The sequence below is a fragment of the Pseudochaenichthys georgianus genome, chromosome 9 (genome assembly GCF_902827115.2).
Source record: "Pseudochaenichthys georgianus chromosome 9, fPseGeo1.2, whole genome shotgun sequence".
In the NCBI taxonomy this organism is placed as follows: domain Eukaryota; kingdom Metazoa; phylum Chordata; class Actinopteri; order Perciformes; family Channichthyidae; genus Pseudochaenichthys; species Pseudochaenichthys georgianus.
Window position 1 is genome coordinate 40,178,373 of NC_047511.1, and position 144,179 is coordinate 40,322,551.

At 41.7% G+C, this 144,179-nt stretch overlaps 5 protein-coding genes across 6 annotated transcripts in view; 3 read left to right on the forward strand and 2 right to left on the reverse strand.

Moving 5' to 3' along the window:
• Nucleotides 1–12,211: 12,211 nt before the first annotated feature.
• Nucleotides 12,212–14,177, reverse strand: LOC139432857 (uncharacterized protein C9orf85 homolog; the record flags this gene model as incomplete). Its single annotated transcript, XM_071204303.1, has 3 exons — nucleotides 12,212–12,820; nucleotides 13,352–13,465; nucleotides 14,071–14,177. Coding segments are annotated over 3 exons (552 nt in total), but the record flags the coding sequence as incomplete, so codon positions are not given.
• A 664-nt stretch (nucleotides 14,178–14,841) lies between these two features.
• LOC117452932 (uncharacterized protein C9orf85 homolog) lies at nucleotides 14,842–17,378 on the reverse strand. Its single transcript, XM_034091752.2, has 4 exons — nucleotides 17,183–17,378; nucleotides 16,704–16,810; nucleotides 15,984–16,097; nucleotides 14,842–15,452 (listed from the first exon to the last, which is right to left on the reverse strand). Exons 1-4 carry the CDS (start codon nucleotides 17,282–17,284, stop codon nucleotides 15,119–15,121), a joined length of 657 nt encoding a protein of 218 aa, XP_033947643.1. The 5' UTR covers nucleotides 17,285–17,378; the 3' UTR covers nucleotides 14,842–15,118.
• A 396-nt stretch (nucleotides 17,379–17,774) lies between these two features.
• Nucleotides 17,775–37,409, forward strand: abhd17b (abhydrolase domain containing 17B, depalmitoylase). Its single transcript, XM_034091129.1, has 4 exons — nucleotides 17,775–18,237; nucleotides 19,956–20,432; nucleotides 34,124–34,303; nucleotides 35,069–37,409. The coding sequence occupies exons 2-4, from the start codon at nucleotides 19,966–19,968 to the stop codon at nucleotides 35,286–35,288; spliced, it is 867 nt and encodes a 288-aa protein (XP_033947020.1). The 5' UTR covers nucleotides 17,775–18,237; nucleotides 19,956–19,965; the 3' UTR covers nucleotides 35,289–37,409.
• Nucleotides 37,410–39,184: 1,775 nt separating this feature from the next.
• cemip2 (cell migration inducing hyaluronidase 2) lies at nucleotides 39,185–77,979 on the forward strand. The gene is given in 27 exon segments (XM_034091637.2): nucleotides 39,185–39,466; nucleotides 43,012–43,363; nucleotides 43,487–43,627; nucleotides 44,834–45,401; nucleotides 52,306–52,475; nucleotides 53,274–53,324; nucleotides 53,327–53,356; nucleotides 53,359–53,463; nucleotides 54,732–54,901; nucleotides 56,832–57,044; nucleotides 59,012–59,217; nucleotides 60,393–60,462; nucleotides 61,021–61,149; nucleotides 62,253–62,341; nucleotides 63,572–63,703; nucleotides 64,034–64,069; nucleotides 64,312–64,467; nucleotides 66,808–66,985; nucleotides 68,767–68,982; nucleotides 69,120–69,331; nucleotides 70,798–70,960; nucleotides 70,962–70,981; nucleotides 71,151–71,370; nucleotides 71,661–71,762; nucleotides 71,858–72,003; nucleotides 72,799–72,905; nucleotides 74,805–77,979. Coding segments are annotated over 26 exon segments (4,164 nt in total). The 5' UTR covers nucleotides 39,185–39,466; nucleotides 43,012–43,029; the 3' UTR covers nucleotides 75,005–77,979.
• Nucleotides 77,980–112,808: 34,829 nt separating this feature from the next.
• trpm3 (transient receptor potential cation channel, subfamily M, member 3) overlaps nucleotides 112,809–144,179 on the forward strand; it is a 193,826-nt gene continuing 162,455 nt past the window's right edge. For both annotated transcript variants that reach the window (XM_071204426.1, XM_071204427.1), the window contains exon 1: nucleotides 112,809–113,012. In XM_071204426.1, coding sequence (XP_071060527.1) covers nucleotides 112,809–113,012 — 204 coding nt within the window. The remainder of the gene's footprint in view (nucleotides 113,013–144,179) is intronic.

Here is a 144,179-nt window from a genome sequence, read left to right on the forward strand (position 1 = left end):
AAAATCATTGATTAAAAATGTTTTTCCTGCCAAAGACCTGACATTTAATAAAGCTAGTTTAAGTTCGTTAAACACACTATCAGTCATGTTTTTTGTAACAAGCTGTGGCTGACATGGAATCTCATCTCATATCAGTTTGCAGATTGTTTTGGTTTGGATGATTGTGGTAGGCATGGTGATGAAGCCGGGGGAGATGGTGCGCGTCTCTGCTTTGGTGATTTTGGTGGGCGTCGTTGAGGAGCGGGGGTAAAGGACATGCTGCCAGCTCTGCGTATCGCCTTAGTCTGGTCTTTGAAATCCAGGAAGGAATCGGTGCCAGCCCTCTGTATCTCCTTCTTGTGTTCCACGATCTCCAGGAGGGTGGGCGAGGGCGAAAGGGTGAACGGAGTATCCTCAAAGGCGTTGACAGGGGGGGGGGGGTGACGGGCGGTGGGGACTCCTCCGTGTGTTTCATAGGTCTCCCATAATCAGAACATTCCTCAGGCGGGTGCAGTGATACTTCTTCAGGGTTTTCTGCGCGATGTGTTGTGTCTATCTCCTGTTTTGATTCCTCTTGCCGCTTGTCCTTGGCAGAGGGAACAGATTGATGACGCAGGCAGTTGAATATGTTAGAGATAAACAATTTCACTCCTGACTTGTTCAGGCAAACTCCATTTGCCTTGAAAAGATGTCTGCGGTCCCAGAAAAAGTTAAAATTGTCAATAAAATGCACAGAATGGTCAGTACAGGACAGTTGAAAGCCAGGTGTTCAGTGCAAACAATCTGCTGAATCTCTCCACTCCTCTTCTGACTGGCGGTAGAGGGCCACTGATGAACACCTCTGCATTTAGAGAGCTGGCAGTTTCCAACAGACATTTAAAGTCTTTTTTCAGCACTTCTGACTCTTGTTTCACAACATCATTTGTTCCAATATGTAGTACCACATTCTTCACAGTCGGATGTTCAGCCCCAATATGCAGGATCTTCTCAGCCAAGTCAGAGACTGTATCCTTGGGAAAACAGAGTACTTTGGTGTTGTTCTTACTACACAGACCTTTTACATCTCTTACATCTCTTACAGCAGAGTCACCCACAATCAGAGTTTCAGGCCCAGTCGTTAGCTTTCCCTCTAGCCTTTTACTTTTGGAGTAGCTATTGGTCCTTACCCTGCTGTGTGAAGAGGACGAGTTATCCAGGTCATCAGAAAGAGATCTCCGGCTCTCGGTCAGCGGAGCGTATCTGTTCTGGATTGGCACACTTGGTGGTTTAGGAGGATTTTTTGTAATTCTCCCTTTAGCAGCTGTCCACTGCTGTTTAGGGGTTGAAGAGGCGCTCCTCTTGGGTGATAACAATGCAGGCCAGCCGGTCGCATCACATATTTCAGAGTGTTGGGCTCTGCCCGTTATCCTTCCTCCCAAATCCCATGAAAATGATTTACTCTTAGGCTTTGCACCCAGAGAGTTCCAGGGAGGACCACCACTTGTAGATTTATGACCCGGTACACAGCCCTCCTTTTCCTTGGAATCCTTGTAGCTGCTAACTAGCTGTGAATTAGCATACCCTTTTCCATTATTTTGCAACACTGGTAAAGTGGTGTCATTCCCACAACATAGTCCATTCACTTCCACGTTAACTTCCAGCCGTTGCATTTTCATTTCCAGCACGGCCATCTTCTGTAGAAGTTTGTGGAAGTCATCTGTAGAGAACGGAGGCATTTTTCTACCAACTAGCTTAAGCTAAATAGCATGCAGTAGCCTACCAGGCTTTAGCTGTTGCTAGGCCACGTTACTGTAAGACTGGGGTCGCCGTAAAAATGTTGAGATATGGCTGAAAACCTCCGTCTATTTACGAAAAAAATATTACTTGAACGATATAACATTGGAAGTAGTTTTCTTGCACACCCAAATAATAAAGTAAAACATTGATAATCTTCTATTGTTTTTAATTAGTTATTGAGTTACTAAGGTTTAAATACAACGTTTAAATTCTTAATCTACATAAAGCCATACACTCTAGTTTAACATTTTATTTGTATCTGCTGCTGTCTGATAACAACATTTACAACATATTGTAGCAACAAACATTCAAAAGTATTTGCAGGGACTGGACTGTGTGCAGCTGTTTGTTCTGTGGTGCTGATAGGAAAGGATACAGGGAGATTAGCTGCTGAATATGCCATTGAACACACACACACACACACACACACACACACACACACACGCACACACACACACACACACACACACACACACACACACACACACACCACTAATTCAGCACCATGAACAGCAACATATGGCCTCAATGCCAGGTATCAGATTAACGCAAACCTAGTTATGTAAAACGATGCACAACACATTTAAACCTGCAGGCTACTGGGAATCAATGAATAGTGCAGCATTGCCTTACCCCTTTAGAAGTGCTTCCTTCTGGTTTTCTTTGAAGAAAAAGCCTTTATGATGTTCTTAAAATCCATCTCACGAAGAATGTCATGCTCAATTGACATCAGTGTGAGGTTACTGACTCTGTCTTGCTGCATGCTTGAGCGCAGTCTGTTTTTCACCAAGGCCAGTTTTGAGAATGAACACTCTCCGCTCACGTTGGTCACTGGCAAAGTTAGGAAGAGCCGTAGAGCTATGTCTGTGTTGGGAAACACTGTATGGAGTTTTCTCCTTCTTAACATTTTCTGTAACTCCACTGCAGACGTGCTGCTCAACTTCTCATTTCGTACCAACTCTCTGAAGTGTACAGCTTCCTCCACAAATTCCTCTTCCAAGTCACTGGAGTATTTTTGTTGCAGGCTCCGCGCTGCTGAGCGCAGGTCTTGGGGGGAAATCGAGTGAAATCTGTTTAAAAACCCAAAGTTTTCACACACGTCATTATATGACTGGTATCTTCGGTCCAGCTCTGACACTAGCCGGTCAATCACACGGATAAAGACTGATGTACGGAAGAGACTGCGGCCTGACAGCTCGCACTCAGGCTCAGATGAATCAACAGCCTGGCTCTTTCTTTTTCTCTTTCGTTGAGTGTCTGCTCTGTACTCATCGGACACGGTGGGGGACATGTTCTTTGCTGCTGTCTCAAAGTTGTCAAACTGATCCCGTAGGCCTGCTACATATTCACGTAATGACCTGACTAGATCCACAGCATTGCAGAGGTCCAATTCCACTGCCTGTAGTGCAGCGCTCACGCCCTGGAAACGTTGGAGAATGGCATTCCACATGTTGCACATTATTGCAATTTCCAGTTTATTCATATTTGTATGCAATACCCTGGCCTCCTCTCTTGTGCTCAGATTATGGTGCTCATCATCCACAATGTTGAGCAGAGATGGCTGGATACAGGCGTAATTCAGACACAGGGCTTTGGTTGCAATAGCATGCACTGACCATCTTGTATCGGAAAGCGTTTTTAAAGTTTCAACTCTGTGATTTTCATTAGGCTGCAAACCCGCCTTGATCCTCTGCCACCGGGAAGTGCTCTTTGATGCAGAGTTAAACAACGCTTGCACAAAACTGAAAAACTGTTCAGTCTCTCCACAACAGTTAACGTTGTTAATCCCCACCAGATTCAAGGTGTGCGCTGCGCAGGGAACCCACTCTGCCAGTGGGTTAATCTGTTTGATGCGGGCCTGCACACCTTTGTATGTGCCTGACCTGTTGCTAGCATTGTCATAACACTGTCCTCTACAGTTATTGATGTCAATGCCCATGTCTCCTAAAACACCAATTACTGAATTGAACAGCGCTTCTCCGGTGTGGCTGGAAATGGGGAGGAATTTGACAAAACGCTCCTCTATACAGCCTTCTGGTGATATGTACCGCAGGATGAATGTCAGCTGGTCCACATGTGTGATATCTGACGTGGAGTCCACACTGACAGAGAAATACTTAGCCAGTTTTACTCTGCTGATGACTTCATCCAGCAATCCCTGTCCCATCAGCTGTATGAATTCCTCACCCACATTTAGTGAGAGGTATGGATTTCCTCTGCCGGCATTTCCGTATTTCTGAATATGGGCTTTTAAAAAAGGATCAAACTGACTGATCAGCTCCATGCTACCCAAATAGTTGCCATTGTTGGTGTCCCCAAACCTGTGGCTGTCACCCCTAAAAGCAAGTCCCCGCTCTGCCAGATACTTGACTACAGTGACAACCCTCTGCAGCACCTGTGTCCAATACTCACACTCCTCATTTAACTGTTTTTTTAGTTCTGAATCCACTGTTCCACGATCAGCTGTCTGATTAATGAAGGATACCTGGCTTTCCTGTGCATATCACAGCTTTCATATTCGGCTATCCGTTCATTTGCGTGCTTCCAATTAGAGTATCCCACGCTGCCAAATGACGTGTCTCTCTTATCGCCAAATAGTTTTTATGCAAAACAGAAGACACTACCTCGGGATGGTGAGTAACATAGCCACTCCCGGAGCATATACTCCCCGTTACCCAGCTTGCGCTTGAATAAGCTTCTGGAGCAGCCTGTCCTCCTACAAAAAACGACCATATAGGTCGATTGTTCAGCAGCTAAATACGACCCAGAGTCACGTTTTAAAGTGTAGCCCCTCTAGTGGTCGTGTAAGAAACAACATGCTCCTGTCGATTGCAAACGCTCCGGAGGGTCGTTTATTCACAAATAACCCTCTCTGGAAAATCCTAAATTGTGGAATAGTTTGGCATTAAAATGCTTTTTTATTAGATTTCTAGCGAGAAGTGTATATTGTACTTTTATAATCCACGTCCAGTGGATGTGTAGGATCTACAGTTTGATAGATATACGAAGATGATTTGAGGTCTCGCCAGGAGAACGTGTATATGGGGCAACTTCCATGTAAAGTTAGCGTGGGTGAAAACAGTATTTCCGGTCTCGAAGTTTTCATAATAAAACCGGAAGTATTCCCCACACTGTCAAATGATTACGCAGTGATATCTCCATTACTCATCCACTAAAAAACATCAGTTTATCCTTGTTAATTACACAATATTGATTGGTTTAAATTGTGTACAATGCTTTTGTGTTTTTAACCTTCGATTCGGAGAAACAAATTGTTTTTTCGGAGTTTAGACACTACAGAGTTTCCGAAGACACTACACTACCCAGAATCCCCAGCTATCGTTTGGGACTACAACATCCGCCTTGCTTTACAAACCCCGTGATTAGCCCTCAAGCTCTGTGATTGGATATTGGAGTGGCAGTGTGACAAGGTTACGCCGAGTGTCAAACAGCTCTTTGAAATGGAATGGAACCATGCCAGACTATCCAAAACTGGACCTGGACGGGTCCAGCCCGGCCCTCCCCCCCAGAATTACACTTGCTGGCTATTGTGTGATTCGCAACATGTTCTATGGCACGTCTCTACTGGGAAATGTAGTTTTAAAAGACGTTTTCGTATTTCCCACAATTAGAAGTTGCCAGTATTAAACTGTATACATCCCTGGAGGTTTAGGGGACACGAAACACATTGGTGTTATCAAATTTAAAACATATAATTAATACATGGGTGAAAATTGCTTGTGTCCATAATGGGCAGCATTAATACCACATGACAGCTGGTCTTATGTCTGTGACCCCTCCTGTTGTTAATTGATAAGCCTGAAACATGCACTTGTCAAGGTTCAGATGCACATTTAGCAAATATGGCAGTAGCCATCGATCATCTTAAGATAAGATACTTTATTGATCCCAAGTTGGGAAATGTTTTTGTTACAGCAGCATGTACTACTTTGTTCTACTCCACTACAATTCAGAGGTTAACCTGGTATTTTTACTCTACTACATTTATTTGTGTTACTTTGCAGATTCTGAATAATGATGTGAAATATAAACAACCCTTAAATCAGACTTTAGTTACACCTGAGTAAAATTCAGCCTTATCAGTTTGTCTGTTTTGCACATCCTCCTGTTAATATCTTTGGACGTCCTGCACTAAATTGTTTTATTGTAGAGATCACTACAGTATCTTCTTGATATTTTCCATTCTATATTTCTATCATTGACCCCTATTTTGTATGTAGGCTACTCTTAATATTTAAATGTTTTCATCAAATATAACTTATTCAACAACTACATTCAATAACGTGCTTTAACCACTAGGAGGTGCGGTTTAGACCAGTGGTCTAGTTAATAAAACATAATAATATCGTACATAATATGACTATTCACTTTATTGTGAGTTTAAAACAGAACGGTAAAGGAAAATACAGTTTCAGTCTCTCGACGTGAAGCTTATGCATTGTACCATGAACCTGTATAGACCTGTAACAGTCAACTGCATGAGGAGTTGGAAAGGTAGTTCAGAAAATCAGTAATATCTTTAAAAACTACAAAAAAGTCCCTTTCGATCAGCTGTGCACCGTTATGGTGTAAATACAGACTATCTACTAATTGGATCAAATATAAAAGTCAGCCGAATTAGTGTTGATACTGCAAGGAGACGTATTGTATGAAAAGAAATGGAAGATGTTGTTTAATTGTTGATATATTTATGGTCCACGTCACGTATTCAGTTTTGGCGGCATCTCTTCCAGTTTGTCAAAAGGTCTTCAGATCAGGGCTCTATAAATACATATCTAGGGCAGATATGTAATATTTAATGCAGCCGAACCGTGTATTACAATGCCGTTATGTGATGACTTTCAAAGAGAAAAACAAGAACACTCGGAATAAAGTTTTATTATTCTTTTTTTTAATGTTTTCCGATTTCATATCACATAAACACCATATCCCGACGTGCATTGCGGCGTGATTTTAGCCTATCAAAACCTCTGAAAAAAGAAATGTGTCTCTCAGAATCGAAAGAGAAAAACCTATGGGAAAAACACAAAAGCATTGTACACAATTTAAACCAATTAATGTCGTATAATTAACTAGGATAAACTGATGTTTTTTTAGTGGATGTGTAGTGCAGATATCACTGTTAAATCATTTGATCATTGGTTTTATTATGAAAATGTCGAGACAGGAAATACTGTTTTCAACCCGTAACTTTACATGGAAGCTTGCCGCATATACACGTTCTCCTGACGAAACCTCAAATCATCTTCGTAATATCTATCAAACTATAGATCCTACATATCGACTGGACGTGGATTCTAAAAGTACAATATATACTTCTCGCTATAAATCTAATCATAAAGCGTTTTAATGGCCAAACTATCCTACAATTTAGGATTTTACAGAGAGGGTTATTTGTGAATAAACAACCCTCTGTAACGTTTGCATTCAACGGGAGCACTCGAGGCCGACAATTTTAAAACGTAATTTAAGGTCGTATTAAGCGCTTGAACAAACGACATATTTGGTCGTAATAAGGGCTTAAACAATCGACCCATTTGGTCGTATGAGTTGGAGGACTTGTTGTCTGGAGAAGTATCTCTTCTGATGCTTGTACTGCTGCTCTGAGGCAGAGAGGTCAGCTTCTCTGTTTTGACACAATTCCTGACCCATTTTTGGCCAGTAGAGAAGCACCTGTTTGTCCATGTTGTTGCCCCAGAGACCTGGGTCAGTGCTGTAGGGGTCGTCTAGTTCTCCTGTATCCTCGTTTTCCCGCTTGTCTTCTCCACTCTGCTCTACTGGTCTTACTGCTTTAGCCTGGTCCTTTCCTCCAGAAGAGTGACGTATCGGGCCTCCCTCGTGTATTTGTCCGGATGCCGTTTGCTTCTCTCCACGTAGCAAGTCCTCGTCGTCCTCTCCGTCTCCTCCAACAGATAACGTCCCTCCTGTCTGTTTTTCCTGTCCCGCTACTCCATCGCTACTAGAACCAGACAGCCTACTTGGCTCTGAGGCCCCGCGGCCGGCATCGCCGCCACCGCTCCCGCTCGGTACAGAACTAATCTGTCCTTCCTCATCATCCAGGTTTACAGGTTTCAAATAATAATAGCTGCTTGTCTCGAAACTCCTTTTCCCTCAACAATTTCCTTTTCCAAGCGCCACTCTCAAACTTTTTCTTCTCCGACATTTTCTCCTAAACAACCTTCATCTGTCACTCAATCACTCGCAATTTGAATAAGTCACATGTGAAACATATTCTCATTCTGATTGGCTGTTAAGTGGTGCCCACTGACTGTTACGGAGTCATCATTTTTTATGCTGTTGTTATGCCTGCTGTGACGTAAAGTTACTCCGTTCTCCGCTTGTAATTATGCCTTTAAAAGCTTCAAAGTTGTATTTATCATTTGAATTTGCCGAAACAAGTTTAATATTCTGAAAGCCAAGACTTTGTTTATTTAAAATCAGATGAAAACAAACTGTAACGGACCCTGTCGTGTTATCTATGATTACTATACTCTTACATTCATAATTTCAGTGGAGGGAGAGGAAGCGGCGCTGTGGAAGAGCAGAGTGGCGAGGGAGAGCTGTCTTCTTCCCTTTACAAGCTTCAAAAATGTATTTATTGTGTTATTTTGGAAATAAAAGTTTAATATTCTGAAAGCCAACACTTTGTTTATTTAAAATAAAAAATAAACACCCGAAATAAAAAATAAAACTTTTTTTTTTTTTTCTTTAGCTCATGATAGGCCCTCAATCTCCGTAGGCCCCGTGTGGAATTATACCGGCTCTCTTTTCAGTACACATAACAACGGAACCATAGCAACGGAACTGACAGGCAACGGAACTGACAGGCAACACTCTGAATCCGATTGGCTGTGACTGCATCCACTCAGAGTGCCCGATTCAGAAACGTGACTCTTACACTCTTTACGTCACAAACAAAGATGGTGGATGAGAATAGATCTATAAAACGATAAGCAATGCGCAGTGGATCGGAAGAGGACGGTGTTTCGGCGTTGTTCGATAGCAACAGTAACAGATAGCATGCTAATGGGAACACACGCCAAACATGCTAAATCACATCAGAAGGCATCACCCAGATTTGCCAATCACCGGAGCCCCGCAAAAGACAACAGCAGTTCAACAGCTGATCCCCACTGTTTTTAAGAAGCCAATAGACATGAAAGCCGAGAGACCAAAATAAATAACGGAAGGTTTTTGGCATATTTTTCCAACGACTTGAAACACTTTCTTATTATTTATGATATTTTCAAGACATTCTTTTTAGTTTTACAGCTTGATGAAACCTTTTTGTTTGACATCAGCCATTATAGATACTATGGCCATCTGAGTGTGTGTGGTACTGTTTGTGGTTTGTTTTTAACTGTTTAATACAGTTAATTACTCAAAATGTCAGAGTTCCTTATTTTTAAACTGAAACTTGCACTACTGTTCAAAAGTAAATAACAACAAACCTGGAATTATGCATTTGGGACTCTTTTTTGCTTTTTCTTGTTGTACCGAACCGTACCGAACCGTGACCCCCAAACCGAGGTACGAACCGAACCGTGACTTCTGTGAACCGTTACACCCCTAGTCCCCGGTGTTCCAGGGAACTCACCAAGTGTCAGAAAACACAACCCTCTCTCTTTTCCTCCATACCCAAATCTCTAAAAACGGGGCTGCAACGGATCTGATACAGACTGATCTTGAATTATTTTCTACGTCACAGAAGTGGTGCTCCGCTTATTGGTCAATTCTCCACCTATCAGGGGAATGTGGGGTTGGGCCACGGCCGGCCATTGCGCTGGAGACGCTGTAGTACATATGCCAGGCCTGTAAGTGGCGCTGTAGTCTGCCACAAAAGCAGCAAAGAAGACTTCCCGCGCATGGTTGCCCTTCTGTTTATACTCTGCACTGGCTCTTTTTCTCCCTCCCCGAGGCAAGCGTTTGCTCTCGCTGCTGTAATTCAATGCAATCCCTCCCTCGCTGTAATTCTCTCCGGTAGTCCACCAGCAGATGACAAACACCCTCCTCTCCGGCTCTTCCAAGGAACGAGGGGACCGTGCGGGAGAGTTTCAGTTAGATTTTTATTTCGCCGGTCAACATGTCCGTTAAAGTTGAAATCTTCCGGACAAAATTAGGAAAGTGCCGGTCAAAGGTCTTCTTTATTATTTATTGAGCTTTAAAACAAATGAATAATGACTCTATATAATCATATAAGAATAAAACACGGAGGACGGAGATCTCTTTTTCTCCCCCTCTTCTCCCCATTGCAGCCCAGCAGCTGATCTCAGAGCACACTCCCCTCTCCTGCAGGGGGGCGTGGTGCAGCTCACAGAATCAGCCCCCTGCAAAAACAGCGTTGGAAAGAGCAAATAGAGCGAAATGAGGCATGGCTAAAATGCAGAATCTGTTTGGTATTTTGAAAGAAAAACTATTTATATACTTTATATAGGTATGGCCCTACAATATATTGTTCGAATATAGCATGATATGTCCCCTTTAAGGTATTATTAAGGTAGGGTTAATGTTGCTCTCAAAGTGCACCAGATTGATGCTTTCAACTTCAATATTTAAAAAAAATTCTTCCCGGGGGAGCATGCCCCCGGACCCTCCTAGAGGAGGCGACGACCCCCCTAAAGGATGTTTGGTCCACCCCCCACTTGTAAAAAAATAGCACTTTACCCCTGCACCCCCCCCCCCCAACAACTCCTGGGCTAATCTCCTACAATCCTAAATCCGCATCTGTTGCAAACGTTGCTTTAAATGTAGGTATGCCAGTCAGCATATGTGGCCACTTCCTTTTTGTCAGTGTACTTTCGCAATTTTTGTCATAGGTCCTCGTGGTGTTTGAAACATTTCCTCATAGCATATTTTACCAGCACTGTACATCTTTATAATGGGGTAATACTTGCTAATGTAAGGGTTTCATTTTTTGGGTAATAATTTAGCAAAAGCAGGGTATTATTTTGGACGGTAATGTGGTACTAAAGGGCGGGAAAAAGGCAACATTAAGCAAGAACATAAACAAGAAACAATTTATCTTTGTTATCTTGTAAACGCCCTTTTAAAAAACATTTAAAACCAATAGACCAGCTTCTATTTCAGTAAATCTGTTGCTTGGAACAGTCAACATTAATCATGAGAGTAAAAGCAGTGATGTGATATACATCAGGAGACCTTCATAAAGGGAAATCCTATGAGCTCATGGCTAACATATATATTGGCACAGGCTTTTAAACGTATCGACCCCATGACACACACTGACTTTGGATGGTACTACAGGTTTTTCAGTAAAGATGGGTTTTATTGATTGCTATCAATACCTATGCTTCATATCTATCCCCAGGGGTTCAGTTGGGATTTGTTGTGTGGGGGGGCTCCGTTTTGAAGGTGGTGTGTGTGACCATGACATTACATTACTTGTTAGACGCTTTTATCCAAAGCAACTTACATACTGTGGGCAATCCCAGGGACACAATGACTGCAGTGGGGTTTTAACCTGTGCCCCCCCTGATCCGAACACCAACGCACTAGTGCACTGCCCCACACGCCTCCATGACCATATGTATGGCCAAAATGAAAACGGTTATTTTGATCAATGGTGAGGATCTTTTTCAATATTATTCATTGGAAAATAAAATAAGTGAAACAAATGTTTGTATTGTACTTTGACAGAGCACTGCTTTCATTTCCATCCAGTCCGATTCAACCACTGTGAATATACCGGTTTGTAAATATACTCTGAACAATCAGGTACTTGCACCAATTTAGTACTGGTTTTTGATACCCATCCTATTATTCAGGGACAAAAAAGTGTAAATGGCAGCTTAAAATAATAAGAATTTGTTTACATCATGCATGATCATTATAGTATGACTGCACTGCATCACAGCACTCTGCAGGGAAGCGGTAGCAGTGAATAGAAATGAAAGGCTTCAAAGATGTAACGGTTTTTAAAGTGGCGAAGTTACAAAGCTGTAGTGGTGCGTTCCACAATGTGTTGGGCAGTAAAAAAAACATTGAAGATGGGTGTTGGGAATAACTTCAAAACAATGTGAGACATTCATAAACCATACGAGTCATTTTGAGGAACATGTTATACTTTCAATAAAAATAAAATGGTATTGTATGATTTCCTTGTCCGAGATGTGTTTCTAATATTTAGCTGATGTTCAGTCATAAAATAGTAGACACTTATAACACAATACAACTTTCTTCTGAATCAAACTTCAGGCTCTAAAGTTGAATCAACACCCATTGATGCAGGATGTTTGCATTAGATTAAGAGGAACTGATAGTCCTCTGAGGGTAAATATAGATTGTGCATGACAGGGTTAATATTTCAGAGTCAGTTCATGCAAAGCCTCAAATTCTGCTTTCGTGATACTTCAAGTGTCTATTAATTCAATGATGTGAGAAGTTCGGGAGTTTGGAAACATAAAATTCAAATGAATGTCATGAATGTACATGTTTTAATTACAGTACACTTATCCAGCTGGCAGGCAATCTTTGAAAATAATCTGGCGAATATGTTCTCGTTTTTTTTTTAATCTTTAAATCAGAAAAGTCAGAAGATAGTGAAACCTTTTGGTCCGTGTTCACCAAAGATACACAGTGAATTAGTTGGAAGCTTTTGTTAACTCAACTCAAACTAGGAACTTTTGTTATTAGATCTGGTTAGCTGGGGGTATGGTCACCTCTCAAATCTCATACTCTTCTTTAAACTCGCCTTTAGTCATTAAATCGGACTTGGAGTCGGGACACATCTGGGAGATCATCAGATTTGTTCTGCGTCTTCTTTGACTTTGAGCCACTATGCAAGTCCTCTCTCTCTTCATCATCATCATCATCATCACTGTCTGAGTCATCCAAGTCCTTCTTCGCTCGTACTCGTACTTTCTTTTTCTGTTCAACAACTTTTTCTTCTCCCTTTTCTTCATTTTTCTCTTCTCCTTTTTCTTCTCCTTTTACTTCTTCTTTAACTTCTCCTTTCTCTTCATCTTTCTCTTCTCCTTCTTCTTCTTCTCCTCCTTCTTCATCATTATTGTCTCCTGAGTTAATTCTGCACAGTGAGAGGAAGAAGAAGTTTTATTTAGTGGCATCTGCAACTTTAAGTCTTACATGAGCAATGGAAAAATGATTGAGAGTTAAGGGCATTAAATGGAGAAGTAAAGACTGGAGCTAAAATATTGTCATTAGTTAAGACAAGGTTGCAATACATCCTTTTGTCCACAAGATGGCAGACTTGCAGTAGAATTCACTGAATGTGCTTGACGGATATACTGTACATATTAACAATGTTAAGTAACTTAATAACATACATACCATGTAGTCCTCCTTGCAGATAAAGAACACATGTAACACATCTCATGCACACTGTGACCGACACATGCTATGAATGGCTCATTAAGGAGTAACTAGTGGCAATTTGGGAATGAAACACATTGGCTCTGAAGTAATAGATTATCCCATTCTCAAGCAGGAAGTTGATCATTTACTTAAGGTCAGAACACAGAATGTAATTATCTTTTTTACCCACGAATCTGCACACAGACAACATACACACACACAAAACAAAATATGATTCACTTACGGAATAACAATTTTCTCTTTCTTCCCACACTTGCAGCAGATGTCTAGCTCCAGTGAACAGGGCTTACAGAGGATATGGTATGCATCCTTCACTGTCCTCTGAGCACACTTGATACTGAAACAAGAACAACATACAAGCAGAAAGGTGATTCATTTTAGAATTGTAACCAAGCACAAATACCAAAATGCTTAACTGCACTAGTAAATAGGTAACAACCATCTTGTTATAAAAAAGTGTAATACAATTGTTAATTGTACATTAACACGGAAAATCATCGCCAAAAAAACACAATTTTAAGCTGTAAACTGTCTCAGACTACTGGTTTACACGAATAACTGCAGTGAATATACAAGAATAGCACGGAAAATATTCAAAAAATGTTGACAATTTGGGTACTTTGTGATGGATGCACATAATCTAGGGTTACCCATTCATTTCCTATGGCGGTCATTTCAGACAGGGAACACCATAGGTGTAACAAAGTTGACTAAACCACTCAAAATTCAATGAAAGTGATGATCAACCATGTTGTCTGTTTAAACGCCTACTGGGGAGGATGTCACAAGGCAACGCAATATTCATTGTTGATGAAAGTAGTACAGATTTGACCCAAACACAACAGGAGGGTTCAAAATAAATTGAATAGAAATAGGCATAGACAGTAAATATATACAAACTTGTATCAGCAGTTAATCAAAGTGTACCTTAAGCTTACTTACCATTTTTTGGGCTGTGTCAGTGACTTGTACTTGTTGTACCTTACTCTCCACTCCAGAACACCCTTACAGTGTTTACAGACAAAAAAGTGTAAATGGCAGCTTAAAATAATAAGAATTTGTTTACATCATGCATGATCATTATAGTATGACTGCACTGCATCACAGCACTCTGCAGGGAAGCGGTAGCAGTGAATAGAAATGAAAGGCTTCAATAATGTTGTGTTTTATCATTGAAATGTGAACACAATGGAGGTGAAAGATGTAACGGTTTTTAAAGTGGCGAAGTTACAAAGCTGTAGTGGTGCGTTCCACAATGTGTTGGGCAGTAAAAAAAACATTGAAGATGGGTGTTGGGAATAACTTCAAAACAATGTGAGACATTCATAAACCATACGAGTCATTTTGAGGAACATGTTATACTTTCAATAAAAATAAAATGGTATTGTATGATTTCCTTGTCCGAGATGTGTTTCTAATATTTAGCTGATGTTCAGTCATAAAATAGTAGACACTTATAACACAATACAACTTTCTTCTGAATCAAACTTCAGGCTCTAAAGTTGAATCAACACCCATTGATGCAGGATGTTTGCATTAGATTAAGAGGAACTGATAGTCCTCTGAGGGTAAATATAGATTGTGCATGACAGGGTTAATATTTCAGAGTCAGTTCATGCAAAGCCTCAAATTCTGCTTTCGTGATACTTCAAGTGTCTATTAATTCAATGATGTGAGAAGTTCGGGAGTTTGGAAACATAAAATTCAAATGAATGTCATGAATGTACATGTTTTAATTACAGTACACTTATCCAGCTGGCAGGCAATCTTTGAAAATAATCTGGCGAATATGTTCTCGTTTTTTTTTAATCTTTAAATCAGAAAAGTCAGAAGATAGTGAAACCTTTTGGTCCGTGTTCACCAAAGATACACAGTGAATTAGTTGGAAGCTTTTGTTAACTCAACTCAAACTAGGAACTTTTGTTATTAGATCTGGTTAGCTGGGGGTATGGTCACCTCTCAAATCTCATACTCTTCTTTAAACTCGCCTTTAGTCATTAAATCGGACTTGGAGTCGGGACACATCTGGGAGATCATCAGATTTGTTCTGCGTCTTCTTTGACTTTGAGCCACTATGCAAGTCCTCTCTCTCTTCATCATCATCATCATCATCATCACTGTCTGAGTCATCCAAGTCCTTCTTCGCTCGTACTCGTACTTTCTTTTTCTGTTCAACAACTTTTTCTTCTCCCTTTTCTTCATTTTTCTCTTCTCCTTTTTCTTCTCCTTTTACTTCTTCTTTAACTTCTCCTTTCTCTTCATCTTTCTCTTCTCCTTCTTCTTCTTCTCCTCCTTCTTCATCATTATTGTCTCCTGAGTTAATTCTGCACAGTGAGAGGAAGAAGAAGTTTTATTTAGTGGCATCTGCAACTTTAAGTCTTACATGAGCAATGGAAAAATGATTGAGAGTTAAGGGCATTAAATGGAGAAGTAAAGACTGGAGCTAAAATGTTGTCATTAGTTAAGACAAGGTTGCAATACATCCTTTTGTCCACAAGATGGCAGACTTGCAGTAGAATTCACTGAATGTGCTTGACGGATATACTGTACATATTAACAATGTTAAGTAACTTAATAACATACATACCATGTAGTCCTCCTTGCAGATAAAGAACACATGTAACACATCTCATGCACACTGTGACGACACATGCTATGAATGGCTCATTAAGGAGTAACTAGTGGCAATTTGGGAATGAAACACATTGGCTCTGAAGTAATAGATTATCCCATTCTCAAGCAGGAAAGTTGATCATTTACTTAAGGTCAGAACACAGAATGTAATTATCTTTTTTACCCACGAATCTGCACACAGACAACATACACACACACAAAACAAAATATGATTCACTTACGGAATAACAATTTTCTCTTTCTTCCCACACTTGCAGCAGATGTCTAGCTCCAGTGAACAGGGCTTACAGAGGATATGGTATGCATCCTTCACTGTCCTCTGAGCACACTTGATACTGAAACAAGAACAACATACAAGCAGAAAGGTGATTCATTTTAGAATTGTAACCAAGCACAAATACCAAAATGCTTAACTGCACTAGTAAATAGGTAACAACCATCTTGTTATAAAAAAGTGTAATACAATTGTTAATTGTACATTAACACGGAAAATCATCGCCAAAAAAACACAATTTTAAGCTGTAAACTGTCTCAGACTACTGGTTTACACGAATAACTGCAGTGAATATACAAAGAATAGCACGGAAAATATTCAAAAAATGTTGACAATTTGGGTACTTTGTGATGGATGCACATAATCTAGGGTTACCCATTCATTTCCTATGGCGGTCATTTCAGACAGGGAACACCATAGGTGTAACAAAGTTGACTAAACCACTCAAAATTCAATGAAAGTGATGATCAACCATGTTGTCTGTTTAAACGCCTACTGGGGAGGATGTCACAAGGCAACGCAATATTCATTGTTGATGAAAGTAGTACAGATTTGACCCAAACACAACAGGAGGGTTCAAAATAAATTGAATAGAAATAGGCATAGACAGTAAATATATACAAACTTGTATCAGCAGTTAATCAAAGTGTACCTTAAGCTTACTTACCATTTTTTGGGCTGTGTCAGTGACTTGTACTTGTTGTACCTTACTCTCCACTCCAGAACACCCTTACAGTGTTTACAGAGCCCATCGTGGATCTTGGAGTTTGCTTTCTGTAATTCACAAAAGCAGAGTGATGGTGAACGTGTTGTAATGAAATGTTATAAGACAGCTTTGCCAAAACAGCATGCGTGTATGATTGTTATTGATAATAATGACCAAAGCAGAAAAGGTCCATTGCAAAAATCTGAATTTTACTTTTTATACACGATTTGTTCACAATGCTAACGCAATTTGGTTTCAGGATGGCTACAGACTAACAAAAGTTAAAATAAAACCTTGTCTCCTAAAAGGTCTCAACACAACAGCATGTTGCTAACTCTCTACCAATACACAATTTCACATTTAATGTATTTAAAGTGTCTTTAGTTGAGCATAGTGTATGCTAGCTAGCTACACAGGACTGTTTTCTTCACGGTTCATACCTGCACTTGTACAGTCGCTCCGTACTTGTTGTTTACGAAGGCCGTGTTGTTTTTATGCTTCTGAGCTCGCGAACGAGAGACATTACCTTTTTGAGAACTCATTTTATTTCCCAATTGTTTTAGATACACATGTTATGTCGGTATACAATTCCGAAAAGCATGCTGAAGAGAGAGCTACCCCGGAAGTAGTACGAGCACGTGATGAAACTTCATGAGGTCAACACTTAAAAACACGAATCTTCCACTTTTTGTCAAAAAGGGTTAGATTAAATAGAAAATAAGAACACATTCTAGATTAAAAATAGATAACGGGAACTAACTTTAGTGTATTTAAGACAATTATTTTAAGAAAATGACGTCACCTGATTGAACATTAGAAACACCCCAGCCGTTTCTGATTGGATGTTGCCTTGGAATAGTAATATCTGATTGGTTCTCCTAAACGTCAATCAAAACATTACGCCACTCTGCAGCGTCGACAGGACCCGCCCATTAATGTAAACACTTTACACCATTGGTTGACTTGTTTCATCAAACTATTTTTCTATTGGTCCACACAGCTGTCAATCACTCCCCTATTCCTTACAAGCAGAGTGATTTTCACAACGAAAGCGGTGATGTTTCGGAGGCGAGCGTTACTGTTGTGAAGTGATTGCCAAAGCAACACGGACCTGAGACAATATTTTATTTTATAAAATTGACCCATGTCGCTGTTGAGCTGTTTAGACATTAACCCTTTGAATGAATCGTTTTCATTCACGACTATATGTTGAGAAAACCGAGCGAAAAAAAAAAAAAAGAGACGACAGTTCCTGAGGCTTCCTGGACCAGGAATCTGCCAGCTAATAAAACAACTCACAGCTGTGGGTACCAAGAGGGATTTACACACTCTGTGACATCGCCAACAAAGAGGACACGGAACAGAGGATAATCTGGATAACCTTGTCAATCTCCCGGCGTCGATAAGAAGACAAGTTGGTGCAAACATAACACCTGACTTCCTTCAATACTGTCACCTGGAAATAGAAAGAAAAACAAAACAAGAGCCCGTGCAGGTAATGTCATCATTTCTCCTCTGTGTTAATAAGGAGGATATGTGCATGCTAGTGGCTAATTGGCCCTTAATACTTTGCAATAATTATGTTATCCATTGGAAATTAAACTTCCACAAACCAGCCTAATCTCTCTGAACACATTTCTGCCTCCACCACCATTTTACAGTACATCGCCGCGGGGCTCCATTCTGTGTCCTCGCTTTATTTAAGGACTATTTTGGGTATTATGTCAAGGAAATAGCCTCCCCTATGCACTGTGTTGCTGTGTGCTCGTTTTAAATGTCAGGGCATTTTGTTGAATAAACATTCATAGATCACAAGGCGGAAATCATTTTTGGTCCAGCCTATTGTTGATAGTAGTGGCTCCCAGGTAATTAAAGTCACCTGTGAGTAATCACCATGCAAATAGCTTTTTTCAAGACTATAAAATGCACACCGTACTATCAAAACTAATCCATTAGGAGGTTATTAAAACACATTAATCAGGGTTATGACAAACAAGATTATTTCCAAGGCTTTGAATGTCTCCCACAGTAAAGTATGGGCAATTGCCATATATTTAAATCTGCCAGATGCAGTTTGAAAAAAGAAATGCATGAATAAAAGTGATTTGTTTGCACATTTTACCAACTACAAATAAGGATTCCTAAACAATTCACTGGACAAATAAATACATAATAAGGATTTAAAGCAAATCTCTGGTGCTGTGAACCGGTCATTTACTGCAAGTGCTTTGGTTATTAAATAACAACACAAATTAATTAACTGGTACATTTAATTATAATATCATTGCTCATTTGTTAAAACAGAGCAGTTTACAGTAGTAATACTGGCAAGGGTGGGCACACAGAGGGATGTGCTTCATCATTCATAATTTGTCCAGTCACTGTAGTATGCATGGTGTATCCTGGCAACAGATTGATAGAGGATTGCCCATTTGCATAGATTCGAGGATGTAATTACAAAGATGTCATATCGGGGTGTAAGTTCAGACTTTGAGCACCTTGATTAGAAATCCAATCTGCAACACGTGGTCATAACCTGACTGTGATGAGTGTATCGGCCTTTTCAGAAGGGCATATGCCGCGGTGCAGAGTCAAATGACTTGGTTGCAAGAGGCATTCCTGCAGGACATTGTGACAGGTTGACCAGCGTCAGTGTCACCGTCATGAGTTCTGCTGCTGACATGTCTCGTGCAGGACCACCACAGCAAATCAAAAGCATCTGGACTTTCTTAAAGGTAGCCTTAGGTGGGGGTCCAGGTGCAGGGTGAAACGAGGAAGCGTTTTAAGTCGATACTGTCTGAGTGGTTGTGGAGCCTGGAGACAGACGAAAAACTAACACTCAATTAGTGTCAGAAATATTGCTTTATTTCTACAATCCTGTCTGCAATGCATAGAGCTATGCTTTGGGAGAGGGGAATAGAGGGCGTGTAAAAAAGGTTTTAGCCCCCGGCCCCGGAAACCCCCTGCTATTCCACTTAACAAAGTAACAAAGACAAGTGTTAATGTTCTTGGAAAGAGCACATCATCCAAGGCTTCGGTTTTTTTGAAATTCCTCTTTCCTTGTGATAAATCCTCAGGGGATGCAGAGGCAAAATAAGGGCATAGATGCTCGTTTTGTAGACATTACATCTTAATTTCTGTAAAGCTAATCTTACATTTAATCTACTGATGTCCCTGTTTCTATTTGAACTCTTCTCCCTCACCCTTCCACAGTGTTTTGAGGATGAACCACTTATCCCTCAGTGAGATATGTTGCCTGTTCTGCTGTCCACCGTGCCCCAGCAAGATCGCCTCCAAGCTGGCCTTCCTGCCCCCAGAGCCCACCTACAGCCTCATGTCTGACGACAGCGGCAGCAAATGGACGCTGAACCTCTCCGAACGTGCAGACTGGCAGTACTCGTCCCGTGAGAAGGACGCCATCGAGTGTTTCATGACACGCACCTCAAGAGGGAACCGCATCGCCTGCATGTTTGTCCGCTGCTCGCCCAGCGCCAAGTACACACTGTTATTCTCCCACGGAAACGCAGTGGACCTGGGCCAGATGAGCAGCTTCTACATCGGCCTGGGTTCAAGGATCAACTGCAACGTCTTCTCCTACGACTACTCGGGTTACGGGGCGAGTTCTGGGAAACCCTCGGAGAAGAACCTGTATGCTGATGTGGACGCCGCCTGGCAGGCACTCCGATCACGGTAATTGGAGATGATGATGATGATGATGATGATGATGGAAGAACATGTACACAGATGTTGGCACAGCGTGTAGAGGAAAGGATGCAGTGATGGATGAGTAGTGATGAATGCATTGGTATGAGAGTAACTGAATAGCATGCAGAACCACATTTAAAGGTGGTCATAAAATAAAACCGTAATTGCGATTTAGGTGAAGATTGATTAAACCTCAGAGTATAGTAGGTAAAGCACCTTTTTTAAAGGGGCCCTATTGAGCAATGGGACATCTTTGGGAGATGGTTGCAGAGAAGGCAACACCAGAGCATGTTTACTCTGATGAGTGATGGACGGTTTGATTTGGACATTTATTTATTTTGTTTAAGTTGTGCTGGTTTCGTTATTTTATTTTTTGCTGTTGTTATTAAAGTTTCGGAGCTTAACCCACGGACTAGGCCAGTGTTTTCATACGGACAATAGAACCCTGTCACAGGCACCGAATACTAATAGGAGCCCTGTAAGTGAGCATAACAGGGCCCCTTTAACTTGAAGGATGTGAAATAATTGTAACATGCATGCAGTTAAAGGTCAGATCTAAAAGGGAACATGCGTCGCATACTGTATGTAAATGCTATATGCAAACATCTTCTCCTCCCCTTACAGTGCAATACATAGTTCCAAATAATTTCCCTCTATAGCATGTCGTACATGAGGCAGTCAGCTGATTAAACCGGGACAAAAGCGTCGGATTAATAGCAACTCTCTCTTCATGTCATTCTAGTTTGACAGCTTTGGTAGTGAGGGATAATGCCGGTAATGTTTATAGCTATGGGGAAGTTTGACCAAAAGAAAATGTACATACTAAAATGAAAGCAAAGTAAGTTCTGAAGAAACTGGGCTGATGTTACAAAGAGATAACAAGCGCTGTAAAAGGGAGAGAGGATGTAGTGGAGAGGGTACAGAAGGAGCTGGGTGGAGGGGTGATTAGATTGGAACTGATAAGATCTTGGGTGGAGTTGACGTGGAATGGACATTTGTGTAGGAATGACATGATGTTCTTGTAGGCAGTAATAATGAGTGTTTGCTGTGATTATGCTGCCCAGCCATATGTAGGTGTGTGTGGGCGCTCTGCTGCAACTCTGCTCTGCGAACATGAAAACATATCGGCCAATATTCTCCTTTTCTGATTTCTCAGTTTGATAAACTAACATATTCAGTGCTTCTTGTTGACGCTGTCTGAATGATTTGTTTTGATAATAAAACAAGGACCCCTGGACTCTTGGTGGTTTTAGATTGCAGGTGGTGTTGAGAAATGTAGTGTCTTTTCTCACAAATAACATCCACTGACATCTGGTGTTTGTCTTTATTGGCAAGGGTTACAATCGGCATTCAATCCCGGGACAAAACACTCTGCAGCTAGTCCCAGCTGTTTATCGGCTCCAGGTCCAATCGACTTGCAATGAAGTGAATCATTCAAATAAAACATCAAATCAACAGGGATCATTATAATTCATTTGTGTGCAAAAACATGCTATACATGCTGTCTTCATTCTAACCCATCAGACTAATGTTGAACAGCAGTCAATTGACCTGGCTGATCATCATAACACACAATTCATCCAAACTTGACAACGCATTTTAAAATGATTAAACGTGTCTTTGTTTGTCTTTAAGTTTGAAAGAGAACCTGAACAAGTAAACAAAATGAAAAACAAGTACCGTACTTTTCGGACTATAAAGCGCACCCGCATATCAGCCGCAGCAGCTAAATGGTCCGTCTGTCTTGCTCTCGTTCTGTCTCTCGGTTCCACTTTTACTTTGGCGCGCTACCTGTCTCACTCTTTTCCGGCCTCCAGCTTTTCCTGCTGGAGCCCGCCGCTTAAAGGTGGTGGGCGCGGACCGGTCCTAGAGCCCATAGAGTTAAAGGTGGTTAATTTTACCTGTAAAATCCATAGATTTAGGAGGTTCCCTAGTGGCCGTTAGCTGTACAAAAAAAATGGGGAAAAAAGTCGCGGCTTATAGTCCGAAAAGTACGGTAGCTTAATCACCGTGAAATGGTCATTGTGTAACTAACCTTTTATTGGATGGTGCATTTGTAACGCCGACCATGACACGCAAGAAAATAAAGGGAAAGGTTATAATGAAAATCCTCGTCTACTGGCAATGGAGAAGGAGTCGGGCAATAGACAATTGAATTTACAGTTCCTGGAAAACCCTTTTTTTCTCAAATGCATTATTGCTGTTTTCGAGTAGAAAGCAACGATAAAGACACATGTTTGCAGATCTATCTCTCCACACCGCAGCATAGACTCTCCTCTCAGCTCCCTTCCCCCAGATAAGGTTTGTTATACCTGAGCAGTGCACTTCAGTCTGTTTCTGGTTAACCAGATGTTTCTCACTTCCTTCCATCCATTTTTAAACCTCTCGTCATCTCCTTCTTGTGTCCTTTCTATGACACCATAGACGGACATTGTTCTACATCTTATGTTAGGACTGGTTTGCCAGGAGAGACTGTGTTTCAGGTTCCTAAAATGTCATGTAAACGCATGCAGTGCTGACGCTATTGATTCAGTGATTGATTTGTCGATCCACAGAACATTTAAGAACTATTTTCATAGTTAATTATTTGACTAATTTTCAAGCAAAAAATGATAAACTGACCTTTTCTGGTTTCAATGTCTTAGATAGTTTGTATTTGTTCATTCAATCCTTCTAAATATCTTTGGAGCAAGCATTTTGAAGATGGGACCTCGAGGTTTGACAATTCATCGATTTACTTACGAATATGTTTGACAGTTAATTCATTAAAACACTTCCCATTCATACAAGATATGTTGTCTTCATAAACAGGATGGCACACAGCCTCTGCTGAGGACACTGTGTTGGGGATGAGTGTATGGTGAATATGAATGTGAAGTAAAATAATGTCTCAATTTTTTTGCATTTTTGTTCACATGAATGAGGGGGTCATACAAGTTCAGTAGGCCTGGTTGTTTTTGTATACTTCCTGCTGGAGGACAAACACATGACTAAGAGAGGAGATGGGGAAGATGGCTCAGGAAAAGCAAAAGCAGCAAAAATCTAACACAAAGAAAAAAAACTAGGCTTACAATACAGCTTTATTTATAGAGCACTTTAAACCTCCAGACCTGTGCTGTACAGGCAAATAAACAAAACAGTAACTCAGCTCACACACCATAAAACAAGTAAAAGTAAAAACAATGGACAATTTAAAAGCAACGCTCTAACAGATGTTAATACGCTAAGAAGAGGTGGGTTTTAAGAAGCGATTTAAAAGCAGGCAGTGTGGCTGCCTGTCTGATGTGCAGCGGCAGATCGTTCCACAGTGTGGGAGCCGCTACAGAGAAGCAACGGCCCCCTCTGAGCTTTGACTTGGTTCTGGTTACATTCAGGAGCAGTTGATCCGCTGACCTGAGAGGGCGGTTGGGGGCGTGTAAGGGTGTAGCAGCTCAGAAAGATATGGTGGGGTCATGGCATTTAGTGATTTAAAAGTAAACCAAAGGATTTTGAAATGAATCCTAAAGTGTATTGGCAGCCGGTGGAGCCAAGCCAAAATGGGGGAAATGTGGTCATATTTCCATGTGCCAGTTAAAAGCCTTGCTGCGGCATTTTGCACCCGCTGCAGACGAGCGAGGGAGGACCCACTGACCCCCATGTAGAGAGTTACAGTAATACAGCCAAGTGGTGACAAAGGCGTGGATTACTGTCTCAAACTGCTGTCTGGAGAGAAAAGGTTTTACTTTGGCTAGCTGCCTCAGGTGATAAAAGCTCGTTTTTACCACCGATTTAATCTGACTCGAGTTTTAGTTCACGGTCCATTTTAATGCCGAGGTTCGTAATGGTGGGCTTGGTGTATTGAGCCAAGGAACCCAGGTCTACAGAAGTGGTGCTACCAAAAACCATTACTTCTGTTTTTCCTTCATTCAGTTTTAGGAAGTTGCACGCCATCCAGGCCTTTATGTCCTCTAGACACTTTAGAAGTGGGATAATTGAGTAACCCTCCTTCTTTTTTAGTGGGACATAAATCTGGCTATCATCAGCAGAGCAGTGGAATGCGATGCCGTGCTTTCTAAATATGGACCCAAGAGGGAGCAAATAGAGGGAGAATAGCAGGAGGCCTAATACTGAGCTCTGTGGGACCCCATACAGGAGTGGAGCAGAGGATGACTCGGAGTCACCAAGGCTGACAGAGAAAGTTCTGTCCTTCAGATATGACCTGAACCATTCCAGGGCTTTCCCTTCAATGCCCACCCAGTGCTCCAAGCGAGAGATCAGGATGTCATGGTCGACTGTATCGAAAGCAGCAGTTAAATCAATAAGTAGAAGCACAACGCAGTCCCCAGAGTCAGTAGATAAAAGGATGTCATTAAAAACTCTTAAAAGCACTGTTTCAGTGCTGTGCATAGATTTTAAACCGGATTGGAAAACCTCCAGTATATTGTTCTCGTCCAGAAAAAACATAATTTGACTGTAGACAATCTTCTCCAGGATTTTTGACATAAAAGGCATGGGCCTAAAATTAGCCAGAACTGTGGGATCCAGACTGGGTTTTTTAATACGAGGTTGCACTAAGTATGCTTCAGGTTTTCAGGGACCTTCATGTGCAGAAAGCCACTCCTATATGAATATCAATGCTTGTGTGAGTGCATGTTATTTCTGTGAGAAAAAAAGATGTTGGCACAAGTGCTGATGAGTAATACTGGTAGGGCCATTGTTTATTTTCTGCTGCCTTTAGCTGTGAATTTCTCTTGGCACTTCTTTTATATTGTACACAATCTACCATTTCAGTGAATATACTGAATGGTCCTCTTTTTAAAAGGAAGCTGGCAAGTTAAACAGGAAACCCATTGATCGTAAAGGTTGTGCATACGGGAAATGGGCCACTGCTGTGAAGAAGAACCCGCTTTCCGGTGGTCAGTCTGTGTCTACGTGTGTGTGGGAACAAAATGCAATCCTTTCTTTAAAGTGGGAGCCTTTCTGTCACTTGTGGTTTCAATTAGGAGTGTGTCGCCGTGAATGCCGCACAAACAATGTAGATTTTCATAGAAAGAAAAAAGACGGTTAAGAAAGGCCTTCAGGACTCTTTGAAAGCTGTCTTCCTTTTTCTTTTTTATTCCCAGCAAACACTTCTTGAAAGAGGAAGTAGCTATTCTATGTCGTTCTGCTTCATCTTATTTTACAGCTTGCAAGTTTTTGTTGCTGCACAGAGGAGTCTCCTGCTCCCACACAGTCGTGATCGAAGGCAAACATTTGCTTTGAAATGTTCTTTAATCTGAGCAAAGCAGCACTTTAAATAATAAAACATTACACTTGGTGATATTTGTGTCGGGCAGACGGTTGAAACGGCATTTCTTGACAAAAAGCTAATCTTGTTTGCTGACTTTTTATGCAAGTTCAGTTATAGTTTAGATAAAAATGTGCCGGTCATTACTTATCTTTCCCTGTCACCACACTGTGTGCCCAGGCTCTGTCACACTGTCAGTAGAGATGATACATGTTTTACCAATAAAGCCACATTTCCTCTGGACAAAGAAAACACTAATGCTTCGTAACATCTGGCCTTTGTCTTCAGTGGGAAAGCTAACAATCGGCATCTTATTCCCAGTCCAAAATACTCTGATTTAGTCACGATCATTTACCGTCTCAAGCTCTGATCGTTGATGATACGACACTTGTTTAGTATGGACAATTCTTCTTGCGTGAATATGGACACGTGACTTTAGTTTGCAAAATATAAAGTGATCGCTTCTATATGTTTAATTTGTCCTATTGTATAATAGCCCTGTGATCATATCCATATCCAAATTTTCAAGACCTAATTTGCCTTGGCCAACTGACCTTTGTAAGGTGCGGTGGCTACTTGTATTTGCCTTCTGGTGTCACTGGTTAGCTGTAAATGAGCTGTAAATGAGCTGGTAAAAAAAGGAAGAAAAAGCAGGTATTGACCCAGCATCCATCTTAGACACTGTTTCACATTCCTTTGTTTGCAGCGAAGAAGGAACCTCAAGAGGCTTTTAGGAACAAGGAAATCTATTTGTATTCAAGTAGCCTCACCCTGCAAGTGTGAATGCCAACTTTTTGGTGATCTCTTTTCTACTCGTGCCAAGATGTTAAAATTAAAACAGGCGTGTTCGAATCATGGCATGTGAAGATATCCTCATTAGTAATTCTATAAAATGCAAATGAAACTTTCTGCAAAGATAAGACTTAGTATATAAAGAAATCAATGCACGTGGAAATGTATAAACACTACAGAATGGACACTAGGAAGGCGTTGCATTGAGAGACTGTAACGGGTTAATGAAGGACGGCATCATTATGTAATGTGATACTTTAATTGCACACAAGACACTTGTCATTATGTGGTTGAGAACACAGACATCCGGCCTGAGCCTGTCTACTGTTCCCTTTTTATACCCAAAGAAATCAACAATCAAAATAAGACCATTGTTCAGTTTCTCGATCCCTTTGCATACGTTATTTGGATTAAACAAATGAGGAGCGTCAATGTAAAATGTGTGGTTGGGATACTTTATTGGTCCCTCTTTCTGTCTGAGCTCTGCTGCCTCGCCAGTTACAGAATATATTATGATAAAGGTCCCGCTGTCAGGATTGTCAACACTAAGTGCTTCTGTTGCCACTCATCAGACCTCCTTGTGGTCAGTGATACTCTGCTAAGGCCTCCAAACACATCGCATGATATCAGCTCAAAGGCCAAGTGAGTTTAACATTGCTAGTGTACAACCCTGACATTTTCTAACACATGGAGAATGTAATGACAGTTTTAAGCATTTTCACAAACTAAATGAGCTTAATGCTAGCTAATCATGAGAATTGAAATGGGGGGGACTTCAAGTCTAATTCTTAGGCACAATAAATAATTTAAAAGGGATTTACGGTACGTCCACACGGTTCCGTCGCATGCTTCAACGGAGACTCTTCCCATTCACTTTGAATGGGGTGACGTCAGGCTTTGCCGAACTGCATTGTGGTTCCGTTGCTTGCTTTGAAAGTTGAGAAAAGTTCAACTTTTCAAGCGTCAACGGAAGTGCCAGCCAATCCAATCATATGCCAGTACAAGCGCTAGCCAATCAGACCGCGTGCTTGTGTGTCCGGGGCGGGAGATTTATGTGATTGGTTGTTGGTCCGCGCCAGACACGCCCACCGGCAAGCTTCAACGTGACGGAACTGTGTGGACCAGCGCCATGTGGACCAGCGCCATGTGGACCAGCGCCATGTGGACGTACCGTGGGTGTTTCTCAATATCGAGTAAAGCTGCTCCAGAGCCACTATTTCAAGCATATACTACGTCATCGAGTGCCGCCGAAGTACTGTTCCAATGTCCAGCATACTTGGAATTCTACCGAGCCCGGCGTACTTCGTTTGGAGAAATGTCGAGGCTGCACATGTGTAGACTCTGCGGTCTTAAAATCCCCACAATGCTTTGCGCACGCACCAATTTCCCCAAATCTGTGGTGGAAAATGTAAGGCGGGGCCTCTCATATGACACACACCTGCACACTTGCTCGCCTGTTTCACTCTTTGTTTTCCGAATGCCAGGAAGTATTCTTGCCTCGCTTCTGAAGCAAGTGACTCGGAAGACATGTGCTACCAAGCAAGCGTACTCGAGATTGAGAAACACCCCGTAATTGACTGCAGAAATAATGGATATATTTTGCACAAGTTTGTAAGTATTTGCCCTTCCAAAGCTTAGTGTTAATAAGGCCCTAGTATCATGTAGTATCTGCCTCGGTGGCTCTGCTCTGTGTGTCTGATGCCGTAAAAGGCTGTGCCAGAATCTTAATTGTGTGTCTTTAGCCGCGTTCACACTGCGGTACTTTTCCCACAAAGGTTCATGCGAACTTAGTTCATGATCGCGTTCACACCAAAAAGAGCCGGTACTAAAATTAGTTCATGCGAACCTTTTTACCCCCTGGAAAGTCCCTGCTAGAGAGCAGGGACTTTCGAGCGGCTCTTTTTTGAGAAAAGAGCTATATTCCTGATTGGCTGGGCGGATTGCAAACCACGCCCCGTAAAACTCCCAAAAAGTTTTGTGAAGCCGCCATTTTATTATCTTCGCATTAGCATTATTAGCATTAGTATTAGCGCAGAAACGCAGAGAGACTCACTTATGGCAACACAAAATAAAACATGGGAGCGGTGGAGATGAGGAGGTGTCGGCGTTCTGGCAATTTACTCTGAAGGCTTCAGTAGAAGCTGCTGGGACTCCCAGCAGCTTCTACTGAAGCCAGTCCCCAACTCCGGGGACTTCCGGCCGGGGACTTTGGGCGGCAGTATACGCCGTGAAGTGGTTTGCGGCCTGCCAGTAAACCCAAAGCAGAAGAAGAAGAAGTGACGTCAGCAGCTTCATTTGCCTAATCCACCCCCAGGGACTTTTTCTGATGTGAACGCGATCTGTACTTCGTTCATGAGAACTAAAGAGTTCGCATGAACTAAGTTCGCATGAACCTTTTGTGGGAAAAGTACCGCAGTGTGAACGCGGCTATTGAGATAGAAAGAGGGTACACCCCAGCCTTTTGACCCTGCCAAGCATGAATCCACTAGATTGTGTTCATCACATCAAAAGGCCTCTCTGAATGGCCTCACATTAGTCTGCTCAGCTGCCTACATCCCTCGTGAAGTCTCTCATGTTGGATCAGACGCACACTCTGAAGAAGAGTGTGCCTCTCTCTTTTTTTACTGTGTCTTATGTTGACTTTTTCCTATTTTGAGCGAACCAGGCTGTCTTTTCCTGCTTCTGCTTTGGCTTTCCGTGTCTTTTTCTTCCTCATGATTCAGCAGTCAGAGAATTCCCCTTCTCTTGAGTGTTGTGACACTTGAGTCTTTAAACTACAGTCTTATGACACGAGGGCAGCCTGCTGTCACTGTGCTAACAGTCGAACCCCTGGCACAAAACACACACTCTTCCTTCGCGCTTTTGTTTAACCACAGTGGATGAGGCACTCCCTTCACCTGAGCAAGGAGTGTACAAATGTATGAGTCATTGTGTTTTCACACAGTGTCCATTATCACGATTACTAACGAGTCAGATGTACTATTTGTTTAGAAATCAACTTGAAAAATGGTAGTTGACTTAAGACTGAAGTGACCTAGCTGACAGCCTTCCCCTGTGTGTGTCTGTGTGGGGGTGGTGTGTGTGTGGGGGATGAATGGCACTGTATTATTTTCTTTTCCCTCTGAGATGAAGGCGGGGCAGCAATCAATCCTGCTTGTCTAATATTGTCAGTCGCCTAGCAACCCTTAACCAATGAGCTTTCAAACAGGTTTTTTTGTTGTTGTACTCATCGTTCAAAAACTCACTTCTTGCTCAATGACTTTTCCTAGTGGGGAGAAATTCTCACAAACATGAATGAACACAGGCTACCCACCATGTGTGCATCCACATACAGCACTTGAAATATCAGGCTTTGTGTGGCGAAGGAAAACAAAGAGTGCTGTGTGCCGGGTGGAGTGTAATCGCTCACCTGACTGTCCTTGGCAACAGGGCTTAGTGATGTTCCAGATCACATACTTGTTGCTCTCATATCTTGATATATAATTCACTCACGGGTTCATTTCATGTGTTGGCTTTAAGATCTCAACATCTATTACTTTTCAAGACAAATCTGAGCACTGGCAGAGCCTGAAGGAAAAAGGTGCCGAGCAGTAACGGATCAGTGAAGGAATCCCCTCTATGTAGCGCAGATGGTGCTCTAATCTAAAAAATGCCTCTACATATGTTCAGATTATCTTTACAATATTTATTATTCATAGTGACTGCTAAGGGATGAGCATGTCTCCAGTCTTCAGGGAGCAAGAGGTGGGCCGGAAACGGAACAGGGCGACGACTTGGAGGATGTGATGCATAATACATTGGATTTGTGTCAGGAGACTAAATTGATAAAGGATCGGGGGAGGGCCGTAACCATGGCGCATGGCTGGCTTTGGCTCTCTGAGCGTATTCAAGCTGACGTGCAATGGAGTAAATGGCATGCTTGTGTTGGCCGGGTTAGTTGCGTGTTGTGTGGACTTGGGTTGGTTAAAGCCTGTCAGAGCCCCGGTCTTACGTGCAGCTGCAGATCTAGAAATGTCCTCCTTTTTCCTGTGCCAAGACGGCAGGATGGGTTAGAGGTTGAGGTGACCTTGTTGTTCGCAGGAGGTCACAGGGTCAAGCCTTGCATTATGTATTGTATTAATAACTTGTGTCCTCTAGGCAAGCACTCCTACTTGCACCCTGTTGGTTTGGTGTCGAGATGGAAGTAAACCATGCCACTGTAAAGTGTGTTGCAGTATCTCATATCCCTTCACCTGATGACTAAGCTATCAAACGGCTTCACTTCACCCTCTCTGTATTGACATTAGGCCGTTTGACGTGGTAGTGACATCCGTGTGGTGACGGTTTGTGTGTGTTGGGATTGGCCGTGCTTTTGTGGCCTGATATGGAAAAGAACATTGACTAGATAAGTGTAAACAAAAGGACAGTAAAATATGATAGCAAAAAAGGTGTACTTGAAGACTAAACAGATAAAGCTGTTCGTAACAGTAACCAAATAACAGACTGCCGCTAACAGACAAAGCTAAATCTTTTAATGCGGTTACGCCTGAAAGCATTGCGATGTGCTCCTCAGGATTATTGTGAAGTTACTTCATAAACACATTCAGAAATCTTCTAATCCAATGCTCTGAACATGTGTTTAAAGGAAGAAGCAACAAAGAGATGTACCTTAATCTTCCCCGGTCACACTTAACTTTAGAAACCTATTTCAACCGTGGCTGTTATCTCTCGGGCAATTAACCAACATTTAATTTAAAGGTCCCATGTCATGGCCATTTCCACTGATCATAATTACGTTGTTGAGGTCTACTAGAATAGATTCACACTGTGCAATTTTCCAAACTCACATTGGTTTCGCATACAGCATCTCTGTAAAGTATGTGTATTCACTCTCTCCACTAAACGGCTCGTTGCAGCTCTTGCCCCCCCCTCCCTGTGAGCCCAGTGTGCTCCGATTGGTCGGGACCAGTCGGGAGGCGAGGTTGTGAATCGCGCTGAGCTCCGTGGAGGTGTGATTTCCTTGTTTAGCGAAACACAGCGAAACTCACCCTGAGCACACACAAAGTCACAGCCGAAGTAAAAACCATAAGTGTGGCTTGATATTGAGTAAGAAAAAGGTTGATAGACGCTGTGAGAATGGGTCTGCAGAGAGAATTTCGCCGCGATCCCAACTGTCAGTTATCAGCCTGCAGCCAGGGAGGAGAGATCAGCAGAGCTGCCTGCACTGAGTGTGTGAGGAAGTCCGTGGATTGGTCAATTTGGACCAATCAGCGGGGGCTTAACGTAACGGCTCCACGGATTGGTCCATTTCGTTCCGGGGACGACATGACATCATGATGTCCCCGGAAGAATCAAATGGACAGTGACGTATCTCCAACGAGGCGTTTTGGGGAGGTATTTTCTGTGTTAGAGTTTTACTCCCAACATGGTGTACTTTGAGGGTTTTGACTCTGCAGACCGTTTACATGCATAAAAACCTTCATAACACACAAGGGGACGGGCAATAACCGGAAAAGCGTGACATGTCACTTTTAAATCGCAATATGGTCATCAGTCATTTTGAAAGTGTTCTGCTATTTGTCTGGCTTCCTTTCATATGAGAATTCACCGCTCTTGAAGTCTATCGCCTTCAAATAATGTTATTACATGGCTTACATTGTGTTTTCTGTTAGTTTAGCGTAACCCTGGCCACAGAAGACTCCCTACATTAGATTTTGTGAGGTTGAATTATCACTTTTTTTATATTTGTATGAACCAGGTGTATGTGGTAATCTAACTTGTATGCTCAACAAGTCAGGAGGTCATTCTTGGGGCTCCTTGGTACATTTAGCCTTCAGTGAGTTCTTAGTATAGAAGGTTATGATCAAAGCTTCAAACTCCTGAGCTTTTTAAGGATCAGAGAAACACCGTTCTAATAATCGCACCGCATAAAGTGGAATCTGGATTAACAGTGATGCTAGGCTTAATGACAAATCATTCACATTGCATTGAACAAGGAATGTTATGAAAGAAGCCAGCAAAGATGTGTCAGAAGCTGCTTCTCTCCATGTTCAGGTAGGGAGATTTGACTTTGATAGTTTGTGAGAAAAGGAACCTTGACATCTTGTTCTCGTCCTCTCTGTCCCTCACCTCCCTTAAACGGCAACACGATGCTGAATGATAGAGATAGCTTTCAGTCCGGTGCGTACATTATCGTCAGCCAGCCTTGAGAGTTAATGTTGCTCTCACCGCCGCAGCAGTCTGTAGTAACACTTCTCTCTGCCCTGCCAGTATTTTCACCCCTATTTATACTCTGCTCGGCCAGCGGACACGACGACGGTAAACTGTTCCAATATTCCTGCTAATGACTGTGTGTCAGAGTGTGTACACAACTGACACACAACCCTAACCCTGTGCTTCCTTGTTCATCGCCCATTCATAGCAGAAGTGCTGCATTACAGATTGCGTCTCGACAAAGGTTATCTTTACGGAGTTCCTAATTATAATAATTCCTCCCAGCAGTGCATAGCCGTGTCGTATTTTGGTGCTCATTTATTGTTCATCACTGTGATTTACAGGAGTGCAGTGGCAGAGGCTCAAGCCTGTAATGGCAGTGCTCCTAATTGTAATAATAGAGTAGAGCAGGGCTGTGTGTGGCTGTGTACTCCAGGATAAACTAAGACAGGGCTGCAGTGTTCTCCGACTGGTGCAGGTCGTCAGCTGACTGCTTCTTGCTACACCGGGTCACGTTCTCCATAATCAGCTGTGGAATGTCTCGGTATTATTCCTCCCTCAACCTCAATCCGTATCAGTGTTTTCTTCCTTTGTCGTGCTCTCGACTCCCTTTGAGTCACGAGTCTGCAGGAGGTGGTCCTCTGTGTTCAGACGGCCACTGAACCATGGCGGTTTCCCCATCTCTGTGTGTTTTTAGGAGGTCGTATAATCACTGAGTCACTGCGGCGCGATGTCTCAGCAGAGTATGAGTCAGTCTCAGTTAGCGCACAGGTGTTGGTGTGTGTGTGTGTGTGTGTGTGTGTGAAGCATCATGGGGGAACAATGGAGGATTAGTTGGCAGTGTGAGGGTGTTTTCCATGAAAGCGGTAAAAATAAGACCTTGTGTCTAACTCAGGGGTGTCAAACTCAATTTAATCGCGGGACACATCAGCATTATGGCTGCACTCAAAGGGCCGGTTGTAACTTCAAGACTATTTAAAAATACATAACCATATAAATATATAAAATAATATAACATTTTTTTAAAAAAAATCTGAGAAAGTGGCACATTCTAAGAAAAAAGCCATATTTAGAAGAAAAAAAGTGAAATTCTGAGAAAAAAAAGTCTCATTTGAGATGCATTGTGGGACATGCAGTTTATGGGCAACATGCATGTAAATCATGTAACCGTATAATATTCTTTGCAAGCTCTTGTGGGGCCACAGAAAATGAAGTCACGGGCCGGATTTGGCCCCCGGGCCTTGAGTTTGACACCCCTGGTCTAACTCAACTTTCAACTTGTCGATTCCAAAATATTTCCTTTTCTACATTGCCAGCTGAACACATGCCAGTGTCTGGTGAAGCAAGCGGGATGTAATTAGTCGTGTAAACAATCCTGTACATGATGTGCAAAGGTGTAATATTCAGATATGTCATCCTCTCTCAGGTATGGCATCCGGCCAGAACACGTGATCGTGTACGGCCAGAGTATTGGCACCGTGCCCTCTGTGGACCTGGCCTCTCGCTACGAGAGCGCCGCCGTCATCCTCCACTCCCCGCTCACCTCCGGCATGAGAGTGGCCTTCCCCGACACCAAGAAGACCTACTGCTTCGACGCCTTCCCAAAGTGAGTGCACTGCATGAGACAGATGGCTCCTGCACGACAACCCTGCACAGAAAGGCACATGACAGACTCATGCTGTTTGACCTACAGTATTACAGCATAAGAGAGAAACACACACAAGCCTGCAAACAATTACATTTAGATGTTTCTAATCAATAAAGGGAGTGTTCTGAGTGAGATGCTTTAAAGATATTTCCTGTAGCTCCCTCTGGTGGTCGGTGGCCAAACTCGCTCTGCTTGTTCCTTTTTTTTCTGTGAAATGTCAGCGTTTGTATTTCTCTTTTGATTTTGTTGATTACATTTACTTAAAGGTAGGGTAGGTAATTTATTTCAGAAACACTTTTTGTTATATTCCATGGAATGCTCTTAACGTCCCGATAGCAATGAATATATTAAATGCTTTGACAATAAATACATGCAAAAATGTCATCTGTGGAAGCCTTGGCGCTGTAAAAAGCTCGACCAATCATCTGAGCCGACCCGGCTAAAATAACTGGATGGCCTACCTGCCTGTCAGCCTTCCATCTGTGCACAAACGTATCTCGTGCCCTCATTGGTCATGTGCGTGTGTGTTGGAGGAGGGGCTCTAAGGAAGTCTGAAGGAAGGGGCAGATTTTTTCCGGTTTGTACTTTCAAATTCTTGCGCTCTCGAGCTGGTTTCTCCATTCTTACCCACCCCACCTTTAACCTAGGTCTTACTTTTTTCTGAGTGCCTGTATTTTTAACATCACTCCCTAACTTTGTTTTCTATTTCTTTTTACTCCGAAGCATTGACAAGATCTCCAAGGTGACGTCCCCAGTGCTGGTGATCCATGGCACGGAGGACGAGGTCATCGACTTCTCCCACGGCCTGGCGCTGTACGAGCGCTGTCAGCGCCCCGTGGAGCCTCTGTGGGTGGAGGGCGCCGGACACAACGACGTGGAGCTCTACGGACAATACCTGGAGAGACTCAAACAGTTTGTTGCACATGAGCTGGTCAACTTGTAGAGGAGCTGGAAAGGAGGGCGGCGAGGGAAGAGTAGAAAAAAGCGATGGTTTCCAGGAGAGGGTGGATGATGAAGGGTACAATGTTTTCTTTGATGTGATGCAGGTAGGAGTGGTGTTAGTCTGTGTAATCTGAAGTGTTGGTGGCAGTCGTCTCATTATCGAGCGCTTCGCCCCCTTGGAGCTCCCTTTTGTCAAAGGGGCAAAGAGCCTTTCAGTACCGTCCACTCTACATGCTGCAGCTGTGAACTTACAACCCATCAGTTTTTGTTTTGCTTTAAAATGTTGGTTTTTTTATGTTGCAATTTGCACATCCCGAGTGTGAGAATGAAAGAATGCACAGACGATATTCTGAGTGTACATTCAGTAAATGAGTATCACAGTTTGTTCCTGCCATTTTAAGAAAGACATGGTCCACTGGTCCTTATGGAGGGATTTTGAGGCTGTAGAACTGGACTAGACTCTCCAACCCAGCCGAGCTCCATCTGACTCTGCGGTTCGGCCCTCCACTCTGCAGTCACCGTGTATTTCCTTTTTTGGATTACTGTTTATTATATTTTTTTATATTATACATGATTTTTGCACGTATCAGCTGTCACTGGTGTGCAACACGAACTGACATTATCTAGCTGTGTGCCAGTGTTGCCAAATGTTTAGTATAATATATAGCAGAGAGTTGGACACACAGAAATGTGTACAAAATTAATCTAGAAACATCTCAAAAGCTGGGTTGGCTGTATTCAGTTCGTACTTCTCCGTTAAGTCTTAATTGGGGGAATTGAATGACTCTAAAAAAAATATGATGCAGTTCATGTAGTCGGTTAAAAGAATCGGGCTGTGTACCAATGCCGGTTATTTCCTGCCACAGTTACTTCTTCAAGTTAAACTCCGAAGCATTGCTGCTGTAGGTTTATTACTGCTACGCTGTAGTAGATACATGTTTCAGAACATAAAATGCTGGACAGATCCATGTAGAAACTGACACCTCTTTGGAAATGACAATATTCCCCTTTATATAGTAGCTAATATGAAACCCAATGTTGACAGTGTTTTGTCTGTCTTTGGGTGAGAAGATAAAATGAAATAATGTATGTAGTTATTATTACAGATCTTATGTACCTGAATCAGATCTTTAAGTTGTCTTTTTTTTTTTTATACAAGATACGACTATGTTAACTACTGTGACAGCAGTCTGTGCTCTATTCAATAATTATACCACTAATGCCAATCATGACTGAAAGGTGCACATTATTAACGCAGCTGGTGTAGATTTATTGTTACTTCAGGAAGTTGTTAAACATTATAATGTTGCATTTTAAGTTATTGAGAAGCTTAAAATGAATAGACAATGGGTAAGTGGCTCCGCATTAAAGGCCTCCATCATGGACGTTTTAGTTTTGTCTTAACCGGTTGTCTGCATGGTAGTTCTGGATCCATTGTTGTCCATTGATTTGCCCTTTAATGCTGAGCTGCTGAAACAAAGAATCAGCCGCTGATGGCTCCTTTGAGACCCTGAGAAGCAAATGTCAAAGTGCTACTGGATGCCAAGAATGGCTAGTTTGTCTTTATTCTTTTCAGTCTGTGTGACAGACTGAGTTGAATAAGAGCTCTCAATAACTTGTTTTTATGGGTATTTTTTTGTACCTGCATTACACTTAGACAATTCATCAATAAGCAAATTGGTGCTACTGTAAACTTCAGGTCTGCTCACTTACGTTAAAGAGGAAGTCAAAATTGCTTGATGTTTTGTCATCTGTTACGAAACTTTTTTTTTCACAACTCATGTGTCTTATAAACAAGGTTATGCTTTTTGTTTGATTTTAACTTTGTAAACAATATTTGTACTGGACATTTCATTTTGATTTCTTTGTCTTTCACAAGCTTTCATCATTTCTTTCCGCTGTCATTATTCTTAATTCTCTAACTCTTTATGAGACCAAGGTAGGCCATCCTCTAGGCTTTCAGAAAACCTTTGTCCAGGTAACTTTCACTAATGTCATCGCTGATTTGATTAATTTTGTATATCATATTTCAATACAAAGGAACATATATGTAATAACAATATTAATAAAGTAATTCTAACGTGGATAGAGAAAATAAAATGGTATTTGAGAAGCAACACAATTTCTGACTGAACTGTTTATTTTTGGGGGGAACTTTTTAAGTTTCTTTATTTCAGGATTGCATTTTGGAGATGTCTTGTGCCTTATAACCGGTGATATCATACAATACAGTAGTACGAATCTTCCTCCAAAAGTGATTTGACCTTGAATTATGGGTAACGGCTCTTCTCTCAGGATTTAAGATTGCCCTCATTATAGCAGACATGTCATTTGGCTGAACCAAAACAAAGCAGGTTTGTATTTTCTGTCAATAACAATAACTAAAATAGTTTACTATCTACTACTAACTCTTTTGCATGTGTTTGAGGTCTCAGAGAAACTCTTATTTCTCTTGTCCTAATATCTTTAATTGTGTTGAAGTGGGTTTTCTGTGTTGTGCTTTTTGCTTAATTGAGTAAGTGAGCGATTCCTAATGAATGAATCCAACACAACAGCCCTCCATATACAACAATATATTACCTTTTTTGAGTAAAGTAAGTTCATATGAGGGTGAAGGCTATACTGTGTTACTCCTGTATGTTCTGCACTATCTGCGTTGAGATAATGTAAATGAGCTTGTGTGTTATCTTATCTATATATACAGTCGATGGTTATCATCAGCAACATGTGCTTCTGGAGCACATTTTGTGTTTTCCGCAAAGATATTTTAAAGCAAAAAAAAAGGACGAGATAATTGTGAGATTACAGAGTTTAAAAGAAAGGAAGTGGCAACAATCCTGCAGTTTAAATGTTTTGGTGCTTATGCCAATTTTTCTCTGACACTGCAAAACCATTCTGTATTTGTGACATTATTCGTGTTTATTATTGGAGAAACCTGTATTTCGTGTAGTAGTAATGGAGTATTGAAAGTATACATCTCTACACAACCAGCAGGCGGCAGTGTGGCTCAGGTTTAAGCCCCTCCCCTTCAGTTCGTGGTCGTGGTGAAGCGTTCAAAGACTCCTCGGATTTCATTCATTCCTTCTTCGAAAGCCTTTTAAATGTGGGATAGACACACTCATGTCACATGACTTCATTGTTGGCTTGATCACATGCAAAACCAGCCAGTGGGTGTTTCAGCTTTAGAGTTACAAGTATGGTTTTCCATGAATTAACTTTTTCTGTTACCATGCACTCACAATTTACTGAAAATCAGTCAAACTGTAAGTATGGAAGCTAGACGTGTTGACATTTGTTCAATACTGGCATATTGTCACAGGAGTCATCTCATGATCTCATGATAAGAGGAGTAACTAAAAACCATGAGGATTATAAAAAAAATATTTGGCAGCAATTTTGCGAAGAAGCTTTTTGTTAAAAAATATTTCACAGTTCCAGCTTCTTGAACGTGAAGATGCACTGCTTTTGCTTTAACATGTTTTTTTTCAAGCAATGAGTATTTGTACTCCATACACTTTAAGTACATTTTCCTAATCGTAGTTAAATACTTCTACTTAAGTACCATTCGAACTTTTACTTCAGAATCATGATCTGTTTTGTTACCAATAGGTTTGCAAATATGAGGAATTAATTAATTAATTAAATGGTGAGTTTAACAAGACACAGAAAGTAAGTAAGAAAGTATACTTTTTTTAATTTAAGAAACGAGTCAAAAATAGGACTTTTATAACAAAATATTAAAACATATTATAATTGTACCTTGAATACCTTTTCTACCACTGATCATTTCTAATACTTATCATGAATTCTCAATCTCATGCATCTCAAGGGCTCATCACTGTTTTTGCCCGACGAGCACTGAACGCATCATCACTTCCTCCCTCCAAGCCGCGCCTGGTTTCTCTCGGTGGGACAGAGGGGCTGAGCGACGGACGGACGACAGCCCATCAGCAGAAAAAACACCATGTGAAGAGACGCTATAAAGAAAGGGACAAGGAAAGAAGACTTGAGAACTTATTTGTCTCTCCACCACCGGGTCAGCGTTTCTAAAGGCTCGGCAGAGAGCGAATGGACAGAGCGGGAGAGGAGCAGTCTCACCCACGGTACGTCCCGGACATTGTGTCTGTCTGTCAACGCTGGGGGTGGAGGAGGACTCACCGGGGAACACTTTAAATAGAGGTTTGTTTTTTATATAGTAAACCGGCTCTGTATTCGGGTTATACAAAACGTGCCAGTTGTTTTTTGTGTGTCCATGCTAACGGTTAACAGTTGTAATTAAACGGTGCGTTGCCAACGTTACGTGTCTCTCTCAACGATTCAGTTACCTTGACTGTCAAAGTGGAGAAAAGCCACTTTTATCAAAACCAACATCTGTTTTAATATCTCTAACTTAACCTTCTGTCATGTGTTATCCTTTAGCTTTTTTGTAGTGATAAGTGTGCTATAGACAGTGGTGGAAAGTAACTAAGTACATTTACTGAAGTACTGTTGTACTATTTTGACGTGTTTGTACTTTACTTGTAGTTCCATTTAATGCTTCTTTATACTTCTCCTTCACTACATTTCAGAGGCAAATATTGGACTTTTTACATCTATTTAACACTCACAGTTACTTTGTACATGTAAAACACATTATATGCTGATATGGTATATTGCAGTACAGTATTACTATCTACACAGTATTTTATAGTATCTACATTTGGTCCACATTGACAAACTACAATACTAACATTATTTTGCATAATATCAAAACATGAACATATATTAAACACAACAGTATAATACTATGAAAAGATCCATTATGCTTAACGAGTTATTTTAATTTTGATACTTGAAATACATCCAGCTGATAATTCATCTGTACTTTATATTATTCTGAAATAGGCCATTGTGCAGCATGAGTACTTTTTGTACTTGAAGTATATTTTGATGCTAATACTTTTACTCAAGTAAAGGATCTGAGTACTTCTCCCATCACTGGCTATAAACTACCCGAGGGGACCCTTAAAAATATAGTGTTTCTATATCGTTAAGAAAAGTGGAGGGCCAAAAAACAATAACCATAAATCAACATAAGCACGATGATGCTCCCTCAATCAATGCTCACTTACTGTACGTGTGTTTGTGTTGTTGTGACAGCGCCGTGTCAGCTACAGTTTTGTGTTAATAAAGTGAACACGTGGCTTACTGTTTTATTACACTGCCAAACTATATGATTTACACCAAAGGAATAGGATGGTCTGTCCCGCTTTGACTCCAGTGTTTCCCCCACATCTGTTTGAGATTCAGTCGCTCTGGAATCAGAGAAATATGAGAGTGAGGGAGGCAATAAGTGCAGCCTTGCTTATGAGGAAGCAGAGCAGCTGTGAAGCCTTCAGATGGGTGTAATTCTCATGTTCAATATTCTTATTCTCAACAGCCACAAGATGATTCAAAACCAAGACCTACACTTAAGACACAACATCGCAAACAAAACCAGACAATGACACAAAATAATGACGGCAGCGGCAGTCACCATCTTGTGCCAAATGTGAGCTCTTATTCTGTTAAATGCACTCCTATAAGTGTCTCTTTCTTTGATAATGCTATTGGGACCGATTCCTGAGCATCAAGAGTTCCACACACATGTGATCCAGTGGTCAAATAGACATCAGTTTTTCCATAGTAAAATATCAGCGGTGTCTTCATCCAGCCATTGTTATAATTTTGTGAGGCTTGCGGCGTACAAAGCATTTCCAAGAATGTAATCCCAGGACATAATTATATGGATTTAGAGGGTGATTTCCAGCATTTAATACCCCCAAGGTGAGTGAGGCCACAACTCTTTTATGCTCTGACAGTTCACTTCGTAGCAGGGGAGCAGGCCCGCCCTCTTTATGGTCAGGAATGTGAATAAAAACATCGCTTGAGATACACTTATAAAGACTAATGTCTGGGGGGTCATCTCATCACAGGGCTCCCGTCTGAAGCAGTGCACAGGCCGTGAGAATATGACATCTAAAGGAAAGACTGCCTGTCTTAAAGACATTCCAGTTTAGGTTGAGATGGAGACTGAAGAGCTTCTGGATCGGACAGAGACACTGGAATGGATGATGCAGGTTGAAGTGTGTGAACAAGCTGCTCTTGTCCATGGCTCTCACTGCGCAGATCACTGAGCCCCTTGTTGAGCAGCTCTTGATTGTACATTGCTTTGTTTATCAGTTGAAGAGGTTTGTTGTACTCCGGGCTAAAATGATGACAAATTGGCTTGGCAAGACAATGGACGGTTGTGTGTCTGTCAGTGGATCGTGTGACTGTGAACCGCTGAGACACACTCGGACAGTTTCGACCCTGAAGCTCATCACTTTCAGTCAGGGTGTCTTTGGTTTGAAGGAGCCTGTTTTAGACAATTGTTGCAGTTTCTCACTTTTAACAACCTCTTAAAACTGTCTCATTCATCAAGTGATGCGGCCACAATCCAACATGTGAAATCTAAAACTAGCTGACTTGCTGTTGATGTAGTAGTAGCAGGCTGTAGTGTCAATAAAGTGCTACAGGCTGCTTGTCTTAAAGAAAAGTGCCATGTCAGCCTTTTTCCCCGCAGTGTCATTTCCTCTACCCCTGCAGGTGTGTGTCCATTTGACCTGTGTGTGTGTGTGTGTGTGTGTGTGTGTGTGTGTGTGTGTGTGTGTGTGTGTGTGTGTGTGTGTGTGTGTGTGTGTGTGTGTGTGTGTGTGTGTGTGTGTGTGTGTGTGTGTGTGTGTGTGTGTGTGTGTGTGTGTGTGTGTGTGTGTGTGTGTGTGTGTGTGTGTGTGTGTGTCCATAGCTTCAATGTGTGCTACCTCCCCCAAGTGTGTATTATACAGTGTGTATGGCTCGGGCTGGTGCACTCTCCTCTACTGTAATTAGTGCCATCTGTTTTGGCCGTGTTAACATAGTGTAAGGAATGTTGCGATCCATTATTCACCTCCTTCCTTTCTGTGGACAGGAGCAGCCAATGTCGCTCTGTCTGAGACAAACAGCCAGGGATTATGCCACTGTCTCTGATTGAAGTCAGTCTGTTCAAGAGCCACACCCAGGACCTTAGCCTGGAGGTCCAGCAGCGAGATGCTCCGAGGGTTAATGCTGTTTCCCTAGAATCAGCCTTTTCATCCTTCACCCCCGACGGTTTTTACTGTCCCGTTATGCTCTTACGGTCTTCTTCCTCCCTCCTGACATCTTTAGTCTGAACTCTTCTCTCTCAAACTCCTTGTTTGTCTCATCCACTTTATTTGACTATTTAACCAGCTTACTTGCCCACAGTTTATGCTTTAAACTTTGTGTTATTTCAATTTCTTTATGACAACAAACCAATTACTTCAGGCTAAAAGGCCGTTAAAATGTTATTTTCTGAAGTTATTACCAAATAGGCAACAGACCTTCGAGGATGTTTTTTTCCGAATAGTTTGGAATCACCGTCAGTGAATCCATATTAGGGATTCACAATGAATCAAACTTAAATACATGTTTTTTACAGGCAAAATATGTGTAAGTATTATTCTGAATTCGGTATTTTGTTGGGCAGACATGTCCCGCGTTTTCTAATGATCTAATCAAATATATTTTCATGGTACAAACACTCTTAAAAAAAGTGATCAATCCCTCCAATATTGCGAATCCTATCCCAATTATAATATCCCAACAATTATGTTTTTTTCTCCCAATTCTCGTAGCCCTGATCCACATCGTCCTCTTCCTCTCCTCAGGTAGCAGACACGGATACCATGCCGACGAGCGGTGGCCTCAGCCGCTTCCCGGTCTTTGTGGCCCCGCCCAATGGAAACCACCCGAGGCCCCCGGGTTATGTCCCCGGTCGGGTGGCTCCAGTGCGCTCGCCACATCCTGCCAAAGCTCCCCCACCTCTACCGATGAAACCTCTCGGCCCCCCGCCAGAGCGACGAGCCACGTTCAACCTGTCAGAGGAGAACCAGCGCAGGGAGCGTGACCAGAACCTCCAGAAGAAAAAAAACAGCTTAATCTGCTTCGGAGTGTCCATCGGGGCTTTCTTCCTCACCCTCATCCTTGTTCTCAGTCTCTCAAGTGGAGACATTTTAGACGGTCAGTATTCAAATGTTATCTTTTTTTTTTCTTTTTATGTCTTTATGTGACCAATGGCCTCCTGGATTTAACGTAGGAGATTCATTAAGTCTATCCACTGTCACTGATTGGTCCTGTTTGCAGAAAACTGTCCGGACCACGACCTGTCCCTCAGCAGCTGGAGCCCAGGCCACCAACCAGAGAAGGCGGTTATCGTCAGGAGTGGACATCTGTTTAGGCTGGAGTCTTCTGCCACCTTCCATTCAATAACCATCCAGTCGGGAGGTGAGCACACGGCAGCATTGATGGACGCACGTTTATTAAATAAAGTCACATTGTTTAGGAGTTCAGGTTCGGCTTTTTGATGATTCTTCGCTATTTTCGTGTCATCCACACAAAATGCTAAATCCTATGGGATTTAAAAGACATCAAAAAAATATTTGTATTAGGGAAACATTTTATTTCATCCAATTCTTTAAAGGTCCCATGACATGGCCATTTCTACCGATCATAATTCCGTTGTTGAGGCTAGAATAGATTTACATTGTTCAATGTTCCAAACTCACATTGGTTTCTCAGACAGCATCTCTGTATAGTATGTGTATTCACTCTCTGTCCTACACGCCTTGTTGGAGCCCCCCCCCCTCCCTATGAGCCCACTGTGCTCTGATGTGTGTGTATGTGTTACAATGGCATTTGTTAGCAACCAGAAAATGACACCAGCAATGACAAACAGATGAGAATGCTGCGTGGGGTCTGGGTGCCGTGTTGGCGGGACGTTGCGGGGCTCGCTGCTCCGCCCTTTGAGGCTCGAGGAGCGGACACTGTGAGCTGGATTTACTGGTGTCGTTTCCTGGTTGCTGCGTGGGGTCTGCGAGACAGCGACATGTCACACTGTGTACTTTGAGGGTTTGTGACTCTGCAGACGGTTTACATGCATACAAAGCTACATAACACACAAGGGGACGGGTGATAACCGGAAAAGTATGACATGGGACCTTTAAATAAAACATTGCTTTTCATAGTCCTTCAGAAATCAACATAAATGGAGGTCATTTAAAAAAATATCTCCTTTAAGTCCTCTTAGACAAAAAAACAAGAACCCATAGTTCTTCCTTTCACGCCAGAGTCTGTCCTCTGGAGATGCAATAAACCTTCCAGTCTTTAGGCATGACTGTGCACTGGGATATTTGTCTTTTGTCTAAATTATATTTCACATTAAGTTCTACTCTGGTTATTCTTTATGAAACGTCACCTAAAGAACTTGTGTATCAAATATCCACTGAAAGTATGCTCTTAGCTTTTAGTCTTCAAAAAAATACAAAATAAATCTGGAAACTGAACGACCAATCGTTCAAGTAAAGTAATGGTTTCAACTCCTCAGCCCAGAGAGGACAAAACAAAATGTCATAGTTTTACATCTGATTTATTTATTGAGTCGATGTAACATACAGCGCAAAATAACTCTTGTTTTTCTCTGCCTCTTCCCAGGTAAGGTCGTTTTTGCAGACAACGCTGACGGCTCCAAAAACATCACCCTGAGGACCCGCCACATCCTCATAGAAGACGGTGGAGCCCTTCACATCGGGGCTCCCAAATGTCGCTACCGTTCCAACGCCACAGTTGCCCTGGTGGGTCGCTCCGACGACAAGGCGGTCGCTGCAGTGCCCGGCATGGGCCGCAAGTTCATAGGTGTGATGGGCGGTGGGACCCTGGAGCTTCACGGTGCCGAGAGGGTGTCCTGGTCACTGCTGACCCGAAGTGTCCCGGCCTCCGGTCTGAACACGGGGGGTTACTCCTTCCTGCGAAACTTCAGCAGAGGCATCAACCTGCGCGTGGTGGACCAGGACACGGCTGCTGTGCTGCTGTGCGAGCGCTACGACACGCACGACTCCCGAAACGACAGCCGGCGGCTCACCCAGCTGCTGCGGACCCTCCCCGAGGGCCGCATCGTCACGCTGGCTGTGGGAGACTCGGCTGTCAAAAGTCTTCTGGACGAAACTAAGAAGGCCATTGAAGAGAAGCTCGGCAGCAGCTTCGTCTATGATCTCAAATACAGGTAGATTGAATGAATTATTATTATCAAAACGTTGACATTAATTAGGTGTATGATGTCAATACATTTCACATAATTGTATTAGGTTAATGAAAGCAGTCATTTTAAGTTGAACCTAATATTTAAACGTACTATTATTACTTTAAACCAGGGGTGTCAAACTCAAGGCCCGGGGGCCAAATCCGGCCCGCGACTTCATTTTATGTGGCCCCACAAGAGCTTGCAAAGAATATATGTTTTTTATACGGTTACATGCCACTTTACAGAAGCAGGTTGCCCATACATCAAATTTGAATTATTTCTCAGATTTGACTTTTTTTCTTCTAAATATGCCTTTTTTTCTCAGATTTGACTTTTTTCTTTTTTAAATGTTACGCTTTTTTTTTAATTTCTTTTCTTTTTAAATCATTTTGTGACGTTCTCACTGAAGAGACTTGCAATTATTTGCCCTAGACTTCTGCTTTCAGACGTAGTTAAATATGAAGTTATTACCCTATCTGATAATAATCCAATGCAGAGGCAATCATGTAATATAAATAATACATTATTTGATATATATTAAATATTTATATATGTATTTTTATATAGTAATAACTTACAACCGGTCCTTTAAGTGTAACCATAATGTGAATGTAGCCCGTGATGAAATTGAGTTTGACACCCCTGCTTTAAACTAACCTAATACAGTAATGTAAAATCTGTCGACATAATACATTCAATTGAAGTCAACGTTTTAGTTTTCCAGTGTAGACTTGTTAATGGTGTTTTTTCAGTAATAGTACTCATAGTAGGTTTGTGTTGCCCTGGCGAGTGTCTCTGTATACAATAATGTGTGAGTGGGGTTGTCCCCCGCTGTGTTGCAGAAGCTCTCGTGTTGGTTCTCCATGGTGTTGTCTTTGTTAGTGTTTGGGAGTGTTTGTTTATTCTAGGTCTCCTGGGGCTGATAAAGGCGGTTAATGTGTTTTTCTTCGTAAGACCCCACACTGTATGGACTGAGAGCAGCAGCGTTCTGATTATGCCCATCCTCCCTGGAGAATGTCCTCTTTCATCTATGTCCTTTTTCAATTGTAATGTTCCCTTGAATTGTTTTTAAGTTGTTTCTCTTCCTGTTTTTGCTAAATCATGTTCTGCCTGAAAAGGAAGCACGTACAGGATAATGAGCTCAGGGTCAAGGAGTTTCCAGGATTTGCGCAAAATGTGGCGATCCAAGAGATTTGATGTTTATAAGGAGAATTGACGGATACTATAGGTTTGAGCGTCGCCCTATCCACATAGCCTGATGATGTTTCTTTAAAATCTTAAAGCTCATATGTTAAGGTAATTGGATTTTGACTTTACCTTAGGGTTTTCTGTTACCACCACTCAAACATGTATTTTAAAGTGTTTAGCATATCTCTAAGTTATTTGTAGCTCGGGCGGGTCTTGTCCTTGGTTGACTGAAAAGCCAAGTGCTACGCCAGATTCTCCAGTGTCACATATCACCTAGGGGCTGGGTGCCAAGTCTTTAAACAAATATCAGATGGATCACACAACCAAGCCCTGCATACAGTATGTTCAGAGGTGTTTGTGGTGTGTGCGCACCAATAAGTTAACAGTATGCACTCTCTTCTTATTATGTCACTTTTATTGGAGTGGGGATTTGAAGCTTTCTGTGAATTGGCCTGTGGTTGCGAGGAAACACATAGCACACATTTTACGAGAGAGCATGCAGCTTAATGTCTCGTTAAAGTCACTTAATGTTAGGCTGAGTGATTTCAGCCTGAAAGAGTCAGGTGGTAAAGGCATGTGACCTTTAGGAGCGTCATGATGGAGTGTAGATGACTTAATGACTGTTATGGCGTGTTGTGAACAAACAGCAGGGAATGTACCTGAAACTGATTTGTGTTGCTTGTTTGTTCCAAGCTTTTTGTTAATGTGCGGTAGCTGTAACACCTGGGTGTGGACGGACAAGCGCAATATTCAGTTAGCACAATATTTAGAAAAGGCTAAATATGTGAACATATCAGAATACTTTACCGTATTGTAGGGCTGCACGATATTGGAAAAAACTGATATTGCGATATGAACAAAATACAGGAATTGAAGAAAATACCTTTTTTTTTTTTGTCCGCAAACCATCCTTCCTTGAACTTTAATGCTATACAATTGGTATTTTTCTAACTATATTTAACCGGATGAAGGATTTTAGTCACAGACGTCTGGATCTTAAGTTATCAGAGCAACAAGCTGAGCTAGCTCGGTTAGCAGCGCCGAACTGGAGAAACACATGAAACGACTTTATTCAGTGTTTTCACCTTTAATCACTGGGGCCGTTTGCTTTGGAGGTTTGATTGTGATTGGTGGTTTGCTGTCACTCACTCAAGTACCCCTGACATGAGAGCCGCGCGAGTTTCTTTTTATAGCAAGCAGCAAAAATAATTGTAACATGACGTGTTTGAGTTAATTTTCCTACTCAATATCGCACGTGAAAAAAAGAATGTCCTGCGATGTGAATATTGCGCATGCGCATATCGCGATTATCGTCACGACACGATATATCGTGTAGCCCTACCGTATTGTGAAGCTGCAGAGAAGTCCCAGCTACAGACTCAATTAAAAAGAAAACTATATGTTTGGTATAGATCCTTTGAAAAAGTTACGCCATAATCACTTATAGAATTTGTATTAATGATAATGTGAATAATGTTTTCAAAACCATCATTACATCTAATATCGCGTATATTTCGCAATTGAAATGTCAGTCGAATGAATTGCAATCAGTGTGTTTTTTCCAAATTGTGCAGCCATGTGCTTTTCATAACCCTTGTGATATATACAGTAACTTATGATTGATTTTAAATAACCATTAAGCCACATTTCAGTCCGAATACCCCTGATTTTATATAAGCTCATCTCAGCATCAACCCTCCTTCCTGCCCTTGATAAATGTACGGCTTGGCTTCTGCCTCGTGCCTGTTGACCTTCTCCGCCTTTAATTTTTGTCTCTCAGGAAAACACTCCAATTTAAACACGTAATCATGCCGGTCTGCGTTTGCTATTTCCTGTAAAACAATGAGGTTGTTAAAATGTGAGTGGACATCAAATCAAGGATATATGGGGAAAGGAAGAAAGTGAAATGAGCGCTGTGTCTGCACACGTCACACACTGGGCCGCAGTGAAAGTGGAGCCCAGATGGATCCTGTTTGTGTGTCAGTGGGGTGTCCAATCACATCACAGCGGCTCTTTCATCTACAAGAGGACGTGTGTAGGTTGTAATAATGCCACTGAAAGCAATAATTATGAACAGATAAATATGTACACAGGGTTTGTTGGAGTTGATAGCAATGCAGACTACTGTTAATATTCAGGGAGACTTTAAAAATTCAATTCAATACCTTTATTTATCCAGGTGAAATCCCATTGAGCTAATGGCTAAATAATCCACATATAGTTCTCCAAGAAGTAGATAAAGTGTTTTACTTCTTTTGTATTATGTTTAAAATGTGCTGTGAGTTGCTGGTGTGACTGGAGATACATCTTATTTATTATAAAGCTGAATTTGGTTTACTATTTTTAATTTTTTAATTTATTCATTTATTTAACAGGGACAGTGCACATTAATGAACATTTCTGTAAACGTGCCAGAGTTAGCCAAGAGGCTATTTTTCATCTGTAGTCCCTGGACAGATTTTAAAAGTCAACCTAAAACACATTTCATTTTAAACAAGTAAATACAATACATTTAAAACATGCAACAGACGTTACTGGGATACTTAAATAAAACCATTTAAAATACAGAACATTAAAACAAAACAAAACAAATAAAACAAAAGAACATGTTAAAACACAGGCAGTGGGTACTGAACATGAATATGTCTTTTGGCTTGTTTGGAGTTATTCCTTAAAGCTAACAACATGACATTTAAAACCTCCAAGGCTACACGTGTCATCTTTTAGGTCAGTGATTCTCAAATGGGGGTACGCGGACCCCTAGGGGTACATTGGGGTACTGCAGGGGGTACGTGAGGTAAAAAAAATAAAAAGGTTAATTAAAAAAAGACCATGCATGATTACAAAAATAATCTTAGTACAATAAGTTAAAAGGAAAATACAATTGTATATAAAATATTCCTAGAACCACTAAGGGGGTCCTCATATAAACATGTTACATTTGTGTATTGTATTTATAGTTTTTAATAATATATCATTTTGTTCATTGGTTTGTTAAACATATATTAATTCAATTGAAAAAAAAATCTTTTTTTTCATGCATAAAGATGAAAATATCCTTAGTTTGTTGTAATTCATGCATTAAAGGTGGGGTAGGTAAGTTTCAGAAACCGGCTCGAGTGCACTAAAATTTGAAAGTATGCAGCCGAAAAGAATCCACCCCTTCCTTCAGACTTCCTTACAGAGCTCCTCCTCCAACACACATGAACGCGCACATGACGTCAGCAGACTGGTGAAAGTGGCCGCCTGTTGCTGGCGAGTCATTGAAGTACTGCTGCAATGCACGCCCAATGAGGGCACGAGATACATTTGTGCGTGCACGAGATGGAAGGCTGACAGACAGGGCGGCAATCCAATCCCGGATTGGTTGTAATTTTTACAGTATTACGGCTTCCACAGATGACATTTCTTTATGGATTTGTTGTCAAAGCACTTAAGATATTCATTGCTATCGGGATGTTAAGAGCATTCCATGGAATATAACAAAAAGTGTATCTCGAGCCGGTTTCTGAAACTTACCTACCCCACCTTTAAGGAGTTAATACATGAAACACTGAGGGAACATCACCCTATTGTAATTATTTATATAGGCTTTTTCTGTCGAAAATGTCCGGGGTCGGTCAGGGGGTACTTGGCTGAGAAAATGTTTCAAAGGGGGTACATTACTGAACAAAGTTTGAGAAGCACTGCTTTAGGTCATACACCCTCTAAAGCACACCCAATCCCTTTCCCCACCCACTCCCTCAAGCTCCCCATATCAAATGATTCCAGCCTCTCCTTCTCATTTAATCATTGTAATATCATTTATTATACATTTGTTCACATTCCTGCGTTATCTGATAGTTTGCAATGGATTGAGAAGAGAGGCTTTGCAGTAAAAATAAAGAGTTGGATTTGAATTCCGTTTGAAATGTGGCAGGTACGCCCCGGCCCCTTAATCCTCTGAGACAGTCGTTCTATTGTTCGTTTTTTCACCTTTCCTTTTGTATCATTTCATGATAAACACTGTGATTGGCCCCGTCCCCAACCGGCGCTAGGGTCACTGCAGACATTTGCTGTGCCTTCAGGGCAATACAATAGTGACTTATTTCAACTCAAACACAGGGTAACATTTTGCAGTTCAGGTCACACCCTCTATCGGAGCAGCTGTCTCATCTGTAAGATATTACGATCACTGGATTTGAATGTCCCGTTTACATGTTCAATCCCTGAGACTGGGCTACTTCTGGTGCCTCCACTCGAGACTGCAGTTACATCAGCAAAGAGTAGAGACCGTTGACTCGGGCTGCACAATGAATCACAATGTTATTGATGTACTAGTTCAATATCCAGATTGCAGGGAGAACAATATTTGTTAAAAGGATGAATGAAGTTTGACGGTGCTCAAGTTATCCCAGCCCATTCATTTTATTCTACTGTCTTATTTTAGCTACTTTTTTATTTGTAACGGATCCTCTTTAAAAAGCATATTATTAATATTGTGATAAACCTTTAAAGCAAAAGCAGGATTCTGATGCTTTGATGATTCTTTCCTCTTACATCGTAAATCACATCACAATTGCAATACCTCTCAAAATAATCGCAATAACATTTATTTCTCACACATCGTGCAGTGCTGCTGCTGCTGATGGTGAATTTCCATTTAAAGGATGAGCCGAGTGACTTGATAATAAACCATTAATAACAGTCGGTTTGCTTTTAGTTTCCACTACAGTTATTTTCATCATTCAGAAAGAATGTGTTTCAAAGCTTAAGCCCTGAATCGGGTCCATATGTTGTTTTTTGATGACGATGTGTTAAACTGGTCTCTGTGTTAGGGCTGCTGAATTAATCGTATTTTAATCGCAATTACGATTATGGCTTGCAACGATTACGAAAACAACGTAATCGAAATATAACGATTATTTTATTATTATTATTAATTATTTTTTGTATTTTAATTATTTTTTGTATTGGTTTTTCAGTTGAGTTCTACTTAACGTTCAAGTTAATCAACTGTTAAAAACATACTGTTCACATTTTTTTCTCCAATAAATGGATGTTTTCAAAGTAAACGGATAATCGTTTTTAATAATCGTGATATCAATTATTGACCCAAATAATCGAGATTATGATTTTTGCCATAATCGAGCAGCCCTACTATGTATTGGGATTTCTGAAAATGACTCCCTCTCCTGACGGTGTCTCTCCCCTTGGCCCTCTGCTCTCCCCCCTTGTCCCTCTGCTCTCCCCCCTTGGTCCTCTGCTCTCCCCCCTTGGCCTTCTGCTCTCCCCCCTTGTCCCTCTGCTCTCCCCCCTTGGCCCTCTGCTCTCTCCCCTTGGCCCTCTGCTCTCCCCCCTTGGCCCTCTGCTCTCTCCCCTTGGCCCTCTGCTCCTGCTCTCTCCCCTTGGCCCTCTGCTCTCCCCCCTTGTCCCTCTGCTCTCCCCCCTTGTCCCTCTGCTCTCCCCCCTTGTCCCTCTGCTCTCCCCCCTGGCCCTCTGCTCTCTCCCTTGGCCCTCTGCTCTCCCCCATTGGCCCTCTGCTCTCTCCCCTTGCCCTCTGCTCTCCCCCCTTGTCCCTCTGCTCTCCCCCCTTGTCCCTCTGCTCTCCCCCCTTGGCCCTCTGCTCTCCCCCCTTGTCCCTCTGCTCTCCCCCCTTGTCCCTCTGCTCTCTCCCCTTGGCCCTCTGCTCTCCCCCCTTGTCCTCTGCTCTCTCCAGGCAGGCGTGGGCCTCTGGTCTCGGTGTGGGTGGAGGAAACGCTTCATGCGCAGAGGACGTCAAGGGAACATGAAAACCACACACAGGAGGAAGAGCTCTGGCAAGGCGCAACTTCACCACCGTCGATGGAGTTGACTTCTCCGTCACCGCCTACAGCGAGTGGAAGACCGGTGAGCTGATGATTGTAGCTTGCAAACAGCCATAAGAAAATATCCAGCAACGGTCACATCTTTTTGAGTTTAACCTAATGTCCTTTTGTGGAGCCACGTCTAAGCTATAAACAATTTATACTAAGCTGTCCAGTTACATGGACAGGTTCCTCTGGCTTTAAGTGTAAAGGCTTTGGAGAAGTGTGAAAATGTGTGAAGTATGGGGTTTACCCGGGCAGGGCCGACTGCTTAACAGATCATCATCTGAACATGAAAGACATTCTCGTGCCTGAGTAGGTGACGGGTTTTGTGACTATGACTTTATGACAAATACCATGTCGACTAGAACACCCACTGTTTTATTTTTTGCGGGCGTCCTTGTGCACACCTAATAAAATGCACTTTGACAGTGAGTCACTCAACTCTCAAGTGAACAATTATAATTAACTAGTGTAATCCTACTGTGTTTTACTATTACTTGGTGAGATACACTCATATGATTTATTTTCATTGCTTTACAAAATCTCAGTGCTTATTAAACTATTCAGCAGCAATATTCTTCATTTCTATTCAGTGTAAATGAATTAATTCTCTATTCATGCAGAAGAAACTAATCTAGTCATTTTAATATCCTTTTTTCTCCTTTATCCCCATTCTGTTCCCTACCCTTTTGATTGGAATTAAGAATGAATGGGCTGATCCTAGTGTAATATTATTTTTGCTAAATGTGTTATGAAAGAAATTCTATAATATAATCAAAAAGGCACCAAAATTCTGTCCTACATGATTTCAATTTTGCTATTTTCTTTATCTTCCCAGGCTTCCCCATCACAGGCTTCCGGTGGATTGCCATGGACCAGGTGCTGCTGAACTGCAGGATGAAGTGCAGCAGACCTGGCAACCCGGGATCAGATTGTAGTTGCCAGCACAGACTACTCCATGCATCAGGCGGAAGAGTTTACCTTGTTGCCCTGCTCTCACTGCAGCAGCAGGCAGGTCAGGATACAAGGTGAGGAGTGTGTGTGCGTGCGTGCGTGCGTGCGCGCGCGCGTGTGTGTGTGTGTGTGTGTGTGTGTGTGTGTGTAGTGTGGTGTGTGTGTGTGTGTGTGTGTGTGTGGGGGCCTAGCATTACTATACTTGTGGGGAACCTACATCTGTTTACACAGTCACATGTGGGGACTCGCCTCCCTTATGGGGACAAAGGATTAGGGTTAGGCGTGTGTGTGTGTGTGTGTGTGGTGTGTGTGTGTGGTGTGTGTGTGTGGTGTGTGTGTGTGTGTGTGTGTGTGTGGTGTGTGTGTGTGTGTTGTGTGTGTGTGTGTGTGTGTGTGTGTGTGTGTGTGTGTGTGTGGTGTGTGTGTGTGTGTGTGTGTGTGTGTGTGTGTGCCTGTGTGTGAATATGATATCGAGATTTGCTTCATAATCCTCAGAAGAGACATATAATTTCCTGGTCAGCTGTTTGCGGCAGTATAAGATAAGAGCAGGCTAGAAAGAGGCTGCCAGCTTATGTTTTTATAATAAACCTCATCTCATAATAACCGACGGTGGTTTTGTGGGTTTCACCTCGACGTCACATCCTTCCTTTTTCTTCTGCTTCTCCAAATACTTCTCAAAGAAATCTGTTAGTTTTTGTCCATCTCCCCATCAATATGTTTCCTGATGTCATTCCTCTGTTGACAACAAGCGCCAACTCCCTTCCTGCAGATAAGGGCGTGTGTGTGTGTGCCTGGATTTAGTTTTTCGTGACCGTGAGGAAGGGCCGAGCAGCTGGAGCGTCGCTGTGTGTTATCATTGGCAGCTGCAGCCTGTGGGCACTGCATCATCAACAGTTGATTATTTTATGTTCATATGTATTTGATTATTTTGCTTTACTGTAGTACATCTGTATTATTTCGGTTGGTTGGTTTTGTGGCGTGGGTAGTTTGTTTGCTTTCTGGCATACTTCCTGTGACCGACAGTTTCCAGAAATAAAATAACTTAGTTGAGCTTAAATGTCACTTCCTGTTTGGTTTAACGCGTCACATTAAGCTGGTATTTTACTGAAAGGGTTTGAGTCTATGAGAAAGGTTCCACAAGAATGAAGGGCTAATTTGTGTTATGTTATTCAGCTAAATTAAATTACTTTCAACAAGCTTCATTTTAAATAAATGGAATGCAATAATTCACATTTGTAACTATACTAAATAATCAGGTTTGTCCAATTATGCACCAGATGTTCCTGTAAAGTGTCAGTTAGTCGTAGCATATGACCAAGAATCTACCTGTGTGTGTTCCCAGGGAAGCCTCTGTACAACCACGTTGGAGAGATCTTAGACGGGGTCGACATGCGAGCCGAAGTGGGTTTGCTCTCCAGAAACATTCTCATCTACGGGGAAATGGAAAAATCGTGCTACGGAAACAACGCGTGCCAGTTCTTCAGCCACGACACCTACGGAGGCCATATAAAGGTGTGTGTTTGTGTATGCTATAGCACCGGCCCTTGTATAAACTATATGTCTGTATTTGCTAATGTATACGTCTGAAATTTTCAAAATGGCTTTACACGCTCATTTAATCAGCTTGATAGTTTCCATACCGCAGAGTGCTGAGCTAAAATGATCATTTGTTCTATGTTTAAGTGCTCCTTAATTAAAAGGGATTATTCATTTTTTTCTAGTTTTCTGAATTATGACTACTTCTCATTCTCTCAGTGTTTCTCCTCTTTGCCTCTTCATCTCAAGAGTTTATTCTAAAGACATCATTACATTACATTTAGCTGACACTTTTATCCAAAGTGACTTACAATAAGTACATTCAACCAGGAAGACACAAACTTGAAGAAAACAGAATCATAAGTACATCAGGTTTCATAGAGCCAAACATTTCAAGTGCTACTCAACTGGCTTTAGATAAGCCAGTCCTTTATTAGTATATAAGTGCTCTGTTAGCAGTTCTTTGTTAGTAATTCTATCGCTCGAGGTGGAGTCGAAAGAGATGAGTTTTCAGTCTGCGCCGGAAGGTGTGTAAGCTTTCTGCCGTCCTGATGTCAATGGGGAGCTCATTCCACCCTCTTGGAGCCAGGATAGCAAACCCACGTGTTTTTGCTGATGGGAACTTGGGTCCCCCTCGCAGCGAGGGTGCAGCGAGTCGTTTGGCTGATGCAGAGCGGAGTGCACGTGCTGGGGTGTACAGTTTAACCATGTCCTGGATGTAGGAAGGGCCAGATCCATTCGCAGCATGGTGCATCAGATAGATGAGTGTCACACAGGGCTGTAACTGGAGCATCAGGTCCACCTTGACCTACATGGATATATAAAGGTTGATTAATGATGGCCCTATTTCATTCACTTTGGTGGCAAAAACACAATAACATTCCTTTGGCTCTATGTAACTGCCCCCTTTGTGCTGGAGGAAATAAATACTCCTTCCTTGTTTCTTTCCACCAGTTTTTACAACATAAACTCTGGGACTATATTACACATTCTGCCTCCAAACTGATTGACCTCCCATGCCTTAAGCTTAAACAACAGTGCAATCAGCACTCAGCATTCGTTGCATATTTAACTCAATGCATTTGTCACGCAACTCCAATCTGGACATGGATGTAATAACAGTTGTGTTAATATGTACGCATATATGAATGCAAGAATGTGTGGTGCTCCTTGCATGATGTTCTGTGTATACCTCAAGTATTCATATCTAGAGGCATCATGCAGCATAGATAGTGTGTGTGTGTGTGTGTGTGTGTGTGTGTGTGTGTGGTGTGTGTGTGTGTGGTGTGTGTGTGTGTGTGGTGTGGTGTTGTGTGTGTGTGGTGTGTGTGTGGTGTGTGTGTGTGTGTGTGTGTGTGTTGTGTGTGTGTGGTGTGTGTGTGTGTGTGGTGTGTGTGTGTGGTGTGTGTGTGTGTGTGTGTGCGTTACAGTTAGCTGGAAGCATTGGCCAATACCTCCCTAACAGGAACCAGACTTTGTGAAATATGCCATGCCCACAGAAAACCTCCTAGAGAGCGTTGTGCTGCATATTTGTTGTATTGAATTAATAATTGATTTATGTTTGACTTCTTTTGCCCCCTCAGTCCATTTGGAGTTTTGGATGTGTGCAATATGTGTTCAGTTTTTGGTTTAGCTTCTATAACTCGCATATCTTAATCATCAAGAGGAGCATCGGTGGTGTTGTTGCAGTCTGACTCACCGGAGCGGTTGTATCGCAGACAAACACAGATAATTGTGCTGTAGACCGTAATGGGACCACATTGGTAGACAGTGAGCTTTCTCTTGGGGCATCATTTGAACCTTGTGCTGCCCTCCACGCAGCCAGTGAGTTTCCTTTAGCGGTTTAAAAAAGGCTCTTGAATTATTTGGAGTGTTGACCCTTTTCCTTTCTACCGAACATGGGCAGATCTTGGGTAACTTCTCATCCGTGCATCTGTCCCACGTGGAGCTGAAGAACATGGGCCAGCAGGGCGAGATAGGCAGCTACCCGCTCCACTTCCACATGTGCGGGGATGTGGACCAGAGGGGGGGCTACCGGGAGCCCACCTACGTCGACGGACTCTCCATACATCACTCCTTCTCCCGCTGCGTCACCATCCACGCCACCAACGGTCTGCTGGTGAGTAAAGTGTGTATGTCTGTGATGAGCAATTCTTCACTGTTGGAGATGACGAAGAAAAAACAGCTGTCATTACGTTGAATCACAGAACAGCTCTCACTGATAAGTACCAGATGCTGTTGAATACTCATCAATTCCTCCTTCCTTTTTCTTCCACTCCCTCTCATTATTTTCCTTAATCTCGCCCTTCAAACCTGAGATACACTAGTTTGCAAAAGTGTTTTCAACAAATGTAAATGTTTTTATGTTTAACCCTCCGGTATCATTCGATTGGACGACGCAAATGAGTCATTCGAGACAGAAATGTCCACTGCCAAAAACTTTGATAAAAACATTATATCAAAAGGTTTTTTTCTCAACTTTTTTGGGTTCAATCTTTAAAGCAACTTCCGACCTAATCAAAAATACCACATATTTAATCATTTTCAGGATTTTAACCCTTTAAATGCCATTTTGAATACATGAAATCGCTGTTGTTTTTCATGATAAAAACAGAGAAAATTAGTTATTTTCCATCTAGAGAGGCGAAGTCCCGCCCATCTACTTCCGCCCCATGGGACCTTATTTCGGAAAAAGTATGTATTGTATCGTAAAACTGTTGAAATATAAGACTATGAAAAATACGCAACTAGAAAGACTACGAATCCCAGAGTCCCGGTCCAGCATGCTGGCTCTTACGGACCGACTAACTCCCCTTGTGTGTATGTACAGCTCTCAACGTGCCCAGACTTGTAGTGATTTTCACCTCTTTTAATACTTTTCGCCTCATTCTGAAAGAAAGAAGTGAAATGTGCCAACGTGCCGGCCGTCTTGGAGTGTGGTGCGAGACGGGAGATGTAGTTCATTGAGCGGTTCACACAAAACAAAGTGTTACTTCACAGTTGTATTTTTTTGACTTGCAAAATTATCTTTTAAATTGACAAACATCATATGTGTAATTCGTGACACAATTCAAACGGGATCAAAAGATAATCTTTCTCTCTCCATTGACTTCAATACATAATTATTCCTAAATAAGGTCCCATGGAGGTCCCCCGGAAAGGGAGGGACTTCGCCTCTTTATAATACTGACACTTTTTTTTCTGACAAATGATTAAATATGTGGTATTTTTGATTAGGGCTGAAGTTGCTTTAAAGATTGAACCCAAAAAAGTGGTGAAAAAAATCTTTTAATATCATGTTTTTATCAAAGTCTTTTGCAGTGGACATTTTTGTCTAGATAAGCGTAGTCGATTTGTTACACAGTGAATAAAGACCGATTTGAAAAATGTAAATTGGAATTCCAAAAATAGAGAGAAAATAGCCTTGTTACAAAAACTCAGGCCATTGCACCAACACCACCAAAGTTATTGCAAAATGAAAAGTGAAAATGACCCATATGGACAAAAACGTCCACAGTGATACCGGAGGGTTACGTGAAATGATGAAACACACGTATATCTGTCAACTGCAAAACCATTGCTTCTTTAGGTGCGAGTGTTTGACGTCAAACAGGGACTGGTTCACTTTCTGTCCTTGAAGCCACAGTATTGAAAGCAATCTTCCTGTGTGCATCAAGGAAATGGAATTGTCCAACGTTTGGGATAACATTGTTTGACTGCTGTTCTTCCTGTTTCCCTTCTGGCACAGGGACCATGTGAACATTGCTGTATTGGTTGTGTTCTCTGTGGGGCAACACACAAATACGTTCCTTGTAGGAAAAATATTTGAGGAATTTGAAGTATTCACGAAGCCTGTTCTGTATTTGTCCTGTGGGCCGTTGACGAATACAAGATGGACTCAAATGTGTTTGCCCTCTTGTGTTTACCAAGATGTTAAGCATACTTCAATTTGGTGTATGCTCCCTCCCTGTTTGGATAGGGACCCTCTCTCCTCAATGCGATAGAGAATTGTAGCCTCATTCAAGAACTCCTCCTTTGGTTCTTTCTCACTTTTAAATGTCCTCTGGTCTTCTTTCTGTCCTGCAGGTGAAGGACACTGTGGGCTATGACACCCTGGGTCACTGCTTCTTCCTGGAGGATGGGATCGAGCAGCGCAACACCTTCTTCCACAACCTGGGCCTGCTGACCCGCCCCGGGACTCTACTGCCCACCGACCGCAACGAGACCATGTGCACCAGCATCAAGGACAAGGTCTACAAGGGCTACACCCCCTCACCCAGCACAGAGTGCAAGTAAGATATAAGGACAAGGAATGTGTGCATCTCTGGTTGGAGATATGAGCAAACTGATAAAAGACGTGCTTTCTGAAACATCATAAAGCATGTCTATAAATAGAAACACAACCACTGCACGTCCTGGACAACATCTTGGGATGCCTTACTTTATGATACTGCAAAGTTAGATCATTGGGTGCAGCAATCAATGACTACCAGTGTATGCGCTGCACACCCATCACAATGAATTGAATATGACGTACACACTCTGAGAGAAGACAGAAGGTCCACGGCCCTGTGAAACAGATACTGAGTTTTGTGTGTGTGTGTGTGTGTGTTGTGTGTGTGGTGTGTGTGTGTGTGTGTGTGTGTGTGTGTGTGTGTGTGTGTGTGTGTGTGTGTGTGTGTGTGTGTGTGTTGCACAATTTTGGGGAAAAAATCTAATTGCGATTTTTCTGACAAATATTGCGATTCGCATTGTGATATTTATTTTTAAGCGACCCAACGGAAGTTTATTGTAAAATGCGGCCATAACTCCGGCTAGGAAGGTCGTATCAACGTGCTCCCGTCTCTAGCACCCCGAGCTACGAGTGAAAGAACTAAACTCACATGAAACTTCCGTTGGGTTGCTTTAAAGTCGAGCTTCAGTTTAAGATTCCCCCTGTAATAGAAACATGTGATGGAGCATTACTAACCTGACTCAGAAACCATCTAAAGCTCCATTGGAAGCCATTTGGAAAGGGCAGGCACTTTCAAAAGCACTTGGCAGGTGATTGGATCAATCTGTCTATCACCTTCTATCATGGCCACTTCTGATTGGTTAACAATGGCTGGTACATGTGGAGCATAGCACTTCTGATTGGTGTGGATGACTGACACACAGGAAGAAAAAAAAAATGTAAAAAAAACTTTAAAAAAATCGCAGGCTTTGCGATTTGATAATCGCATCATCTCGAATCGCGATTTCGATTTCAAATCCATTAATCGTTCAGCCCTAGTGTGTGTGTGTTGGCAGAGCCCAGGGAGAGGTGGATTATCGAGGGACTTTTGGAAGATCACCGGTCTCTTTGATCTCTGTCTTCTGCTTATTAGTCACAGTCTCTGTACCGCCTTGTTTAATATCTGTTCTGCTCGTCTGTGTGAGTGTTTATGTCTCTGTCTTTGTCTCTGTGTGTGGTGGGGGTGCTTCTCAGGGCAGTTTCCACATTCTGGATCGCCAACCCCAACAACAATCTCATCAACAACGCAGCTGCTGGTTCTCAGGTAATAACATCAGAGTTACGTAAGGCAACATCTTCAACTCTTTATAAGTGATTCATAAAAAACGAGTAGTCAACGAGGAGAGCCCCCTATTAACTTCTAATGTAAATGAAATGAAGTGAAGCACTGGCTTTGGTGTTCCTGATCTTTACAAAATGAAAGATGTTCATGCTCATAACACATTGATCCATCAATCAAATAGGATTTAACGGGCTTTAGTTTCTGATGGGAAGATGCAATAACATCGTAAGACAAGATAAAAGTAGTAGATCCCTTATCGAGTCTATTTTTCATTTGAGCAGGAGGGCTGTAGGGGTTGTGATTTTCAGTCTAAATCTATTAAAGCGTAAACTTCGATGAACTATGGAGCTCATATGAACTCTGACACCTGACTCACCCTCTCCGTGGAGCATGTACTATGACATCCTGCCTTGTTCTGCGTCATGGTTTAGCATGGACCCTCTACCTTCAGATGATATGTTCATAAACCTGAATAATGAAATTCTTGCTGCTGCTGCTATGAACGTGATCTACCACCTCATCTCTGCCTTCCTGTTGCAGGATGCTGGCATATGGTTCGTGTTCCACAGCTCTTCCACCGGAGACTCTCATGGGCTGGTACCAGAGACCAAGGCAGAGCTCACACCCCTGGGGATTTTTTACAACAACCGCGTACACTCCAACTTTAAGGTATCGCCGCTGTCGCTTATCTTTTAGCCTTTCATTTTCTATGTCGCCCCAAGTCAGTGTGTGCTTTTTCTACTGTACACACAAGGTGCCAAACGTCTTCTGCTTCAGTACACACACACACACACACACACACACACACACACACACACCCACACCACACACACACACACACACCCCACACACACCCACACACCATATACCATGTTAATCACTTCAGGGGACATTACATTGACGTACATGCATTTCCTGGAGACTTATCCTAACCTTAACCATAACCAACACATGCCTAACCCTAACCCTTACCCTTAACCTTAACCTTACCCTTACCCTAATCCTAAACCTAACCAAGTCTTCACCCTAAAATTAATGATCCCCCTCATGGGGACCTCCAATTTGTCCCCATAAGGGAAGCCAGTCCCACACGTGACTATGTAAACAGATTTAGGTCCCCACAAGTATAGTAATGCTAGACCACACACACACACACACACACACACACACCACACACACCCACACACACACACACACACACACACACACAACACACACACACACCACACACACACACACACACACACACACACACACACACACACACACACACACACACACACACACACACACACACACACACACACACACACACACTAGCCCTGTACAATAGTGCTCTGTTGTGTAACAGGAGTCGGGCAGGTGAACTGTACGCTCTTTGTTCAGTGTGACCACAGAAGCCTCTCTCACAGGATCAACTCCAGGTTTCCACATACCTGAGAGTTACAACTTTTTTCTTGGAATGTATTTTACAATTCATTTTATAAACATACAAAAATAAACCATATGTAAACATTCAGTACGTTTTCTTACAAATTGCTCCGAGGTTTACCACCGCTTCTGTCCGCAGGCTGCTTTACTGCACGACTCTGTGGGCCCAGGATTTAAATGTAGTACGTTTGTTATTGCCTCAGGTCGCACACTGTGAAGTACACTAGTCGTCTTGTGTATGGGAGTTTAGCAGGAATAGATCTGTGGCCCATCTTGGATCTCTTTCTGTAATTTTAGGGAACATCTGGCGATAAAATGTAATCATACTCACATTTTTCTAGGCAGGGCTGTTCATCGATAAAGGAGTGAAGACCAGCAATGCCAGCGCTGCGGACCCCCGGGAATACCTGTGTCTCGATAACAGTGCCAGGTGTGTGTGTGTGCAAAAGCATTTACATTTTGAAGACGTGATTTATGTGTAAAAAGATAATAATTACTATTTTTCTGATGACATCGCAATTAATTAGTTGCTAGTTAATGGTTAGTGACCTACAACTCACGAGTACAATATAAAGTACACTTTACATGTTGTTAAACTGTGCGTTATCAGGTGGACTATAATGGGTGATTATGTGCTGGTGTAAAGTTACACTATGCAAATATGATGGTATTTGTGGTTTACTAATGTGCTTCTTTAATGCCACTGTCAATAAAGGTTGAATTCAGTTATTTATAGCCCGCTGGTGAATATCTTTGGGGATACGGCCATTGACTGGGAAAGTTAGATGGCTTTACGCTCTGTTTCTGCCTTTTGGTGGAAGGCTTGTGTTGACAGAGAAAACAAGGCTTCACAGATAGAGTTTCCACTCTCCCTTCCCAAATACTGCCCTCAGCTCGACGGAAAAAACCGTACGTGTCCGCTGAGACCGCTGGCCACGCTCTGTGCATGTGTGCACAGGTACGAGGGGGAGGATTCTTAATGTTACATTTGTGTACCAAGCATAAATCCTTCAGAGACAGAAGAGATTGGGTATTGATCGTTTCCTAAAGAAAATCTTTCTGATTTAACACTTTGTTCCATGAACTAGCAGCTACATTGTTATACGATGTGTGGATATTCAAGGTAGCATAAAAGCTCACTTTGAAGAAAGGTTCTGAGTCTATTTTAGCTGCAGCATTAGGCTACATAAAATAGGAGCCCTGACTATGTTTTTAAAAAGACTACAAATCCCCTTTTAGTTTGTACATAAGATATTTCGTAATCTAATGGGAGGATAGTCATACGCTCTTCCAGCCACATAGATGCTCCAGAGGGGGATCCACCCCTTTTGTTCTTAATGACACCATGGTCTTTTTGCACAATATCACATTAGCATGCATCGTGGGAGGCAATAAGCAGTGAAGCCTCTAGAGTTCAACAGTTAGACAATAAGCCTAGTTATAAATCATTTCTGCGCAGATTTATTGTAGGATGACGTTATGATTATCCGGGCTATCGGTCACACAGAGAGAAGAAGTTCATTAGGGCAAGCCATCCTTTGTTTGTGTTGTCTTGAAGAGAGTGCAGAATAAGTTGGGGGCAATAACGTTTGACACTGTGTTAACAGTAACGACTAAAGTCAGAAGGATAATGATAGTTGTGTCCACTTGTGTTTGTCAGATTCCGACCGCACCAGGATGCTGACCCGAACCGCCCCCGGGTGGCAGCAGTGATTGACACTCTGATCTCCTACAAGAACAACGATTTAGGAGCGTGGATACGGGGAGGGGACATCGTCATCCAGGACTCTGGGTAAGACGGATGAATGTCATGTTTGCAAAAGAACTGAGGACGGAGATGCACCACGACACCGAGTGAAATCCCTCGCACGTGTAAACCTACCTGGTGATAAACCTGTTTCTGATGCTGACCATGACGACAAGACCATGTGATAATCCCACTACTCGTTTCTGTGAAGACACGGTTCACAGCTCGTAGTTGTTGGGGAATCATTTGCCCTGCATGTGCTCCTTCGCCCCTTCCTCATACTTTCTTCATAGATATTCCCCTCGATGTTAGAGCGCTGACTAACCCTGGGATTCACTGTTTGACCATGCTCTTATTTTGCCTTTCCCTTGACAGATTTGCAGACAATGGAGTGGGATTGGCTTTTGCCAGGTGTGTACTTCTACATCCCTCTGCTCCTTTTAGTCATGCTTTCACTTCTCCTTGCCAGAAGAACTTGCCAAATATGTATCAATAATGAGCTACTGTAAGAACAGGCACTTTGTCACATACCTTTATTTCCTTAATAATTAAGAAGAAATGCAGTTTTTTTCTATATTGTCCAATGTTAACATTATGTTGGAGATGATTTGTTATTTACTTCTACATGCCCTGATCTCCTTATGTTCCTCCAGTGATGGCAGCTACCCTAAGGACGAAGGCTCCAGCCAGGAAGTGACACGGTCCTTGTTTGTGGGTGAAAGTCGAAACAGAGGGACCAACGGAGGACAGAATAAATACTGGGGCTTAGGAGGGGTTGATGCAAAGATGAGGACACTGCCTAGAAACAGGTGAGAGGGAGCGAACAGCAGGGAGCAGTGGCCGTTTCTCAATCGTGAGTACACATGCTGCAGAGCAACTATTTCAAGTATCCTACGTCATAGAGTGGCGCAGAATGCTGGGCACTTAACATGCATTTAAACAGTCCTTCGGCGCCACTCGATGACGTAGTACACTTGAAATAGTTGCTCTGCAGCAGTTGTACTCGCGATTGAGAAACGGGCAGGGAGGATACAAGGGGTAGTAACAAGGAAGGAGTGATATATGTGAGGAATTAAGGGAAAACCCAAATGAATCTGAGTTTCCTCAGGAACTGCAGGGGATGCTTTTGGAGCAGTTGGCAATGCACAAATGTGCTGGGAAAAACAAACAAGGACGAGCGAGCCAGCAGAACCAGCAGGTAGTTGGACAGATGGACAGCGGAGGCTGCTGCAGCTGCTTTAACACGGAGCTGGACTTGTGAAAGGAAGTTCTGTTTGGACTGACTTCCCTCCAGTGATATTTGAGACAGTTTCTGAAAACGGTAGTGGCAACACTTGTGTGGTTTTCTAAGAAAGGGATTAGTCATTGTGGCATCCGATGACTTACGAGCAGTACGATCTTTATCATAATTAGCTTTAACTAAATGACGTTTCTTTCTTTACATTTAGGAGCCTGTGAAGATCTTTCTGTACCACTTTACAATAAGACTACCCTTATAAAGGATTCATAAAGGGTTTATAATTAGGTTATGAATTAGGTTGTAAACACTTTATTAATCAGTAAGAACCATTTATAAACCAGTTCTAACATAGTTTTCATACGTCAACACAGGCTCACTATTTGGCAAGATGACTAAGCCTTATACTTAGCGAGAATAAACTCAGTGAGCAACAGATACCAAGGATGCTAATAATAATAATAATGAATAATTCCTTACATTTATTATAGCGCTTTTCCAGTGCTCAAAGCGCTTTACGCTGGCTGATGAAGAAGACTAAGGAAGCTAGCTAGCCAATATAAGGCTTAGCAGTACAGATAAATGTGGGCTCACTATTTGGCAAGCATCCGGTCACAGTCGCCCTGTTTATCTCATGTCTTATAAAAGCGTATTAATGATTTATAAAGTGTTCACAACCTAATTAATAAATGAATTACAAACTATTCGTAAACCCTTTATACGGGTAGTCTTATTGTAAAGTGGTACCGATCTTTCTATTAGCGATCCCGTCCCATGTGCCCTAATGACAACCCTTTGGATAGCATTTCCATTCTGAGGTTTGTGGAGTCTCTCCAGGCTCTCCATGTTGGACTAAGTGGACGGCTCTAATGAGGCCAGATCTGTTAGGCTTTACGTCCCTCGGGCTCTCTTCTCTCTTCTCTCTGCCTTTCTCTGTCATTACAGAGATCGTTACAGCAGAGGAGAGACTTGCAAATAGCTGCCCATTCGAGTCTCAAGAACGCAGCGTTCCGTCAGGTCGTGAGCGCCGCTGTCACCACTGTGTACAACTTTACAGCCATTTTACAGGCTCCCTGACCGCACAGTGACATCTGGCTCACTCGGGCTGTCTGTCGTCACCGTGGTTCCTGCCGAAACTGCTGACACTCTTTTTTCTTCTTCTTGCCAGTGAGAAGATATTTCCATACAAATAAATGGATAATTTGATCCTTTAATATTAGTTCCAAGGTTTCATTAATAGCAATTACATAAGACTTAGATCCTTGTCTTGCGGAAAGTGATGACTCAAAAAATAGAGATAGGAAAAAATGTGTAAATTCTTTGTTATAATTATATCCCAAGAGCATACGTCCTGACTTAACCCTCCTAACATTTTCCATATATATAAGATTGTTGCTATTATTGACACTATTTCGCATAGTTCTTTTAACTATGATTCTCTAAGACTTATTGCTTTGTTTGTTCTTATAGTTCCTTTAAACACATGATACAATTACATCTACCCCAGTCCTTCATTGAGCATCATTTATACTTTACTAATGTTCAATAAATCAATCACATTGTATTTATATAGCCCAATAGTACACATGTGCCACAGGGGGCTTTTACAATGAGTAAAGCATACCACACCCTCTGTGCTTAGACCCCTCAACTTTTGATGGGAAAAAACAAGGAGTCATTTTGGGGGGAACCTTTGGAATTGTCTCGCAGCCCATATATCCAAGAACTATGAAGCACGTCATGTCTGAGGCAGCTGATGTCCTGCTCCCTCTTGAGTCATGTTTTTTATTCACTCCTTTTCAATCTTTGTGTTTAAGCCGATCTATGACTCAAACCTGTCAATTTGAATATGACTTGATCTGCCATTTGGCTTGCCTAATCGAGGATAACTCCCTCTCCCTCTCCGCTGTAGGACATTCCCAATCCGAGGTTTCCAGATCTACGATGGTCCGGTGCGACTTACCCACAGTACATTTCGTGGATACATCCCCACACCGGAGCGTTATACCAGCGCAGTGGGATTCAACCTGAAGAACACCTGGCAGCTCACCCCACGAAACAATCTGTCCCAGCTCAGCTTCCACCCCACTGTGAGCAAACGTCTATTTTTGACATCCAGGCACACTATACCGTTACTGATTCCATATTAGAATCACAAAGTGATGCATAGTAGAGTCAACACAGAGCTGTCCCACCTTTCACCTACATACATAATATTTACAATACGTTAGCCAAGTTATGTTTCAGTTGTGATCTTCCTTTAATGAGCTTGTAATAGCTCTTTACAGGCAGTGATTGGTGTAGGAGGCGTGTGGCGCAGTGATTGTGCGTTGGTGTTGAATCAGGGGGAGCACAGGTTCAAACCCCGCTGCAGTCAGCATGTCGTTGTGTCCCTGGGCGGGACACTCCTGTGGGGATTGTCCACAGTATTGAGTATGTTAGTCGCTTTGGATAAAAGCGTCTAACAAGTAACATGTAATGTAAAGTGTAGGTTTCACTCCCAGCTATTCTATATGACCTTTTAACTTGGGGTCATGTCACATTTTAAAGTATCTACTCCCATGTGACAGGTTAGCACTTTGTACCTGTGTCTCTGTTTATCACTTTGTTGTGTTTGTTTCTGCTGTTGGGAATACAGTAGTTGTGAACACTGTTTGTATATTTTCTACCTTGCTTTCCGTGTCAATCCTTTTGCTACACTGGGTTTGACTGTTTCCCCCTGAGCTGTTTGCTCCCGTTATCCTTCACCCGTGTAACCGTCCTCTCATATTGATTAAGTCAGATGAGAGTCGTTGAGTTGGCAGTTGTTTAAAGCATTAGACAGAAGAAAGGAGAAATAAGGGCATGTGGAGGAACAATTGTAAATCTCTAGTGCCATCTTGTGGTGGTAAAGAAAGTGCACTCACTTTAGTTAAAGGTGGGGTAGGTAAGACTGGAGAAACCAGCTCGAGTGCGCTAGAATTTGAAAGTACGCAGCCGGAAAAAATCTGCCACTTCGTTCAGACTTCCTCACAGAGCCCCGCCACATGACCAATGAGGGCATAGATACGTTTGTGCACAGATGGAAGGCTGACAGGCAGGTAGGCCATCCAGTTACTTTAGCCGGGCCGGCTCAGATGATTGGTCGTGCTTTTTACAGCGCCACGGCTTCCACTGATGACGTTTTTTTAATGTATTTATTGTCAAAGCATTTCATGTATTCATTGCTATCGGGATGTTAAGATCATTCCATGGAATATAACAAAAAGTGTTTCTGAAGTGAATTACCTACCCCACCTTTAAGTGAAAGATAAAAAGCATTGGACAAGAAACATTTTTAAATATTAAATTGGAATTTAAGACGAATTGCTTCCTGCACAAGCAGACTTTCCCTTGTTGTAACTGACACCACCTGTAAGCTTTATGCAAATCAATGCAGAATGACGTTGCCAACATGCAAATGAGTGTAACTTCATCTGGTAAATTAGCAACACTACTCTAAAAAAAGGCATTTTCTTTCAACCACCTTAAATCGAGCCTCAAAGTAGATCATACTCAGTAGCAGACAGCGTTGGATAATGAGGGCTTAGAGGGAACCACTATAAACTGAATTTCCTCGCAGGGATTAATAAAGGTCCATCCTATCTTATCTTGTCTTAACACTGGTGGTGTCGTTTTCTGAAGCCATTACATTGTGCAATCAGCATTTCCTTCCAAATGAAGTTAAAGGACAGCTTCTTAATCCCCTTTTGCAATTCATTTTGAGTCTATCGAATTTAAATGTTTAACTAATCCATATTGTCATTGTTAAACTCCTCCTTACAAAATGGATGCCTAGTGCTAAAAGAAATATAGTTGCGGTTATAACACTCTTTGCAAATATCACCCTCAGGTGGGTCTGCAGACGTTCTTCGGCCGCCCGGGGCAGTGGTTTGAAGAGAACGACCTGGACGGGGACAAAAACTCCATCTTTCACGACGTGGACGGCTCCGTGACGGGCTACACCGACACCTACGCCGGCCGAGCAGACAATTACCTGATCCAACATCCTGGCTGTGTGAACGTGCCTCAGTGGAGCGGAGTGATCTGCAGCGGTCGCTACTCTCAGGTACAGCATGGTGCACCTCATTATTATCCCTCTGTCCTTCTCATATACGAAATATGTATAAAGTTTTAATATGAATGAATAATTGATGTGAATACTATTAGATAGGACACTGACCTTTCCTCCTCTTCCTCTCCCAGGTGTACATCCAGACCCAGGGATCCCCTAACCTGACCCTATCCATCAGCAGAGATGAATACCCAGCTGCCCCTCTGGTTCTGAGGGGGATCAACAGCCAGGGGGCGCTGTCTCAGCAGTACCAGCCCATCCTGATGATGAGCAAGAGCTACAGCCTGCACTGGAGCGGACCTGCACCCAGAGAGGTGGTGCTGTCGCTCATCAACTTCGACAAGTGAGTAAAGCTTCAGTGTGTGGACGACACGCCTGCTGCAAGTCAGGGGATTTCTGCATTATGTGTTTTTTTCTGTCTTTGGATGTAACACCTTAATACTTTAAATACTTTACATGACCTTTCTTTTTTCTTTAAATCTTTATTTGGAGTCAAATAGTTTACATATTATATACATTTATGTATTACAGTGATTCTCAAATGTGGGTACGCGGACCCCTATGGGTACATTGGGGTACTGCAGGGGGTACGTGAGATTTAAAAAAAAAGTTAATTTAAAAAATACCATGCATGATTACAAAAATAATCTTAGTACAATAAGTTAAATAGAAAACACAATTTTACATAAAATATTCCTAGAACCACCTCATATAAACATGTCAAATGTGTGTATTGTATAGTTTTGCATAATATATCATTTTGTTCATTGGTTTGTTAAACTTCAATTGAAAAAGTCCTTGGAAAAATCTGTTATTATTTTTCATGCATAAAATTAAAATATACTTAGTTTGTTGTAATGCATGAAGGAGTTAATAAATCACACACTGAGGGAACATCACTATATTGGAATTATTTGTATAGGGTTTTTCGATCAAAAATGTTCGGGGTCGGTCAGGGGGTACATGACTGGAAAAAGTTTGAGAAGCACTGATGTGTTATATGACAGTTGTACGAGTATCATCCGTTAGAGCAGGGGTGTCAAACGGAAATACACAGTGGGCCAAAATAAAAAAATGGGTGCTAGTCGAGGGCCGGACTGGTTCAATGTTTATTGCAAAACTTATTGAGATGAACTTATTGCACATATTAAACCTGGAACTAACAAAGCTTAAATGATTGCCTATAAAAACAACATTAAATAATCATTTGCAGTCATTTCTTATGGCTCTATCTGCAGCTTCTCCAGAGGCATTTCTTATGATCACATTTTCCCACAGGCCAACAACAGCTTCAAAAAAACAATTTCCCTCAAAGAGAAAACCAAACATGCCCTGCTGTCTCAAGAAACAAAGTGCAGGTTGCTGCTCTGTGATGCTAGCTCAGATACTTGGCATCTCATCTTGGGTGCAAGGTCATCAATGTTTGGGCTCAGACTCTGAGCTGAGGAGACCCCTCAGGAGGGAGTGAAGGTGTGCATGCAATATACCGGCGGGCCAGATCTAATAGTAAAGAGGTGTTTTTCTGTTTTGAGAGAGAAAATACAGAATTCAAAAAGATATCTGGAAAAGATATGACTTGCTGAAATATCTTCAACGGGTAAATTAGGATATTGTTTCCTGAGAAAGCAATGAAACGACAACGATTAAAGTAGTGTTTAATACATTTTGTTTCGTCCCCATTAGAACTATGCAAAGCTTTTAAAACGTATTTACAAACCAGGCTGTCCTAACATCTTTCTACTATTCTCAATGTTTTTGGAGAACGCCTCTCTGATGTAATGCCTGTCTTTTTCTCTTCCTCCCATTTAGAGATGACTGGGCGTTGGTGGGACTCTGTTACCCATCAGACACCACGTTTCAGATTATGGCCGACATCAACGACAGGCAGAGCAACACCTTCGATGACCTCACAGACTACGGCACCGTGTCATCCTTAGCAGAGCTGGAGAACAGGCCGATGGAGAGGAAGTATCTACTTTGACCGAAACTGTGGGTGAGAACATAAAACTAATTCCAATCCTCTCTATTGCAGTGGGTTCAAAAAGGTCGATGTTGACTTTCGGGAGGAGCTGTCTGAAACTTCTTTCATCTCTGTTTCTCTCATTTCATAAAGTGTTTTTAACTGTGGCCATTTCCTCCCGTTCTCCTTCCATCACGCCCAGCTTGTTGTGGTTCTACCTTCGGGCTCGGCACGGTCGTGAAGGTCACAGCTACTGTTCATCAAAAGGCTGCGAAAGAGTGAAGGTCATGGCCACCACGTCCTCCAAACAGACCTGTAACTGCACGGCCAAAGCCTACCCCAAGTACTCCAAGACCCCCTCAGTAGTGGTGCCTATGCCGTCTCTCAATACACAACCCTGTAAAGGCTGCGGTGCTAAAAAGGTATGAGTTGCTTTATTTATTTAGTTATTACTATAATGTTTTTGTGTGTCTGTTTTTCCTCTGTCTGTGTGGGGTTCGGTTTGCCATGGTGTTAAGCAGTATTTACATTGTTACTCTGCCTATTGTTCTATAAAGTGAAGATTTGTTGACCTACATTTGATACATGCTCTAGTAGAATAACCGTATGCTGTTGAACAAACCCAATAAACAAGTTAAAACATTGACGATAATTGACTTGAATCTGTTCAAAACTCAAGCCATCATTGCTCACCAGTGCGTCTCTGCCTCAGCTTGTGTTTTCCAGCGAGCCATGGACCTTCTACCTCCAGACACAAGTCAAGTCTCTCAGCAGCAAAGAGCAGCAGAAAGGAGATAACAGCTCCTATATCACCGTAAGAATGACTTATGGAAACACAACATATGATCTCAGTATCTACTTGTGATGTTTTGAGTCGGGGTTTATTTAACATCGATCTCCTCCCGTCAGGTGAATGAGGTCACGATGCCCTTCTCTCAGCCTGGATATTTCCTGGTCTCAGTGGACGCCTGCTCGGGGAAGGTCACCAAGAAAACCTCATTTGCAAAGATGGACGCCAAGATGGAACAGTACCTAAAAACTGGAATACCAAAGAGGTGAGCCGGGGAAATAGGTGCTCACACTACATGCAGCAGTACCACACTTTGAGACAACCTTTTCTATTTAGTTCAACACAACAGTCCAGTATACAGGGCAGGCAGTAGCTCAGTCCGTCTGGCTTGGGAACCAGTTGGTCACTCGTTCAAGTCCCCACTAAGACCAAGATAAAAAACCACCTTTGCATTAATGCGTGTGTTTATGCGTGTGTCGTACTCAGCGCACTCAGGGTCATTAAAAACCTGGAAGAGTCATGGAAATTCAAAATGCTAATTCCAGGCCAGGTTATGGAAAACAATATTTTTCCCAAAGTTTTGGAAAAGTCATGGAAATGTAACTGAAGAATAAGTATAATTGATATGTTATCTCCGAAATAGTAATACTATAATGATAATAAATACTGTATCGTTTAGTAATGAAATGTAAAATGGCTTTTAACTGACGAGGTGTTTTGCTGGTGAGAGATTTTAGTGGCTTTAGCATGTAGAAGCTAGTAAGCCGACTATTTGATTTGTTTTAGACATGTTTCATATGCAGACCTTATTTTCCTGTTCCATGTTCAAATAAACTATTTTCAGTGGTACGCTGAGAAAGAGTCATGTTTTTGGTCATTAGGTAAAGGTCATGGAGAAGTCATTGAAAATCATTGGTGAAAAAGTGTATGAACCCTGAGTACTGTATTACACAAGAGAGTGGAAACTGAATTTCCCCTAGGGTTATAATAAAGTATGTCTTCATGAAGTCGTTTTTTATGCGCATTCTTGCTGATTTAACAGAGTGTTTTTTTGTCCCAGGTCCATTGTGCTTATGGCCACACGAGGTCAACCAGAAGGCCTCGTTAGTGTGGCACCACATCTGGTCTCCTTTGGAATGGCCAAAGCTGCTGATCTGCGCAGTAAAGGTTAGTGACACACTTAGACAATCATTAATTTGTCATCACTTTTTCTTAAAGGTCCCCTATTGTACTGTTTTTCATCAAAATATTAGAGGCCTCAGATATATACAGAACATGTCTCTGATTGGCTCCAAACACCAAACAGATCATTGCAGCATTACCCATAATCCCCTCTGTTTCAGTCCTGCTTCCAAAGTGCTGATTCTCTGTCTATTACTTCAGATGAAAACAAGGAGCCCCTCCCCACGCCCCTCTGAGAGACATTTGTTTAAAAAGAACACAATGTGCTCTAGGAGGAGACTCAGGCGATAAGGTGGGGGGGGGGGGGGGGGGTTACCTTGGTTGCTGATTGGCTAAAAAGCTAAAACATCGTTATGACATCATAAAGTGGTCAAAATCTGATCAGCTCATTTTCAGACAGGTTTTTATAGAAATGGATCAGGACAAAAAGAGAGAGAATCTTTTTTCCTGAGACTTTCAGAATCTCTTTACACAGAGGGGACACATGTTGATGCAAAAGAGACATGAAGAAGAGGGGACACATGTTGATGTAGAAGAGACATGAAGAAGAGGGGACACATGTTGATGTAGAAGAGACATGAAGAAGAGGGGACACATGTTGATGTAGAAGAGACATGAAGAAGAGGGGACACATGTTGATGTAGAAGAGACATGAAGAAGAGGGGACACATGTTGATGTAGAAGAGACATGAAGAAGAGGGGACACATGTTGATGTAGAAGAGACATGAAGAAGAGGGGACACATGTTTATGTAGAAGAGACATGAAGAAGAGGGGACACATGTTGATGTAGAAGAGACATGAAGAAGAGGGGACACATGTTGATGTAGAAGAGATGTAAAGAAGAGGGGACACATGTTGATATAGAAGAGACATGGAGAAGAGGGGACACATGTTGATGTAGAAGAGACATGAAGAAGAGGGGACACATGTTGATGTAGAAGAGACATGAAGAAGAGGGGACACATGTTGATGTAGAAGAGACATGAAGAAGAGGGGACACATGTTGATGTAGAAGAGACATGAAGAAGAGGGGACACATGTTGATGTAGAAGAGACATGAAGAAGAGGGGACACATGTTTATGTAGAAGAGACACGAAGAAGAGGGGACACATGTTGATGTAGAAGAGACACGAAGAAGAGGGGACACATGTTGATGTAGAAGAGACACGAAGAAGAGGGGACACATGTTGATGTAGAAGAGACATGAAGAAGAGGGGACACATGTTGATGTAGAAGAGACATGAAGAAGAGGGGACACATGTTGATGTAGAAGAGACATGAAGAAGAGGGGACACATGTTGATGTAGAAGAGACATGAAGAAGAGGGGACACATGTTGATGTAGAAGAGACATGAAGAAGAGGGGACACATGTTGATGTAGAAGAGACATGAAGAAGAGGGGACACATGTTGATGTAGAAGAGACATGAAGAAGAGGGGACACGTGTTGATGTAGAAGAGACATGAAGAAGAGGGGACACGTGTTGATGTAGAAGAGACATGAAGAAGAGGGGACACGTGTTGATGTAGAAGAGACATGAAGAAGAGGGGACACATGTTGATGTAGAAGAGACATGGAGAAGAGGGGACACATGTTGATGTAGAAGAGACATGAAGAAGAGGGGACACATGTTGATGTAGAAGAGACATGAAGAAGAGGGGACACATGTTGATGTAGAAGAGACATGAAGAAGAGGGGACACATGTTGATGTAGAAGAGACATGAAGAAGAGGGGACACATGTTGATGTAGAAGAGACATGAAGAAGAGGGGACACATGTTGATGTAGAAGAGACATGAAGAAGAGGGTTTTGCACAATAGGTGACCTTTAAGGCAAAGTCTGTCTTACTCATACATTGTTATTGCTACCTCCCACCACAGAGAGTCTGGCTCTTTGGGGGTTCCAGGGGGGTTCTCCGCCCCCTCCGTGGGTCTGGCTGCAGGCCGGGCAGGGCGACGAGGTCCTGGGTCTGCAGGAGAGATACCTGCCTCTGGGTCTGGAGGCTCACGGCTGCACCCCCCCTGCGGCTCAAACACGCAAAGACCTGGAGCTTCTCAAAAAAGCCACGGGACAACAATGACCAATGTGAACTACACAACTTAACTACCCAGAACTTGCACACAGATACACACACAACCAGCTGATGAATGTGAACTGCTGAACCTTTAATTTATTTAACAATGGCAAATATGTTTACCGATTCCATGTGGACAGAAGGTATTTTATAATGACTGGGTGAGTGTTTTTGTGATTTTGTGTGTGTGTGTTTGTATGTATGCCTTGGGGCCGTTGAGTCAATGCACTTTTCCTTTTAAAGACACAACTTGCCTTATCAGCCAAAGTGATCACATGGAGCTTTATAATAACCCAGCTGTTTATGTTGGAACAGAAAAGAAAACAAACCCAAAGCAACCTTTAACATTTACAAACCGATCCAATTATTTATAATGCACTAAATGAATATCGAGTAAATTGGATTTAATCTAAAAACAGAACACAATGCATTAGATCAGGGGTGTCAAACTAATTTTCATCTCGGGCCACATTCGCATTATGGTTGCACTCAAAGGGCCGGTTGTAACTTTAAGACTATATAAAACTACATATATAAATATTTAATATATATAAAATAATGTATTATATTTTACATTATTGCCTCTGCATTGGATTATTATCAGATAATAATAACTTCATAATTAACTCGGTCTGAAAGTAGAAGTCTAGGGCAAATAATTGCAAGTCTCTTCAGTGAGAACGTCACAAAATGATTTTTAAAGAAAATAAGAAATAAAAAGTGACATTTTGAAAAAAAAGTAATTTTTGGAAAAAAAGTCAAATCTGAGAAAAAAGTCTAATTTGAGATGCATTGTGGGACATGTAGTTTATGGGCAACGTGCTTCTGTAAATCGCCATGTAACCGTATAACAAACATATTATATTCTTTGCAAGCTCTTGTGGGGCCACAGAAAATGAAGTCGCGGGCCGGATTTGGCCCCCGGGCCTTGAGTTTGACACCCCTGCATTAGATACACACAAGCCAGGAGGAAGTTATGAAAACAAATGGCATTGTCCCTGAAATGAGACCGTGTTCGATTGGAACAGAAAATTAAACAAGATGGATGAGAGGAGCTCAGGTCAAAGCGAAGTAATGAAAGAACACGCCATTGGGAATCAAGCATCAATATTAAGCCAAAAAGAACATGTTAGACCTAGATTCTTTAAAACTTAGTCAAAACAAGCCATATTGATGTCTAGATTGTTAATGCGTATATAGACATTTGACTTATATAGACTTGACATACGCAAATGCTATTAACCCTTAGATGCATACGTGGGTCTTTGTTGACCCGGTGAGGTGGTTTTCTTGAAGTATCTTTGTAATTACATTTTAAGAAATTGTAGTTTTTGTATTTCTACCCCAAGCTTCCATAAGTGGGTCAAAAATAACCCGCATGCATTTTCTATGGCATCCTATGGGAACCTTTGATTCTTATCACCTGTTGCTGTCAGGAATACATTCACTGTAGGACACACAGACTACATCACAAGTGACACCTCTCAGGAAGATTGTTTTACACAGCAAGATCTGATACCTGTCAGTATAATAATAATAATAATAATACATTATATTTTTATCTGGCTTTTCATGGACTCAAAATCGCTTTACAATATAAGGGAAGGTTAGGGTGGGGGGTAGAGGACTATCAAACTTGATCAACCGGCATGGATTGATGGGGGGTGGGCTATGAGTAGACAAGAGGAGAAGAGATGAGTTTTGAAAAGGGACTGGAATACTGTGAGGGTCTCAGAATAGCGGAGATCTTTGGGACATTATGTTCAAAACGTTTTTTTTCAAAATGTAAAAAAAATTCAAAATAGTGAAAAATTCAATATTTCTAGTGTGAACCAAAATATAATAATAAATATTATAAAAGTAATTTTTCTTAACCAATGGCATAAAACCACATTATTATTATTATTATTACGAGTCCTTTTTGACCAACTTATGGAAGAGTGTAGGGTCCAGTCACTCGGGCATCTAAGGGTTAATAGATAGGTATTCAAATGTACGCCATTGCTGTCTTTCCACTTATCCTCACACACGTCGTTTGAGTTGATTTCTGAACTGGAAAACCTCCTCTGATCATCGTGCAGCTGTTCAACTCAAGACTTTAAGCACCTTTTTTTAACGGATTCCTACGTGGACTTACTGGAACTTTGATCTCATACTTTTATTTATCTCTTCACCGCGATGGTGTCTCAAGTGCTGGCCACATGTGCAGCACAAATACACCTATATATACATTCCTTTAATGTTGTTGTTTTTCAAACGGAATTGAATGTTTTACCTTTTAATCTGCCTCATACATGATCTCTTTTATGTGCATTATTGCCAATGATGTGTTTAGTTATTTTACAGGGTGACGGTTGGCATCCTGACTGTACAGTAGGGAGCGACACAATGCATACAGATCACTTACCAGCTGTACAGTAGAAGGCTTTAAGTCGAGGCCTACAGTATGTCATCTTTAAAGGGTGTACGGATGTGAGCAGGGCTCCCCCACTGAGCAATGGTGTGTGTGTGTGTGTGTGTGTGTGTGTGTGTGTGTGTGTGTGTGTGTGTGTGTGTGTGTGTGTGTGTGTGTGTGTGTGTGTGTGTGTGTGTGTGTGTGTGTGTGTGTGTGTGTGTTGTGTGTGTGTGTGTGTGTGTGTGTGTGTGTGTGTGTGTGTCAGAGAGATTCTCTGGATGACAATGACCTTGTTGCCTTTTAACCACTCTCCTGTTAAAAAGAGCAATAGAAAGAGAGAGAAAACGTTTCCAGCCTTTTGTTCAACTGTTGCTTTGAAGATGCACAACCAGAGTTCTTATTGTTTCTATCTTTGTAAATATGGTGTTTAATGTTGTAACTAAAACTGTAATAGAAATGTCCAACAGTTTGTCGATAGTGTTTAATTTCTTTGTGTTTGTCATTTGAATTATGTAAGCTGTTTCTTTCAACGTGGAAACTCAGCATTTGTTATGAAACTGCCAATTAAATAAACTTTGTGATAAAATCAGTATCGTTCTTTGGGAGCAGTATCGATAAGAGAATATCCTCTAAGTCATTTTCAATGTGTCTGCCTTTTGCATCCGATATAAAACCTACCACTTGGAGGCAGCGTAGTATTGGAAATAAATAATTCTACTCCTAAATTCTTCTTCACACATTGAGATGCTGGAATTAAGACGGTACGGTGAGTTGTGACAGTGAGAGAATCAAACGTGTCAGACCTGTAATTGTACAGATGACCTTACTTCTGGAACAGTAATACAACGGTCAGTTTTTCCAGCTGAGGGTAGCTTAAAATACGCAAACACTGTAGTCTAGTGGGTAGAAGGGGGTATCATGCACCCCCCTGAAATATACTTTGAATCAGATTTTCTAGATTGAAAAAATGGTGTAGAAAACGATTAGCTATGTTAAAAAGTTGAAAAATTGTCCCACGTATATTTTTTTCCCAAATTAGTGTTTATTTACCCTAAAAATCGAGTTTCACTCTTTTTACACCTTTCACTATATCTCAGCCATTATTGCAGATAACTGAACAAATAAGGTATCCAGATCCATGTTTTGAGGGTCAAGGAACACAATAAAACTATTCTTAAAGTGATCACATGTGTCTGTGGCATGCTATTATGCTAATTAGTGCCGCCATTACAATAAAATAGCATTTTAGTCTTGTACCAAGAACGATGTATTTTGCACCGACACAGAAATATTCTTATAATCAGTGTTTCCTAAGTGTAAAAAGTATGTAGAAAATGATGAGCTATGTTAAAATGTTGTCTGGATGTCCCACATGTATTTTTTATGCTAATTAGTGTCACAATTGCCAACAACGGAATGTTCACACTTTTCACTCTATCTCAGCCATTATTGCAGATACATGAACAAATAATGTGTCTAGACCCATGTTTTGATGGTCAAAGATCACAATAAAACTATTCCCAAAGTGATCAGATGTATCTGTGGCATGCTATGCAAATTTAGAGACGCCAATATTGCAGTACAGTAAGTGAACACATAGGGTGTCCAGACAGATGCTGTGTATTTAACCAATATTTATTTGTTTTGTACTAGCCTACAGCAAGGGTCAAACATCATAATATAAGTATTGATGTGACTACTCTTTCCCATTCCAGATAAGCAGTCAAGGTTTGGCTCTCCACTATCTGATTAATACTCAATTTGAATCATCGTTTTCAATGCTATCATCAGAGTCAAATTCCTCTTCCTCTTCGTCTTCCTGTTCACGCTCTGTCGTGTCCAGGAGATCAACCAGGGAGGTTGGCAGGACAGGACCACAGGACCACACCGGTCTCAACACTCCATCAGTCCTCATGCATCCCTGCTCCTCATCATAGGAGTTTGGTTTTTCTAAAATTGATTCATCAGCTCGCTTGTATAGAGCGACGTGATGGTTCACACGTTGGACGTGCGGCTTCAGAGCATCATAGCATGGAGGAAGGTGAGCCAGGTCAACCTTAGACTTGGCAGTGAGTTTATCGTCCTGCCCCACCATTTTGTGCTGCAACTTGGCACGGACTACATCCACTGAAGACTCACGACTCTCCATATAACAGACGGGTGAATTGCTCCAACTGCTTCAGCACCTCAGGCTTGACATTCCAGTTGTCGCCGAGTTGACTGAACGCCCTGTGAAACTTCGGGTTCTTCTCCAGCTTTTTCAAGGGCCCCACCTTCCCCTTCCCTTTGAAGGCACTGGTGCAGTCTTCTCCGCTGAACACATGGAATCCAAGAAGTGTGGCACAGTAGTCTTTTCCCAGGGATTCTGCGAGCTCAGAGAGGTTGAGAAGTTGTCTATGTTTCCCTGACCCCGTATCCAGGTATATAGTCAGCCTGATGGCATGAGCGTGGTAAAGAATAATCACAAAGATATCTGTGTCAGGTGTTCAGACTACAGCATTCTTGTACCCAAGGGCAGCAGCATGATGAAGGTAGAGTACCACCCTTGTATCAGTCTCTTCCTGGTTGCTGTAGATAGTGGGGAGCTCCCGTACCTCAACCTGATACACAATGGGACATTGCACTTTGATCAACAATGACAGAGACTAGACACAAATCACAGATAATCACTTAGAGTATAATTAAACCATCAATCACTTTTAATATGGGCTTTCAATTTACCTTGCCATTTGAGGAGAGAAGTTGATGGGCTCTCCCTTCCACGACCAGCCCTGTCATTTCTTTCCAGCCTCGAAGCTGCCTGTTGATCACTCCGTACACGCAGCAGGAGCTGGCAGAGTTGCTTTTTGTTGTCATCATTTGTGAGAAACAACTTGAAGTCATATGGCTTCCTGGTTGCTGGTCCAGCCAACATGATCTTCTCTGAACTGCCACGTCTCAAGCTCTCCTGTGCTTTGATAGATCCTGGATGGTAACTGTCAGTCGAGAACAAAAAGTGCTTTTTGGCCATCATCTGATCAAGCACTTGTAGGCATATCTCCCCACAGGTTGGAGGGAGGTTGGTGAGGACATGGAGCAGAGCCATGCCATCCTGGATGAACAGGGCATCCTTAGGGTATGGCAGATCCTTTGGGGTGGTGTCCGCCAGAATGTAAAGAAAGGGTCCAGTCATAACCACATGACGGACAAATGTATCTGGCCAACACCAGATGATGGGCAGGGCTTTGATACAGACACCAAGATCAAATGTATTCAGGACCCACCTCTGATCCACCTGATCAGTGGCTAGCTCAGAACGCTTCAGTATCTCACGAACAACTGTATTGTCAGTGATTGGTTGATGGATGGGCGTGCCGTGAAGTAGTCCACTGTTGGTTTTCTGAGTGGAGGAGTACCAGTTGCAGAGGTGAAGCCCCCTAGTCCAGGCACAGGCTGCTGTCCATTGCTTCCTATGTACCTGATAAAGAGCCAGCTGTAGTACACTTGCATCTCAGTTGCATAGACTGTGTCATTCTCTGCTGGCGGTGTGAATGATGAGCCATCATTAAACTTTGGGTCGGCGCGAGTGAAATGCAAGGGTGGGAGTGTTTCTGGTGTGTTGACTTTCAGGCTACGCTGTTGCGACTTGTCGATGACGGGTAGCATTCGGACCTTGTGGCTCTCAAACCCAGGCTTGACCACCTGGACCATGATTCCCCCAGCACTGTTGACAATGTTGCTGCCGTGCACACTGGGCGTGGTTTTATTCAAATTGTCCCACTCACAGTGGAATACCATGTTTCAATCTCCTATCACAATTGCGGGTGTCCGATAGGATGAGTCTTTGTCCAGGACCTTTGCCAGGGCAGTTTCCAACTCCAAACCAAATCCGTAGCTCTCAGAGTGGCCAAGCCTGTGTAATATTGTGGTGAGCTGCTTGCTTCTGAACAAGTGCCTGACAGTCACACAGAGTAGAATGTGTTTTGGTAACTTCCATTCTCCCTCTGACACTGCACGGCACAGTTCTTGCCCAATGGAGAATACCAGGCGCTTCATCTTTTCATTCGTCTCCATGTCTTCCTTGCCAGCCATAACCATGCTGAGAAACCGGACGAGGTCTGTGGGTAGGAGGTTTTCAGGAGTGAGCTCCATGTCGTCAGCTGTTGGCGGCCACTGTATGCATTTGGACCCTCTGAAAGCCTGCAGAATATTCTGGCGGAGTAGGAGAGCAATGTTTTTGTACTTGTCTGTGGTTCTGAGAGTGTAAGCCGACCCAAAGTTTAATGATGGCTCATCATTCACACCGCCAGCAGAGAATGACACAGTCTATGCAACTGAGATGCAAGTGTACTACAGCTGGCTCTTTATCAGGTACATCAGAAAGCAATGGACAGCTGCCTGTGCCTGGACTAGGGGGCTTCACCTCTGCAACTGGTACTCCTCCACTCAGAAAACCAACAGTGGACTACTTCACGGCACGCCCATCCATCAACCAATCACTGACAATACAGTTGTTCGTGAGATACTGAAGCGTTCTGAGCTAGCCACTGATCAGGTGGATCAGAGGTGGGTCCTGAATACATTTGATCTTGGTGTCTGTATCAAAGCCCTGCCCATCATCTGGTGTTGGCCAGATACATTTGTTCGTCATGTGGTTATGACTGGACCCTTTCTTTACATTCTGGCGGACACCACCCCAAAGGATCTGCCATACCCTAAGGATGCCCTGTTCATCCAGGATGGCATGGCTCTGCTCCATGTCCTCACCAACCTCCCTCCAACCTGTGGGGAGATATGCCTACAAGTGCTTGATCAGATGATGGCCAAAAAGCACTTTTTGTTCTCGACTGACAGTTGCCATCCAGGATCTATCAAAGCACAGGAGAGCTTGAGACGTGGCAGTTCAGAGAAGATCATGTTGGCTGGACCAGCAACCAGGAAGCCATATGACTTCAAGTTGTTTCTCACAAATGATGACAACAAAAAGCAACTCTGCCAGCTCCTGCTGCGAGTATGGAGTGATCAACAGGCAGCTTCGAGGCTGGAAAGAAATGACAGGGCTGGTCGTGGAAGGGAGAGCCCATCAACTTCTCTCCTCAAATGGCAAGGTAAATTGAAAGCCCATATTAAAAGTGATTGATGGTTTAATTATACTCTAAGTGATTATCTGTGATTTGTGTCTAGTCTCTGTCATTGTTGATCAAAGTGCAATGTCCCATTGTGTATCAGGTTGAGGTACGTGAGCTCCCCACTATCTACAGCAACCAGGAAGAGACTGATACAAGGGTGGTACTCTACCTTCATCATGCTGCTGCCCTTGGGTACAAGAATGCTGTAGTCTGAACACCTGACACAGATATCTTTGTGATTATTCTTTACCACGCTCATGCCATCAGGCTGACTATATACCTGGATACGGGGTCAGGGAAACATAGACAACTTCTCAACCTCTCTGAGCTCACAGAATCCCTGGGAGAAGACTACTGTGCCACACTTCTTGGATTCCATGTGTTCAGCGGAGAAGACTGCACCAGTGCCTTCAAAGGGAAGGAGAAGGTGGGGCCCTTGAAAAAGCTGGAGAAGAACCCGAAGTTTCACAGGGCGTTCAGTCAACTCGGCGACAACTGGAATGTCAAGCCTGAGGTGCTGAAGCAGTTGGAGCAATTCACCTGTCTGATATATGGAGAGAGTTGTGAGTCTTCAGTGGATGTAGTCCGTGCCAAGTTGCAGCACAAAATGGTGGGGCAGGACGATAAACTCACTGCCAAGTCTAAGGTTGACCTGGCTCGCCTCCCTCCATGCTATGATGCTCTGAAGCCGCACGTCCAACGTGTGAACCATCACGTCGCTCTATACAAGCGAGCTGATGAATCAATTTTAGAAAAACCAAACTCCTATGATGAGGAGCAGGGATGCATGAGGACTGATGGAGTGTTGAGACCGGTGTGGTCCTGTGGTCCTGTCCTGCCAACCTCCCTGGTTGATCTCCTGGACACGACAGAGCGTGAACAGGAAGACGAAGAGGAAGAGGAATTTGACTCTGATGATAGCATTGAAAACGATGATTCAAATTGAGTATTAATCAGATAGTGGAGAGCCAAACCTTGACTGCTTATCTGGAATGGGAAAGAGTAGTCACATCAATACTTATATTATGATGTTTGACCCTTGCTGTAGGCTAGTACAAAACAAATAAATATTGGTTAAATACACAGCATCTGTCTGGACCACCCTATGTGTTCACTTACTGTACTGCAATATTGGCATCTCTAAATTTGCATAGCATGCCACAGATACATCTGATCACTTTGGGAATAGTTTTATTGTGATCTTTGACCATCAAAACATGGGTCTAGACACATTATTTGTTCATGTATCTGCAATAATGGCTGAGATAGAGTGAAAAGTGTGAACATTCCGTTGTTGGCAATTGTGACACTAATTAGCATAAAAAATACATGTGGGACATCCAGACAACATTTTAACATAGCTCATCATTTTCTACATACTTTTTACACTTAGGAAACACTGATTATAAGAATATTTCTGTGTCGGTGCAAAATACATCGTTCTTGGTACAAGACTAAAATGCTATTTTATTGTAATGGCGGCACTAATTAGCATAATAGCATGCCACAGACACATGTGATCACTTTAAGAATAGTTTTATTGTCTTCCTTGACCCTCAAAACATGGATCTGGATACCTTATTTGTTCAGTTATCTGCAATAATGGTGTAAAAAGAGTGAAACTCGATTTTTAGGGTAAATAAACACTAATTTGGGAAAAAAATATACGTGGGACAATTTTTCAACTTTTTAACATAGCTAATCGTTTTCTACACCATTTTTTCAATCTAGAAAATCTGATTAAAAGTATATTTCAGGGGGGTGCATGATACCCCCTTCTACCCACCCAACTACTGTTTATTGCTTCACAGCAGCCCCCAAAACATGGAGGAGGCCAGGGCGAGTTTTAATGAGCCCCGAGAGATCAAAGTAAACACCTTCTATCAAACATTCAACTCAAGTAACACAAATATAACAAGATGAAGTGCAGTAACGTTACTACTTTAAATTATGTAGGAGCAAAATGTATAAATTCGTCATCCTCAAGGGGCAACCTGTTTCTAATGTCAGCAGCCGTTAACACAGCGCTCAAGGTAACTGGGTGCAGAAGCATTTATAGATTCAGTGACCTGCCTCATAGCCCAGGGAGAACGGCCGTGTCTGTGTGTGCCCGTGTGTGAAGATCCTTGACAAGAAGAGGATATCAAAACTGTCACTGTCCAAAGAGATATGGTGCAGTCCTAACAGACCCCAGCACACCATATGGAGCCTCAGATAGCGAATTAACTTGTCCATAAAACTGCCTCTGACCATGAAGACTGAGCACACACTCCAAATCATTCTGGAAATTAAGAGAGGACAGATTGGTGTGACACACTTTGCAGGCAAAACAATGCACAATGAGGACAGCAGCAGACTGACACCCATGCATCTGCCATAAGGAGGAAACACACACACACACACACACACACACACACACACACACACACACACACACACACACTGCATCTTTCTCATTGTTTCTCAATCTGGGGAACCCTGTTTTTTTTACGCCTGCTGGGTGTATTCAGAATTCACATTGACAAATCCACGATGACAATATTTCCATCAGATCTGCCATTGCCATTATTTTCTAGAGCTGTGTGTGGGGTGACATTTATGTATATTTTCTTTTTATAATCCTTTGATGATTATGTTTCTTTCACATAGATGGACCGAGCGTTCTTTACAGTTTTAATTATGTAACACTCAAGCTTTTGAACTGTGCAAATACCATTAGATAAATGTCAAGGCTAAAAATATAGTCACTGTAGAGACGTGTGTGTGTGTGTGTGTGTGTGTGTGTGTGTGTGTGTGTGTGTGTGTGTGTGTGTGTGTGTGTGTGTGTGTGTGTGTGTGTGTGTGTGTGTGTGTGTGTGTGTGTGTGTGTGTGTGTGTGTGTGTGTGTGTGTGTGTGTGTGTGTGTGTGTGTGTGTGTGTGTGTGTGTGTGTGTGTGTGTGTGTGTGTGTGTGTTCTTGTAAAAGTTAAAGATTAAACAAATCTTGCCCTATAGTGAAGTTTAAAATAATTTGGGTTTTTAGATTTGCTGGGCAAGCTGAAATAGTAGTTATAACAACATTAATTAATGAGATTTATTTGATGTATTTTACACAAATTATTATTTTTAAAAGGGGAAAGAATGACATTTGCCAAAAAAACTAATTGCACTGAAAACAACTTAATATGAGGGAAAACACAACATCAACACATGTGTCGTTTTCTTGTCATAAGCATTTGTTATCATTAAAAGGAAATATATTAAATAATTGAACATTCATTGATTCAGGTGTAGTTTAACTGCTCAAAATAACAAATATCTCCATCTGAGAAGGCAGTGTTTGCTAATATGCTAAGCTAGGCTAGTCTTAGCAGGGTAAACCTTTACTTGGATGTTTTTATTAATCATGGCTGGCTACAACCTGATTTTGATGGGATAAAAACTTCAAATTTCAAACATGGTGGTCGGTCATCATTTATATATTTAAATTGAAAACGTTTGGTGGGAAAGTACGTTCATTAGCTTTAGCCCGTGCTAGATGTGGTCACACCACAAGCTAAGCTAACTCTAGCTAAGTGTATCCCGCCTTCTTTGACTGGTTTGGTTCATTGCAGATTTTGTAGATCTGCACATTTTGACAATGCTGTTTTATTTGATATTATACATTTCTAGAACATTCACAATTGTCAATTATCAGATGGTCTATGCCGAATTTATATTAAAAGCAATGTGTTGCAAAAACCGACATGGCCAAGAAAGAAAAGCTTCCTGTTTTCTTTAGATTAGTAGATCACTTGTTTGAGCATGTGCCAGACAGCATGTGCATATTTGCATAGACATGTATTGAGTGCGCACATCATCAAATACTCATTAGCTGAGTCCTCGAAGCTTCGTAGCGCAACAGTTTAGTATTCAAGGTAATTTTATCTGGATTCCCAAACAACATGGTATCATTTTTTTATCTCATCGTCGAGCGGTTCCAGTTGATGCTCTGGGATGGTGGTCCTGAATAATTAAACATTTCTGACAGACTGGTAGGGGTCCGTTTCCATAACAACGCATCTCCCGGTGTCCTGCCTGCCCTGAGGAGTAATGTAAATCTCCTGTCGGCTTAATGTCACCGTAACAGCAAAAGTGGCACACAAAGACACGCAGGCTGGGGTCAGTGGTTGTGTGTCCTCTGTATCCTGCTCAGTACGGAGAGGAAAGGTGGCAGACCACCTGTGACCTCATGAGGAAGAGGTTTCTGTGTTATCATGAATCTAAAAGTGGTTTTCAGGAGCCAGGTATCCTTGTGCTGTGTGTAATACAGTTATAGGAAGCCAAACATGATTTTTTTTCTTCTTGAACTGGAAAAGCATTGTTTCCCAAACCTTTTTTCTGCAGGAGTGGACCCAACTTTTTATTTTTCGAGGCCCACTACCCCCCTAAATACATGCACACACATAACCCATGGCTTGCAACATACTATATAATGTATTTTAAAAATGTCTGTGATGTGTCTGCAACTGTTGTGCACGACTCTCAGATCAAGAAGAAAACAGACAGGTGGACTCAGGTGCAGCCAAACAGGATTTATTCAATGCTTATACTCAGTACAGGGCAACAATACAAATCCTGACACTTCTTTTATAGCCTCATATCAGCTTCTATTCATATCCTTATTTTTAATATGGTATCTATTGCCACCAGGGTCACATTGACATGTTCCTACTATCCACTTACAGTTTTTTTTGTATCCAACAGTCGAGTTGCAGTGTGTGTAACCTGCTTAAATACTTTTCACTCGTAATACACTGATACTTATTTGACTCCACTTCATATTGATGGCAGCGATGGGATGTCAGTGAATGTCATCCTACTGAAGACATTTTTATTTATTTTGGAAGCATTTAAAAGCGCTTCTGTTTTTTTGCTCCGCAGGATTTACACTTCGAGTCTAATTATAACTCCCCCTCCCCCAAATGGACCCTAAAAAGCTTCTTTAGCCCAGGTACTGATGAGTCAGTGCAGAGGTAGGTGGGATCGCTTTAAGGTCACAGGGGGAATATTTTAATGATGTCCGTAATCTTTTATGACAGTAGGCTATACTCACACACAAACCTGAGGTCCCCTGATCTCCCCTCACACACAGATCTACTCAGACGTATAGTCAATTACCCTTTAACATCAAATGGTTCATCAGCTCCCCAGCCCATCGGAGAGTGAATTAACCTTATCTGCCTGCAGATGAAGAGGTATGGGTGTGACGGTTATAGGCTTTCCCAGTCAGAGCCATTCCTTGCCATATGCAGTGTATTTTCCACACAGCATGATACTGGCTTATCAGGCCCCAGAAATGCAATAAAGAAAGGATTATGATGCAGTTGTTCATTTTCAAAAGTGCTTATTCTGTACTTTAATCATTCACTCAATTAATATGTGGCTACGTGTTGTGTTCGGGGACTTAAAGTGGCTGTGGGATGTTCAAATGCCGAAACTCAGCGTGGGATTTTTAAAGCCAAACTTCCAGTGTGTCAACAACTGATTTGTGCTCTGTGTTTCAGCACGAACCAGCAATCTCAGAGGACTGCAGATGAAATTGTGTGTGTGACAAACATTTAAACGTCCTTTAATTCAGTCTGTTTGGTCGTAAATGGACCTTGTGAAGGCTAAATCACAGTCATTGCTGATGACTTACAGGAGGATTTTGTTGCCGTTCCAACAAAAACTGCGCTTATGAGGCCAGCCAAATGTTCATGGTTGTATTCCGCCATTATCATTTGGCAATCACGATGAAACTGATGACTATAACGATGACGATAATGATGGCAGCAGCAATGACGCCCGATCGTGCCTTCCTAAATCTCCAACTAAACTAATTATTGCTGTGAAACGAATAGTCTGCTGAGACAAATCAAGTTGAGACATGTGGTTACCAAACCAGATAATCATTGTCCCCCGGAGAAACGGTAATAGATTTGAGTCTGCAGTAACTCACCAAACATCAGGGCCTGCTGCTCTGCTGAGATACCGCTCCAGGCTGTCAATGATACTGATCCTTTAACCCGGGCTAAAACTAACATTTTCAGCCCCAACCGCTCAGGATTTACCCCGTGAAGGATCACACTCGCTCAGGCAACACCTGCCTGCCCTGATAATCATTTATCTGATCAATGCAATTGCTCTACAGTATATGTGTGAGTCCCAATAACCACATTTATTTCATTGTTCTGGTTGTGTGCTCTCAGTATCTAGGAGGCCGTGCTATCAGCCAGAGCCATAAGCGTCACCATACTTTCTGATTAGATATAGATTGTGTGTATAGGTAAGATCAAGAAAATCGTCTTATTATTTTCATCTTCTGCACTGTGTTGATCGATTGTCCACCGTGGCCTTCAATCACATTTCAAATATTTATCATACCACATTTATATGGAAATACATGTCAGTTGAATGTGTTTCTCCTTCTTCTCGTCTAGTGAGCTGTGTGTGTCTACAGAGAATGGGAATATGAATAAAAGGTTTCTACAATTACTCAAAAAGGTTTCTGTCCTGTACTTTTCCTTTCCCTTTCTGTGTTAAAAAGGCAGTAATTATCTTCACAGGCAATCTTTAATATAATGGCTTGTTGCCCTTTGCTGAGGTTTATTCGACATTGATTCCCATTCAATTTCACATGCTTGTTGTCCAGCTTTTAGCTAATGTGAAACACTTTATTCTTAGTTTTACCACCTAAGGTCACAAGCTTTCATCCTCCTTTGTTCCTTCACTTTTCTGTCTTCCCTCTCAACCTCCCCCTCATTACCCAGCTGTTTTTCTCACAAGTATTGTCCTTTCTAATGTATGCCCTAAAGTACATTGAGTATTTGCAATTACAAGTTTGTTGAAGACAACCGCCCACTCCCAGCTTCCCACGGTCAGGTAATTGATTACTAATTGCCACGGTGTTATGCAGAACTATATTGTTCAAGATTGTACGCCTCTCTTAATTGCTTTATCTTGTTCACGCAGACTTGTCTTAGAGCTGTCTTTTCTCACTGATTTGAGCACATATGGCTCATTTACAGGGCCCATGTTTATGGTGTGTATTTAAAGCAGCAGGTGTGCATAATGTAGCGCTGTGGAAATGAATGAAGCCCTGATCAGGACGAGTTTGTACTTGATGTGACAGGCTGCGATTGGATGAGCCACGTTGCAATCTAACAGCTGCATCGGTGCAGACAGCCATGACAGGAGAAGAGACAAAGTGATGGAGACGGAGAAGAAGGGGCAATGTGAGAAGGGACGGGAATGCAATAGAACAAACCAAGTTAAATATTTAAAGGCAAATTCGTTTTATGTCTACGTATAGGCAAGGCACATTTATTTACCTTTCAGCACACGGCTATTCAAAGTGCTTTACAAAATAAAAAGACATTTGAATACAGACATACATGAATAAAAGCCGTACTGCAGCAGTGTGGATATGAACAGCTCAATCAAAAGCAGCGGCAAAAAGATCAGTTTTAAGTCTGGATTTGAAAGTAGTTAGAGTTGCAGCGGACCGGCAGCATTCAGGGAGTTTGTTCCAGATAGTCGGGGCATAATAGCTAAACATAGTCTTTAGGCCAGGGGTGGGGAACCTTTTTCCTCTCAAGGGCCATTTCAATTATTGACCGTACAAAGGCCGTACAAATTATTGACCTCTGCTTAAAAATCCCAGCCCATTCATTTGGCCTTTCTTTCATGCTGTGCAAAGAAAAAGCAACCTCTTCATCCAGATATCTTGCCATGACTCGCGTATGCATTCACGTGCACGGTTGTGGCATGACCACCAAAACAGAAAGATATGGACACAAGATGTGTGCAAATGTATTTAGACTCCTATCCATGTGGACATGATTTAAGTGGGGGGGGACCTAACCTCCTCGAGGGGGGTCCAGGAAGATTTTCTTTTAAATATTGAAGTTGAAAGCATCAATCTGGTGCACTTTGAGAGCAACATTAAGAGATCTATGGAAACATCTCTCAACACCCATATGAAACAGAACTGTAAGCAGATTTACTTTTTCTTTATGGATATTTTACAAATCACTCTCCTTTCAAACTGTATTCTTGTTTATTAATAACAACTTTTGTTTACTGTCATATAGTATTTTATACCGGTTTACTTTATTCTCTTATTTTTTTATAACTATAATGATCATATAAAGATGTGCCTTTACCTCACTGGTTGGAGAAAAAGCTTCTTATATTCGTTAGCATAGCTAGCTAACCAGATGCTAATAACAACAAAGTTATTGACTGTATGATCAGTATGACAGATGAACACAGGGCCGGCCCTAGACATTTTGGTGCCCTAGGCGAGATTATGATTTGGTGCCCCCCCCCCTCCAAGCAATACACAATAGAATATATAAAGAATAAATGAAAAATCTCTACAAAAGACCAATACACTACAAAAACAGAAACGTAATATACATAAAGGTTTCAAATGTATTCATTATTGTATGAACATGTTTTAATTGGGGGGTGGATGTCACATCCTCTAGAGGGGTCCAGGGGTTAGCCCCCCCGGAAAGATCTTTTTTTTAACATTTTAAAGTAAAATGCTTCAATCTGGTGCACTTTGAACAACATTACACACACTATAAATCAAATGAAACAGGCAATCAGAACAAGAAGTCTCTGCTATGTTATTGTATCCTTTAATTAGTTCACATCCTTAAAGGGGACCTATCATGCAAAATGCACCTTTGTACGTCTTTTATACATGAATATGTGTCCCCGGTGTTCCAGGGAACTCACCAAGTGTCAGAAAACACAACCCTCTCTATTTTCCTCCTTCGCCAAATCTCTAAAAAAGGGGCTGCAACGGATCTGAAAAAAACGGATCCACATTCCAATACTTTTCTACGTCACAAAGAAGTGCTCCACTTATTGGTCAACTCTCCACCTATCAGGGGAATGAGCCACGGCCACGTGCATTGCCAAACCTCTCATTCGCATCGGCAGGCTAAATAATCAACACCCCAGTCACATCTGTGTTTTTGCCTGCTCTTGCCAGGATGTCTAAGCCAGTTAAACGTTGTGCTGTTGTTGGCTGCAAGACTCGGGACAGGGGACTGCATGCAATGCCATCAGTGGAAAAAGAAATGAATCTGTGGCTAGACTTCATTTACAAGGGACATGTGCCAGAAGACCACGGAAGATTTCTGTTTGTGTGTTCCAAACATTTTACCACGGACATGTTTATTAACTTCTCTCAAGTCCAACACGGATATGCCTCCAAACTAATGCTAAACCCGGGATCAATACCAACCATCCGGGACCAGGCCAGTGAGGACACATCCAATTTTGAAGCTGTAAGTTTTTATTTAGCGGTGTTTTTCCTGATAAAGCTATCTCTAGCTTGTAGCATGTAGCATGTAGCTTCGCCGCATCAATGTCGCCTCAAACCCAAATAGTAATCGGTTAGGTGTTTATATATTTTTGTAGCATTTTATTTTGTACGCTCCGCAGTCTTTGCTTTGTCATTTGAATTATCAGGCATTTGCTAACATGTTCAGACATACTGCCGTAATGGCGATCTGTGTGAAGGCTGTACAGCCACGCCCTAGGCGATAACACAAGTATTTATTCTCCTATTTATTAGTATTTTGTATCCTCTACAATCATATTGAGTAAGTTATAATAACAAACGTAATCTTCTGTAGGCAAGTGCCGTTTTTTCCAGCGTTATATGTAAACGCTTTTGTGATTGTAGTCTGTAAGAACGATCAGATATCATCGATCTGTAAGCTAAGCTACGCTAATGAGACATGCCGTGTTTTGCAGCGTTATATATAAAAGCTTTTGTGTGTTTACTTGTTTGCGCACATGAATATAAATGGGGGTGTGTTAGGATACAACACTGTGTATGTATGCGAGGGGGGACACACACCACGAGTAAAACTGAGCTAAAGCCCCGTCGGTCTGTTGTTGTTGACAAGGCCTTACCTCTAGCAACAGGCTAATTAGTGGCTAGCACTCATTACAGTGAGTCTACTGAGCTCAGCCCCTCTCCAACACATCACCTGCATTGAGTCAGAAACACAGCATGCACGTTACGGTTCAAAACTAACTCAGATTGGAAAAGGCTAAGCAAAGAGCTTTGCTAAATAGAGAGCTTTGCTAAGAAGTTTCAGTTTTTTACATGCATATACTAATCTAAATCACATTTTTTGTTGTGCTTTTTTTACCATTGCACAGCCCTACGTGGCCAACTTGATGGACCTCATCTTCGACCAAGTCTTTGTGGACCCTGCACCATTATGAGCGACCTGACAGGGAGGAGGTCATCGCCGGGTATGCTACACGGTTCAATTTGGCTGCTGTCTGAACCCAACATCGACATTTCACGGATCAGGAAACTCCCTGCGTATCCTGAGGACAACGCAGGCCGGAATCACCACTCTGATCCTGCGTCCAAGGAAGCCCCAGCACCAGTTCACAAAGCTTCTGTAAAAATATTTAGTGTCATTTATACAAAATACAAGTAGGCTACATTTAGTTTTTTTGTATGGGTTTTTTTAACCGAAAATGAACGGAATAAGGAGCAAGCATCGTAACAGAGTAAAATAAATAGGGACAACAGCTTGTCAGCTAACCATTCAGAAACGTCCTGCTGCAACCGAGATTTTTGCACCTCCACCAAAACCTCCGCTGCTTCAGGGTCAGTTTCTGGATCAAATTGATAGTATGCTTGAACACATGAATTGCTCTGAGATGACATGTTTATTCGACACTCGTAATCACAGCAAGCATGGTAACGTGACTCTCGCCGGCTCATGCCTGCTCTTCTGCAGGGGGGCGTGGTCAGCTGCTGCTCAGAATTTTCAAAGACGGGCTTGGAATAAAGCGAAAATGAGCGAAACGAGGCATGTCTAAAAAATGATCTGTTTGGTATTTTGAAAAATAAAATGTATAAATATACCTTATATAGGTATGGTCATACACTATATCATTTAAATATAGCATGATAGGTCTCCTTTAAAGTCGGACACGTCTGGACGTCCTTGCTGCAAATTCATTTATTGTATCGTCAAATGATATTTGCCCCGAAACCTCGCGATTGATGCTTATTAAAGCTAATCCATCGAGGTGTTCTTGAGCCATTGACGACCTCAGGTATGTTTTAATGAGCTTCAATTTGGAGAAGCTCCTCTCCCCAGCAGCAACTGTCACTGGAATAGTGACAGCGATCCTGAGGGCCACCCACATATTTGGATACACTTCGTTCATTTTCTTCTCCTGTAGGAATGTCAGAAGTTCCAGGGTGGTCATGTTGGCTTTTGGCAAAGCTGGGAAATTCTGCATCTCCAGTGCAAGTTCCCTCTTATCCAGGTCTGACTGTCCACCCCAGCTCAGGGTGTTGCTGAGTGTTTCATACTGCTTCGTCAGATCTTCCTTTGGCAGGTCAGGGAAGTTGAGTAGCACCCCAACATTTTCCTCTACTTCACCTAAGGCCTTGAATCTCTCCTGCAGTGATGCTATGGAAACATCCACCACCATATTGAAAAAAGAAACTTCGAGTTTCTTTAGTGCATCACTCACTTGCTCCTCCGGGGAGTCATAGGAGAACCGTCTCTTGGTTGTTCTCAGCCTCTTCTGCTTGAGAACAGCTTCCACATTCATTTGGCCACAGATGTCTTTTGGCAGATGCTTGGGCAGAAGCAAATCCATTGCTTCTGTAGCTGACCAAAGAAACTTCTGTTTTTCTCAGGATGTCAACAGCAATATCCAGCTGCATTGACACTGATTGCAACATTTTGCTGACATGTTTGATGTTGGTCAGGATGTCATACCATACCACAGTGCATATTGCAAAGCAGTATGATCCAACCTCTTCAGCCAAAGATTGTGCCTCCATTTTTACAACTCCATCTGTAACTTTATCCCTCATCTCTAGAAGTGCATCTCTGACTTCTGCAGCCTGATACCTTACAGCCGCTCTGCTGTTGATCCGACTCTCCCATCTGGTATCAGACCATGATTTCAATGTGATGTTCACATGGCTTTTCTCACTGTATCACTCAGTGCTGGCCAGTCAACAGGATCTGAGGGGACTGCAATGTTGGACTTAGATGGGCCTGGGCAGTCAGCAGGATCTGAGGGGACTGCAATGTTGGACTCAGATGGGCCTGGGCAGTCAGCAGGATCTGAGGGGACTGCAATGTTGGACTCAGATGGGCCTGGGCAGTCAGCAGGATCTGAGGGGACTGCAATGTTGGACTCACATACTGTGCTCGTTATTCCTTCACCTGCAGGCAGGCAATCCAAACATGCAAAGAAGTTATTCATGCTTCAGTTTTCATTATTTATCATAATAATGACAAAGAAGTAGTGTATTAACGATTACACAGAGACCATAAATGTTTGGCAAAACTTACATTCTTCAGAGTGTGATGTACATGGGAGATCAGATGTTCCTTCTCCAGCAACTGAGGGCTTTTTGAGGTATTTCTCTAGTGCAGCTGGAAAATTATAGGGTAGATATTAGCACATTACAAGCAAAAACATGTATATGCAGTCAGGCAAAAATAACTGCTGCAATCTGCCTCAGCTGTATGCAAGTTCACAACTGGCCTATATAAAAGTTAGGTCTGGACTTTGAATCAGGGGGTAGCAAGTTCGAGTCCCACTGCAGTCAGCATGTCGTTGTGTCCCTGGGCAAGACACTTCACCCCAAGTTGCTCCTGTGGGGATTGTCCACAGTACTGAATGTATGTAAGTCGCTTTGGATAAAATCGTCTAACAAATTACATGTAATGTAAATAATAACACATGCCCATATTGGTTGGTCAGCCTCACTTTATACAAAGGAGCAGTTCTCCAGATAGCTTTCTTCTGGCTAGCATTCACATTATTTCGTTACAGAAGCATATAAAACAAAGCATTGCACAATAATTAGACATTAAAAAGAGCAGAAAATAAACAAATTCTAAATATAATAGAAAATAAACAGAAAAATAAATATATATATATTTATATACACACAAGTTGACCGTGAAAATAAACTATCTGACCAATTAAACACTATTGGAGGATCAATTTACAGCTATCACAATAGAAAGGTAGTATATTATTTACAAAAAGATTATATAAGAATAATAACACATAAATAAAAACTTTAAATCATTTGTATTTATCATTCTGTATCAGAGGCTCGCGGCTAGCATGGCATCAAAGCTGTATCATGGGCAGCTAGCTAGCTTAAAATCAAATGTCTAACGGTACAGTACTGACTTTTTTCTTTTTGACACAGACAGAGGGCTCTGTAAGTCGGCTTGCCGACTTACAGAGCCCTCTGTCTTTGACTTTCGATTCCTCCTGTTCTTTTTTCCGTTTCCTTCCCGTTGCCCCTGAAGGCTTGGACCTTTTCATAATGTTAATTGTTTGCCTCTTGCTGTTGCATCGTTGCAATCTCCGACACTTTCAGCTGGACCTGCCGCGTCACTTTGGCTGTGAGCCGCGTTCCGTGGGTGCCAGATAAGCGACCATCCCCCCCTTTCATCACGTCTTACAGTTACAGCGCCCATTTTACAGGGCAAATGCAAAATGTTGCCGCCGGCCCGGGGTGCAAAGGGTGTTTACTTTATTCAATTATTAATGTAAACGTATTATATCAAGGGCATACAATTAGGCAGAAAAAAAAATAAAATTATAAAAACAAAAAAATTATACTTTTTTTTTTTTCTCCCAGCGCAGCACCCCTCCAGATCTGGCGCCTAGTTCGCCAGTGGGAAGGGCCGGCCCTGGATGAACAGATCGCCACTGGGCTTACAACTAACGGCCCGTCCACACAGCAGCGTGCGTTGACGCTTCCCCATTCACTTTGAATGGGGTAACGTCACTTTTAGCCGAAATGCATCGTGGGAAGCGACGTGGAGCGTAGCTGGCGTGGCTCGCTGCAAAAGTTGAGCAATGTTCAACTTTTAACGCCTCGGCGAGGCGTCAGCCAATCGAATCATATGCCAGTACAAGCTCTAGCCAATCAAACCGCTGCTTGTGTGTCAGGGGCGGGAGATTCATGTGATTGGTTGTTGGTCGGGTTTCAGACACGCCCGCCGGCAAGCGTCAGCGCACACCGCTGTGTGGACGGGCCGTAAAGACACAGCCACTGCAATATTTTGAAGTCCCGGAGTGGCGTTCTGGTGCTCTCCGTCAGAACTGCACCCCTGTCAGACGAGACATATACCACGTGATGACACGTTAGGCTCGTGTTGTGTTCAAGGACCATGACCGTTGCCAGGAAAAACAGGCACTCGCTTGTTTAATTATTTTGCGGTCTAGATTTCTTTAATTTTTTCTTTTTTGAGTGTGTTTATAAATTACCTCGAGGGCCATACCAAATGGTCTCGCGGGCCGTATACGGCCCGGGGGCCGGAGGTTCCCCACCCCTGCTTTAAGAAGTTAATATTACAAGACTGGAAAAAAAAAAGGGAGAACATTGACCTAAAAAATAAAGAATAGTCTAATATGAAATTAATGAATGAATGAAAAATGTAAATATACGGTAAGACGGTAAAAAAAAAAAACTTTGGTCAGAAGTAATATCCTTAAAGGTAGGGTAGGTAAGAATGTAGAAACCAGCTTGAGCGCGCTGGAATTTGAAAGTACTTCCTTCCAGAGCCCCTCCTCCAACACACACGAACGCGCACATGACCAATGAGGGCACGAGATAAGTTTGTGCACAGGTGGAAGGCTGACAGGCAGGTAGGCCATCCAGTTACTTTAGTCGGGCCGGCTCAGATGATTGGTCGTGATTTTTATAGTGCTACGGCTTCCACAGATGATATTTTTTAATGTATTTATTGTCAAAGCATTTCATGTATTAATTGCTATCGGGATGTTAAGAGCATTCCATGGAATATAACAAAAAGTGTTTCTGAAGTGAATTACCTACCCCACCTTCAATGTCTGAATCTTTAAATGTTAATCTCCCTACATGTCCCATTGCATGTCTACTGGGTCTCTCAAGATGGCAATGTTGGAAGGACTGCCGATCGGCTCTGGACATTGGGCTAAATGTAGCCACAAAAAGACTTGTCCTACTAAATTGGAAGGAACGCAAACCAGCCTGCTTCAGGACTCACGGCTGGACCTGCTGAATATGCAGCTTCTCTGCTGGGGGATTTTGAGGCGAGACAGGAGATGGTTCACTGTCCGCAGCACTCCAGGGCCGTCACATAATATGAAGCAAAATGTACAAAGCTCTGCTCTGTAGATGGAGCGGGGCAACACAATCACCCAGGATTAAAACACCTTAGGGAACCCTTTGCACCTTCTTTAGCTCATCAGACTGTTTGTTTTCCAAATATATAATACAAATATATATATATCCATGCTTTGGGGATGGACTATTACACCAACCGTTTTTCATCAACTGTTTTACACTTCTATCTTTTCATTTGTGAAAAGGGTGTACTATTTTGAGATAATGAATGTTGAGTATTCAAACCTTCACTCAATCAGTAGAAATACAATTAGACAGTTGTTTTAGTTATGGATTCCAGTGAGTCAAATCCTCAGTTATGTCGTGTTCATGTTTCCAGACAACAGAGAGGCTTCTCAGGGCCCTAAAGTGATCGTCGGCCTGACAGGGGCCCCTCAGCGTCCCCCGCTCCTCCCCTCTGTTGCTGTGGCATCCGAGTGATCTCGTCATTAATTCATAGTAGCGCACCGAACTAATTTAGCACTTGTTAGCCTCCCGCTGTTTACTTTTCTTTATTTGCTATCATTAACCCTCTTCCCTTCAAACTGTGCGGTGTGTGTGTGTGTGTGTGTGTGTGTGTGTGTGTGTGTGTGTGTGTGTGTGTGTGTGTGTGTGTGTGTGTGTGTGTGTGTGTGTGTGTGTGTGTGTGTGTGTGTGTGTGTGTGTGTGTGTGTGTGTGTGTGTGTGTGTGTGTGTGTGTGTGTGTGTGTGTGTGTCTGGTTGTGGGGGGTGTTGAGGGATTTGGGGGTGGGCATCATAACATCCTCACCTAGCAACGTGCCTCGGTGAGATGCTCAAAGGGTCCGGATCACTGGGGGTAACACACACACACACACACACACACACACACACACACACACACACACACACACACACACACACACACACTGAGCCCCCCCCCCGGCAGCCCCTCAGAGTAACTGTGAATCAGATGCTTGTGTTGATGACTCTGACAGATGCTCACCAGGCCCAGACCGCAGCCACATCTGCAGGAAAAGGTCCTCCCTAGCACACTGATTTCAATTCTCTCTTTCAAGCCGCCTCAAGAACTTGCCAGAAATCACAGACTGATCAACCAATGAGGAACAGAAAAGAAGACATGTCATCACTGAACTTCATCACCTCGGACATTCATTCAATCTTCATGGCTGCCAGATGAGAGATGTTTTGAGTAGAGGTGAATCTAGAAGAAATATCATTTTTATTTTCTTCTTCTTCTTCTTCTTCTTCTTCTTCTTCTTCTTCTTCTTCTTCTTCTTCTTCTTCTTCTTCTTCTTCTTCCTTTAAGGCGTGAGAACAAAGATAACCTTTAAAAGGGCTCAAACAAATCAGCAAACCCTCATCAGAGAGTTTTAGATTCTTACTTGATGATTAACAATTAAGGAATTGTTGGTTGGTTCAGATTTCAATGAGATGATTTTAGACTATTTGGATCCTCATCTCCTAACCATTTCTCCTGAACTTACAGATGTTTTTTAAGACTGATAGTGACACACACGCACACACACACACACACACACACACACACACACACACACACACACACACACACACACACACACACGCACACACACACACACAGACTGCGTCACGCCTCGACTGACAGAGGGACGTCTTGCCCACCTGTGGCTTCTGACTCCTGGAGCCAGCCATCTTCTCTGGCAGCCACCATTTCTCTCTCCTACCAACCATCCTCTGAAACTCATCTGGTTGTGAAATCATCCATTTTTACAACTTGCTGTTCCAACTTTTTTTTTTTCAGGAAAGAAGGACTTTTGTTTAGAAGAAGATTCAGAAGTTCAAGAGAAGTGAGGGGCGAGAAGGAGAGCGATTCCCAAAGGAGCCTCGGAGAACTTCAGAGTGGTAAGACATCGGCCATTTTGAATTTCAATACTCTCTTGAGTTGAAAGTGTTTAGAAAAGGTTTTAAAATGGGTAAAATAAAAACGCTTGTTCAACACTTACGAAGAAAGATCAAAGTTGGGATGATAAAAGTAGTGGAAATCAGGACAATCACTTAAAAAGTGCAGGGATCAATGTTCATGTGTTTCATTTGTATTGGGTGATAATAAAAAATGCATAATGTGAGCCGTAGCAACAGATCAGTGCTGAGAAGTGGTCGGCTGCTGGGGTGCTAAATAAATGATAGTGGTCTCCCCACATTCCCTCTCTTGTCTTGCTTTGCGCCTCCATCTGTTGGTTGTTGGACACTGAAGCAACCATATGCTCTGTATGTATTAATCATCCACAATAGCCTGATCCCTGTTAGTCTGATAAAACATTTAGAACATTTCTCCAGAACAAGCCTTTGAGGGATTCCCTGCCCCTTTAAAATAGTATTTATCTTTCTTTCCATCTCTGCTATTCTTTAGACTTTACCAGAAGAATAATGCTATCACCTGTCATGTGCTATGTTAAGCTTTCTCCATCACACTTTTAACATAACAGAATTTCATGATCTGATACACATTTTACATTTTACAAAAGTTTTAGTTGAGGAGTTTCTCTTTATGATCGTCTGGGATGGCGTCTAGTTATTATTTGGCATACAGTAGCGTCTTTTCCCTCTTTGAGATTGATGTATTTTATGGTCCCTATTCAATTAAAACATAATAATACAAATACAAAAGAGGTTGAAGACACGACCCGGGCAGTTATCCCTCAGCTGAGATTTAGTTACGACTTGAATTTGTGTCTTTATTTTATTCTCAATATCTTCTTCATTATTCATTGATTAGTGTTTTGTCTCCAAGCCTGTATCTGTTCAGATGAGTTTTCCCTCATTAGTGTGTGTGTGTGTGTGTGTGTGTGTGTGTGTGTGTGTGTGTGTGTGTGTGTGTGTGTGTGTGTGTGTGTGTGTGTGTGTGTGTGTGTGTGTGTGTGTGTGTGTGTGTGTGTGTGTGTGTGTGTGTGTGTGTGTGTGTGTGTGTGTGTGTGTGTGTGTGTGTGTGTGTGTGTGTGTGTGTGTGTGTGTGTGTTACCCATTGTGAATATATTCATGAGAAGGATAGAGCTATGGCAACACGAAACTGAAATGTGACACGTCCATAGTTATTTTATTTTTCCATTTTTGTTTTACTGGATTATCTTTCCAACCCTTCTTGTAAAGGTTAACGATTAAACATGGACACATCTTGCCCTGAAGTTTAAAATAATTTGGGTTTTTATGATTTGCTGGGCAAGCTGAAATAGTAGTTATAACAACATTAATTCATGAAATTAGTTTGATGTATTTTACACTAATTATTATTTTTTAAAGGGGAAAGAATGACATTGACAGTGTGTGTGTGTGTGTGTGTGTGTGTGTGTGTGTGTGTGTGTGTGTGTGTGTGTGTGTGTGTGTGTGTGTGTGTGTGTGTGTGTGTGTGTGTGTGTGTGTTTGTGTGTGTGTTTGTGTGTGTGTGTGTGTGTGTGTGTGTGTGTGTGTGTGTGTGTCTTCCAGAAAAAGCCAGCACATGTGAGTCATTCACATACACACATAGACACACACATCGAACAAACTAGCATGCATCGTCTCATGGACATGGTGTGAGATGTGTAGGAGTGTGACTTTCACTATGGACAGTTTTTGTTGACACCTCTCTATAGGGCTGTTTGATTTTGGCTCATCCACTCATGAAACAGCTGGGTCTTTCCCATGCAGCTGAATTGCAGACAGAAAGGTTGAAACAACAGAAAAAAGAAAAAAATTCTAATTGTATCACCGGTTTATTGATTTTTGAAGTGCAGGATGATTACAAGTGTTACCTCACAAAGTTCACACTGTAGCTGCGATGTTGATTTTGTAGATGTGTTTTCTCTTTGAATACTCCACCAGAGTGATAACTGTACATCTGGACCTGGTGCATACAGCAGATGTATAAAAATGGACAGATTCGGGTAAATTGTTCGTGGATGCTGAGAGTGAATTATTGATGGCATCAGCCTGCTTAAAAATGCATCCCCAACCTTTCTGTCGCACAGAGAGAGGAAGCAGTAATTAGTGTGAGGATATGAGAGGAGACAGAGGCTAATTATCAGTGGGGTAAACACACTAGACATCATGCTCATTTTTTTTGATTAAACATTTCATTTTTTAAAGATTCTGCACGCATGTTAATTTGGAAAAATGCCATGCTGTTTATAATTGTAACCATACGATTGAACTGGTTTGGTTTCAAGGCAGGGACGAGAAATCACAAGAGATGTATTTTCCTTTTATCATTTTCAGGTTCATATTTGTATGAACCAGCAATCTAATACACTACAGGAACAACAAGTCCTCCAACTCATACGACCAAATGGGTCGATTGTTTAAGCCCTTATTACGACCAAATATGTAGTTTGTTCAAGCGCTTAATACGACCTATAATTACGTTTGAAAATTGTCGGCCTCGAGTGCTCCCGTTGAATGCAAACGTTACAGAGGGTTGTTTATTCGCAAATAACCCTCTCTGTAAAATCCTAAATTGTAGGATAGTTTGGCCATTAAAACGCTTTATGATTAGATTTCTAGCGAGAAGTATATATTGTACTTTTAGAATCCACGTCCAGTCGATATGTAGGATCTATAGTTTGATAGATATTACGAAGATGATTTGAGATTTCGTCAGGACAACGTGTTTTTGCGGCAAGCTTCCATGTAAAGTTACGGGTTGAAAACAGTATTTCCGGTCTCGCCGTTTTCATAATAAAACCAATGATCAAATGATTTAACAGTGATATCTGCACTACTCATCCACTAAAAAAACATCAGTTTATCCTAGTTAATTATACGACATTAATTGGTTTAAATTGTGTACAATGCTTTTGTGTTTTTCCCATAGGTTTTTCTCTTTCGATTCTGAGAGACACGTTTCTTTTTTCAGAGGTTTTGATAGGCTAAAATCACGCCGCAATGCACGTCGGGATATGGTGTTTATGTGATATGAAATCGGAAAACATTAAAAAAAAGAATAATAATACTTTATTCCGAGTGTTCTTGCTTTTCTCTTTGAAAGTCATCACATAACGGCATTGTAATACACGGTTCGGCTGCATTAAATATTACATATCTGCCCTAGATATGTATTTATAGAGCCCTGATCAGAAGACCTTTTGACAAACTGGAAGAGATGCCGCCAAAACTGAATACGTGACGTGGACCATAAATATATCAACAATTAAACAACATCTTCCATTTCTTTTCATACAATACGTCTCCTTGCAGTATCAACACTAATTCGGCTGACTTTTATATTTGATCCAATTAGTAGATAGTCTGTATTTACACCATAACGGTGCACAGCTGATCGAAAGGGACTTTTTTGTAGTTTTTAAAGATATTACTGATTTTCTGAACTACCTTTCCAACTCCTCATGCAGTTGACTGTTACAGGTCTATACAGGTTCATGGTACAATGCATAAGCTTCACGTCGAGAGACTGAAACTGTATTTTCCTTTACCGTTCTGTTTTAAACTCACAATAAAGTGAATAGTCATATTATGTACGATATTATTATGTTTTATTAACTAGACCACTGGTCTAAACCGCACCTCCTAGTGGTTAAAGCACGTTATTGAATGTAGTTGTTGAATAAGTTATATTTATTTAGTTATTGATGAAAACATTTAAATATTAAGAGTAGCCTACATACAAAATAGGGGTCAATGATAGAAATATAGAATAGAAAATATCTAGAAGATACTGTAGTGATCTCTACAATAAAACAGTTTAGTGCAGGACGTCCAAAGATATTAACAGGAGGATGTGCAAAACAGACAAACTGATAAGGCTGAACTTTACTCAGGTGTAACTAAAGTCTGATTTAAGGGTTGTTTATATTTCACATCATTATTCAGAATCTGCAAAGTAACAAAAATAAATGTAGTAGAGTAAAAATACCAGGTTAACCTCTGAATTGTAGTGGAGTAGAACAAAGTAGTACATGCTGCTGTAACAAAAACATTTCCCAACTTGGGATCAATAAAGTATCTTATCTTAAGATGATCGATGGCTACTGCCATATTTGCTAAATGTGCATCTGAACCTTGACAAGTGCATGTTTCAGGCTTATCAATTAACAACAGGAGGGGTCACAGACATAAGACCAGCTGTCATGTGGTATTAATGCTGCCCATTATGGACACAAGCAATTTTCACCCATGTATTAATTATATGTTTTAAATTTGATAACACCAATGTGTTTCGTGTCCCCTAAACCTCCAGGGATGTATACAGTTTAATACTGGCAACTTCTAATTGTGGGAAATACGAAAACGTCTTTTAAAACTACATTTCCCAGTAGAGACGTGCCATAGAACATGTTGCGAAACACACAATTGCCAGCAAGTGTAATTCTGGGGGGGAGGGCCGGGCTGGACCCGTCCAAGGTCCAGTTTTGGATAGTCTGGCGTGGTTCCATTCCATTTCAAAGAGCTTTGACGCTCAGCGTAACCTTGTCGCACTGCCACTCCAATATCCAATCACAGAGCTTGAGGGCTAATCACGGGGTTTGTAAAGCAAGGCGGATGCTGTAGTCCCAAACGATAGCTGGGGATTCTGGGTAGTGTAGTGTCTTCGGAAACTCTGTAGTGTCTAAACTCCGAAAAAACTATTTGTTTCTCCGAATCGAAGGTTAAAAACACAAAAGCATTGTACACAATTTAAACCAATCAATATTGTGTAATTAACAAGGATAAACTGATGTTTTTTAGTGGATGAGTAATGGAGATATCACTGCGTAATCATTTGACAGTGTGGGGAATACTTCCGGTTTTATTATGAAAACTTCGAGACCGGAAATACTGTTTTCACCCACGCTAACTTTACATGGAAGTTGCCCCATATACAGTACACGTTCTCCTGGCGAGACCTCAAATCATCTTCGTATATCTATCAAACTGTAGATCCTACACATCCACTGGACGTGGATTATAAAAGTACAATATACACTTCTCGCTAGAAATCTAATAAAAAAGCATTTTAATGGCCAAACTATTCCACAATTTAGGATTTTCCAGAGAGGGTTATTTGTGAATAAACGACCCTCCGGAGCGTTTGCAATCGACAGGAGCATGTTGTTTCTTACACGACCAATAGAGGGGCTACACTTTAAAACGTGTCTCTGGGTCGTATTTAGCTGCTGAACAATCGACCTATATGGTCGTTTTTTGTAGGAGGACAGGCTGTACAGGAAAGAGAGACCCATACAAAGCATAATAGGGCCTCTTTAAATCTACTGACAGATGTTGAAAAAGGTGCGACTGAAGTCTGATTATAAAAGTATAAAAGCAGAGTTTGAGGAGAGGCTAGGCTGAGCCACTTATCAGAACATTCCACATTCGAGGACAGTATAATCCTGAATTAATTTCACCAATTTGCTACATTGATTTTCTGATTTAAAAAAGGTGGCTGTGTGCCAGACTTAGAATAAATTCAAAAAATAAAGTATGAAGGAATGCCCTGATTTAGAGAGGGAAATGCAGAGGTGAGAGAATGAGGAGGAGGTGGAGAAAGTGAATTCTACCTGGAGGTCATGGTCAGATGGTGTGAAGGAAAAAAGGAGTGACAGGTGAGAGCAGAAACTGTGCTGCAGAGTGTCACACCTGCCTCCTGCTATTAGTGCCAACCATTTATAATAGGAGCCACCTGATGGATCACATGTAATGGTTTCTCACTCTCTGAACACATGAGCCTCTTCCAAGGATTGAAGGTTTAAGAAACACAGACCACAAATCAAAACACTTATTAGTATATTCATTTAAATAACCATGTATTTGTGTTGGTTTCAACTGGTTTTGCAGATATAATTGTCACAATCTGGCTTGTTTCCTGTTTTATTTTGAAAAGTGTTCACCCTGTCTGTTTTAACTTCCTGTCTCTGTGTTTCCCCTCCTGTTTGATTTCCTGATTGTGTTCACCTGCTGCCTTCTTGTCCTTGTGATTAGTCCTGCATGTATTTAGGTTCTGGTTTTCTGTAAGTTGTTTGTTGTTCATTGTCTCATGGAGAGTTATGGGGTGTTTCTCAATGTTGAGTAAAGCTGCTCCAGAGCCACTATTTCAAGCATACTATCGAGTGCCACCGAAGTACTGTTCCAATGTCCAGCATACTTGGAATTCTACCGAGCCCGGCGTACTTCGTATAGCTAGAAATTTCGAGGCTGCACATGTGTAGACTCTGCGGTCTTAAAATCCCCACAATGCTTTGCGCACGGACCAATTTTCCCCAAATCTCTGGCCGTTTCTCAATCGTGAGGATGCTTGCTTGATAGCACGAGTCACTTCCTTCAGAAGCTAGGCAAGAATCCTTCCTGGCATTCGGAAAACGAAGAGTGGAACAGGCTAGCAAGTGTGCAGGTGTGTGTGCGTTATATGAGAGGCCCAGCCTTACATTTTGCGCCACAGATTTGGGGAAATTGGTCCGTGCGCAAAGCATTGTGGGGATTTTAAGGACGCGAAGTCTACCCATGTGCAGCCTCGAAATTTCCCCCAAACCAAGGACGCGGCCTCGGTGGAATTCCAAGTATGCTGGAGATTGGAACAGTCCTTCGGCAGCACTCAATGACGTAGCATCCTTAAAATATTGGCTTGGAAGCCAGTCTCCTCGAGATTGAGAAACGGCCTGTGACGGAAAATGTAAGGCGGGGCTTCTCATATGACGCACACTTGCTCGCCTGTTCACTCTTCGTTTTCCGAATGCCAGGAAGTATTCTTGCCTCGCTTCTGAAGCAAGTGACTCGGAAGACATGTGCTACCAAGCAAGCGTACTCAACATTGAGAAACACCCATGGTCTGTTTGTGTGTGTGTTGGAGAGATTTCTGACCTATGTTTTGCCCTGTTCTGCTTGATTTCCTGCAATTAAAAGGTATTTTTCTGTTCAAACCTTGTCAACCCTGCTCTACTCTCAATCGTGACAATGAATCCCATCTGTGTCTACAATATGTGTATAATCAGTGATAGGATAAGAAAACAGACACATAGCAGCAGGTAAAAGAAAATTAGCAGCATCACAATCAATGTCACCATGAATTTCAGATCTCTGAAATCAAATAGCGTAAACTGTGCGTGCCAAATATTTTCTTCTCATTTTCTTTGGTCCCTTTATAGCACCTGCTCATGATTGTGTTAAGTTATTACAATATATTCTGCATGTGCATCCTCCAAGTGTTTAGAAACAAGTCCTTAAAGTGTTGCAATACTCTCATAGCCCCTGAACCAAAATCATCTTTAGATATGTTCCTCGTGTCAATTAGTTTCCACCTAATCTTGTTTGAGAGGAAACACTGAGGCAACGCTCAGGAGGAGAATTTTCCAAATCATTCAAATCCAGCTGGCAACCAACAGAGCAACACAACTACCCTTTCCTTTGGCCTTGAAAAATATTCAATATCAGCTCCATTTCGACTGAAAAAGACATTCAATTATGAAAGTAATGTGTATGTTTTAAACGCATTGCACTGCTTTCATTATGAAGTCTGTAGAATTAGTACATAAGTTGTACAAAACATTACAAAACCACACTTTCAACTGCAGGCGTAAAATCCCACATTTAGGAATTCCAACACTAATACATTTTTAAAGAAAAGCCTTATACTGATTTCCTTACCGGAAGATGCATGTTTTTTTAAATAAAAGCTCCAGGTATCCAACCAGGTAGGTAAGGTTGAGGGTCATTTTTCCAAATAAAAGCCCCACAAACTTTATCCAAACATGTAAGCCTGCATTAGAATTATTTTTCAAAATGAAAGACCCAGAAATTAAATCAATCCTTACAGAAAGGAATTTTCCCGTGAGATGTATATTAAAAGATTTGAAGCGCAAAGTAATTTTACGAGTAATAAACTAACCACCTTCTCTTGAGATATTGGATTCCTCACAGCAGCTTTTCTTACTTTCTTCTTCCTCTCTCTTTGATTTTGTCCTCCAGAGGAAAATGCCGAGGAATTCTCACGGCAGAAGAGTTCTGACCCCGCTGTGCACAGAACTAATAAAGGTAGGAAACTCACTTCCTGTTCCTCCGGGATACTCACCATAATAGATCAGAAAAAACAACAACATGAGATTGAGCTTCTAACTATGCATGTACTGTACAGTATGTATAGGCTGGATTTTTTAAAGATTCACATCTGTTTACACTCAAAATAAACTGACTAGGATCTGAATTGTTTTTAAAAGCTCATTTGCTAAATTGTCTGAACAGCTGCTTTTATAGCTGCTAATTCATTTCAGAAGAATACTTAGTTGCCAACATTTCAAGATTTTTTTATTTGATTTGATTTATTTCAAATGTGTAAAACAATAATACACAAATTGAACATGACAATTATTATACAATACAAAATTAATCAGTGTCAAATTGATATACAAAAATATTACTGATTCTAAATTATGTATAAACAAATAATCTACTTAATTACACATCTGAAAAAGGGTGGGAAGAAGTTTACACTTATATAATCCCACCCCTTCTCCTAAAAACTAAATTACTAACATATATATATATATATATATATATATATATATATATTATATATATATATATATACTGTATATATCTTTTTTTCTTCAAACAACAAATAAATAAACAGATAAATAAACAAATAAGCAGATAAATAAACAAACAAATACATACCAGGTAAATGATATTCAAGAAAAGATAAAATAACAAACCAAATAAATAAATAAATTAAACAATGTCATCCATGTATCTTGTTAAAATCATGTCCTTATACCTTTTTACAAATGTGCAGAATGAGTACACTCTTGATTTGAAGTACAAGTTAAATGAGATCCAATGAGACACGAAAGCAAAAAGGCCTTCAATCATAAAGAAACACTTACATATTATGTGTTAAAAATTGTAAATGGTTGCAATCAGGCTTTTAGGAAAAACATGATTTAATATTTTCATATATTTGACTGGCACGGTTACCTACATTGTAGATGTAACGATGTCTTCAACTGGCTTGTTTTTCTTAGTGACAAATACTGACAACATGTTATGTGGAAATATTTGTCATCTAAGATCTACAGTAGAGAGATAAATAAATTGTCTTTCAGCAAGAGATGCATTTGGATGAGCTGCAGATACGAGTGTCTTGTTGAAGGTCTGGCCATGAATGTTTGTTTTGGAGATTACAAACCAACTGAACAATTTTCACAAGCATTTTCCTTCATTTGGTGTCTTGTCACAAAATATTCCACCACTCAGACAGCCAATTAAAAAAGCCTCTCTGCAAAAAGGTTGCTTGCAGACCAGAGATTATTGTGTTGCTACATTTCTGTCAGATAACAACGCTGTGGGTGTTTGTAATTGCATATATGAATTATGGTGTTGGGTCGTTTACATGTCAGCCTCACATAAACTGAACAAGATGTCCTCTTATGATTTCTTTGCTATACTCACTCAGCTTTATCATTTTTTGCATTTGCTATTAAATCTTTTTCCATGCTGCGTATGAGACAATGTGGCCATTTCATATTTGTATTAAGCACTTCTGGTGTGTGTGTGTGTGTGTGTGTGTGTGTACACGTGTGTGAGATTGTGTGCGTGTGATTACATTCATATTTCAAGCAGGCAATTGGGTGTGGGTCTTCTACTGCTGTCGTGTTTTCATGGATGGGATGTGTTAAATGGTATGTGAGGGCAAGTGGGGATACATGGGAGGATTATATCAATGCAACACAAAGTTTTTGGTTTAGTAACCATGACAACCACATAACCCTGTGTGGGTGGATGTTAGAGAAAAGGGTGTTGTACGGGGGACGAGAGGAAGGCACATGACAGCTACACACTGACTCCTAAAAATGTCACAGGTGAAATACACAATAATATTATTTCCCCCTCTGTTTTTCATATTTTTGATTTTCTCACTCGAAGAGTTTTTCAACCTTTTTGCACTGTTACCATTTTAATCATGAACATTGTCATTTGTAAGTAATATAGGCTACTGTCTATTTGAGTTGAGCCTGACATACGGTTTTGTGTTCGAAAGGTAACTTTACAATTGTTTTATAGAAAGAGAATATTTGGAATAACCTCTACCTTTTTATCTTGTTTTTTGTTGTTTTATAAATATAAGTTTTATTGACGGATAAAAACCCTATCCTGAATTTATATTTCTATTATCAACCACAACATTTCCATTATCCTCAGCATTTTTACACTAATATTCAAAGTTTTAGCCTACATTCTCCACTATATTTATAACAAAGAGCAAACACAAGCTCTTTAATAACCATCTAGGCTGCAGCTACGGACATATCTTTCTCCGGAGTTGGTGCAGACCAAATCCAGAGCTGAAATAGGAGTAAGAATCTTTTAACGTTTACACAATGCGGACCAAGTAGAGTAGACATCAAGACTTGTCAAAGCAGAACAACGCACAGGTGTAAACGATAACATTAACAATGGCTCAATTCCATTTTGTGTGTCAGAAATCATAAATGCAGGTTGGTTCTGGCCACGTTTTGGCTCAGGTGTTAGTATATTATAATTCTCGATTTTTTTTTTTTAATGTTTTGAATCAGGCGACTCCTAGTGGTAGTTAAAAAAAAAGACACCTCGGCAAACGGCAGTGAGACAGAGCAACATGTGGACTTGTGTTTTGTCACTGTCATTTACTGTCAGGTAAGATAAAGTCAAACATAAAGTAACATATTTTGTAGTCATGTTGAGCAGCTTATTTATCGTAGTTAGTTATAATTGCGTCGATTTGCTAACGTTCTTGTGTTGAGGGGTTCATTAGCATGATAGTCAGCAATGCTAAATGCAGTTAGCATTTGTGAAGTAGCCTAATTAACGCCACCTGGCTCTGAAAGCCTACATACCTATCATTCCTACATTTCCTGCAAATATGCCTCTTCTTCAGCATTAGTTGTTGTATGCAAACAAAACACATATCTAGCATAACATGTAACGTTAGTAGCTTCATTAAACACGTTTTAGTAGTTAGTCTGTGACACATTTGAGCTATTCCATTTTAGTAGACTGTTAAGCAAGCGTGTCTTTTGTCATTTAACTTAATATGTTATATAATGCACATTTACTTCACTCCTTTCGCTATATGAAAAGGAACCTAAAAGGATATTGGATAGTATTACTGAATGTTGTTGGATACTTTTTTGTTTTACTCTAGTGTGTAGAGAGATATGCATTTTTATTTTATTGCACTACATTTCAATAATGCCAATTTGTACAAAGGATGACCACTGTCTGAGATACAGAAATAATGTACAGTGCCCTCTTGATACATTGATCTTCTTTATTACTTAATACTTATTGATTAACTTGCTGAATATTAGCTTAATCAACTCATTGTAAAACAAAATAGAGAAAGCTGCAATGGTTATTTCCAAGAGCCGAATGGTTATTTCCAGAAATATTGATTATTTCTCAATTATTGATCAATAATTTCATATTCGACTTATTGTTTTAGCTCTTTTGTCAAAGTAGGATTTATGTTGTCTACATTAACACACTGGGTGACCATGCCAACACTCTTATCATTATTCAGTAAATTCATTTGCAATGACCTAAACATTTCTACTTGTAGAGTTGCTTTGTAGCATTTAGTATTTTGCCACTTGCATTCAGCTTATTTAATGAACTACTTCACACATACTTATCATCATGTTCAAAACGGTAGTACAGGCTGACTTTGAAGTCCCCGTGGTGTCGTTCTATGTTTGTTCAAAAGCTGTTATTATCTCCCTGCTCTCAGCCTTCAGGGAATACCTGCCTTGCTTTTTCACTTTCATTGTCTTTTAGTAGCACAGTAATACACACACACACACACACACACACACACACACACACACACACACACACACACACACACACACACACACACACACACACACACACACACACACACACACACACACACACACACACACACACACACACACACACACACACACACACACACACACACACACACACACACACACACACACACACACACACACACACACACACACACACAAATACACATTGGAGCTACTCCCAGTTGGTAGGTGGTTGGTAGGTGGTTGCTGGGAGCGACGGCGGCGATGTCCATGCTGTTTAGACACCGTCACCTCTCCTTACTCTGTCTCCTTCTCTCCACTATTTCAATGTCACATCTCCTTTAAGCAATAACTAAAAACCCACCTTTTGTCAACTCCACCACTCCACAGCATGACGACCCTTTAAGCACACCTGAGGACTTTGATTGAAAAGTTTGAGAGCAAAAGAAGACGATGACAGATGATGCAGCCGGTATAGATATCATCACAACAGTCAGTTTCATTTGCTATCATCATTTACTCTTCAATTGCAACAGAGACACGGAGGCTCAGGTGGCTTTACTCAACCGTGTTCATCAAAGAGAAAGAAGGAGACATGTAGCCCGCACGGTAAGGAGAGCTAGATTGTGAGTGAAAGCTCGGGGAACAAGAGGAAGATGAGATTTAGTAGCTGTGGGTATTCAAAGCTCAGCGCTCGCGGTGAGAGGGTCTTACTGAACGGGGTGCCTCTCATTCAGCTCAAAGCAGCTCTGCGGTATTCCTTCCGTCCAGAGACTTTGTTTTTCTTGTCCGAGGGCTTTTTCTCTTTTCCTCCCTCCACCTGTCGTGCTGCCATTTCCCCTTCTGTCCTGTACTTTATCAGCCCACCCTCTGAGCTCCTTGTTATTATTTTGTCTCTGTTTTTAAGCCCCCTTCACCCGGATCTAAAAATCGTACCCCCTCCCTTCCTCCCTCCCTCCCTCCCTCTCTCACTCTCTCTCCCTGCGAGGAGGGAAAACAGCATCACCGGCCGAGCCTCAGTAACAGCACATTCAACAGGGTGCAGGCAGCACCTTCTGCTTCGCCACCTCTCCTCTCTGACTCGCATCTCTCCTCGAGGAATGCTCCGAGGGGAAGAAGAAGAAGAGTGCAGCCGGGCAAACGACGATCTGTTGTCCCACGCAAATCAGAAGAGGTGAAAAGCAAAAGAAGAAAGGAGATTTCACAGTCTTTCAAAGTAACCAAGAAGACTTGAAGAAAGTACAGAGACACTGAGCTACTCCGGCTCGTTCAGAAGGAGTGAAGAAGGGAAGATGCCACCTGTGGCGCAAGTTTGATTTGAACAACCTCCTCACGTCTCTTTGACCACATTTTCAACACCAATGGCTTCCAAGAAGAAGTGGTCCGAGCGGAGGGAGCTGCGCAGGGATCGGCCGTTCTCCACGCGGGACGATTCATCGGTTGCGTCCGGGACATCTGGGCCGGGGCGCCCCACCACCAGGGGGCGTTTCTCTGAGTCGTGGAAGAGGATCAGCTCCAGAGGGGGGTCCACCAAGAGGGGGGCGCTCAACTCTCAGCAGCCACCGGTAAGATGTTTGGAGGATACACAGGCGCCCTCGACATGTTCCCCCAAAGATTAATCAATGACCTGGGTGCTGGGAGGGAACAGGAAAGGCTGTCAGGGCAGCACCTTCTGGGGGGGAGTTAAGCAGCAGTGAGGGATTAGGAGTTAAGAGATTAGAATTATGAGCATTCAAACATCACAATCCGAGATGATTCACTGTGTAGTGCCTCTTGCTTACACTTGAGTGCTAAAAGGCACTTAGAATGATCTGAAACTATTCACTGTCTTCCACCCTGTTTCCTTGGAAACCAGGTGCTGCAGTCTGATGACAATGTGTTTTCACATTTGGGTTTGTTTTGCCTCATATAGTTCATAATGGTGGTACAATGCTTATGTGCTAATCACCCTTTTTAGAGCACCATAACACATTATCCACTATTAGTGATGGTGGTGTCTGTGCTCCCTGGAAATACTGCGTACATTGACCACAGGGTCAGTCCATCAAAAGCCTTTAGCACACAGTGGATGCTTCATTGTGAACTGGAGGCACACTGTAGCATGCTATAGAGATTCAACGTATGACTTAACTACCTGCTGAATGAACAACAGGTGAGACAGCTCTGAGGAGAAATGTGAGCCACTTGCAAGTCAGTTATTCATGAGAGGCAACGGTCTCTTTTATGGCTTTCCTCTCCATAATGAACCGTGTTTGAGTGGCTGTGATATTACCATATTTATTGTCACTTGGTGATCAGCTAAAATGTTGAGCACCTATAAAACCTGTCCAAGAAGAGAGGGCATGACGAGGAGCAATGATGGCACAACAAAGTAACTGCCAATATCAATAAATGTACGATTCTTAAGGGGTTTTCTAGTGAAATAAACATCAATCAAGAAACATGACACATCTACGGGACAGCTGGGAGGCTTTATGCAGTTTTTCAGTTTGCATGGTGCAATATCCCATGTTTAGTATTGTTGTGTAATAGCAGTTCTACAACTTGAAAGACTGGAGAGGAAACACCCCCCTTGCCAAACGTGTGAATAATACATCTGAAGACGGCACAACTGGTGGTATTTACGCATTTTGAGATGTGCTGTCAAAACAGTTATTGAGAGAATTATGAAAGCGCACACCACTTACTATTTTTGGAAACTGCTTGCACACATAAAGTCAGTCTCGGGTTTTCTTCTCTTTTGTTCTTTCACTGCTTCCCCATTTCCTCCTGCGCCTGCTGTGTGCCGGGGTGTTTTCAGTGCTTCCAGATTGAGTCATCCTCTGTGTCGTTTGGCTGTCTGTCAGGAGAGAAAGAGTCTCCATATGGATCTGGGGACCCAGCCACTTGAGATGTGGCCCTTGCAGCTAGCTGGTACACATATCTTACTTAGCCAATGTGTGGTGATATGTGGCTGTGATATATCAGAGCTGGGAGATGCGTGGGAGACAGAGATATGCATGGTTGGAGATACTAGATTCATTTCTGGGGTTTCTGTTGTGCGCCAGTAACCAGCGCTATTTTGTATTGCACACATACAGTATCCTGTTGAAAAAAATATATAGTTTTTTTTTTAAGCAATACTTGAACTAGTGGGCTGTCAGACAGTTCTGTTACAGAGGTGGATGTGGACTAAATTCCAAAGATACGGAGCGTCTAAAAACAAAATCAATATATTTTCTAACAGTATAACAAGTGTGTGTGCTAATGTCTGCTTCTATAACTGCAATATTTTGTGTGTGTGTGTGTGTGTGTGTGTGTGTGAAGCTAAGCTTGATCCACTGGGATTTGTGTTGCTTGGTTATGAACCACAGAGTGATACTGCCACAACAGCTCTACTATTCTTGAATCATTAGACACTTTGAGTCATTACTTAGGTGTGTGTGTGTGTGTGTGTGTGTGTGTGTGTGTGTGTGTGTGTGTGTGTGTGTGTGTGTGTGTGTGTGTGTGTGTGTGTGTGTGTGTGTGTGTGTGTGTGTGTGTGTGTGTGTGTGTGTGTGTGTGTGTGTGTGTGTGTGTGTGTGTGTGTGTGTGGTGTGTGTGTGTGTGTGTGTGTGTGTGTGTGTGTGTGTGTGTGTGTGTGTGTGTGTGTGTGTGTGTGTGTGTGTGTGTGTGTGTGTGTGTGTGTGTGTGAGAATGAGTGAAACACAGAGTGAAGTTTAGAAATTGGAAGAGAAATGAAGGCGAGAGAAGCTCTTTGTGAATCCAAACCTCAATGATAGACTGAGAGAGAGAGAGATGAGGGAAATTAGAGGTAGATATGGAGAGTGAGGAAGAAGAGCTTTAACACCACTGTGGATTTAGCTTTGTCTCTTTAAATCCAAAGAAGTCTGTATGTCTTGTTATGGGTGTAAATCTGTTCCTCTAAAAGTATATATTTGCTATTTATTTGTTTGCAGGGGGTCCGCGGGGTCTTAAAAAGTATTACAAGTTGATAAATCAATTAAGCGAAAATGAAGGCTATTAAACGGCATTTTCCAAGGTATTACATTTTGTATCTTGTTTTCAATAAGTGTATAAATTGTCCAGAGAGGTTGTGTTCTACAGTGTGCCTGAGTGTAATCATGGCGTAGGTGTGCAGTGTGATTCTGTGTAGTTTATTGATGGCATCCCGTTGGGTTTGACGTCATCTGAACAGGACATCGCACGCTCACTGCTTGATAGCGCGCGAAGGTCCGTTTACGCCGGTTGTTAAGCAACATCGTTATGGGGAAATGCAAGTCTGCGTCCAAATGGTTGGAAGATCAGGAGGAAGGACAATCAATACTGTATATAGTCAATGTGAGGTCAAGTGTGTCGCCAAGGTAACCGGTTAAAACTCCAAGTGGCGATGCGGTCTTAAAATGTATGGAAAGGGTCTTAAAAAAGGCCTTAAAAGGGGTTACATCTGACTTCAGGATTCCTGCATGTACCCTGGTTTGGTTTCTACTTGAAAAATAAATAATTGCTGTTGAATACTCTGCCCTCCAGGGATGCCAGAGTGAGGACATTTTCACAATGGTTAATAAAGCAATAACATTTTTTAGGGAAAGAGATTTGCTGTGAAGCCCGATTCCTGTAAAGCACTTACTTTGATCCTTAATGTCGGCTGCTTTGTTACTGGCCTCTGCGAACAAGCTTTCCCTGCACGGCCGCTAATCGATAAGTTGATGGACAGAAAAGTAATTGCCAGATTTGATTTATTTTTAAGTTTTAACACTTAAGAGAAAGCTGTGTTAAGACTCTCGGTTATAAAGATTTCTCTGTTTCAGATCACAATAAACACACATTTTGGCGGTTTTGGAAAATCCCAAAGCACGACATTTCTAAAGACTTCACTTGGACTTTTAGAAAGTACAGTGGATATTTAAAAACCAAACAATTAATAAATTAACCGATAAAATAAGTAGCAATTGACATGAACATACTCATTATAGTTGCAGCTCTATTGCACACTGCACCTTTTTCTTGAGATGTTCCACCTGCTGGAACTTCTTTTCTTTGTATGTTAGGGTCTGTAGAGATAGGCCCTAGACGTAGAGACGTCCGATTAAGTGTTTGTGTCATGCTTCTGTCGTTATCACATGAATACCCTGCAGTTCAACAAGCCATCTGTGGATCCAGTAGGCCCTCTGCATAGCTTCAGAAATCCCCTGTCCCTTTTTTACAACATGTTTTTAAGGTTTTAATTGCGTGTGTAATGTCTGTTTTTGTGGGTTTTGTGTGCTTGACATGTGTTTGTGAACCAGTTTGCCATGTGGACTCTCCCTTAGAGAATATGGCAATTTAAAATAGGGGATGCTTTTGGCTGTAATAAGTGTCACTTTGGGACCTCAGTGTCTTTAAGACATTCTGCCCACAGCTTCGGAATAAGACTTTAAAAACAAGAACATTCATCTTTGTCCTGTACTTGTTTCTAGTTACTCTCATTGGGCTCATTGGTGCTCATATGTTCGCCACTGTATCCTGTCTCATGTTGAGAAAAATATGATCAGTCACAGACCCTTGTTAACGCTTTAAAATGGTGTGGAAATGGTCAGTTAATTCAATCAGCAGGTGGGCAGCACAGTCCTGCTTGACTAAGTAACGATGCTAACCCCTAGATTCCACCGGGTGCGTCTGCGCCGCGTTACGGCTGCAGACCCTATCCCTCCGTAGTCTTTCAAGGATGAGGTGAAATGCCAGCGTTCTCCTCCGGTTTACAGGCACTGTGTCAATTATATATATAGAATAATTATACATTTTTTTACCACTACAATACAGCAAAACATCTTTGATTCATGTCGTTTAAAACTGGAATATTACAATTATTACTAACTTTGTCTGTACAAAGTAGCCTGTCCAGGAAATATGCCCAAATCAACAAAAACTGTGAGCCGGCCCGGAACGCAAGACGCTCCGCTTCTGAAACGCGCCCGGTCGGGTTTGACGCTGTAGGAGGTCGGAACAAAACCGCGGCGCAGCCGTAACGCGGCGCAGACGGACCCGGTGGAATCCCGGGGTAACGGCTTATAACTAAGGTTGCATTACGTTATATTATGATGCATTAAACCTCTATTCAGTTAGAATCAGTATAAGGCAAAGGTTGAATATTATTCATGCTTTAAATTCCCATCCCTAATTGTATGTTTGTTTTTGCACTGCAAATACAAAGCAATTTTAAATTGTACAATCTGAAGCACATTTCCCAGAGGTTTTCCCTGCCTGGCTGTTAAGACGTTGGGTGTTCGTCAGAAGGTGAAATCAGGCCGTTCCTTGGTAAGGTGTGGTGATGCAGAATGAAGCGTTGTTCCATGTTCACTGCCTTGTCCGCTGATCTTTTACAGTGTCTTTTGGACACCAGTATGGTTTTGGAGTGATTGTGACACAAGAGAGCGATACACAGTCTCTGCCTGGAGCTTTCTACTTGTTATAAGTATAAACAATAAACCACTTATAGTCTTAAAGCTTGACCTGGGTCAGCACATTTGTATTAAATGAGAGTTTAGGAATAGAGCGCTACAGCTGTCTGGATGGAAACTTGTTTAGTGTTAATTGTTTCTTGTCCATTGTGCATTATAATTGGGCGTGCAGGCAGTTTTTTTTATCCTACTTTTTGAAAAAGGCCTTTTTGTCCTTTTATTTTTCACTTAGCTGCAATGAGTATCTTCAGGGAAATATCTAATCATCAGTATGAACCATGAGCAAAGAGTGAGGCTGCAGCTCCATGCTGGGCTCACAGGAGACAGAATAAGGCTCTCACTAACACATTGTCCCACACTGACACTTTGAGTATAGATAATGAAAAACAACTCACTACTCAGTGTCCTCTTTATAGCTTTGAGTAAATCACAATTTCACAGGATCAAATTATTTCTTTTTGTTTTCTGAAATCTTTTTAATAAAAACATTCACTGCTCTTAACTATACTCAGCATTCACTCTAGATACTGACTTCAGTTTACAGAATGGTGTTCCCCTCGTCATCACTAGCAAGTAATATCTCATTTGAGTGAGACAGTTAATGAAAAAAAAGCAAAAAGTGGTGAGGACTTTCCAGATCTACTCCACATTCTGTTTCTCTCTTGACTGCCAAGTACATGACAGCAGCAGAGCTTTGGCGGAGTCTGTGCTCTTACGCAGTTCCATGCAAAATATCTTATTTTTCTCAGTGGCTCCGAAGTTGAAATTGACGAGTGGTGCTGCACAGCTTCGTCCTGCCGAGTTCTCAGCTTTGCTTTTTGGCAGCAGGCGGAATATGACAGTGTGTGGTTCCAGTTTCATATGAAGATGAAACATGGGCCCACATGGATCCCTTTGCTGCTTTAATGCTGTTGAATGACTCGGTACTCGAGGTCTCTCCCCTGTGGCTCGGCTTTTTCTGTGCCGTGGTGAAGTTGTACTCGATGCAAAGTAACTTAATATGTGATTCTCAGATCTGCTTGTGCATTTTGAAGCGTAGCCAGTGGCGTTGTTATATGTACAAAAGTGGAAAGTGGAGGGGCACGAACAACTTAGATGTGTATATATAAGCTTCTGGTGCTTTTTTAAATAGCAAATAGCTGTAGGTAGGCGCTATCCATGGTTCCGATAGAGAGAGGGGGGGGGTATAAGGACAACACAGACACTCATCACCGAGGTCACGATATCAATCGATCCAGCAGAGCAATAGCCTATAGGCCAAACACAGAAGATCAACAAAAGATATGACATCAAATGAACTTACCAAAGCTGAAGTCGACGGTCAACTTCATTCATTTTCTTTCCGTTTGATTTGAATCGCTATACGCTGCTCTCTCTCGTCTCCTCTTCACAAACAGCTACTATTTTCGCGGTTCACGTACTGACAGCCAGAGATGGGGTCGTTACTAAAAAAAAGTAATATATTACATATTACATATTACTTCAAAAAAAAGTAATATATTACACTACTTCGTTACTATCTACATAAAGTAATTCGTTACTTTACTCGTTACTTTACTCGCAGGGCCGGCCCGCCCCTCCCTACAGGCAGATCACGCAGACTGCTAAAGTTTCAAATGTTCTCTTTAGTTCAGTTTCCATTGTCGCATAAGACTGATCCAGATAGCTCCTGAATGTTTTCCTATCTGACCATGGCTGTCCTCTGTCTCCTGCTATCTGACCGTGGCTGTCCTCTGTCTCCTGCTATCTGACCGTGGCTGTCCTCTGTCTCCTGTTATCTGACCGTGGCTGTCCTCTGTCTCCTGCTATCTGTATATTTTGCGCAGTCTATCTCTGCTCACGCTGTTGCGTCAGCGTGTTCTCCTGCGTGTTGGCCATGTGTTGCACTGGAGCCAGACTTCAGCCGAGCACCTACGAACTGCGCATGCGTGAGTGGCAATAACTCTCCTTACCAGCAGGCAGCGGTAGTGTGTATTCGTCATTCAAAACAAGCAACAACCGGAAAACAGAGAAGAAGAACAGACTACGTGTGTGATATAAATAAACAACAGCTATGTGCGTTATAGCTTCACCTAGCATGTGTTCTTTGCAGGTGTTTGTTGAGGTTTGATTATGACTGATTTTAGAAAGTAACGAAGTAACGCGTGTCGGGGCAATGTTAGTAACTGTAGTGTGATTACTGGATTATAAAAGTAGCGCGTTACACTACTCCGTTACCGACAAAGTAATATTATTACAGTAACGCGTTACAAAGTAACGCGTTACACCCAACTCTGCTGACAGCCAATCAGCTCTCTGAATTATGAGATGACGTGTGGTGGGTATGCCAGCGCAGTGCCCCCATGGTGATTATTTTGTCGGCGCACACATTGAATAGAAAAAGACTCTGAGCATGCGCAGTGTAGTTTTTACAGCACCCATTCCTTAGACAGTGAGAGAGAGGGGCTAGATCGGGGCTAGACCCACGTCGCTCAACACGGCTCAACAGGCACACTGTAGACACTAATTAAGAAGAACGCAGACTAAAACATCAATGTGCAGACAAATCAGATGATTAAACATGATCTTAAAATATATTTTAAGATGTATTTAATTTGCATTTTTTTTTTATTATTATATTAACTTTGTGTTAATTAACTTTCTGCTGACACTAGGTGGGGCCATCTAAGTGTTAATACAATCTAACCCGTACATATCAGTTCCAGAAATATCAAGTATAAAATATCATACAAAATATATGTTACATCTTAAAGGTGGGGTAGGTAAGTTTGAGAAACCGGCTCGAGATCGCTAGAATTTGAAAATACACAACCGGAGAAAATCTGCCACTTCCTCACAAAGCCCCTCCTCCAACACACACGAACGCGCACATGACCAATGAGGGCACGAGATCAGTGTGTGCCCCGATGGGAGGCTGACAGGCAGGTAGGCCATCCAATCCGTTTAGCCGGTTGTACTTTTTACAGTATTACGGCTTCTACAGATGACATTTTTTTATGGATTTGTTGTCAAAGCACTTCAGATATGCATTGCTATCGGGATGTTACGAGCATTCCATGGAATATAACAAAAAGTGTATCTCGAGCCGGTTTCTGAAACTTACCTACCCCACCTTTAAGTGAGCGCATTCTTGCTGCTACAGTATGATGACACGGTAGTCTTCCCTTGTGCTTTTTACTATGAACATCATCCTTTAGAGACCATTGAGCACACAATTATGTTTCTAACAGGAAATTGTGTTAGATAGCGAAACTAATAATAGCTGGTTTGTATGTGGGAGATGTGGCTTGGCCTGCAAGGTAGTCACAAAACAAGCTATGAAGAAAGATGGACCATACAGATGGCCTGGTGATGGATGGTGTTGCTGTAATCATAATGACATTATTAATGTTTCAACAAAACAACAATTGTGCTGTGCTTCTCAAGTCTTCTGGTTTGATAACAAAACAAATTAAATGTGTTTTTTAAAAGTGGCTTTTTTGCAATTACATTCTCTTGAATTTAAATGTGAAGATGTGGAAGAATTGACAATGACATACGGCTATCTAACTCTATACTTTGACCTTTCTGTCCGCTCTCGCTAGACACAATACACATTAGTAGACACACAGCAAGGTGACAAATCACTTTCTGTCAGACAAGTACAGACTGAAGAATGTGTTATTGCATATGGTTTGAAGTTTTTTGTATGTTGTTTCTTTTTACGGTCATGTTTTTCCTACAGGAAATTGTCAAGAAATGACAAACTGTTTTTTCATGTAAGAAATATGAGGTCTACATTGAGAGTGTGACAAGTGAGCTGCATGAGATTTATTGGGTATGCACATTTTAAAATATCACTTTGTTAAACGTCTTGAGGCGGGACAGAAGTGCAGTATCCTGAGGAGTGGAGTTGTACTGTCCATTAAGTTTAAAGGCTTATTCAATCCCATGGTCTCACTCAACTTTGACCGTGTTTTCAAGCATCGTCGTTAATCTCCTTCTGAATACAACTTTACTTAAAAAAATATATCACATTTATTGCTGAGAACTCATCGGCAGCAGTGAGTCCACTTAGCCAATCAGTGGACAAAGTGTTTGTCCACTGAGGTGTAGAAGTGAGTTCGTACTTAGTACATATCGACGTTTCCCTTCCTGTGAGAAGATATGTGTTCATGCCTCGATGGTACATTGTTCATCCTGCAGATAGACGTTGTTCGTTAGACAGAGAAGATAGTCTCGTATTTTATGTGGTGCTGTGGAAGGCTAGAAACCACATATTCTGCAGTCGCTGTATTACAGCAACATCACACATTTAAAAGGAAACCTTGGATGCTTTTGGGGTTTTCCCCCCCCCCCCCCCCCCCCGGAAATTAGCATAATTTGTCCTCTCTATGCCTTTCACTTTATGATTGTTGTTGGTAAGCTTCTTTAAAACACGCTACTTCTCATTATAAAAAAGGATCAGTGTTTTAACAGTACTTACCTGGATCCATGTCTCAAACTATGCTTTGTTTGGTCCTTGAATTTGATGCCGATAAGTCTTTGAATTGTCCCTGATTTAAAAGAAGTGATGGAACTAGGGCTGCTCGATTATGGCAAAAATCATGATATCGATTATTTGGGTCAATAATTGATATCACGATTATTAAAAACAATTATCCATTTACTTTGAAAACATCCCTTTATTGAAAAAAAAAAAAGGGGGCAGTATGTTTTTAACAGTTGATTACCCTGAACTTTAAGTATAATTCAACTGAAAAACTAATAAAGATTTTTTTTTTTAAATAATAAGAAATACAAATAATCGTTTTATTTCTATGTTGTTTTCATAATCGATGCAAGCCAAAATCGTAATTGCGATTAAAATACGATTAATTGAGCAGCCCTAGATGGACCCCATTATTTATCTTCAAGGCATCCTTTATAGTTGTAAAAAGTCAACAGTGTGGGTAGATAGGACTTATGGCTTACCCAATGTAAATCATTAGCCCATCCTAGGCTAGGCTAGGCAAGGCAAGGCAAGGCAAGTTTATTTATATAGCACTTTTCAACACAAGGCAATTCAAAGTGCTTTACAAAAAACGAAAGACATTAAGAAAATGGCATTTAAAATCAGTCATTCAAAATAAAAGCTAATAAAATAAACATAAAAAGAAAAAATACATGGATAAAAGTTACAGTGCAGTCTAAGATATGAATAGTTCAATTAAAAGCAGCGACAAAAAGAAAAGTCTTCAGCCTGGATTTAAAAGTAGTCAGAGTTGCAGCGGACCTGCAGGTTTCTGGGAGTTTGTTCCAGATATTTGGAGCATAACAACTGAATGCTGCTTTACCATGTTTAGTTCTGACTCTGGGGACAGAAAATCAACCTTGTGCTAATTAAATAAATACAAGGCAGCAAAGAGACCAAATGGATGATAGAGCCATCTGGAGAAAGGTTAGCGGGTGGCAAACAGAAAAAGACAGATGTGTGGAAATGTGTACACGTAAATCCCCACAGTGCCCTATAACCACAGAACCAAATAAACCAGGGACAAACGCAGCAACACCAAAAGCCAGGAAAACCACAGAGTGATCCATCTAATACAGTGCTTCTCAAAGTGCGGTCCGCGGACCACTGGTGGTCCGTGAGCGCCCCCTAGTGGTCCGTGAGTATATTGGTAACATTTCACATTTGAAATAAATAAATCAATTTAAGTTTTCCGCACTCTCACGGGAATATCTCCGCAATGGAGCGAGCTTAAGTTTCACTTTTGATTGCATGATATAGCCCAGCACAACACCTTCGTCAAACATTTTGTCACTTGTTTGTACCATTTTCAGGCGATTTGTAATCTGTTCTTGAAAAACGATGTGAATTTGGATATCTGTGGAGTTAGGTGGTCTGCGAGTGTTTTTATTGGTTAAGTGGTCCTTGGTATGAAAATGTTTGAGAAACACTGATCTAATAGTATCTATTAGTCTCTCTCAGTAGCTGTCATGCCACTCCTGACACTTTCCTTCACTTTTTGTGGAGTTATGACTCCACAAACCTGCAGCTGGGGTTCTGGCATACCAACAAGGCTAAATCCTCAACATTTTAATCAGCTTAACACGTTTCAGAGGCAGACCTGTAGTGCAAATAAACTTGTTATTTGACGGCAGTTATGTGTGTGTGGATGGTGTTGACTGGCATCCGTGGAAACTGTAGCTTGGAAACAGCCAGAAGTATCATGTATAGTTTGCTTAAGCATGAGCGCAGTGGGAGGTGTTTGTGGGGGAACGTGCCGAGGAGACGAAGCATCTTTAGGGAGGATGAAAGGACTTATTTGTACGATAGTGAGTGTGTGATGCAGAAGGAGCTCTAAATGTGAGAGCATTGAGTAGGCAGGGTAATCTGAGACGTCTAAAGTTGTTACAAACGAAAGTGGTACATTTTATCTGTTGCTCTCCATCTCCCTCTCACACATAAACATAGAGGGGTTTGGGATGATGACCCTTTTTTTGTTTAAAGGCTAACTGAGGAGACCTTCTCCCTGGATACCATTCACAGGGGGGAATAGAAAGGGCAAAATGAACTCAGGCCATGAAAAGGAAAAAGGAGGGGAAGGGAAAGCAAAAGGGACAGGGTTTGATAAGGTCGCATGGCAGACTTTTGTTGTTGTGGCCATGATCCCCCCCCTCACCTGGCTGATATAATGACCACAGCTGACCTGACAAACATTATGTGTGTGTGTGTGTGTGTGTGTGTGTGTGTGTGTGTGTGTGTGTGTGTGTGTGTGTGTGTGTGTGTGTGTGTGTGTGTGTGTGTGTGTGTGTGTGTGTGTGTGTGTGTGTGTGTGTGTGTGTGTGTGTGTGTGTGTGTGTGTGTGTGTGTGTGTGTGTGTGTGTGTGTGTGTGTGTGTGTGTGTGTGTGTGTGTGTGTGTGTGTGTGTGTGTGTGTGTGTGTGTGTGTGTGTGTGTGTGTGTGTGTGTGTGTGTGTGGGGAGATTTGGCCTGCCTGATGGAAGGTGTATCCTGACCTTAAAAACCCCATCGCTTCAGTTCGCCTACAGCTGATGCTACAGCCACCAAACTATAAATAGTATTGCATGACTTAACCTGTTAAACCCGAGAGGACCCTAATCCGGGTCCTGCGGGTAGTTTTTTCACGAAACTGTGTCTCAGGGCTTCTTAATATTTAAAAACCTATTAATGTGTCATACCCATTTAACGGGAAGAAACTCAGCTAACTGACAATACGAAAAAAAATTACCGAAACAAAACACGAGGGTATAATACCAAGCCTCTGAATTAGCCCTGAGCGAAAAAATGCTAACGCAATTAGCACAGAACTCACGATATAAATACTTTATTACTTATCGGATCTGCACAGACAATATATCAAATTTTGAAGCTGAGATTCCACAGATTCCAGAGGTATAAGTATCATCACTGTACGACCAAAACTCAGGGCAGCGAAGGCGAAACCAGACAACACACAATGTAGCTTTACGGAGCCAAAACGGCAAATATGTCTTACCTTTTTTTTCTGATCAAAAGTTGTGTTCAATGTCATTAAAACTATAACAACGCTGCTGAAGGTTAATCCAATGTCTCTGTGTCCCTTGGAAATGATTACTGATAATCCATCATTCAAAAACCCTCAAAAACTGAGATTTCATATAGTGTGTGAGGAATACAACCCAGCTTCCGGTTTTGGGCGTGCTGGCATGCATTCACCAATGGCTAATGTTTAGATGGATTTTAGGAACTTCTCCTCGATTCTATTGGCTCTAACAGTTCAAAAGAGGTGTCAATCATCAAAATCGACCAATGGGTTCCAGAGATATGGCAAATCCACCCAAATGACCCCAGAGGTGGGTTTTTTTCCCTAAACCTCTCTAAAAAGGTCAAATGTCACTTGTTTTGCATCAATCTTGATACAGGGTACTTATTATATGTTATAGTTTGGATTCCTAAAGCTTTTAGTCTACTATCCCATCATTCAAGGGTGGCTTTCACTATAAGTAATGTTTTTTTTTCGGACGGACACTATAATTTAATTTTTTTTACATTGTTCAATCTGAATTGACTTTAAAATAAAAAAAATGCTATATCGATTCTGACTTTTCTACATCCAACTCACAGGTTTATCATTGCTTTGAGAAAAAAGATTATTAATTTACCGCTTTTAGAAGTGAAGATATAGTAATTTGTTCTGGGCATGTCATTTTCAAGCCTGAGACCTGAAAAACAGGCTCAGGGCTGAGCAGGTTAACACGGATAAATACCACATCCTACGCTCCTCGTTCGTCTGGTATTCCCTGAAAATGCCATGCAGACACGAACACATGCTTCGGTGTCAGATCTAAATCATAGATAGAATTGTCTTTTATCTGTTGTATATATTATTTCACCTTGTTTTATTTAACCAACCTGCAGATCCAATTATCCTCCTCCAAATGTCTCTCCATGAGACTTTAGGAATCTCTGTGTGCAGAAAGTCATTGTTAGTAATACCACCTCAGCAGTAAGGATCCTTGGTAGTACTCACACTCTGTTGATTGAAACTGTGACGTTTTATCAAAGACTAAATGGCATAATTTACCATAACCTCTATGAGCAATCGGCACTGATCAAAACACATGGCTTGCATTTCTAAACGAATATGAACTACACTGTAGGCACTGTTCAAGAGAGACAAGGCTATATAGAAACTATTACATCTCGTTCTTTGGGATTTACTTCTGCTCCTCACGTACAGAGCCCTGAATGGACAAAGCTCAAAATACCTCTGTGACCTCATTCATACCCAGACATCTACCCGCTCTCTCCGCTCCAGCCACGCTCCTCTTCTTTACATCCCCCGCACACGTCTCCGAACAATGGGAGACCGAGCCTTCTGCTCATTCGCCCCGCGCCTCTGGAACTCCCTCCCAGATCAGCTGAGATCTGCCCCTTCCACCGAGGTCTTCAAAACCGGCCTTAAGACCCTCTTCTTTCGGCAGGCCTTCCAATAAACTTTGAGCACGGTACACCTGGAGTACTGCCATTTTTATCGCTATCTCCGACTTTTATTTTTGTACTCTATTTTATATTTTATTTTTTGATTTCTTATTATTATTACAATTATTTGTTTAATCTCTCAAAAGTGTATCAGTATCCCTTGTTGTGAAGCACTTCGAGATTTGTCTTGGCAGATGAGAAGCGCTATATAAATTAAATATATTATTATTATTATTACTTGGAAAATCTGGCCAGTTATAGGAAACCGGGAATGTCGGTAAAGTTCTCACTCATTGGCCATAGGACACGATTAAAACACGTAAAGCGTTTCCTCCGTAAGAGAGGGAAAGGTATTATGTTAGCTCTATAATCCTTCCTCTACTCGGGGCTTTCGGATCATTTGTTGAAGTGAACCGCAGGAAAACACTTTGAGGGGCTGATGGATTAAATTAAGAAGCGTTGTATCCTTATATCACTCTGATTGAAGTGTGCTTTTGTCTTCTAGTTAGCTTTGTCCACACTGTGCTCCTTACCTTGCACTAACTCTGAGTGGCAGGGATATACAAAGTCAAATAATTAGTTTGCGCCGTTATTGTGCCAACGTGAAAGAAACAATGACGTCTGCTCTACCTGGAGTGCAAGATTACAAATAAGTGTGGCTTTCTTATCTACTCAACAGCGGGTTGGATTATGCACACACACAGATTAACATGAACATTTCGAGTAAACCAAATAATACATCTTAATGACTACAAATAAAGTAATTAGAGACACTTGTGTTCATTCTCACCTGGAATACACACATCTTTATAAGCACAGGGCAGGTATCCTACATATTCTCCTACAAAAGGAATCATTAGAGTTGCTCACTTTATGGATTTGTCAGATTATGGCATGGCTCCTGAGCAAACCTTTTTTTTCTTTTAAACCCTCCTCTAAGCAGCCTTGCTCTGAATTCTTCCTGCTAATTTATCCTCACTCAGACAGAGGAGGAGAGGAACATAAATGGAGAGAGAGACGTTTCAGTGATGCTCAGTCATGCCTCAGCTGAGACGTCCTCCATTAGACACTCCACATTAGATTAGAGCTGTTTAATATGCAGAAAGAAATAATACGTTTTAGTTTTGCACTTCCCTCACTAACAGGAGAGTCTGCACCTTTTTCCTGGAGATTTTGAAGTCTTGAACACGGCCTTAATGTGAGATATCTCATGGCCAAACAGCCACACTTAAACCTGAGCTCTTGTTTGGCCTTTTTTAGGGATTACCCCAGGAATTGTTTAGATATTCGTCAGATAACTTGGCGTGCCTCTACAGATGATGCTGTGGGAAACCCTTGTATTTTTATAATGCCAAAACAGTCAATATTTTACGAGTAGAGAGCAGTCGGGTGTTATCCGCTCTCTGTTTACACCTGGCCCTCCTCAAACCTGTTGCCAAACGTAGGATTAGGATGCCCTATAGAAGGGAGTTCAGTCTTTTTTATGTAGATGTAGACATCTTTGAATAGAGGTCCGTTGATGTGACACCTTGTTGCACCCCGTCTTTGAACTGTGGCTTTGAAGCTCTTCTGTGTGACGCCATCATCTCCTCCTATGTATATCGTGATGTAGCCGCGTGGCAATAATGATCGCCATAAAATCCATTACCAGGGGCCCCGGAGCCACTGTGCTGTGGGTCTAGCTTTATTACACCGACCCGCATGTTGGTAATTACACCATTTGTTTGTTGCTACAGCAACATGGAGGTTCTAAGCGGCTAATGCAGAATTTATGTTAGGGGGCTTTGGCATTTTGTTGTCATACACACCATTGCAGGCAGACATTCAGTTTGTGTGTCAGTCTTTGTAGCTGCACATGTGTGTGTTTGTGTGACACCCTCTCAGTGGGGGCTCATTTAGAAGACGCAGGGACAAAATGGAGGAGGTTGACCCATTAGTTGTACCATTCACTATTTCACCTCACTGCCTCCACTTAGCTGAGCACTGAGGTCTGGTATTTAGGACCACCTGAAAACTGTCCTAAACACACGCTACGTCAAACACTTAGCAGCCAGCAGCTTTTAGACACTAGCCAAAACTGGACCGATCCAAACCATGCCTTCTTGGCCAGAGGGAAATGATCTCATCAACATCACAGTGGCCTTATGTCTCGCTCTCGTAATGAAGTGGTAGAATGTAATAACAATATCCTACACACCAGCCTAGAACAAATCTGCCAGGGTGTCACCGTTTCAGTTTCCTAACTTGATCCTGGATTAAATTCATGAATTAAAAGTGGAAAAGCCACAAAGAGAGCTGAGGAATGGGCTTTAGTTTTTAATGCGGCAGCCTACCCTGCAGTGTTGGGCTTACATGAGTGACTGTTCATTATATTGGCTGCTGACGCTGAGCCATGTCGGCAATGCTCTATTGACTCAAAAGATTAGATCGGCTGCCACGAAAGGTAATCTGGCATCTATAGATTTGTCTGTGTGTGTGTTTTCTCAACTCCTCCATTGAGCACTGGACTGACAAGGACTTACAGGCACCAAGTTGGGCACTGCCCAGATCTAATGTTGAGAGAGAGAAAGAGGAGGCATTACGTTACCCAGCGTTTCCGCCAGGAGCGGCGTCTTTCCGTCCGAAATAATAATTTGAGAGAAGATCGAGAGTTTTTATCGCTTGAAAAGGAAAAAGGACATGGACATCCGTCTGTTGGAGGGGCAAAGGAGTCTGGTGGGATTCTTTTCGCTGCCAGCAAAGCGTGTTCTTGTGACGGAAAGTGTACTGCCGGCGAGCCTTGACGGGGGGTGCTATTGGGCACGCGTGTGAACTGCGAGAAACTGAGGCTCCGTGGTAAACTGAAGAGCCGTTTAGGAGCCGAAAGAGCCGGCTCTTCTTAGTGAGCCGAGCCAAATGATCCGGCTCATAAATCCGAAATATTATTTATTTAATTTAAATAAAAAGCAATGTTAATTTTGTTGAAAATGTGTTTAGTTAATTTAATAATATATGTATTTTTTAATCAAGTATTCATCTTTATTGTCTTCATTGTTAGTTTCCACATGCCTAAAACAACCTCAAGCTAAATCTAAAAGTTGATAAATAAGAGCGCTTGAGAAATTGTGCGAGGCATAATAGCCCGAATAGTCGATTAATCGTTTCATTAATCGATAGATTCATCGATTATCAAATTAGTCGTTTGTTGCAGCCCTAAATTGAGCAGCCCTAGTGTGAATGAGAGGATAGTGGGTTAACTAAGTCCCCAAATAAAGACTGTGGATGTCATCTCTCACCACGCATGTCACGACATCCCCCCCCCCATGTGTCACAGACTGGGCTTTGGCCGAAAGTAAAATCAGATGTGATCAAACACACAACAAAAATGCATTGGACTAATGAGCAAGATAAGATAAGAAAGTACTTTATTGATCCCAATTTGGGAAATGTTTGTGTTGCAGCAGCATCAAAAGACATGGCTTTGTACAATACACATTTAAAGACAAGAAATAAACTAGGGATGCCAGAAACTGACCATGATCAAATTCGAAAATCAGACAGCCCTGGCGAATATTAATCGATTATTCGAAAAAAAGCTTTGCGAGGGCACAGACGTGGCCGGCACACACACACATGACCTCGCAAGTTGTGCCAACCTTTCGTACTTCGTCTCATTTACTCTCCACCAATCGAGGGGATCCAAATGGGGAGCGATGCACTTTTCATCATAGGAGTGGCTTAATTCCATTTCAGGCGTTACAGGTGTCTCCGCGTGGTAATCTTTGCCAAACAATGTTAGCATTGCAGACTTGTTGTCGTATCGTGGTCTCTTGGCCGCTGCAGACCCCCTTCTGAAGACCCCCCCTCTGAAGACCCCCCCTCTTCTTTGAACGTGCCGCTTTGTTCATCTTTAGTTGTGTTGTTCTCACTGTTCTGCATATCGCCAATAAATCAATCGCATGTGTGACGGAGAGGGGGGGGGCGGGGTCGGTGTGTAGCAGGCTGCAGCAGTCTGCACTACTGGCTTCCTCCAAGTTTACAGTAAAACAAACTGGTGGTGTGACCAATGGCCATTTACAATTATTAATACTATTGGCATTAGTCTATATTTTGGTTGAAACTAAGCCAGGAAAAAAAAGAAAAACATAAATAATAATAAAAATATATATAAATAAAATCGAATTTTAAAAATAATTTTCGATTATGGAGACTGTAACGAATATTCGAAAAATAGAATAATCGCTGGCATCCCTAAAATAAGCAAGAAAGTAGAAAATATACATGTTGAATTTACCAATGAACAATAACAAGATATAAAGCAAGGTGTTGTATACATAAGTATGTGACAGATGGAATATTAAACTGAATATATAAATGGACAGTGTGAGCAAGTGTTGTCTTCATCATTCTGAACCATTGGCTTTTGTCTTCTGTATCAGATCCATAAGAGCAAGCATTGTGTCCTGTGAGTCCTCACCCGAGGAGCAGAGTCTGCACAGCTCTTTGGATTCTGATATGTGGAGTGAACCCTATTATTGACTTCTTTGGCAACATTTTCCAATGGTTTTCATTCTTCCTAGCAGGAATTGCTCCATTGACAATCATGACTCCTCCACCATAGGCCATATGACCTCTAAAGTGCAGCAGGTTTACATTTGAAGGGCAATCTTATTCTCCCCTGAGACAGATCATATCTAGAGATGGCATCACCTTCCATTGGAAAGATGACAGTCTGAATATCCCAAAATGTTATAGGTAGAAAAACGACATTCATATAATTAATTCAGACACATTGACATACTCCAGTTTCTTGTTGTGCTTTTATTTCATAAACAGAAAGATGTTGTTTAACAAAAGACACATTCAGTCTCGTACGCAGCCTTATTCCTGTCGAGAGATTCAGATGGAAAACTTAATGTGAGGCTTTAAATTGCTTCAGCTTCCTTAACGCAGCCACATTATGCAAAAGACCAATTCAGTTCTGGCCCTCAACATTGAAAAGCATGAAATTAGTGCCACCGTGTTTATCTTAAATGGTAGTGTCCCTTCATTTCTTTTCCTGCCATTCCTTCTCTCCTCTGTTATTTCCCCCCAGCCCGTCTTAGCCTTCACTCTCTCCTCTGTTATCTGCAATCTCAGTCAGAGTCTGCGGGACTGCAGGGATCCTCTCTCGCCATGGTTCATTGTCACACTTCATCGAATTGAAGACTTATAAACTCTTCCCGAACTGTACTCGAGAAACTTGATGCTTAACCTCACATTCTAGACCTTGAATATATACTCTGTTATATATTGGGAGTTTATTTAAAGGTCACCTATTATGCAAAATCCACTTGTTCAAGTCTCTTCTACATCAACATGTGTCCCCTCTGTGGAAAGAGACTCTGAAAGTTTCAGGAAAAAAGATTCTCTCTCTTTTTGTCCTGATCCATTTCTATAAAAAATCTGAAGTCTGAAAATGAGCTGATCAGCAACCAAGGTAACCCCCCCCCCCCCATCTTATTACCTGAATCTCCTCCTAGAGCACCATTGAGTTCTTTGTAACCACATATCTCTCAGAGGGGCGTGGGGAGGGGCTCCTTATTTTCATCTAAAGTAGGGGTCTGCAACCTTTTTGACCAAAAGAGCCATTTTGCCCCCTTTTCCACCAATCTGTTTTGTCTGGAGCCGCAAAACATATTTGATAGCTTGATATCTTATAAAGTTGTATATATTGTTACAGCATAGACAAAAACTACAGTTGTTTTGCATTTATTATTTATTACATGATATAAAACGGTTTACCTCTAATAAGAAACAAAGAACTCTTGTAAGGAGAATAAAAGAAAAATACACAGGCCTACTTTAAAATAAATCCACACAGCACTCGGGAGTCCTCTGCACATTTGAAGAAAATGAATATAATTCAAATGGACCCACTTTGAAATAAATAAAACATAGCTGCCCTAAAAAGAGTTAACTGATTGAATTATGACTGAAGATCGTCAGCTGTCTTCCTCTTCCGTGTTTCTCCTGATACGTAAATGCTGCAGCACCTTCGACTTCTCTCCACATATCGAACATACCGGTAAGCCGGCATCGTTTGCATTGAAAACATACAACTCTGTCCACGCAGAATTAAACCCTGTGTGTTCCTCCGGTACTTTTCTTTTCTTTGATTTATCCATAGTTCGCTCATCGAGCCGGGGGTCAGGTTATTCGCCTGCAAGGTGCTGGTGCGGGACCGCAGCAGGATGTGACGCATATTTTAGTTTACATAATGTTGACGATTTGTAGGGACAACTGGTCCGCTTTTTCAAATCTCCGCACGTCCCTAACAAGCTGGTTATCATACAGGAAGGAATCCAATGCTACCAAGTAACCGTTATACAATAATCCACTTTAATGGTAATATGACAATGCAATACAATCAATACAGTACAAATTCAATACAGTTATCTTTGGGATCCCACATTTACCTGATACTCACGTGAGCCAGCCAGAGGAAAGAGACTGAACACAGCCTGGTTCCTGTGTTTTATACATTGCTAACAATGGGAGGAGTTATCTGAGCCTCCCTTCCAGACCTTTGGCCTTTGGCTGCCCAAATATCTCCAACACCTCACTTCTTAAGTTTCCCCAATCACAGTAGCTTAGCTTCATTATCTCCTAGATCTGAGTTCACTGTAAGTCAAACCCTCACCTTCCCCCATCTTCCTTTGTCCTCAAAAACCACATGTCAACAGGCCCCAAATCCAGCTCACAGTTTTCTACACAAATCATTTCCCATTTTAAGCTTCTTCATAGTTTGCTAACATGTATACATACAGATATTTCCTTACAATAATTAAAACTTTTTTTTCATTTTTGTTATGTGTCACAGTATCACCTCAAAATACAAGATACGAAACATTTTCAACCGTGCAGCAAAATAGAAATAGTCCTACAAATATTTTATTTTATTTCCTTCTTATTTTTGTCTAAGCTCAAGGGAGCCAGAGCAGAGGGCTTGCCGACCCCTGATCTAAAGTAACAGACAGAGAATCAGCACTTTTGAAACAGGGCTGAATCAGAGGGGATTATGGGTAATGCTGCAATGATCTGTTTGGTATTTGGAGACATGTTTGTATATACAGTATGTGAGACCTATAATATATTGATGAGAAGCAGTATATTAGGGGACCTTAATACTCGAGTTAAACGTCATCATCCCAATGTTATGTTAATTCGGCAAACAATGGCCTGTAACAAGCTTCAAATCATGGATAACACACAAATAGTTCATATTCAGATCAAAGATCCAAATGCTTTATTGTTATATGCACAATACATAGTGAAGATTTATTTGAAAATCTTATACAAGTAAACAATATTCTTACGTACATGAATAAACAGAAATATAACTAGAAAATGCATTTCCTGCAGAAAATGCGTGCGAATGCTGTAAACTGTGAACATTTATGGCTGAATTTAGCTGAAAATGCAGAAAAATCTGAATATGTTATTAGCTGAATGGTAGCTGCTTTTAGCTAAAAAAATGCAGAAAAAGCTTAATATTTAAAGGAAAAGGTTTAAAAAAGGTATAAACAACAACATGTATAGCCTTGATGTCCTGAAATAGCTGAATAATGTAATAGTTGAATGGTTTCTGCAGCTGAAAATAGGCTGAAGGAGATAAATATCAGATGTAAAGGAAAGTGTAGGAAAACAGGATTTGAAGGCATCTCCCATTGACTTCAATGTTAAAAAAATAGTTTAAAAAGCTGAATATTTCAAAAAGTATGAAATATTTTTGAAAAAGTTGAAGGTTTCTTATCAATTGCTGAAAAGGCTGAATAGTTTAATATTTGAATGGTTTCTGTAGCTGAAAGTAAGCTGAAGTTATGGAGAGCCAAAGTATTGGCTGAAATAATAAGGGGAAGAATAAAGTTTAAAGTAAACAGCATTCCACTAATAATGCACGAGAATGCTGCAAGGGACACAATAATGAAAATAATATGCAGAAATAACTAAACTACAGTGTATGTAAAATACAGTTTACTGAAGCTGTGATGTTTTTTCAAATACTTTAATATCTTGGAGTACCTAAAGAATAAAGAATAACAGCACAATAGTTATGCCGTGAGAAAGGACAATTTGCAGGGAGGTTTGCCACAAACATACAGTATCTCCCTTATTAAATTACATTTACATAACTTACTTATCAATATTTGTTTTGTTTGTTTAGGTCACCATCAGAAACCGTTGTTGATTAATAGTGTCACTAGGTAATATACTTCATTCATGATATAGGGGTTTGCATTATTAAAACATGGTAAATAAATAGTTCTCTTGTGATGGATGACAACTGAACTACGGACGGTATCAGTCAGTGAATATATTATTTATTTGAATTCATGCGTTCAGTTCGCAGGTTAGGTAACATATTACTACTAGAATGATTCTTTCTCCGAGGACCACCAGTAGCCCTCGTGTATTATTCATTATTATTCATTGCCAATTACATGGGCAGCGTCCCCATAGTTATGCCACGCTGTGTGCTGTTAAAGCCTTCCTCAGTTCAAGGGAAGTTTGACGCACGCACGCACGCACGCACGCACGCACACACACACACACACACAGAAATACAACTCCTACAAGTAAATTCTTCCGTGCAATTTACATGTGCCTACACACCGGCTGTATCTACTTTGCACTTACTGTAATGGCCTTATCTCTTGTGAGCTGTATTCTAACCTTCACACATTATGAAATGGTTGTTGTTGCTGAAAGAGATTAGTTTGCTCTTATTTCTTGGACGAAATGCTTTTAAATACAGAGCAGGGCTTCTGGGTGAAGGGTTTCACCTTTTTCCCTCACCGTTTACAAATATCCACTCTGACTGCGCATTTAAAAAATGTTATCTGTTATTTTATCTGATATATGAGTTCAATTAGGTCGTATTTCGGGGTGCATTTGATGTGGTTAATGTGAGTGAAATGCAGAGCATCTAAACCACTTATGTAATGATGCTTGTCCTTGTTCTTCTGCAACCACCAATCACGAGGTACTTGAGGTTTTACTACTTCCCATTACGGGGAATGCCAAATGCCACATAAATAATTTCTACTGCAGAGAAAAGAGGATTTGACTCTTGCTGTTTCTTTGTCAGACAACCTCACAGCATGAACTAATATGTGCTAAACTTAAAGGTTGAATTCATCTTGAGGGAAGCGTGTTGAACTTCTCCTTCCTTCCACAAGTCAAAGTGTTATATCTTCTATTCTGTTATTGTTTTGGAGGTCATGTTTCTATTTATTCCAATCACTGGCTTTCAAAGTAGATGAGGAATGGCTTTGTCTTTATCTTTGTATGTCCTTTTATAAGGAGAACTATAAGCACTAGCATACACTTTACTTAAAATGAAAAGTTAAAATAAGGATTGATCTATAATTATACCTACAAGTTTCACAACAAGCTAAGGTGGCAGCTGGCTGGAGGGAAATCTCCAGAGAGCTGAACGTTAACCGTTGGCTATACTATTGTGTTTGTCTTTTTCAGTAAACATCCTAATATAAAACATGTTTCTATATTGCTCACGTCCATCCTCTGTATCCAGGGTGTCCGCGGGGTCTTAAAAAGTATTACAAGTTGATAAATCAATTTAGCAAAAATTAAGGCTCTTCGAAAGTATTAAAAAGTATTAAACGGCATTTTCCAAGGTATTACATGTTGTAGCTTGTTGAACGGGACATCGCACGCTCACTGCTTGATAGCGTGAGAAGGCCCGTTTACGCCGGTTGTTAAGCAACATCGTTATGGGGAAATGCAAGTCTGAGTCCAAATGGTTGGAAGATAAGGAGGAAGGACAATCAATACTGTATATAGTCAATGTGAGGTGAAGTGTGTCGCCAAGGTAACCGGTTAAAACTCCAAGTGGCGATGAGGTCTTAAAATGTATGGGAAGGGTCTTAAAAAGGGTCTTACATCTGACTTCAGGATTCCTGCATATACCCTGGTATCACATCTCCTTTCTATTTGTCTGAGTTCCTCTTTCCTTCCCTTCCTATACTATTAGTATCACTTGTCTCTTCTATTACTAAACATTTAACTCCTAGCCCCAGCTCTCCGGCATGAGTGATGGATAGAGATGAAATCAAAGACAGGCAGAGACACATGCAGGTGTAATCGTATAGGGCTGCTAACAGGGGAGTGGTGAATGGAAGAGAAGAGTGTCTTCACTAAGGGGCTAACGAAAACAAAAATATATATTAAAATGATATATTACATTATGGCAAGGCAAGTTTATTTATATAGCATATTTCAACACAAGGCAACTCATCGTGCTTTAGAAAAAAAACATTTCAAGTATTATATGGTGCGACAGTAACACATGAGGTGACCTTTAAATACACTTAAAAGCGGTAATTAAAAAGCAAAGAATACAAATTAAAGAAGCTAAAATGAAATAAAAGTATTTTACTGCACTCTTACTTTTAGTGGTATATTTTCTAATGCTTTATTGGATGTGTACAGAGCCCCTGTGTTAATAAAACACTATCAAAGACAAACATTTTTGAATTACAAAACATTCCAACGGTAACGCTATCACTGGCTTTCTTTATTTGTATACGTCAGAGAAAGTAGGTACATTTGATCTGGCGGGTAAATCTCGATGTGTCCAGAGGCTGATGGATCGAAATACTAAACTGGACGCAAGTGAAATAACAATATGTCAAGCTGTGCTAAAGGATGGACAACCCCTGCAAGTCATTATTTTTTTATTAGTAAAATCTCGGTCTGTTACCTCTCTTTGAACTGATAACACCGCTGTTTGTCAACAGTTGTTTAGTGGGACGCCCAGAAGCCTAGCTGGCAGCGCTTACAAATGTGTAGCTGATGGCAGGGATGTGATGTTAAAGGCTCGTTACAGACGATTCAGAAAGCATCGAACTGGGATATAACGTTGGCCTTTAAGTACAACTGTGATTGGTCGAACAACTCATTGACTGATAGTGAGAAGCAAAACAAAAAAAGGTGGAGGAAAACACATTTTGAGGTATTGTGTGTGTGTGTGTGTGTGTGTGTGTGTGTGTGTGTGTGTGTGTGTGTGTGTGTGTGTGTGTGTGTGTGTGTGTGTGTGTGTGTGTGTGTGTGTGTGTGTGTGTGTGTGTGTGTGTGTGTGTGTGTGTGTGTGTGTGTGTGTGTGTGTGTGTGTGTGTGTGTGGTTCATCCCGCAGGCTAATAATCATTGCCTTTCTCCAGATGGAGGAGTGTACCAGACTCAGCAGAGGTCTTCCTGCTTCCTCAGGGCAAGGGACGTAGGGGGTAGTAGTGTGTGTGGTTGCGCAAGTGTGTGGGTGGTTGCGCGAGTGTGTGGGTTTGTGTGTGTGCGTGTGCGTTTGAGTGAATATGGATGGAGATATTGAACTGTCACTTAACGAGAGTCCTCCAGGGGACGAATATCACACAGAGAAGAAGGAGAGGAGGCAGAATCAGATTGAAGCTTTTGGCAACATCAATCTCCAACCGACAACATTGTTATCCGAGACCTTCAGTCACTTGTTTTATTGAAAAACTGAAAGTGTCATATTCTGTTACTGTGTGTCCATTTGATGTACACACAGTTGCGTACACTTCTCTGTAACATGGACTTTTTTCCAGACAGTTGACCTGGAGAGAAGTCAGCTCCATTTCTCCTTCATAGAGGAAGAAAGTCTTTCATGAATGGAGTAAATGTAGATCCACACACATCTTCTTTTTGTAAGATTGGTGAACTTCTTGGTATTTAGAATTTGGAAAACTCTAAGACACTTCGGTAGAGCCTACGTCAAAGGTTAAAAGGTGACTAGGCACTTCGAAACACGCTTATGACACATCCTGTTTTTATTTCTCTTTGTCCCCTTCTTCAGTTCAATTCAGTATTTTTTTAAAGGGCTCTGAAATGCTATGAGCAAAACACAACAATATTCAATTCTATCTCTTTCAGTCAGACACACACCAGCTGAAAACTCTTTCACAAAACAGAGAGGATTCACATTTCCAGTGAGCGAGCAGCCTGTGGAGAGCTTCTGGCTTTGTTTGAATGACAGGTGGAAATGGGCTTCTTTCTCACTACAGTGCACATAGGCGATGTCACAAGGTCTAAGCGTAGCAGACATGTCTTAGATTAGAAGTCAGCTACTCAAGAGTTATTACACGTAAATGTGCTCACACACTTCCACTTCTACCGTGCACAGAGCAGATGATTACATTTATAGTTCCTTCATGACTTCTTGTGGGTCGTGAGTAAATTATTCAAACATTCCTCGTTTCACACACACACACATTTACACTATAGTTACTTTTACATAAAACCATATCAATTCACAACAACAAATTGTAGAGTTAAAGGTTACCTATTATGCAAAATCCACTTTTTTACGTCTGTTATATATAAACATGTGTCCCCTCTGCGTAAAGAGATTCTGAAAGTTTCAGGAAAGAATATTCTCTCTCCTTGTGTCCTGATCCATATAAAAACCTGTCTGAAAATGAGCTGATCGGATTTTGGCCACTTTATGTTTTTTTGGGTTGTGCGCACCATTAGCGAATAACCAACCAAGGTAACCCCCCCCCCCCCCCCCCCCCTTATCACCTGAATCTCAACCTAGAGCACCAATAGCCGATAGCCGCGTTCACACTGCGGTACTTTTCCCACAAAGGTTCGCAGTTCATGATCGCGTTCACACCAAAAAGAGCCGGTACTAAAAGTAGTTCATGCAAACCTTTTTACCCCCTCGAAAGGGACTTTCGAGCGGCTCTTTTTTGAGAAGAGAGCTATATTCCTGATTGGCTGGGCGAATTGCAAACCACGCCCCGTAAAACTCCCAACAAGTTTTGTGAAGCCGCCATTTTATTATCCTCGCATTAGCATTATTAGCATTAGCATTAGCCCAGCGCAGAAACGCAGAGAGACTAACTTATGGCAACACAAAATAAAACATGGGAGCGGTGGAGATGAGGAGGTGTCGGCGTTCTGGCGATTTACTCGGAAGGCTTCAGTAGAAGCTGCTGGGAGTCCCAGCAGCTTCTACTGAAGCCAGTCCCCAACTCCGGGGACTTCCGGCCGGGGACTTTGGGTGGCAGTATACGCCGTGAAGTGGTTTGCTGCCTGCCAGTAAACCCAAAGCAGAAGAAGAAGAAGTGAGGTCAGCGGCTTCATTTGCCTAATCCACCCCTAGGGACTTTTGCTGGTGTGAACGCGATCTGTACTTAGTTCATGCGAACTAAAGAGTTCGCATGAACTAAGTTCGCATGAACCTTTGTGGGAAAAGTACCGCAGTGTGAACGCGGCTATTGTGTTATCTTCTCCACCCTCCTTGACCCCCCCCTCCTCCCTTCCCCCTCCTCCCTTCTTCCAAGCGACTTTGTTAACTACTTTGAAAAAAGGTTGATATTTGCTTTTCATTTTCCGACTCACCATTAGTCACCACTGGGTCACCAGTCCCACCGTTCACCCACACACTAACTTCCTTTTCCCCTCTCTCTCCAAGTGAGGTACTTACTCTCATTACCTCTGACCGTCTTACCACCTGTCCTCAGGACCCTTTCAGACTATCGCTCCTGATATTCTACCGTTTCTCACCCATTTCATCAACACTTCTCTAACTTCTGGTCACTTTCCAAACAGTCTCAAGGAGGCAAGAGTAAACTCTCTCCTAAAGAAACCCACTCTCAGCCCGTCAGATGTTATAAACTACAGGCCTGTCTCTCTCCTCCCGTTCCTGTCTAAAACACTTGAACGCGCTGTCTTTAAACAACTCTCCTGTTATCTCCATCAGAACAACCTTCTGGATCCGCACCAGTCTGGTTTCAAGGCAGGTCACTCCACAGAAACTGCCCTCATTGCTGTCTCTGAGGAACTGCACACTGCGAAATCAGCCTCCCTCTCCTCTGTCATCATCCTTCTGGACCTGTCTGCTGCATTCGACACGGTGAACCATCAGATCCTCCTTCGCACTCTCCAAGAACTTGGAGTTTCAGGCTCTGCACTTTCCGTCCTCACCTCATACCTCAAAGACCGTACCTACAGGGTAACTTGGAGAGGGTCCGAGTCCGACCCTTGTCAATTAACTACAGGGGTCCCTCAGGGCTCTGTCCTTGGTCCCCTCCTCTTCTCTCTGTACACAAACTCGCTCAGATCGGTCATTAGCCCGCATGGTTTTTCATACCACTGCTACGCTGACGACACCCAATTAATTCTGTCCTTTCCCCGCTCAGAGACCCAGGTCGTCGCACGCATCTCTGCTTGTCTAGCAGACATCTCTCAGTGGATGTCTGCTCACCACCTCAAGCTCAACCTTGACAAGACTGAACTGATTTTTCTTCCGGGAAAATATTGTCCCACCTAACAATCAACATCGGCACCTCTGTTGTTTCCCAGACTCAGACTGCAAGGAATCTGGGTGTGACCCTAGATAACAACCTGTCCTTCACTGCAAACATCGCTGCTACAACCCGCTGCTGCAGATACACGCTTTACAACATCCGGAGGATGCGTCCCCAGCTGACCCAGAAAGCGATGCAGGTTCTGGTCCAGGCTCTCGTCATCTCACGCCTAGACCACTGCAACTCCCTCCTGGCTGGTCTACCTGAATGTGCCATCCGACCTCTGCAGCTCATCCAGAATGCAGCGGCTCGTCTGGTCTTCAACCTTCCTAAATGCTCCCACACCACGCCGCTCCTCCGCTCCCTCCACTGGCTTCCGATAACTGCTAGAATCCACTTCAAGACACTGGTACTTGCGTACCATGCTGCGAATGGATCTGGCCCTTCCTACATCCAGGACATGGTTAAACCGTACACCCCAGCACGTGCACTCCGCTCTGCATCAGCCAAACGGCTCGCTGCACCCTCGCTGCGAAGGGGACCCAAGTTCCCATCAGCAAAAACACGTGGGTTTGCTATCCTGGCTCCAAAATGGTGGAATGACATCAGGACAGCAGATAGCTTACACCTTCCGGCACAGACTAAAAACTCATCTCTTTCGACTCCACTTCGAGCAATAAAATGAAAAACAAAAAACAAAACGAAACAAAAAGCACTTATATACTAATAAAGGACTGGCTTATCTAAAGCCAGTTGAGTAGCACTTGAAATGTTTTGGCTATGAAACCGAATGCACTTATATGATTCGGTTTTCTTCAAGTCTGTATCTTCTAGGTCGAATGCACTTATTCTAAGTCGCTTTGGATAAAAGCGTCAGCTAAATGAAATGTCATGTAATGTAAATGTGTTTTTTAAAACCAATCATCGCTCAGAGGGGCATGGCCAGCTGCAGCTCATTAGCATTTAAAGCTATACGGACACAGAATCAGCACTTTTAGAACAGGGCTGAAACAGAGGAGTTTATGGGATGCTGCAATCATCGGTTTGGTATTAGAGCCAAAGACTTTGTACATGTATATCTGAGAACTATAATATATTGTTGAAAAAGAATATAATAGGAGACCTTTAACTTAGTTGGCACAGTAATAATGCAATGAATCCAGGAAAGAGTCTTTTAAAGTGGATTGTGTATTCTGTTTTATGCATACAAATACAAGTCCCCTCAATTTCAGTGTAAGATTCTTGATCCCGCTGATCTGAGACCGTGAGCAACAAAAATGTTTTGGAAACGTATTGTACTTCATCATCAACCTCTCAGTGCACAATTCACAGTAATTGCATCCCTCATCTGCCAAGTTAAACTCCCACTGGGACAAAATGAATAACGGGGAGAGAATTAAATCTCATCTTGTCTGGTCTTGCTCGGAGCCACTGTTTTTTAAAACCGTTTTAATGTTGTGATAATCAGTGTAGCCAAGAAGAGTGAGAGGATAAAACAAACACTGTCTGCAGCAGGTGTGTTGAAGCACTGCCCCCTGGTGGTTTCAGTGTGTGTTGCTTGTTGCTTGTACACCAATGCAGGCTTTGACTTCCTCTGCTCAGTATCCTAATATATATAATAATAAAAAGCCAGTCTTTTTAGTTCTACTGAAGTGGAGCAACTTGTAGTTTGATAATGATTCAGAATTGTTATTGCAGCCTCATATAGGACTCGTTTTTGAATGATAGAGCCTTGACTTAGTGTGTATTGTGTATTAAAAGGGTGCCATCTACAGTCAGGATGCAGGCAGTGCAGAGTGGTGCTCCATGTGTTGAACCATGGGGTGTGATGGAGACATGTGAAGTGAAAGGCTTGAGGGGTCAAAGCACACTCTCATGCTCACTTCACTACACACACACACACACACACACACACACACACACACACACACACACACACACACACACACACACACACACACACACACACACACACACACACACACACACACACACACACACACACACACCACACACACACACACACACACACACACACACACACACACACACACACACACACACACACACACACACACACACACACACACACTTCTCCATTAGCTGTGTGATGACAGACAGATCTCCCAGAAGTCTCGGAGGTCCCCGGGGTATCCGGTGGTCCGTGACGTGGATATTCTTAATGTCAGTCCCTGGCTGTGAGGTGGTGACTCGGGAGAGTAATTATAACATACACAGAGAGAGAGTCGATACTATCATTAATGTATTGAAATACCAAAACCAGCAATATTATAATCTATATTTAATTGTGTGTGTTGCACTGCAGCAGCTATTGTTTTGGGTTTCGTTTAAAGGTCACCTATTATGCCAAAATCCACTTCTTCATGTCTCCTCTACATCAACATGTGTCCCATCTTCTTCATGTCTCTTCTACATCAACATGTGTCCCATCTTCTTCATGTCTCTTCTACATCAACATGTGTCCCATCTTCTCCATGTCTCTTCTACATCAACATGTGTCCCATCTTCTCCATGTCTCTTCTACATCAACATGTGTCCCATCTTCTCCATGTCTCTTCTACATCAACATGTGTCCCCTCTTCTTTACATCTCTTCTACATCAACATGTGTCCCATCTTCTCCATGTCTCTTCTACATCAACATGTGTCCCATCTTCTCCATGTCTCTTCTGCATCAACATGTGTCCCATCTTCTCCATGTCTCTTCTACATCAACATGTGTCCCCTCTTCTTTACATCTCCTCTACATCAACATGTGTCCCCTCTTCTCCATGTCTCTTCTACATCAACATGTGTCCCCTCTTCTTCATGTCTCTTCTACATCAACATGTGTCCCCTCTTCTTTACATCTCTTCTACATCAACATGTGTCCCCTCTTCTTCATGTCTCCTCTACATCAACATGTGTCCCCTCTTCTCCATGTCTCTTCTACATCAACACGTGTCCCCTCTTCTTCATGTCTCTTCTACATCACATGTGTCCCCTCTTCTCCATATCTCTTCTACATCAACATGTGTCCCCTCTTCTTCATGTCTCT

Bases quoted from the DNA above. Each gene is read 5' to 3' on its own strand.
- LOC117452932 (XM_034091752.2), bottom strand. From the start codon at position 17,284: ATGAGTTCTCAAAAAGGTAATGTCTCTCGTTCGCGAGCTCAGAAGCAT. The intron at 16,811-17,182 runs GTATGAACCGTG...TGTGAATTACAG, and splicing joins GAGCGACTGTACAAGTGCAG to AAAGCAAACTCCAAGATCCA. The intron at 15,453-15,983 runs GTAAGTGAATCA...CTCACTGTGCAG, and splicing joins AAAGAGAAAATTGTTATTCC to AATTAACTCAGGAGACAATA.
- abhd17b (XM_034091129.1), top strand. From the start codon at position 19,966: ATGAACCACTTATCCCTCAGTGAGATATGTTGCCTGTTCTGCTGTCCA. The intron at 20,433-34,123 runs GTAATTGGAGAT...ATCCTCTCTCAG, and splicing joins TGGCAGGCACTCCGATCACG to GTATGGCATCCGGCCAGAAC. The intron at 34,304-35,068 runs GTGAGTGCACTG...TTTACTCCGAAG, and splicing joins TGCTTCGACGCCTTCCCAAA to CATTGACAAGATCTCCAAGG.